This window comes from Aphelocoma coerulescens, chromosome 5 (genome assembly GCF_041296385.1).
Source record: "Aphelocoma coerulescens isolate FSJ_1873_10779 chromosome 5, UR_Acoe_1.0, whole genome shotgun sequence".
NCBI lineage: Eukaryota > Metazoa > Chordata > Aves > Passeriformes > Corvidae > Aphelocoma > Aphelocoma coerulescens.
In genome coordinates this window covers 743,771-883,997 of record NC_091019.1, presented here as the reverse complement: position 1 = coordinate 883,997, position 140,227 = coordinate 743,771, and the positions used below count along the sequence as shown (strand labels likewise).

At 50.5% G+C, this 140,227-nt stretch overlaps 3 protein-coding genes and 3 long non-coding RNA genes across 17 annotated transcripts; 2 read left to right on the top strand and 4 right to left on the bottom strand.

Annotated features, from left to right (window-relative positions):
- Nucleotides 1–41,752: 41,752 nt before the first annotated feature.
- LOC138110965 (uncharacterized) lies at nucleotides 41,753–48,778 on the bottom strand. The gene is made up of 4 exons (XM_069016109.1): nucleotides 48,705–48,778; nucleotides 47,185–47,557; nucleotides 44,659–44,781; nucleotides 41,753–42,689 (listed from the first exon to the last, which is right to left on the bottom strand). The coding sequence occupies exons 1-4, from the start codon at nucleotides 48,776–48,778 to the stop codon at nucleotides 42,231–42,233; spliced, it is 1,029 nt and encodes a 342-aa protein (XP_068872210.1). The 3' UTR covers nucleotides 41,753–42,230.
- Nucleotides 48,779–49,231: 453 nt separating this feature from the next.
- Nucleotides 49,232–67,090, bottom strand: LOC138110997 (uncharacterized). Of its 3 annotated transcripts, XR_011151209.1 has the most exons (6): nucleotides 66,796–67,090; nucleotides 66,227–66,387; nucleotides 57,709–57,771; nucleotides 55,943–56,062; nucleotides 54,371–54,479; nucleotides 49,232–51,562 (listed from the first exon to the last, which is right to left on the bottom strand). It is a non-coding gene; the product is annotated as an uncharacterized lncRNA (long non-coding RNA). The 3 variants fall into 3 exon arrangements; XR_011151211.1 differs by lacking the exons at nucleotides 66,227–66,387; nucleotides 66,796–67,090 and adding an exon at nucleotides 64,370–64,995; XR_011151210.1 differs by lacking the exons at nucleotides 66,227–66,387; nucleotides 66,796–67,090 and adding an exon at nucleotides 62,884–63,205.
- Nucleotides 67,091–71,289: 4,199 nt separating this feature from the next.
- On the bottom strand, nucleotides 71,290–86,348 carry LOC138110964 (uncharacterized). The gene is made up of 4 exons (XM_069016108.1): nucleotides 85,525–86,348; nucleotides 80,561–80,751; nucleotides 72,142–73,626; nucleotides 71,290–72,078 (listed from the first exon to the last, which is right to left on the bottom strand). The coding sequence occupies exons 3-4, from the start codon at nucleotides 73,621–73,623 to the stop codon at nucleotides 71,290–71,292; spliced, it is 2,271 nt and encodes a 756-aa protein (XP_068872209.1). The 5' UTR covers nucleotides 73,624–73,626; nucleotides 80,561–80,751; nucleotides 85,525–86,348.
- Nucleotides 86,349–88,320: 1,972 nt separating this feature from the next.
- On the bottom strand, nucleotides 88,321–96,425 carry LOC138110998 (uncharacterized). Its single transcript, XR_011151212.1, has 2 exons — nucleotides 94,703–96,425; nucleotides 88,321–91,672 (listed from the first exon to the last, which is right to left on the bottom strand). It is a non-coding gene; the product is annotated as an uncharacterized lncRNA (long non-coding RNA).
- A 4,602-nt stretch (nucleotides 96,426–101,027) lies between these two features.
- LOC138110995 (thyroid hormone receptor alpha-like) lies at nucleotides 101,028–111,786 on the top strand. Of its 10 annotated transcripts, none has more exons than XM_069016146.1 (8): nucleotides 102,588–102,765; nucleotides 102,952–103,131; nucleotides 104,389–104,450; nucleotides 106,160–106,459; nucleotides 106,840–107,016; nucleotides 108,632–108,759; nucleotides 110,241–110,343; nucleotides 111,223–111,786. In XM_069016146.1, the coding sequence occupies exons 2-8, from the start codon at nucleotides 103,079–103,081 to the stop codon at nucleotides 111,231–111,233; spliced, it is 834 nt and encodes a 277-aa protein (XP_068872247.1). In that variant the 5' UTR covers nucleotides 102,588–102,765; nucleotides 102,952–103,078; the 3' UTR covers nucleotides 111,234–111,786. The 10 variants fall into 10 exon arrangements, with proteins under 10 accessions (XP_068872243.1, XP_068872247.1, XP_068872244.1 ...); XM_069016143.1 differs by lacking the exons at nucleotides 110,241–110,343; nucleotides 111,223–111,786 and adding an exon at nucleotides 109,020–110,061 and having other exon boundaries at nucleotides 106,160–106,260; nucleotides 106,330–106,459; XM_069016142.1 differs by lacking the exons at nucleotides 102,588–102,765; nucleotides 110,241–110,343; nucleotides 111,223–111,786 and adding exons at nucleotides 101,028–101,131; nucleotides 109,020–110,061.
- A 13,722-nt stretch (nucleotides 111,787–125,508) lies between these two features.
- On the top strand, nucleotides 125,509–133,242 carry LOC138110994 (uncharacterized). Its single transcript, XR_011151208.1, has 3 exons — nucleotides 125,509–125,732; nucleotides 127,093–127,218; nucleotides 133,006–133,242. It is a non-coding gene; the product is annotated as an uncharacterized lncRNA (long non-coding RNA).
- Nucleotides 133,243–140,227: the final 6,985 nt, after the last annotated feature.

Below are 140,227 nucleotides of genomic sequence, written 5' to 3'. Positions count from 1 at the left end.
GGGGATCGGTATTCCGGCCCAGGGATGGGTGTCCCGGGACAGGGGTGGGGGTCCCGGCCCAGGGATGGGTTGCTGGACTATCTAATAAGATATTATATAACGATCATACAAGGAGAACTATGTAAAAAATCCTCCCTTGTTACCCTTCTCCCAGCCCCGCTGTGTTTTCAGGATCCTGGGGGCAGAGTTTGTGTCTGGACAAGGCTCTCGGGCACAGGGTGGGATTCTTGGGGTGCAGGACGAGGATGTGGACTCGATGCTCCCTGCGGGTCCCTTCCAGCCCAGGGAATGCTGCGATCCTGTGCCTCTGGGGGTGAAAGAAAGGGGATCGGTGGGGTTTTTGCCCGCTGTGTTCACGGCCCCGCCGGCTCCGGGCGGGTTAAAGGCGCAGCTGCCCCGAGACAGCGGGACCGGCCGGGGCTGCTCGCTCCCGGTGCTGCCGCCTTGTGGGGAGAGCCCGGCACTGCAGCCCGGAACGGCGCTGGACACGGGATCGGCGTGGAACAGCACCCCAGGGAATGCTGAGGCACCCCAGGGAATGCTGAGGCGTCCCAGGGAATGCTGAGGTGTCCCAGAGAGGGCTGAGGCGTCCCCTGCCCGGGGCACTCGGCAGCAAATCCCTGATGTTGAGCGGAAAAAGGAAAGTTCTGGGTTAGTGGGAGGAGGTTTCTGGAATGGAGTTGGGACAGGTGCTGATCCACGCAAGGAATCACGGGGTGGTTTGGCTTGGAAGAGCCACCAAGATCATTTACGCTCTGTTTGTTGTCCGATTCCACAGCAAAGAACATCCAGAACTGGCACCTCACCCTCACGGACAGCAGGAATGTCTTCGATAGTTCTTGTTTTGGAATGGGAAGGGCCATTGGGAGCTCTGGCAGGACCAGGTAAGAACAGAAATGGGATCATTCTGGCTGCTGCTGGAGGTGGTTTTCTGCTTTCAGGCTGTTCTTCTGATTGATCCTTTCACAGCACTGTTCTAGGGCACGTTTGAGGGTAATTCCAGGAATTTCAAACCAGATGAAAACTGGTGGGGAAAAAGTGTGAACCCGATCCATTTCTGGTAATTCCAAGCTTCTCGCACAACACCGTTCCAGGGGAAAGCTGATGAAAGGGTGAAGATGCAGAGGAGCAAGTGCTGTAAACCCCCCTGGCACTCTGACAGAGCAGACCTTGCAGTACTCGCAGCAGATCTCTTGGAGAAAGTGTGGGATGGCAAGGTTTTCCAGGAAAGCAAAAGGAGGGCAGAGATGAGGGAATAGGCTTCCAGTTATTCCTTTAGCTGAAAGCCTGGGGGAATTGAGAGGGGCCACAAGAACTGTTTGTGTAGGAAAATGGGAGTTTGGGGGCTGAATCGGAGTTTCTCTCTGGGGCATTTTTGAGGGAAAAGCTGAGGTGCTGTTTAAGGGAGGGAATGCACATTTTTGGGGTGCAAAAGGTTTAATCAATATTGTAGAGGAAGTAAAATGTTGGGGGTAAAAGTGGATGCAATCTGGAGGGGACAGAAGGAATATTTTGAAGGCAAAATGGGGAACTCAGTAGTGGACAGAGGGGGAACATCTTGGAGGCAACACTTGACAAACTCTCTGGGGTGGAGAACGAAGACATTGAGGGAAAAATGAGGTGGTGAGCAGTGGGCACGTAGGGAAGGTTGTGGGGGTAAATCTTGAGAAAAGCCCCGTGGTATTCAAGAAATTCTTGGAATCAGGACGGAGGAATTCAGCGGTGGAAAACCAGGGGAATTTTGCAGGGGTAAAACTTTAAAAGATCTAAGAGTTGAGAGTGAGTGTTTTTAGGTGAAAAGGATGTCTTGTTGAAGTTGGGCATCTGGATTGTGGCATTTATGGATCAGAGGGTGTGTTTCCAGAAAGTAGAAGATAAAGAAGACTCCCAAAGCCTCGGTAGCCGTGTTAAGAAATCCCTGCCGGGGAAGAAAGGTACCTAAACCTCCTAGAAGTATGGACTAATTAGCATGGGAAGGGAAAAACCCAGCCCAGTGGGAGAGAGCAGGCCGGGTAAGGGAAGAGAAGGATGCCCTTAAGAAGAAGCAGGGAAGGGGAATTTCTCGGTTTGCTCAAATGTATCAAAAAGTTTGGAATCTGGGTCTGTGCGGAGGCCGGGATTTTCTCGGCCGTATGCAGAGCCCAGCACTAGGAATAAAGTAATTCCAGGCTTTACAACGCCAAAAATGCAGTACCAGAGAGTTCTGTTGTCCCGAGGACTTGGGGGATATTTGGCAAAAATTTCTGGGGGCCCAGGCTGGACCGAGCTTTTCACACTCCCCGGATTCACGGGATCGGGGATTCCAGCGTGCCCTGCACGGGTTTTTCAGGGAAGTCCCAAATCCGTGTGAGCACGAAGCAGAATCCCCTGGGAGCTGAAGGCAACGGGATATTTCTTGGGAATTTTGAAGGATTAGGTGAGTCCTCAGTGATAGGTTGGAATGAACGCAAATTGTCCGGGAGTTGCTGGTTTAGGGATGGCCAGGTCTGGATTTGGATTTGTGGGCACCGAGCGTTCCTTGTGTCAGCTTTAGGTCTGGGTTGGTGGGAATTGTCGGAGAAAAGAGAAGGGAATTGCAATGCAGAGCTCCATTCCTGGAGAAAGGATCAGGATGGGAGAGGAAAGGCTGTGGGGCTGCTGGGAGCTCCTGGAGACCAAAAGGATCTGAGGTCCGGAGGCAAAAGCTGTGGAAGAAAGGCTGAAAAGGGTGCGGGGTGGGGCGGGAGGGGGAGGAGGGCACCGCGGGGGGTGGGGGGAAAGAGGGAAAGGATCCCTGCTCCTGGAATCCAGCAGGGACCAGGAGAGGATCATTTTCCATCCACTGCTCTCAGTGGAATCCTAATAAGGAAGGTCGAAGGAAAGTGATTCATTTGTTTGTTCTTAGGTTTGGAATGAAAGGTGCTCTTCCAGAGTGGAATATTCACCTGTTAAAATTCTGTTGGATCCAGGAAAAGAGGGAGGCAGCAGCTGGGGAATGAACGGGTGGATTTTTGGTGGATACAGACAAAGGCATGGGCAGGGGCACTTAGGTAAAATACACTTCATGGGCAGCACCAGGAAAAGCCTCAACTGCCCTTTTTTTCCAAGCTCTGACATTCCAGAGGAGTAAGCAGCGGTCAGCACATGGCTCTCTAGAATTCCTTGGATGGCCAGTGCTTTGTTGGGAAGAGGTGACATTTGGAAAGGAACAAATCCGGGGATATAATTCCTGATAGTGAGGCCCTGGTTTTGATATCCTTCCAGCACCCGAACGCAACAGAGGGAATCCTGGAGGAGGAGGAGGTGGAAAACGCTGTCGCTCCGTTGGTGGAATTCCTGGGAAATGGAAAGCAGCAGAAGCAGCAAGAACAGAGTTGGAAGCAGGCTCCAGCCGGGTAAGGCAGACACCAAATCCTTTGGAATTAGAACTGGGCAGGGGTGGGAAGAATTAATTCTTCCATTCGTAGCCCATGGATTCCTGAGCAGGATCCTGGCAGGGAAGACTGCAGGGATCGGCCTGGGGACTGTTCCCGGCTGGGGGCAGCGAGGCTTGGAATTGGCTGGAGGGAAGAAAGGGGGATCCTTTGAGCACAAGGATCAGCTGTGAAATGTGGAGATGGCATCAGACAATTCCTTGGGAGGGTTCGGTTCCTGGGCCAAATGGATCTCCTGCCTGTGAAGGAGCTCAGAGATCTGGGAAGAGCCCAACCAGCACAGGGAATGCACTGGCAGATAAAACTGCTGGGGAACGGTGGGGAAAAGCATCCGAACAGGGGGCCTCGTTTTGTACAGGAATGGTACAAAAAATTGTCCGAAAGAGCAGGAATCCCATGGGATTTACATATTCCTTGGAGACCACATTCCAGTGGGAAGTCTGAGAGACGGTAACAAAACCTAAAAACGCAATTGAGCCCAATCTGCCCAAAGCCTCCAATGGCCACATTCCCTGGGATTGCTGAGGAATTCAGCCGAGCTCCAAGCAGAAGGTGAGCCCCTATGGAATCCTTTCTGGGAGACCCTATCCAGCTGGGACTCTTCCTGGAGAAGGCCATGGGATAAGGGTTATCCCAGGTCCAGAGAATATGTAATTTTCTGGGGAAAAACACTTGGATCACTGCATCACTTATTGTTTTAGGCTCACCAGTCACCCGGGCTATCCAAGTCCGTCCTCCCCAGCGGGGAGAGCGGGAGCGCGTCCGGACATGGAGAATTTCTGGGAGAGCCCGGGAGAAGGAAGAAGGCTCCAGCTTCACAGATCTGTGTCATAACCCATCCTGTCGGCTGCTCCTGTTTAAACCTGGTGGATTGGGCCTCTTGGATTGAGCAGCACTAATTGCTGGGAATGAAGCAGCCTTTGGTACTTCTTTTCCACGAAACCTCTCCATCCTGCCCTTCAATCCTGTTGCAAACAGGGGAAAAACCTAAAACTCCGTTTTTCCCCCCCTCTCCCCTTCACTTTGCCTCCTCTTTTCTTGCAGGCTTTGGGCTATCCAGGCTTGGATGTGGATTAGGCAGAGCACCCTGTAAGCTCAGCTCCAGGTTGGATTGCAGCGGTGTTGGAAGCACCAGGGATTCTCCCAAGGTTTGGTGTGAGGAGCTGCATCTTGGGAGGGGCTGGGATTTTGTGCACTTTTGGGGGTTTTTTTTCCTGTTTGCCTTTTGGGCCGGCTCAGAGAAAAAGCTGAAAACCGAAGAAGCTGAGGGGGGTTCCCGAATTCCTTTCCAGCCCTTCAGAGGAGGCACAAAGCCACGTGCAGCTGAGGAAAGGGATGTGAGGAGAATGGCAATAATGGAGCCTCGGGACTCTGCACTTCCTTCTTTTCACGTGTTTGGAGGTGCAGGAAATGCCAAACCCCGCAGGAATTCTGTGTCTGTAACATTGGGTGCAACCTCTTGAAACCCAAGTGCTCAGAGTGGGGTTTTCCCAAGGGTAAATCCCGATGTGACATGGCAAAGCTTCAGTGAGGATTTCCAGGCTTGACTGCACAGCTTTTGGGAAAGCTCAGGAGCCAAACAATATCAGATTTCTATGGGATTTGGATCAAACGTGGCGTTTAAATGTGGGACAGCTCAGCTCCCCGGGTGAGAAAGTGCTTGGAGTAGCCAGGCGGAGCCGTTTTTGAGAATTCCAAGCATTGTGTCCTTACGCTCCTTAATACAGCGTTTAAATAATTGATACAGAATGGAGACAGTATCAGGGGGATTTCTTAGAGTGGCAGGGATGTTTTTTCACCTGGCAGTGTGTCGGGATAGTCAAGACTCCTTATGTCAGAATTAATTGGTCTTCCTTCTTTTCCCTTTTGTTCTTTCTAGATTGTGGCTGAGTGGGGAGAATGTTTGGGGTAAAGAAACTAAATGCCCGAGGGAAGCTTCGTGTTGCCGTGGGGCTGCTTTAGGCAGAGACACTGGACATGAAATTCCAGGGATGTTCCCCTTGCTGGAGTGGGAAGCAGTGGAAGCAGTTTGCTGCCAAGTGCAAAGAGCATCCAGATGCAGAGAAGTCTTTAGAAAAGCACTCCGGATGTGCAAATGAGGGATGTGTCTTCCTGCATCTCCTGTTGATTTTCTCTGTCAGGTTTTGGAGGGGTTTCTCTCTGTGATTTCCTGCGATCCAGGTGCGTCCCTTCTTTTGTCCAAATCCAGTGCCAGAGGATTGAACAGCTGATGAGTGGGGTCTGGGATGAAAACGGTTCTGCTAAAATGAGGGAAGCAATGCTGGAAGAGAAATGGGCATCTTTTTAATGCCTGGTATAAAAATGCTGGAAAAGGGCACTTTTTATTTGATATGGTGTTATTCTTCATGCTTTTTTTCCATGGATAAAATTTCATGGTGAGCAATCATAGGAGAAATAGGAAATGCAGGAGTCTTGGAGTCCACAGTGGGATTAACTTTGCTTTTCTGCACTCTTTCAAGACAGGAAAAACCACTGAAGTCGTCCCAAGAGCTTTGCTATTAGAGCAGCCAAAGCCAGCTAGGGCCCCCCTTGTCCTGCCCATGGTGTGGGTAAGTCACAGGCTCCTCTTCTCTGTGTTGGGATGAACTGCCTAGGGAATGCCGTTTCCAGCAGCCTGGTGTGCTGGAAAAAGGGAGAAGGGAAGAGGGAATGTGGTGCCAGAGCTGCGTGCCATCGGGTTGTGTTTCCCTCTGCGGACAGAGAGTCTCTGGGCCGAGGTGAGATTGCTGGGAGTGCTTGGATGAGCTGTGCAGGAGACAGGGAGTTGGGGATTGCAGCTGGGGATTGGAACCACTGCCTTAGGTCTGCTTAGTCAGTGTCTGTGTGAAGTGGGATTTGCGCTGGAGAGGTGCTGTCGGGAACAAAGGACGGAGTAAATCCTCTCCGGGGATGCGCAGGGAGGGAGTGAGTTGCAGGGAAGGAGAGTATTTCTAAGCCGTGTCAATATTTCCCTGAAAGTGGGGCTGGAGCAGTGAGGGGGGTGCTTGGGTTTGGCCTGGGCCTGTCAGGAAGAGCCATAAACGAGCCAGCCCAGGCCCTGACGCCTGCGTGGATGTTTGACACACTTCTACAGAAAGCCAAGGCAGTCATGAATGCAGAGGACAAATTGTAGGTGACTGCTTACGATCTGTGGGGAATTTCCTTTGGAATTACCAGTCAGAGTGTGCATGCAAGCAGAGCACATCTTTTGGCTTTTTCCGGTCTGTCATCTCCTGTCTGGCTATAGAGAGCTTTGTGCGCTGCTGTTCAGGAAGCAGCGTGTTTTCAGCTGGAAATTTGGGGTGGGTTTGTTTCCTCAGGGTCTGGGGTCTTTCCTGAGAGAATCACCCTCCCATAAATCCCCCGGGTTGTTCTACACAGCTGCTTTGGCCCTGGGTCAGAGAGAGAGAAGGGAAATGACTTTTTAGGGCATTGAAATTTCTCCAGGCAGGAGTGGGACGTGGTCTTGCCCCTCCCCAAAGCCGTGCAGGCGCATGGGAGTAGCTCAGTGCCGGCGCAGCTCTCTGAGCAATAACAACGCTTGGGAGGTTCGAGTGTTGATAACACCTCTCCTGTCTCCTGGGGCCCAAGGTTCGGTCTCACGGCCCCGGACCGGTGAGGGAGAAAAGGAACTTGGGCTATTCCTGGGAAAGCTTCTGTTATTCCTTGTGCAGCCTTTTAATTCCGTGTTCTGATGGACTGTCCGCTGTCTTTCCAACAGGACTTGTCAGAGATTGAGATTTGGGAATTGAATTTGGGTCCGTTCACTACAGAATCTTGCCAAGCCTGAAGGCCTGGGGCGATGACTGCTCTCAGCGAGGGCTCTTTATGAATCCTCTGTCAGATTTCCCTCAGTGCTGGGCAGGAAAGGCGAGGGTTTGGATCAGGAATTCTGCAAGCAGGCCCTGTGTGACCGTTGGCCTCTTGTGTGTGTGTGTGCATCAGTGAGCCAAAGTCAAGAGCAAAGGCTGGTTTGGTTTTAAGAACTTACAGTAACTTTAAAAAAAAGTCATCAACTTTTTCTTCTTTTTTAAATTTAGGTGCTGGAATTGGCTCTCTGGACATGTGCTGAGCTCTCGCTGCTGCAGACTGTGCAGCCTTAATTGCTGCAGGTTCCTCTTCCCAGCCCAGGAGAAAGTTGGTGTTCCCTGAGTGGCTGCAGTTCCCTGGATGTGGCGGGAGGAGGTCTCTGCTGGGGAGTGGGAGAAATGTCCCTGCCCGGTGCCGTGTCCTTGGTGGGCAGAGAGCGCCGATCGTGGCAAGGGGGGTTTGTGAGTATGGAATCAGTCCTGCCTACGGCGCTGACGGAAGAGAGAAGCACTGGGGCAGAGTACGGAGAAACTTGGAATTTCAGGTGTGGCTTAACAGAAAGCTCAGGGTGCAAAAAGGGGGGTTTTGTGTGCCCAAATTGCCTTGAGACGGCTTTGCTGTCTGTTCTCTGCAATTGTGCCTTCTGAACACGAGAGCGTTTTACTCGTGGTGCCGTGCGCAGCAGTTCCCACAGTGCCGGCCGGGAAACAGACAATGCTGAAAATTGAAGGGATTTGGACGCGTAAAAACGAGCTGTTCGTTCTTCTCCGGTGCGAGGGGTTTGATGTTGGTTGGCAGCAAAGTTTCCTGGTTGTCTTCTACTCTTGCTCATTCTCAAAGTCAGTGTAGGATTTCCAAAGAACCTGCAACAGAGAAACCTCTCCTCGTGTTTGTTCCGGGCACACGGAGATACCGGGAGGGGAAGAGAAGGGGTAAAGATGAGATTTCCCTGAGAGAAGGTTCGGAGATCGGGGTGCGTTCACTGGCGCCACGGGCTGGGATTAGGGCTGAGCGGCACCAACCCCGGTGCGCATTATCCCCTCGGCTTTCCCCTCCTGTTCCAGCAGGGGATTCATGGCCCTGCCGAGAGACAGATGTTAATTAGTGAGTGCCGGGCCGAGCCGTGCCAGCAGCAGGTTCTGTTCGAGCCGGTGCTTTACTGGCACTTTCGTCAGCCACACTCTCTAATGAAAGTCCTGGCGTTTGTTCCTGATTTTCTTTCACTCTTGCATCCAACTTTGCAGCTCTTTTCTTCTCTCTGTCCAGTGTGTCTTTTGTGTTGCTTTCTTGTCCTGTGTGCTCCCCATGCCATTGCCTTTCACTGCCTCCTCTCTCTTGTTTTTCTTTTAAGAAATAAATACTCACTCTTTATTTAATAAACACCGCAGAGAGGAGAGGGGGGAGAAATGTTCCCTTACAGCTGTGAAGTTGAAGCAGACAGCAGAGTTCCGTGATAGGGATGTCCTGGTGTTCTTTTAAGAAATCCATACTGACCTTTATTGAATAAATTCTGCTCAATCCCTCTCCCTGTTCTGTCTCTGTCTCCCTCGCCGCCCGCATCTTTCTCTTTCCTTCTTTCTTGCTCTCCTTTTTCCTTTGTGCTGCAGTGTGACTGTATTTCTTTGTCCCTCTCACTGTCCTTTTGCCTGTCCCTGTCTGCATCGGCTGCTCGGTCCCTCTCCCTCATGGTGCCCTTCTCTTGAGAGCCCCCTGTCCTGCTGCCCATCCCTCTCTTTCCCCATCCCTCTGCTGCACCTTCCCTGTGTTTCCAGCCAAGCCCCTTTTTGGGGGATGTATGCATGGGAATGGCTTTATTAAAGTGCCGTTCTGCTGTCCAGGGCAGTTTGTCTCATTTTGTGCATTCTTTGGAGGTGAGGAAAAAAGGCTGGGGGCGGGGGTGGAGACTCGGGGGCTCTGAATGTCACTTGGGGCACCCCAATGTCCCTGGGAGAGCCACGATGCAGTGGAGGAGCAGGTGAGTGGGGAATGAGGGGGGCCATTGCTGGGTGCCCTCCCCCAGAGGGGCCCAAAACTGCCAGAAAATCCACCGGGAGGGATGTGTGTATGACAGTGTGGAATCCCCAAACCTGTCAAGTTCTTTGTTTTTACATCTATAGACAAATTTAGATGTAGATTCATTTTGAAATAAGCCAGCCCTCTCTCTACTCTGTTGCATATAGGAATATAAGAAACTGGGACTAGAGATGAGCAAGTTTTGAGAATAACGAGGCGGCGTTTTTCTGTAGGAAGGGAAGAAGCGAGTGCCTGGCGCCAGGAGCCGAGAGGCTCGGGCTGCAGGAGCTGCAGAGCGCCCTGAGCCGGCTTTTGCCTCTGCTCTGTCCGTGCCCCGCAGCGCGGCCCGGCCCCGGGCTGAGCTGGGCGGCGCTGCTGCCGCCTGGTGGCGAGAGCGCGGCACTGCCGGCCCCGGCACGGCGCCCCGGCGCTGCTGCCGCCCGGGGCCGGGGGAGCCGAGAGGGCGGCGGCCTCGGTGGCTGCCGAGCGTGGCAAGGAGCGAGCGGGGCCGCGTCTGGCAGCGGAGGGGAGGGGCGAAGGACGGTTCGGAGCGCCAAGGGACACGGGCGTGCATGAGCGGGGCCAGAGCGCTGCAAAGGAGCGGGCGCCGTGCGGGGCGGTGACCGCGACGAATGACAGCGCGGGGGGCGGCCCGGCGGGGCCGGTTTTGCCGGGCAGCAGAGGCGCGGTCGCAGCGCGAGCCGGGGCGGGGAGCACCGGGCGAGCACGGTGGGAATAGAGCCGCCCGCGTGCCGCTCTCAAGGGGGCGGCTCGGAAAGGAAGGCGCAGTTCGGCGCTTTCGGGACGGCGTAAGTGGCGTTTTTATTCGAACCTGCCAGGACCTTGCAGAGGGTGGATGACACTTCCGCCACACTCAAGATGGCGGACGCACTAGGCCCCTAAGAGAGGTATCCCTGCCGATGCCTGCCGCCGGTCGCGGGACCGTCGCCCGCCTCCGGCGCCGGTGACCCCACCACCCGTGTCCTCGCACCGGGGACCACGGCGGAAAATCGCGCGGAAAGCGCGGGGCCGGCGTCGGAGTCCGGGCTGGATTCAGGCAGCTGAATAGACAGAAGCCCTTGTGAGGGGCGGGGGCCTTGTGAGTACCACACTAAAGATGGCGGCTCGACCGGAAGTGGCTTCTGCCAGCACCCAAGATGGCGGCGAAACCGGAAATTAGGTCATCGCCACACTAAAGATGGCGGTCGTTTACGCTGTTTTCTGACCTTCTCAAGATGGTGGCAGGGAAGGCCCCCTCTAGCTGCGTCTATTCGGCTGCCTGAACGCGACGCCGACACCAACGCCAGCCCAGCGCTTGCACGCAATTTTCTGAGGCGTTTCCCGCTATGCGGACACCGACTGTGGGGTCAGCGGCGCCTGGGGTAGGCGGGAGCATTCAGGCAGCCGAATAGACGGAGCGGGGTCCTCCACCGCCGCCATCTTGAGAAGGTCGCATCGCCACATTGGTGTGGTCCCGGTAATTTCCGCCCTTCTTCGCCCGACGCGGCAATGGCGGGGAGTCCGGGGAGCAGCGCTGCCGGGCCGGGGGCACCGGGGCGGGTGCTGCGGGCTCGGAGGTGAGCGGGGAACGGGGACAGTCCCGAGCGGACGGTGGGGGCCGCGGGGGATCGGTATTCCGGCCCAGGGATGGGTGTCCCGGGACAGGGGTGGGGGTCCCGGCCCAGGGATGGGTTGCTGGACTATCTAATAAGATATTATATAACGATCATACAAGGAGAACTATGTAAAAAATCCTCCCTTGTTACCCTTCTCCCAGCCCCGCTGTGTTTTCAGGATCCTGGGGGCAGAGTTTGTGTCTGGACAAGGCTCTCGGGCACAGGGTGGGATTCTTGGGGTGCAGGACGAGGATGTGGACTCGATGCTCCCTGCGGGTCCCTTCCAGCCCAGGGAATGCTGCGATCCTGTGCCTCTGGGGGTGAAAGAAAGGGGATCGGTGGGGTTTTTGCCCGCTGTGTTCACGGCCCCGCCGGCTCCGGGCGGGTTAAAGGCGCAGCTGCCCCGAGACAGCGGGACCGGCCGGGGCTGCTCGCTCCCGGTGCTGCCGCCTTGTGGGGAGAGCCCGGCACTGCAGCCCGGAACGGCGCTGGACACGGGATCGGCGTGGAACAGCACCCCAGGGAATGCTGAGGCACCCCAGGGAATGCTGAGGCGTCCCAGGGAATGCTGAGGTGTCCCAGAGAGGGCTGAGGCGTCCCCTGCCCGGGGCACTCGGCAGCAAATCCCTGATGTTGAGCGGAAAAAGGAAAGTTCTGGGTTAGTGGGAGGAGGTTTCTGGAATGGAGTTGGGACAGGTGCTGATCCACGCAAGGAATCACGGGGTGGTTTGGCTTGGAAGAGCCACCAAGATCATTTACGCTCTGTTTGTTGTCCGATTCCACAGCAAAGAACATCCAGAACTGGCACCTCACCCTCACGGACAGCAGGAATGTCTTCGATAGTTCTTGTTTTGGAATGGGAAGGGCCATTGGGAGCTCTGGCAGGACCAGGTAAGAACAGAAATGGGATCATTCTGGCTGCTGCTGGAGGTGGTTTTCTGCTTTCAGGCTGTTCTTCTGATTGATCCTTTCACAGCACTGTTCTAGGGCACGTTTGAGGGTAATTCCAGGAATTTCAAACCAGATGAAAACTGGTGGGGAAAAAGTGTGAACCCGATCCATTTCTGGTAATTCCAAGCTTCTCGCACAACACCGTTCCAGGGGAAAGCTGATGAAAGGGTGAAGATGCAGAGGAGCAAGTGCTGTAAACCCCCCTGGCACTCTGACAGAGCAGACCTTGCAGTACTCGCAGCAGATCTCTTGGAGAAAGTGTGGGATGGCAAGGTTTTCCAGGAAAGCAAAAGGAGGGCAGAGATGAGGGAATAGGCTTCCAGTTATTCCTTTAGCTGAAAGCCTGGGGGAATTGAGAGGGGCCACAAGAACTGTTTGTGTAGGAAAATGGGAGTTTGGGGGCTGAATCGGAGTTTCTCTCTGGGGCATTTTTGAGGGAAAAGCTGAGGTGCTGTTTAAGGGAGGGAATGCACATTTTTGGGGTGCAAAAGGTTTAATCAATATTGTAGAGGAAGTAAAATGTTGGGGGTAAAAGTGGATGCAATCTGGAGGGGACAGAAGGAATATTTTGAAGGCAAAATGGGGAACTCAGTAGTGGACAGAGGGGGAACATCTTGGAGGCAACACTTGACAAACTCTCTGGGGTGGAGAACGAAGACATTGAGGGAAAAATGAGGTGGTGAGCAGTGGGCACGTAGGGAAGGTTGTGGGGGTAAATCTTGAGAAAAGCCCCGTGGTATTCAAGAAATTCTTGGAATCAGGACGGAGGAATTCAGCGGTGGAAAACCAGGGGAATTTTGCAGGGGTAAAACTTTAAAAGATCTAAGAGTTGAGAGTGAGTGTTTTTAGGTGAAAAGGATGTCTTGTTGAAGTTGGGCATCTGGATTGTGGCATTTATGGATCAGAGGGTGTGTTTCCAGAAAGTAGAAGATAAAGAAGACTCCCAAAGCCTCGGTAGCCGTGTTAAGAAATCCCTGCCGGGGAAGAAAGGTACCTAAACCTCCTAGAAGTATGGACTAATTAGCATGGGAAGGGAAAAACCCAGCCCAGTGGGAGAGAGCAGGCCGGGTAAGGGAAGAGAAGGATGCCCTTAAGAAGAAGCAGGGAAGGGGAATTTCTCGGTTTGCTCAAATGTATCAAAAAGTTTGGAATCTGGGTCTGTGCGGAGGCCGGGATTTTCTCGGCCGTATGCAGAGCCCAGCACTAGGAATAAAGTAATTCCAGGCTTTACAACGCCAAAAATGCAGTACCAGAGAGTTCTGTTGTCCCGAGGACTTGGGGGATATTTGGCAAAAATTTCTGGGGGCCCAGGCTGGACCGAGCTTTTCACACTCCCCGGATTCACGGGATCGGGGATTCCAGCGTGCCCTGCACGGGTTTTTCAGGGAAGTCCCAAATCCGTGTGAGCACGAAGCAGAATCCCCTGGGAGCTGAAGGCAACGGGATATTTCTTGGGAATTTTGAAGGATTAGGTGAGTCCTCAGTGATAGGTTGGAATGAACGCAAATTGTCCGGGAGTTGCTGGTTTAGGGATGGCCAGGTCTGGATTTGGATTTGTGGGCACCGAGCGTTCCTTGTGTCAGCTTTAGGTCTGGGTTGGTGGGAATTGTCGGAGAAAAGAGAAGGGAATTGCAATGCAGAGCTCCATTCCTGGAGAAAGGATCAGGATGGGAGAGGAAAGGCTGTGGGGCTGCTGGGAGCTCCTGGAGACCAAAAGGATCTGAGGTCCGGAGGCAAAAGCTGTGGAAGAAAGGCTGAAAAGGGTGCGGGGTGGGGCGGGAGGGGGAGGAGGGCACCGCGGGGGGTGGGGGGAAAGAGGGAAAGGATCCCTGCTCCTGGAATCCAGCAGGGACCAGGAGAGGATCATTTTCCATCCACTGCTCTCAGTGGAATCCTAATAAGGAAGGTCGAAGGAAAGTGATTCATTTGTTTGTTCTTAGGTTTGGAATGAAAGGTGCTCTTCCAGAGTGGAATATTCACCTGTTAAAATTCTGTTGGATCCAGGAAAAGAGGGAGGCAGCAGCTGGGGAATGAACGGGTGGATTTTTGGTGGATACAGACAAAGGCATGGGCAGGGGCACTTAGGTAAAATACACTTCATGGGCAGCACCAGGAAAAGCCTCAACTGCCCTTTTTTTCCAAGCTCTGACATTCCAGAGGAGTAAGCAGCGGTCAGCACATGGCTCTCTAGAATTCCTTGGATGGCCAGTGCTTTGTTGGGAAGAGGTGACATTTGGAAAGGAACAAATCCGGGGATATAATTCCTGATAGTGAGGCCCTGGTTTTGATATCCTTCCAGCACCCGAACGCAACAGAGGGAATCCTGGAGGAGGAGGAGGTGGAAAACGCTGTCGCTCCGTTGGTGGAATTCCTGGGAAATGGAAAGCAGCAGAAGCAGCAAGAACAGAGTTGGAAGCAGGCTCCAGCCGGGTAAGGCAGACACCAAATCCTTTGGAATTAGAACTGGGCAGGGGTGGGAAGAATTAATTCTTCCATTCATAGCCCATGGATTCCTGAGCAGGATCCTGGCAGGGAAGACTGCAGGGATCGGCCTGGGGACTGTTCCCGGCTGGGGGCAGCGAGGCTTGGAATTGGCTGGAGGGAAGAAAGGGGGATCCTTTGAGCACAAGGATCAGCTGTGAAATGTGGAGATGGCATCAGACAATTCCTTGGGAGGGTTCGGTTCCTGGGCCAAATGGATCTCCTGCCTGTGAAGGAGCTCAGAGATCTGGGAAGAGCCCAACCAGCACAGGGAATGCACTGGCAGATAAAACTGCTGGGGAACGGTGGGGAAAAGCATCCGAACAGGGGGCCTCGTTTTGTACAGGAATGGTACAAAAAATTGTCCGAAAGAGCAGGAATCCCATGGGATTTACATATTCCTTGGAGACCACATTCCAGTGGGAAGTCTGAGAGACGGTAACAAAACCTAAAAACGCAATTGAGCCCAATCTGCCCAAAGCCTCCAATGGCCACATTCCCTGGGATTGCTGAGGAATTCAGCCGAGCTCCAAGCAGAAGGTGAGCCCCTATGGAATCCTTTCTGGGAGACCCTATCCAGCTGGGACTCTTCCTGGAGAAGGCCATGGGATAAGGGTTATCCCAGGTCCAGAGAATATGTAATTTTCTGGGGAAAAACACTTGGATCACTGCATCACTTATTGTTTTAGGCTCACCAGTCACCCGGGCTATCCAAGTCCGTCCTCCCCAGCGGGGAGAGCGGGAGCATGTCCGGACATGGAGAATTTCTGGGAGAGCCCGGGAGAAGAAAGAAGGCTCCAGCTTCACAGATCTGTGTCATAACCCATCCTGTCGGCTGCTCCTGTTTAAACCTGGTGGATTGGGCCTCTTGGATTGAGCAGCACTAATTGCTGGGAATGAAGCAGCCTTTGGTACTTCTTTTCCACGAAACCTCTCCATCCTGCCCTTCAATCCTGTTGCAAACAGGGGAAAAACCTAAAACTCCGTTTTTCCCCCCCTCTCCCCTTCACTTTGCCTCCTCTTTTCTTGCAGGCTTTGGGCTATCCAGGCTTGGATGTGGATTAGGCAGAGCACCCTGTAAGCTCAGCTCCAGGTTGGATTGCAGCGGTGTTGGAAGCACCAGGGATTCTCCCAAGGTTTGGTGTGAGGAGCTGCATCTTGGGAGGGGCTGGGATTTTGTGCACTTTTGGGGGTTTTTTTTCCTGTTTGCCTTTTGGGCCGGCTCAGAGAAAAAGCTGAAAACCGAAGAAGCTGAGGGGGGTTCCCGAATTCCTTTCCAGCCCTTCAGAGGAGGCACAAAGCCACGTGCAGCTGAGGAAAGGGATGTGAGGAGAATGGCAATAATGGAGCCTCGGGACTCTGCACTTCCTTCTTTTCACGTGTTTGGAGGTGCAGGAAATGCCAAACCCCGCAGGAATTCTGTGTCTGTAACATTGGGTGCAACCTCTTGAAACCCAAGTGCTCAGAGTGGGGTTTTCCCAAGGGTAAATCCCGATGTGACATGGCAAAGCTTCAGTGAGGATTTCCAGGCTTGACTGCACAGCTTTTGGGAAAGCTCAGGAGCCAAACAATATCAGATTTCTATGGGATTTGGATCAAACGTGGCGTTTAAATGTGGGACAGCTCAGCTCCCCGGGTGAGAAAGTGCTTGGAGTAGCCAGGCGGAGCCGTTTTTGAGAATTCCAAGCATTGTGTCCTTACGCTCCTTAATACAGCGTTTAAATAATTGATACAGAATGGAGACAGTATCAGGGGGATTTCTTAGAGTGGCAGGGATGTTTTTTCACCTGGCAGTGTGTCGGGATAGTCAAGACTCCTTATGTCAGAATTAATTGGTCTTCCTTCTTTTCCCTTTTGTTCTTTCTAGATTGTGGCTGAGTGGGGAGAATGTTTGGGGTAAAGAAACTAAATGCCCGAGGGAAGCTTCGTGTTGCCGTGGGGCTGCTTTAGGCAGAGACACTGGACATGAAATTCCAGGGATGTTCCCCTTGCTGGAGTGGGAAGCAGTGGAAGCAGTTTGCTGCCAAGTGCAAAGAGCATCCAGATGCAGAGAAGTCTTTAGAAAAGCACTCCGGATGTGCAAATGAGGGATGTGTCTTCCTGCATCTCCTGTTGATTTTCTCTGTCAGGTTTTGGAGGGGTTTCTCTCTGTGATTTCCTGCGATCCAGGTGCGTCCCTTCTTTTGTCCAAATCCAGTGCCAGAGGATTGAACAGCTGATGAGTGGGGTCTGGGATGAAAACGGTTCTGCTAAAATGAGGGAAGCAATGCTGGAAGAGAAATGGGCATCTTTTTAATGCCTGGTATAAAAATGCTGGAAAAGGGCACTTTTTATTTGATATGGTGTTATTCTTCATGCTTTTTTTCCATGGATAAAATTTCATGGTGAGCAATCATAGGAGAAATAGGAAATGCAGGAGTCTTGGAGTCCACAGTGGGATTAACTTTGCTTTTCTGCACTCTTTCAAGACAGGAAAAACCACTGAAGTCGTCCCAAGAGCTTTGCTATTAGAGCAGCCAAAGCCAGCTAGGGCCCCCCTTGTCCTGCCCATGGTGTGGGTAAGTCACAGGCTCCTCTTCTCTGTGTTGGGATGAACTGCCTAGGGAATGCCGTTTCCAGCAGCCTGGTGTGCTGGAAAAAGGGAGAAGGGAAGAGGGAATGTGGTGCCAGAGCTGCGTGCCATCGGGTTGTGTTTCCCTCTGCGGACAGAGAGTCTCTGGGCCGAGGTGAGATTGCTGGGAGTGCTTGGATGAGCTGTGCAGGAGACAGGGAGTTGGGGATTGCAGCTGGGGATTGGAACCACTGCCTTAGGTCTGCTTAGTCAGTGTCTGTGTGAAGTGGGATTTGCGCTGGAGAGGTGCTGTCGGGAACAAAGGACGGAGTAAATCCTCTCCGGGGATGCGCAGGGAGGGAGTGAGTTGCAGGGAAGGAGAGTATTTCTAAGCCGTGTCAATATTTCCCTGAAAGTGGGGCTGGAGCAGTGAGGGGGGTGCTTGGGTTTGGCCTGGGCCTGTCAGGAAGAGCCATAAACGAGCCAGCCCAGGCCCTGACGCCTGCGTGGATGTTTGACACACTTCTACAGAAAGCCAAGGCAGTCATGAATGCAGAGGACAAATTGTAGGTGACTGCTTACGATCTGTGGGGAATTTCCTTTGGAATTACCAGTCAGAGTGTGCATGCAAGCAGAGCACATCTTTTGGCTTTTTCCGGTCTGTCATCTCCTGTCTGGCTATAGAGAGCTTTGTGCGCTGCTGTTCAGGAAGCAGCGTGTTTTCAGCTGGAAATTTGGGGTGGGTTTGTTTCCTCAGGGTCTGGGGTCTTTCCTGAGAGAATCACCCTCCCATAAATCCCCCGGGTTGTTCTACACAGCTGCTTTGGCCCTGGGTCAGAGAGAGAGAAGGGAAATGACTTTTTAGGGCATTGAAATTTCTCCAGGCAGGAGTGGGACGTGGTCTTGCCCCTCCCCAAAGCCGTGCAGGCGCATGGGAGTAGCTCAGTGCCGGCGCAGCTCTCTGAGCAATAACAACGCTTGGGAGGTTCGAGTGTTGATAACACCTCTCCTGTCTCCTGGGGCCCAAGGTTCGGTCTCACGGCCCCGGACCGGTGAGGGAGAAAAGGAACTTGGGCTATTCCTGGGAAAGCTTCTGTTATTCCTTGTGCAGCCTTTTAATTCCGTGTTCTGATGGACTGTCCGCTGTCTTTCCAACAGGACTTGTCAGAGATTGAGATTTGGGAATTGAATTTGGGTCCGTTCACTACAGAATCTTGCCAAGCCTGAAGGCCTGGGGCGATGACTGCTCTCAGCGAGGGCTCTTTATGAATCCTCTGTCAGATTTCCCTCAGTGCTGGGCAGGAAAGGCGAGGGTTTGGATCAGGAATTCTGCAAGCAGGCCCTGTGTGACCGTTGGCCTCTTGTGTGTGTGTGTGCATCAGTGAGCCAAAGTCAAGAGCAAAGGCTGGTTTGGTTTTAAGAACTTACAGTAACTTTAAAAAAAAGTCATCAACTTTTTCTTCTTTTTTAAATTTAGGTGCTGGAATTGGCTCTCTGGACATGTGCTGAGCTCTCGCTGCTGCAGACTGTGCAGCCTTAATTGCTGCAGGTTCCTCTTCCCAGCCCAGGAGAAAGTTGGTGTTCCCTGAGTGGCTGCAGTTCCCTGGATGTGGCGGGAGGAGGTCTCTGCTGGGGAGTGGGAGAAATGTCCCTGCCCGGTGCCGTGTCCTTGGTGGGCAGAGAGCGCCGATCGTGGCAAGGGGGGTTTGTGAGTATGGAATCAGTCCTGCCTACGGCGCTGACGGAAGAGAGAAGCACTGGGGCAGAGTACGGAGAAACTTGGAATTTCAGGTGTGGCTTAACAGAAAGCTCAGGGTGCAAAAAGGGGGGTTTTGTGTGCCCAAATTGCCTTGAGACGGCTTTGCTGTCTGTTCTCTGCAATTGTGCCTTCTGAACACGAGAGCGTTTTACTCGTGGTGCCGTGCGCAGCAGTTCCCACAGTGCCGGCCGGGAAACAGACAATGCTGAAAATTGAAGGGATTTGGACGCGTAAAAACGAGCTGTTCGTTCTTCTCCGGTGCGAGGGGTTTGATGTTGGTTGGCAGCAAAGTTTCCTGGTTGTCTTCTACTCTTGCTCATTCTCAAAGTCAGTGTAGGATTTCCAAAGAACCTGCAACAGAGAAACCTCTCCTCGTGTTTGTTCCGGGCACACGGAGATACCGGGAGGGGAAGAGAAGGGGTAAAGATGAGATTTCCCTGAGAGAAGGTTCGGAGATCGGGGTGCGTTCACTGGCGCCACGGGCTGGGATTAGGGCTGAGCGGCACCAACCCCGGTGCGCATTATCCCCTCGGCTTTCCCCTCCTGTTCCAGCAGGGGATTCATGGCCCTGCCGAGAGACAGATGTTAATTAGTGAGTGCCGGGCCGAGCCGTGCCAGCAGCAGGTTCTGTTCGAGCCGGTGCTTTACTGGCACTTTCGTCAGCCACACTCTCTAATGAAAGTCCTGGCGTTTGTTCCTGATTTTCTTTCACTCTTGCATCCAACTTTGCAGCTCTTTTCTTCTCTCTGTCCAGTGTGTCTTTTGTGTTGCTTTCTTGTCCTGTGTGCTCCCCATGCCATTGCCTTTCACTGCCTCCTCTCTCTTGTTTTTCTTTTAAGAAATAAATACTCACTCTTTATTTAATAAACACCGCAGAGAGGAGAGGGGGGAGAAATGTTCCCTTACAGCTGTGAAGTTGAAGCAGACAGCAGAGTTCCGTGATAGGGATGTCCTGGTGTTCTTTTAAGAAATCCATACTGACCTTTATTGAATAAATTCTGCTCAATCCCTCTCCCTGTTCTGTCTCTGTCTCCCTCGCCGCCCGCATCTTTCTCTTTCCTTCTTTCTTGCTCTCCTTTTTCCTTTGTGCTGCAGTGTGACTGTATTTCTTTGTCCCTCTCACTGTCCTTTTGCCTGTCCCTGTCTGCATCGGCTGCTCGGTCCCTCTCCCTCATGGTGCCCTTCTCTTGAGAGCCCCCTGTCCTGCTGCCCATCCCTCTCTTTCCCCATCCCTCTGCTGCACCTTCCCTGTGTTTCCAGCCAAGCCCCTTTTTGGGGGATGTATGCATGGGAATGGCTTTATTAAAGTGCCGTTCTGCTGTCCAGGGCAGTTTGTCTCATTTTGTGCATTCTTTGGAGGTGAGGAAAAAAGGCTGGGGGCGGGGGTGGAGACTCGGGGGCTCTGAATGTCACTTGGGGCACCCCAATGTCCCTGGGAGAGCCACGATGCAGTGGAGGAGCAGGTGAGTGGGGAATGAGGGGGGCCATTGCTGGGTGCCCTCCCCCAGAGGGGCCCAAAACTGCCAGAAAATCCACCGGGAGGGATGTGTGTATGACAGTGTGGAATCCCCAAACCTGTCAAGTTCTTTGTTTTTACATCTATAGACAAATTTAGATGTAGATTCATTTTGAAATAAGCCAGCCCTCTCTCTACTCTGTTGCATATAGGAATATAAGAAACTGGGACTAGAGATGAGCAAGTTTTGAGAATAACGAGGCGGCGTTTTTCTGTAGGAAGGGAAGAAGCGAGTGCCTGGCGCCAGGAGCCGAGAGGCTCGGGCTGCAGGAGCTGCAGAGCGCCCTGAGCCGGCTTTTGCCTCTGCTCTGTCCGTGCCCCGCAGCGCGGCCCGGCCCCGGGCTGAGCTGGGCGGCGCTGCTGCCGCCTGGTGGCGAGAGCGCGGCACTGCCGGCCCCGGCACGGCGCCCCGGCGCTGCTGCCGCCCGGGGCCGGGGGAGCCGAGAGGGCGGCGGCCTCGGTGGCTGCCGAGCGTGGCAAGGAGCGAGCGGGGCCGCGTCTGGCAGCGGAGGGGAGGGGCGAAGGACGGTTCGGAGCGCCAAGGGACACGGGCGTGCATGAGCGGGGCCAGAGCGCTGCAAAGGAGCGGGCGCCGTGCGGGGCGGTGACCGCGACGAATGACAGCGCGGGGGGCGGCCCGGCGGGGCCGGTTTTGCCGGGCAGCAGAGGCGCGGTCGCAGCGCGAGCCGGGGCGGGGAGCACCGGGCGAGCACGGTGGGAATAGAGCCGCCCGCGTGCCGCTCTCAAGGGGGCGGCTCGGAAAGGAAGGCGCAGTTCGGCGCTTTCGGGACGGCGTAAGTGGCGTTTTTATTCGAACCTGCCAGGACCTTGCAGAGGGTGGATGACACTTCCGCCACACTCAAGATGGCGGACGCACTAGGCCCCTAAGAGAGGTATCCCTGCCGATGCCTGCCGCCGGTCGCGGGACCGTCGCCCGCCTCCGGCGCCGGTGACCCCACCACCCGTGTCCTCGCACCGGGGACCACGGCGGAAAATCGCGCGGAAAGCGCGGGGCCGGCGTCGGAGTCCGGGCTGGATTCAGGCAGCTGAATAGACAGAAGCCCTTGTGAGGGGCGGGGGCCTTGTGAGTACCACACTAAAGATGGCGGCTCGACCGGAAGTGGCTTCTGCCAGCACCCAAGATGGCGGCGAAACCGGAAATTAGGTCATCGCCACACTAAAGATGGCGGTCGTTTACGCTGTTTTCTGACCTTCTCAAGATGGTGGCAGGGAAGGCCCCCTCTAGCTGCGTCTATTCGGCTGCCTGAACGCGACGCCGACACCAACGCCAGCCCAGCGCTTGCACGCAATTTTCTGAGGCGTTTCCCGCTATGCGGACACCGACTGTGGGGTCAGCGGCGCCTGGGGTAGGCGGGAGCATTCAGGCAGCCGAATAGACGGAGCGGGGTCCTCCACCGCCGCCATCTTGAGAAGGTCGCATCGCCACATTGGTGTGGTCCCGGTAATTTCCGCCCTTCTTCGCCCGACGCGGCAATGGCGGGGAGTCCGGGGAGCAGCGCTGCCGGGCCGGGGGCACCGGGGCGGGTGCTGCGGGCTCGGAGGTGAGCGGGGAACGGGGACAGTCCCGAGCGGACGGTGGGGGCCGCGGGGGATCGGTATTCCGGCCCAGGGATGGGTGTCCCGGGACAGGGGTGGGGGTCCCGGCCCAGGGATGGGTTGCTGGACTATCTAATAAGATATTATATAACGATCATACAAGGAGAACTATGTAAAAAATCCTCCCTTGTTACCCTTCTCCCAGCCCCGCTGTGTTTTCAGGATCCTGGGGGCAGAGTTTGTGTCTGGACAAGGCTCTCGGGCACAGGGTGGGATTCTTGGGGTGCAGGACGAGGATGTGGACTCGATGCTCCCTGCGGGTCCCTTCCAGCCCAGGGAATGCTGCGATCCTGTGCCTCTGGGGGTGAAAGAAAGGGGATCGGTGGGGTTTTTGCCCGCTGTGTTCACGGCCCCGCCGGCTCCGGGCGGGTTAAAGGCGCAGCTGCCCCGAGACAGCGGGACCGGCCGGGGCTGCTCGCTCCCGGTGCTGCCGCCTTGTGGGGAGAGCCCGGCACTGCAGCCCGGAACGGCGCTGGACACGGGATCGGCGTGGAACAGCACCCCAGGGAATGCTGAGGCACCCCAGGGAATGCTGAGGCGTCCCAGGGAATGCTGAGGTGTCCCAGAGAGGGCTGAGGCGTCCCCTGCCCGGGGCACTCGGCAGCAAATCCCTGATGTTGAGCGGAAAAAGGAAAGTTCTGGGTTAGTGGGAGGAGGTTTCTGGAATGGAGTTGGGACAGGTGCTGATCCACGCAAGGAATCACGGGGTGGTTTGGCTTGGAAGAGCCACCAAGATCATTTACGCTCTGTTTGTTGTCCGATTCCACAGCAAAGAACATCCAGAACTGGCACCTCACCCTCACGGACAGCAGGAATGTCTTCGATAGTTCTTGTTTTGGAATGGGAAGGGCCATTGGGAGCTCTGGCAGGACCAGGTAAGAACAGAAATGGGATCATTCTGGCTGCTGCTGGAGGTGGTTTTCTGCTTTCAGGCTGTTCTTCTGATTGATCCTTTCACAGCACTGTTCTAGGGCACGTTTGAGGGTAATTCCAGGAATTTCAAACCAGATGAAAACTGGTGGGGAAAAAGTGTGAACCCGATCCATTTCTGGTAATTCCAAGCTTCTCGCACAACACCGTTCCAGGGGAAAGCTGATGAAAGGGTGAAGATGCAGAGGAGCAAGTGCTGTAAACCCCCCTGGCACTCTGACAGAGCAGACCTTGCAGTACTCGCAGCAGATCTCTTGGAGAAAGTGTGGGATGGCAAGGTTTTCCAGGAAAGCAAAAGGAGGGCAGAGATGAGGGAATAGGCTTCCAGTTATTCCTTTAGCTGAAAGCCTGGGGGAATTGAGAGGGGCCACAAGAACTGTTTGTGTAGGAAAATGGGAGTTTGGGGGCTGAATCGGAGTTTCTCTCTGGGGCATTTTTGAGGGAAAAGCTGAGGTGCTGTTTAAGGGAGGGAATGCACATTTTTGGGGTGGAAAAGGTTTAATCAATATTGTAGAGGAAGTAAAATGTTGGGGGTAAAAGTGGATGCAATCTGGAGGGGACAGAAGGAATATTTTGAAGGCAAAATGGGGAACTCAGTAGTGGACAGAGGGGGAACATCTTGGAGGCAACACTTGACAAACTCTCTGGGGTGGAGAACGAAGACATTGAGGGAAAAATGAGGTGGTGAGCAGTGGGCACGTAGGGAAGGTTGTGGGGGTAAATCTTGAGAAAAGCCCCGTGGTATTCAAGAAATTCTTGGAATCAGGACGGAGGAATTCAGCGGTGGAAAACCAGGGGAATTTTGCAGGGGTAAAACTTTAAAAGATCTAAGAGTTGAGAGTGAGTGTTTTTAGGTGAAAAGGATGTCTTGTTGAAGTTGGGCATCTGGATTGTGGCATTTATGGATCAGAGGGTGTGTTTCCAGAAAGTAGAAGATAAAGAAGACTCCCAAAGCCTCGGTAGCTGTGTTAAGAAATCCCTGCCAGGGAAGAAAGGTACCTAAAGCTCCTAGAAGTAGGGACTAATTAGCATGGGAAGGGAAAAACCCAGCCCAGTGGGAGAGAGCAGGCCGGGTAAGGGAAGAGAAGGATGCCCTTAAGAAGAAGCAGGGAAGGGGAATTTCTCGGTTTGCTCAAATGTATCAAAAAGTTTGGAATCTGGGTCTGTGTGGAGGCCGGGATTTTCTCGGCCACATCCAGAGCCCAGCACTAGGAATAAAGTAATTCCAGGCTTTACAACGCCAAAAATGCAGTACCAGAGAGTTCTGTTGTCCCGAGGACTTGGGGGATATTTGGCAAAAATTTCTGGGGGCCCAGGCTGGACCGAGCTTTTCACACTCCCCCGATTCACGGGATCGGGGATTCCAGCGTGCCCTGCACGGGTTTTTCAGGGAAGTCCCAAATCCGTGTGAGCACGAAGCAGAATCCCCTGGGAGCTGAAGGCAACGGGATATTTCTTGGGAATTTTGAAGGATTAGGTGAGTCCTCAGTGATAGGTTGGAATGAACGCAAATTGTCCAGGAGTTGCTGGTTTAGGGATGGCCAGGTCTGGATTTGGATTTGTGGGCACCGAGTGTTCCTTGTGTCAGCTTTAGGTCTGGGTTGGTGGGAATTGTCGGAGAAAAGAGAAGGGAATTGCAATGCAGAGCTCCATTCCTGGAGAAAGGATCAGGATGGGAGAGGAAAGGCTGTGGAGCTGCTGGGAGCTCCTGGAGACCAAAAGGATCTGAGGTCCGGAGGCAAAAGCTGTGGAACAAAGCCTGAAAAGGGTGCGGGGTGGGGCGGGAGGGGGAGGAGGGCACCGCGGGGGGTGGGGGGAAAGAGGGAAAGGATCCCTGCTCCGGGAATCCAGCAGGGACCAGGAGAGGATCATTTTGCATCCACTGCTCTCAGTGGAATCCTAATAAGGAAGGTCGAAGGAAAGTGATTCATTTGTTTGTTCTTAGGTTTGGAATGAAAGGTGCTCTTCCAGAGGGGAATATTCACCTGTTAAAATTCTGTTGGATCCAGGAAAAGAGGGAGGCAGCAGCTGGGGAATGAACGGGTGGATTTTTGGCGGATACAGGCAAAGGCATGGGCAGGGGCACTTAGGTAAAATACACTTCATGGGCAGCACCAGGAAAAGCCTCAACTGCCCTTTTTTTCCAAGCTCTGACATTCCAGAGGAGTAAGCAGCGGTCAGCACATCGCTCTCTAGAATTCCTTGGATGGCCAGTGCTTTGTTGGGAAGAGGTGACATTTGGAAAGGAACAAATCCGGGGATATAATTCCTGATAGTGAGGCCCAGGTTTTGATATCCTTCCAGCACCCGAACGCAACAGAGGGAATCCTGGAGGAGGAGGTGGAAAACGCTGTCGCTCCGTTGGTGGAATTCCTGGGAAATGGAAAGCAGCAGAAGCAGCAAGAGCAGAGTTGGAAGCAGGCTCCAGCCGGGTAAGGCAGACACCAAATCCTTTGGAATTAGAACTGGGCAGGGGTGGGAAGAATTAATTCTTCCATTCGTAGCCCATGGATTCCTGAGCAGGATCCTGGCAGGGAAGACTGCAGGGATCGGCCTGGGGACTGTTCCCGGCTGGGGGCAGCGAGGCTTGGAATTGGCTGGAGGGAAGAAAGGGGGATCCTTTGAGCACAAGGATCAGCTGTGAAATATGGAGATGGCATCAGACAATTCCTCGGGAGGGTTCGGTTCCTGGGCCAAATGGATCTCCTGCCTTGTGAAGGAGCTCAGAGATCTGGGAAGAGCCCAACCAACACAGGGAATGCACTGGCAGATAAAACTGCTGGGGAACGGTGGGGAAAAGCATCCGAACAGGGGGCCTCGTTTTGTACAGGAATGGTACAAAAAATTGTCCGAAAGAGCAGGAATCCAATGGGATTTACATGTTCCTTGGAGACCACATTCCAGTGGGAAGTCTGAGAGACGGTAACAAAACCTAAAAAGGCAAATGAGCCTAATCTGCCCAAAGCCTCCAATGGCAACATTCCCTGGCATTGCTGAGGAATTCAGCCGAGCTCCAAGCAAAAGGTGAGCCCCTATGGAATCCTTTCTGGGAGACCCTATCCAGCTGGGACTCTTCCTGGAGAAGGCCATGGGATATGGGTTATCCCAGGTCCAGAGAATATGTAATTTCCTGGGGAAAAACACTTGGATCACTGCATCACTTATTGTTTTAGGCTCACCAGTCACCCGGGCTATCCAAGTCCGTCCTCCCCAGCGGGGAGAGCGGGAGCGCGTCCGGACATGGAGAATTTCTGGGAGAGCCCGGGAGAAGGAAGAAGGCTCCAGCTTCACAGATCTGTGTCATAACCCATCCTGTCGGCCGCTCCTGTTTAAACCTGGTGGATTGGGCCTCTTGGATTCAACCTGAGCAGCGCTAATTGCTGGGAATGAAGCAGCCTTTGGTACTTCTTTTCCACAAAACCTCTCCATCCTGCCCTTCAATCCTGTTGCAAACAGGGGAAAAACCTAAAACTCTGGTTTTTTCCCCCTCACTCCTTTTCACTTTGCCTCCTCTTTTCTTGCAGGCTTTGGGCTATCCAGGCTTGGATGTGGATTAGGCAGAGCACCCTGTAAGCTCAGCTCCAGGTGGGATTGCAGCGGTGTTGGAAGCACCAGGGATTCTCCCAAGGTTTGGTGTGAGGAGCTGCATCTTGGGAGGGGCTGGGATTTTGTGCACTTCTGGCTGTCCAGGTACAGGGATGGGTTCCTGGGCGATCTAATGATATTATATAACGATCGTACAAGGAGATCTATATAAAAAATCTTCCATTGTCATCCTTCTCCCAGCCCCGCTGTGTTTTCAGGATCCTGGGGGCAGAGTTTGGGTCTGGACAAGGCTCTCGGGCACAGGGTGGGATTCTTGGGGTGCAGGACCAGGATGTGGACTCGATGCTCCCTGCGGGTCCCTTCCAGCCCAGGGAATGCTGCGATCCTGTGCCTCTGGGGGTGAAAGAAAGGGGATCGCTGGGGTTTTTGCCCACTGTGTTCACGGCCCCGCCGGCTCCGGGCGGGTTAAAGGCGCAGCTGCCCCGAGACAGCGGGACCGGCCGGGGCTGCTCGCTCCCGGTGCTGCCGCCTTGTGGGGAGAGCCCGGCACTGCAGCCCGGAACGGCGCTGGACACGGGATCGGCGTGGAACAGCAGCCCAGGGAATGCTGAGGCACCCCAGGGAATGCTGAGGCGTCCCATGGAAGGCTGAGGCGTCCCCTGCCCGGGGCACTTGGCAGCAAATCCCTGATGTTGAGCGGAAAAAGGAAAGTTCTGGGTTAGTGGGAGGAGGTTTCTGGAATGGAGTTGGGTCAGGTGCTGATCCACGCATGGAATCACGGGGTGGTTTGGCTTGGAAGAGACCACCAAGATTATTTATGCTGTTTGTTGTCTGATTCCACAGCAAAGAACGTCCAAAACTGCCACCTCACCCTCACAGACAGCAGGAATGTCTTCCATAGCTCTTGTTTTGGAATGGAAATGGCTGTTGGGAGCTCTGGCAGGAGCAGGTAAGAACAGAAATGGGATCATTCCGGCTGCTGCTGGAGGTGGTTTTCTCCTTTCAGGCTGTTCTTCTGATTGATCCTTTCACAGCACTGTTCCAGGGCACAATTGAGGGTCATTCCAGGAATTTCAAACCAGATGAAAACTGGTGGGGAAAAAATGTGAACCTGATCCATTTCTGGTAATTCCAAGCTTCTCCCACAACACCGTTCCAGGGGAAAGCTGATGAAAGGGTGAAGATGCAGAGGAGCAAGTGCTGTAAACCCCCCTGGCACTCTGACAGAGCAGACCTTGCAGTACTCCCAGCAGATCTCTTGGAGAAACTGTGGGATCACAGGGTTTTCCAGGAAAGCAAAACGAGGGCAGAGATGAGGGAATAGGCTTCCAGTTAAGAATGGTTTGGTGGGTGTAGGAATGATTCTTGTATGTGTGATGCTTCCCTTTTTATTCCTGAATAATTAAAAAATTCTTGCTTTAATAAACCATTTAAATTTAGGAATTTAAATTTGAGAGAGAACAGTGCAAAAATAATACCGGGGGAGGTCATGGAATGATGGAATGGTTTGGGTTGAAAGCCCCATCTCTGAGCCTGTTCTGGGCAGGCTCCTGCCCATTGGCCACTCGGTGCAGGTGGACATGGAAGTCATGGAGGCGTTCAGGGAACGCTGATTGTTTTTCCCTGCCTCTGGCAGTCAGGTCATTACAAAGACTAATTGACCTCTTCCAGTGGGGAGACATTTGAACAAGAGGTGCCAAAAAGAATTGGAGCTTCTGCACGATGAAATCTGCAAGAATCCAACTTAAAATCCCCCCTGGATGGTCACCGGTGCGATTCCCACGGACTGGTCACCTTGGCCAGGAGTGTCCAATCCTGCTGTCAATGCACTGGACCAGGATGTCATTTTCATTTCATGTAAAGACCCTCTGGGTGCCCCCCAGTCACTGGAAGGACCGGACTGGGCTCCCAGGGCAGTAATTCCAGGTGTTCTCTTCATGGGAATAGCACAGGGGCCTTCCCCTTGCCCAGAGGAGCAGCCAGTGCCTCCCTCAGTCCACAAATCCCCAGGACAGAACACAGAGAAAGTAACAGGAATATGGAAATCCCCCACAGTGGGAGATTCTGGTGCTCTGGATTAAATTTTGGATTTATAATGTTAAAGGGAGGGGGGTGTGGAGGGGTTTTTCTCCCTCTCCTGTTCATTATTGTTACCACTGCTCTTGTTGCTCTCACTGTTATTATGTGTTGTCATTAATCTCAAATGATTGTATTTGTCTTGGTTTCCATTCTTAAACTGTTCTGAGCTGGAATTTTGTCTCTGGTCTCTTCCCCATCCCACGGGGGGTGAGGGAGCAGCTGCTGGTGCCCAGCTGGGGTCCAGCTGTGGCCCCGGGCACTTCTGGGGGCTCCGAACCCGAGGGACAGGAGCGGTTTTGGGCTCACAAAAAGAGACCCAGTGCTGCGTTTCGGGGGCTCAAAAGCAGGCGCAGAGCTTAAAAGCAGAGACTAAATCCTGCATTGTGGAGTCCTATTACCGCAGGCCGAGGCCCTAGGGTATATCACTGTGTCCCGCAGCCGCAGGGAGGAGGAGGAGGAGAGAAGATCCAGCAGGCAGGAATTGTGCAGCAAGATTCATTTCTTTAATTATTTTACAAACTCTATTATAGACTTTTTTCTTCATAGTCTAATTGGACAAACGATCAGCCTCCCCTTGGGGGTGATTGGCTAAAATCCTAAAACATCCACTCTCAAAATATTTTTCTACTGTACCATTATCAAGACTTTTCAAGGTTGCAGGTGGTGGTTTGGTTGTTTACATTCCCTGCCACCTCTTCTGTGAGAGAGAGAAGTCTCTCACAGACTTAGAAAATAGCAAGAGAACCCTTGCTAACAGCATTTCTCTATCTAAAGAGTCCTGAGAGCAGGCTGGTATGGCCAGAGCTGGGACTCAGAAACAGTGACTAAATCCTGTTTTCAGGGCTTGAGGAAGAGAATGAGTCCTGTGTGTTTGGGCTCACAAAGAGAAACTGAAGTGCTGCGTTTTGCTGGACCTGAATTAAAGCCTAAATGCCGTGTTTTGATGCTCAAAGCGGGCTCTTCGGGCCAGGGCGAGTCTGTGTCTCTGAGCTCCGAGTCCTGCCTTAGGCACAGCCCGAAGCCGGGCTCCCCGGCCTCACGCAGAGCTCGGGAGCAGCGACTCAGCGCCGCGTCCGGGGCTGGCGGCAGAGCCCGGGGCCGCGTCGTGGGGCCCAAGGCGGGCTCCGGGAGGGGCTCAGGGCTGAGCGGAGCCCGGCCCAGCGCGTCGGGCCCAGCTCGGGATCCCGGGGCTGCCCGGGAGCTGGCACAGCCCCGGCTCCCCGCGGAGAGCCGGCCGGAGCAGGAGCGGCAGCGCCGGGCTCGGCCCCAGCGCCCGTCCCGGAGCGGCTCCTCCCGGTCCCGATGCCAGCCCCCATCCCGCCGGGAGAGGCGGCACCGCCCGGGACCCGCAGCGGCCGCCGGCAGGACCCGGAGCCCCGGTCCCGGGAGCGGCCCCGGTGCGCGGGGCGGGTCCGGCCCGGGAGAGAGGGGCGGGGCCCCGAGCGATGGAGCCGCCCCCGGGCAGGGCAGGGCGGGCCCCGGGGCCGGGCGGGGCCGGGGCTCTGGGGCGGTCCCGGGCGGGGCCGGGGGCGGCTTCAGGGGCGGCCCCTAATCCGGCTCAGGTGCGCGGGGCGGGGTCCGCACAGGTGCGCGGGGCCCCAGCGCGGCTGCGCGGGGCGGGGCCGAGGGGATTTAAGGGCCGGAAATCGCCCCCGCCGCCTTTTGCGCGCTCAGAGCTGGGGGAGGCTGCCGCTGGGCCGGGCTCCCCCGGCGTGGCCCGGGTGAGGCTCCGCTCCCCCTTTTTCCTCCCCCTCTTTCTCCTGCCCTTCTCCTCCTCCTTCTTTCCCCGCTTATCACCTCTTTCCTACCCCCCCAGTTTCTTTCTCTCTCCCCACACCCTCCCTCCCTCTCTCTCTCTCCCAGCCCCCCTCCTGCCCTCTCCCCAGCCTCTCCCACCCTCTCTCCCTGCTCCCCTGCGCATTCCCGACCCCCGTACCCCTCCTTTCTCCCCGACCCCTCCTTTCTCCCCTCTCCCTACCCCGCTCCCCAACTCGACTCTCCTCTCTTCCTGCTCTACCTCTCCTCTGTCCATCATCCTTTCCCCCCTCGTTCTCGTTCTCCCCAACCCACCCCGACTCCTCTCCCTACCCCACCTCATCCCTCCCTGACTCTCCCCTTTCCCTCTTTCCCCCGCAGCCGCGGGGCTCGGGGCGCCGGAGAATAAAGCCCAGAGGGCCGGAGCCCGGCGCCCCTGCCCTCGCTGGAGCCCCACACGGGGCCGGACCCGCTCGGCGGGTCCCCTGTGCAAACAAGAACACGGCCGGGGCTCCGGCTTTCCACACACACACTGGGGATCCCCTCCTCAGGAGGGGGTCCCGGGGGGAGGGTGGGTTGGGGTGGGCCCCCTCCTCTGGAGGGGGGTCCCGGGAGGTGGTGGGTGGGTTTCAGGGAGGGTGGTGGGTTGGGGTAGGGTGGGCCCCCTCCTCAGGAGGGGGTCCCGGGGGGAGGGTGGGTGGGTTTCAGGGAGGGTGGTGGGTTGGGGTGGGCCCCCTCCGGAGGAGGGGGTCCCGAGGGGGGGGGTGGGGGGGGTGGGCCCCCTCCGGAGGAGGGGGTCCCGGGAGGGGGTCAGGGTGGGCCCCCTCCGGAGGAGGGGGTCCGGGGGAGGGGGGTGGGGCGGAGGGGGGGACTTTCCCCCCCTCCAGTCCCCGCCCCCTCTCCCGGACCCCCTCCTCCGGACGGGGCTCCCCCAGGCCCCCTCCCCGGGGCCTCCTCCTCCGGACGGGGCCCCGGGGGGGAGGGAGGGGGGCGGGTGGGGTGGGGGGGAAGCAGAGGGGGTCACGTCACTCTGCAGCATGAACAGACATAGAGACCACAGGCTAAACCAACAGCCCCTCCCGTCGAGCCCCCCCACCCCACCCGCCCCCCCCCCTCCCTCCCCCCCGGGGCCCCGGTCCGGAGGAGGGGGTCCCGGGGAGGGGGCCGGGGGGAGCCCCGTCCGGAGGAGGGGGTCCGGGAGAGGGGGCGGGGACTGGAGGGGGGGAAAGTCCCCCCTCCGCCCCACCCCCCTCCCCCGGACCCCCTCCTCCGGAGGGGGCCCACCCTGACCCCCTCCCGGGACCCCCTCCTCCGGAGGGGGCCCACCCAACCCACCCCTCCCCGGGACCCCCCTCCTCCGGAGGGGGCCCACCCCAACCCACCACCCTCCCCGAAACCCACCCACCCCTCCCGGGATCCCCTCCTCTGGAGGGGGCCCACCCCAACCCACCACCCTCCCTGAAACTCACCCACCCCCCCCCCCCCGGGACCCCCTCCTCCGGTGGAGGGGGCCCACCCTACCCCAACACACCCCCCTCCCTGAAACCCACCCCCCGCCCCGGGACCCCCTCCTGAAGAGGGGATCCCCAGTGTGTGTGTGGAAAGCCGGAGCCCCGGCGGTGTTCTTGTTTGCACAGGGGACCCGCCGAGCGGGTCCGGCCCCGTGTGGGGCTCCAGCGAGGGCAGGGGCGCCGGGCTCCGGCCCTCTGGGCTTTATTCTCCGGCGCCCCGAGCCCCGCGGCTGCGGGAGAAAGACGGGACAGAGGACGGGAATAAGGGAGCAGAGGGGGTCAAAGAAGGAGGGCAGGTGGGGGGTTCAGGGTGTGCAGGGAGAGGCGGGGTGGGGGGACAGGAAAGGAGGGGGGGGAGGACGAGGACGGAGCACAGGTGGGGGGGGGGGTCAAGGTGCAGAGGGGGAAAGCGGGAAGAGGAACACGGGGAGGTGGAAGGAAAGGTGGGAGACAGAGGGGGAGGATTGAGGGCAGGTGGGGGAAATTGGGAGGGGAAGGGGAGCAGGGTGAGGGGGCAGGGGGGACGCGGGATGGGGGGGGGGAGGAACGGTGGAGGAGGGGGGGGGGATGGAGGGGTAGGGCAGGGTTGAGGCGTGTAGGGGGAAAGGGAGGGGGGATGGGGGGGGACCGGGCCGGGGGGGAGGGAGGGGAGGGCTAGGGGGGAGAGGGGGGGGGGGGTTGGGGGGGGGGGTGTAGGGGGTGGGGGAGGGGAGGCAGAGGGGGAAGAACAGAGAGGGTTAGAAGAAGAGAAGCAAACACAAATATAAAGAAAAAGAAATACAGAGACACAGAGATATAGAAATATAGAGATATAGAACCCGGTCCGGCCGCAACCTCTCCCACCGAGCACCGAGCGCGCAAATGGCGGCGGGGCCGATTCCCGAGGCTTAAATCCCCTCGGCCCCGCCCCGCGCAGCCGCTCTGGGGCCCCGCGCACCTGTGCGGACCCCGCCCTTCACACCTGTGCCGGCCCCGCCCCGCCCCGCCCGCGCCCGTAAATGCCGGCGGATCCGCGCCCGCTCCGCTTTGTGCGCTGGATGCTCATTCTGCTCGTCCCGGGCTGCGGCGGGACCGTCGTTCGGAGCGCTGTGCGGAGCCCGGCCCCGGGGGCTGCTCCCGGCGCTGCGCCGAGCCCGAGGCGCTGAGGTGGGACCGGGAACGGGGTCCGGGGATTCGGGTCCGAGTCCTGTCGGTGTCTGCTGGGGGTCCCGGGCCGAGCCGCTTGTCCCTCGGCGGGCGGGGTGTGGCTCCCGGGCTCGGAGAACTGAGGTGGGATTGGGGATGGCATTAGGGATCGGGATCGCCGCGGCTGGTTAAAAGCCGCTCCGGGATTGGCGCTGGGGCCGAGCCCGGCGCTGCCGCTCCGGCTGCGGCCAGCGCGGGGCTGCGGTCCCGCCGGAGCTCCGGCTACGGTCCCGCCGCGGCCGCGGGGAGCCGGGGCCGTGCCGGGCGGGCGGCGCTTCCCCGGAGCAGGCGCTGGATCGCGCCTGGAAGCGGGCGGGGCACGGGGACCGCCCGTGCTGGCCCCGGCACCCCCAGAGGCCGCCGCTCCCGCAGCGCCGCCCGCCCCGTGGGGCGGAACCGGAGCGGCGGCGCTCCCGGCCCGGGCCCGCCCGCAGCCCCCGCGGGGACGCGCAGCTCCCCCAGCCCCGGCGCTGCCGAGGCCGCCGCACCCCCTGCGCAGAGCAGCGCCCGCCTCCCCCCGCCCCGGGGCCGCTCCCCCGGGGGCCTCCCGCCCAGCGAGCGCGGCTGCAGCGCCGCGGCCGGGAGGAGCCGCTCCCCCGGGCCGGGCGCTGGCGCCGAGTCCGCTGCTGCCGCTCCTGCTCTGACTGCGCCCGCTCTGGGGCCGGGGCTCGGGCCGCTCAGCCGGTACCTGATGCTCTCCTTCCCCCCCCCCCCCCCACTTTCTCTGCGCCTTGCACTCTCTAGTGCAAAAACCTCTGGCTTTGAAAGTCCAGTGGAAACTGTTTCTCCTTTATTTCCAGAGCACAGCATCTCCTGAGTGGGAATGGATACACAAGGAGCACCAAGTCGAACCCTTATGTGAATGCCTCATCTGGGCCTTGAACCCACACCTGGCCATTCTTAGCACCCTGCTCCAACCAAGCCAATCTCAGCTCCTGCCAATGTCCTGCCTGGCATGGCAATGCCAAGTGCCAGCAAGGTAATTCCTTTGCAAATACAGCTCCTTCTTTTATGCTAATGCTGCTTTACACCCCAGCCCCTGCCATGGCCACAGGGCAGAGCTCCATGGCCAGCACCTGATCATGGAACACCACAGGTGATCGCTTGGGGGACAGTACAAAACTCTTCCCATAGCCCTGATTTCCTGCCCTTTCCAGGATTTCCCCAACAGCTGTCAAGGTGCTCATTCCACGTCCCTTTCCAGGGAGAAAGAAGCAAGGCAAGTCCTGAGGGTTCACTTGCTCCATGGCCAAAGTTCTGGAGAGTGTCAGAGCTGCTCCTGCCTGCAGAGGGGCATTTCCCGCAGGTGAGTGTTCACAGGCCAAAATCACAGTGGCGGCTGAGGCAGCTTTTGTGGCCCAGAGCTGCACAGAGCTCTCAGTGACTCCTGCTCGTTGCCAGGAGTGTTCCTTGGTGCTCCTTCTGTGTGTCCCAGCTGGCAGGGAACGGGGGGAGGGAGAAGGCCAGCAGCCCCAGGAAGGGAACCAGCAGCTCTTGTGCTTTGGATTTGCAGAGAGGAGCTGTGCCTGCAGTGTCCTGCCTGTGGCACACAGCATGCCAAACACACATCCCGGGAACGGGCACTGGGCTGCCTGGGCAGCGCTGGGATGGACATGGATAAAGGGCGGCCCCTCGGCCAGGGGCTGCTCTGAACAGGCACCCGGAGATGCTTCGGCCCCGACAGACCCCACTGACGCCCCAAAAATACCCCAAGGAACAGCTGGCACCGGGGAATGTCGGCACGGGCTGTTTGCAGAGGGGCTCAGACAGCAATTCCCGCTGCCGACCTCCCACACACCTGCCAGCTATGTCCCAGCCACCCAAAATGCCTTCCCTTCCAGCCTGAGGACATCATCCCTCAGCAGCGTTAAAGCCAAGGCAAGCTTCCCCCACAGCAATGAAATGCCAAGCAATGCCCTCAGAGATGCCTTCAAATGAAAGGTCAGAGGCAGAGAAATCTCTTTGGATTGAGTTGGCAGGTTTTGGGGAACCAGCTGGAACTGCACAACTGATGGAAAGCTTTCACAGGTGGCTCACACTGCAGGTGCCCTGAAGGCAGGGATGTGCATCCCTTTCCTGAGGGAAAAGAACTTCCAGAGGCTCTGCAATGAAATAGCTCCTGCAGGGAGAGAACTCCTCCCATGGGCACAGGGGCTGCCTCAGCACGGGCTGGGAGCGCGTCCGGCCAGCGCCTTCTCCTGCTTCCAAATATCACCTGGAGCCCGAGCTCGGGGGGTGCAGGCAGCTGAATTCCAGGGAACTCTGTCAGGTGCCCCAGGGACATGGTGGGGGGGGCTGGGGGATGAGGGTTACAAACAGCAAATTCTATGGAACATGAAGCTGTCCTTGCCCTGACCCTGCTGAGCTTCCCTGGAAGCTCTGCTACTTCCTGACACCTGCTGTTAAATAGGCAGCTCTGCATGGGAATATCCATGCTCCAGGAGGCACTAGGAGGCTATTCCAGTGGCAATTCAGGGCTTTGGGTAGAATTCATGTGAACTAGCAAAGCCTAACCCCAAATCTGGGCACCACACAGGGAACAACCTTTGTGCTGCCCTGGCAGCCAAAGCCCCTGGGCTGGGAAATGTCAGCAGGCAAATGGATAGAATGATTTAAATCCCAGCATCCCCCAAAGGGACAATCCACTCACCTCCCTTTGCTCCCAAAGTGTCCACTCTGTTCCCCACAGGTGCCCTGGGGATGCCAGGGAGGTCCCTTTGCCCACAGTGCCTTTCTCCTGCCCCTCTCCAGCCCGAGGCCTCTTCTCCCTTCCCTGCCAGCTGCTGCCAAGGAAGGAGGACACAGTGAGTCCTGAGTTCACCTCCAAATAGTCCTTCCCTCACCTTGAGATGATCTGAGACTTTACCCCCAAAATGTCCCCATCTGTCTCCTTCTGAGTTCCTCATTTTTTACAAGGAAGCATTCTTTCTCTGCTCTGGAGATTACCACAAGATTTGCCCCCAAAACTTTCCCCACCTGTCCACTACCTCTTTCCTCATTTCCACCTCAATATTCTCATTCTTTACCCTACAGACACTTTCAATTTTTACCCCTCAGAACTTCCCTACCTGGCCATAAAACCTCAGTTTACCCCATCAAGTGCATTCTCTCTGCTACAGATCACCTCAGATTCTACCCCCGACATTTTCTGTACCTCTCCACCACGGAGTACTTCATTTTTACTTCAAAATACTCCTTTTCTACCATGGAGATTCCCTCAAGTTTTACCCCCCAGATTTACCCACCTGTCCACAGCAATTCCCTCAGTTTACCTCAGGATGCTCCTGCTCTCTCCTAGAGATGACCTCACATTTTACCCCCTCAATTTTCCCTACCTGCCCAATTCTGATCACCTCCTTTTTACCTCAAAATAGGAGTTCTTTCTTCTACAGATTAACTAGGATTTTATGACCAAAATGTCTATTTTGTCCCCTGTATACTGACCAGATTGTAAAACCAAAACCACGCAAGTTCTGTCTGTCTTATCCCCAAAATGTTCATTCTGTCCCCTACAAATTAGGTCCGATTTTTTCTCAAAAACACTTACTGTTCCTCCATAATTACCTCAGGGTTTGCCCCCCAAATTCTACCTCCTCTTGACTACTGGTCACCTCATTGCTTCCTCAATATGTTCATTCTCTGCCCTACAGATCTTCCCACGTTTTACACCCCAAATTTCCTTGCCTAGCCCCAGTGACTGCCTCAGTTTATGTCAGTGTGTCATACTCTCCCTAGAGATTACCTCAAGTTTGACCCCCAAAATTTTCCTTAACTGTCCACAACTTATTACCTCATTTTTACCTCAAAATATTCATTCTCAACCTCTAGATTATTTCAAGTTTTACCCCCCCAAAATTCCCCTACCTGTCCACTACTGATTCCCTCTTCTTCCTTCAATATTTATTTACTTTCTACCACATAGCTTCTATCAAGATTTACCACCAAAGTTTTCCATCTGTCTACTACTGATGACCTCATTTTTACCTCAACATGTTCTTTCTACAGCTTATTTAATGTTCTTTTTACACAAGTTTCCCTACCTGCCCACAACTGATTCCCTCATGTTACCTCAGTGTGTTCATGCTCTCCCCTAGAGATTAGCTCAGATTTTCCCCACATGCTCAGTACTCATCACCTCATTTTTCCCTCCAAGTGATCATTCTCTGCTCTTGAGATTTTGTCACGCTTTGCCTCCAAAATTTTCCTTATTTGTCTACTCCTCTATGCCTATGCCAAAATATTCATTCTGTCCCCTACAGGTTACATCAAGTTTTACCCCCCAAATTTTCCTTCCTCTACAATATTAACTCTTTTCTGCCCCAAAAATGTGCATTCTCTCTCCTAAACATCACCTCAGCTTTTCCCTCAAAAATGCCACCTCGCTCCCCTCGACATCCCCTCCCATTTTCCTACACAAACAATTCTTGTGTCCCCTCTCAGTCACCCCAGGTTTTCCCAGTGAGGAGCTGCAAGGAATTCAGGCAGGGCCAATGACACCAGGGAACAGCTGTAAATTCAGAGGCAGAGAGAGAAGATCTACCAGGAAAGGGGAAAGGTTCAGAAGACATTTCTGCAATTAATTAATTAATAATTATTTCCAGTTCCCCACTGAGAAGAACACAACCTCACAGCTGTTAAGGCCTGATGGTTCCCTGCAGGGAGAGCTCAGCACACGTGCCCAGAGGCAATCCCAGCATCTGAAAGAAAGAAAGAAGCAGCAAAAGGTGATTGCTTCTCTTTCCAAGTTATTTCAAGTGCTCACACCCAAACCAACCTTTGCTCTTGATTCTGGCCGGGTGCATGGTGAGCGGTGGGCACAGGTCATGTCATCCATGCTGATGTGAGTGATGCTTTCTGGGGGAAATCAGCTGATTTCCAAAGTTCCCTTCCTGCCCTGTGCCTGATCTGCACAGGAGAAAACCCCTTCCCTGAAGGGACTTGTGCTCCCTCTAATCCCATTTGCCCAGTCTGTTCCATGGGGATATTGCCAGCCTGGGGCAGCAGAGGCACCCGCAGCTCTCAGCACTCTCTGCTCCAAGCACAGCTCTGGGCTCCTTTGCAGACTGCCTCTGCCGTGGGGTTTTCTCCAGGAGAAGCCAAGGAATTGCTCATGGAAGGGTGGAGATTAAGTTAGCCCAAAGGGAAGCAAAGAATAAGTACTCCAGGAAGAGCCCTTGGGAGCTGCTGGGCTGAGGTGGGAAGGGGACATTCCTTGCCTGCAGGGCCAATACACAACAACCTCCAACCCAAAGCACAGACTGGCAGGTGGGGTCTGACAGCACCACTCTGACAAACCTCCTTGTCATTCTTCCCTGCAGTGACTTTTGCAATCAAACTCTGAAGCTGACAAGCCCAGCAGCTCTGTCCATCCACTCTGGAAGGAAAGGATACTCCAGGGATGAGGCCCATTCCCAGCAAACGCTCCCAACACAGCCCGGAGGCACCGCTGGAGCTCGGGTGTGGAGCTGGGAAGGGCTGCCAGGAGCACGCAGCCCCCAGGTGGGGTGGCAGCGGCAGCAGCAAATTCCCACAGGCTGATGGCACAACAGAGAGACAAAGGCCAGCAGTGGCCACGGGAGGTGCAGGGTTAATTCTGCTCCCTGCCCTGCCCCATCCCTGCAGGAAAGCTCCAGGGGGGAGAGAAACTCTCAGGGTGCCCAAAATGCAGCATCTGTCACCCTGATCCCGCTTCAACTCAGAGTGTGGGGCCAAGCTCCCCCCACAGGTAAACACTGAGCTGACCTGCTCAGGCTCAAACACAGCCCCAGTTCTCACCTCCAGCCTGCTCCTGGGGCTGCTGCCACATTCCTGACAAGGTGCCAAAGGCCCCTTTGGACAGGGCTCTCTCTGTCTCAGGTGCTGGGCACTGCAGGGACCAGGGCAGCCCCCTCTGGGGACAACTGGGGATTCATCCCACACCACGGGCAGGACCAGGGGCCCTCCAGTACAGGCTGGTGGGGCCAGAGCTCCTTGGGTTTGGCTGCTCAAACACCAAAGCTTTTGGCAAAGATGGGACAAGTTAAGTGGGTTTTCCTGCCCTGAGAGAGAGAGGAAATTGTTAAAATTAAGCATGGAAATTAAGTTCACTGTGGAAGTCAAAGGCTCCTGGCTTTCCCACTCCTGTTCTGATTGCTCACTAGAGGGTTTTATCCATAAAAAAATGAGAGGTGGCACCAAATAAAAGAACTCTTTTTCAACATTTTTCCCCTACTTTCTTTCACACATAAAAAGGATGTCCATTTTTACTTAGTGCATTCTTTGCCTAATTTTAACAGAACTGTTTTCCTTCCAGGCCCCACTTGTGGGTTCTTCACTCCTTTGCCATCGGACTTTGGACAAAGGAAGAGAAGGATCGGCTCCACACGGGTGTCATCCAACGGGGAACACCCCCTGTACCAGCCCCAGCCTTCTCCAAGCACGCTGCCTCACTTTCCCCATTCTGGATGCTGGCTCCAATCCAGTCTGAGTTCTCCCCTGTTTTCCATGTCTAAGGACAGGAACTTGTCCTGGTCAGGGTGTAAGGCCTTAAACTGCACATTGATCTGGGGGGCTGTGACTGGGATTCCAGCAGGGAATTCACTGTTTTACAAATAAAAATTATTCCAGGGAGCTGCTGCTTCACCACACAGTGTCAGCAAAAGAGAGAAAACACTAAAGGTGTATCCAAAAACAAGGATGAAATGATTCCTCCTGCTTTTAGTGGGATCAGGGCTTATGCTGCCCTGGAATGACAAAGAACTTCTCCCTCAGCCCCCCAGAGAGCCCTCGAAAAGCCAAAGTGCAGCAGGGAAGGAAGGAAGGAAGGGCATCTGCTGGGGCAGCACAGGTCCAGCTGCTCATGGGGACTGGGAATGAGTGCGGAGCCAAAAGCACCTTCCCAGGCTGGAGGGGCTTGCCTAAAGCACCACCTCTGGGAAGCAAAGGGCTATGGAAGAAATGGAGTGGGAATTTACAATAATAATCATCATGTATCGGGAAAGAGCAACAACAGAAGCAACAATCATTCCAAGGGAGCAGGAGGGATGCGGAGCTTGAAACGAGGTTTGAGTGAGGCAGCAGCTCCTGGGAGTTCTAACCCACAGCTCCAGCTCTGCGATTCCAGGAGCACTGCAAGCTCCTACTGCCCCGTCCCCGGCTTTGCCTCCTGCCAGTACTCGGCACCTCGGGCACGGTTGGGTGCGAGTGCTCCAGTGCTGCTGCCCCGAGGGAGTGGGAAAATGGCCATTAAACCACTTCCCACTGGGCTGGCTCCGAGCTCGGGCTGGGGAAAACATTTGGCACCCCTGGCATTTCAATGAAATCAGTTTCCATCACTTTGAAGAGGCACTGAATAAACCCAGGGCACATAAGTAAACCTCTCCCCATAAGGACAGCCCCAGGGAATATACAATTATTCCTATGCCTGGCCAAACAAACCAGCAGCCAGGTTTTGGGAAGAGACTCCAGACTCTTATCTCCTTCCCTGGCTGTAAAACACTTGCAGAGGCTTTGGAGTTCATACAAGCTTGTCAGGATTTGGATGCTTCATGTAAATTCCATTCAGATACTGGAATGGAAGTGTCCTAAAGGCACCTCCACTCAGACTTTAATTTTAAGCCCTCTACCACCAAAGAATTTAGATGTTCTTTTCTTAGGAACACCCCACCTCTGCTTCTTTAGGTGTCTCCACGTGGGACATAAATTAAATGTGGACAAATTTTAGAATGCAGCTTCCAAGTCAAGTTACCTGCTAGGAAATTACTTCAGCTCTCTGGTACCTTGGGCTGTTTTAAACACAGCCTGGCCCTTCATGGCTGAGGCTCTGAGCTACACAACTTGTGAGTGGGCAAGTAGCAGCAGCTGAGGTCTCATCCCAGCTGTACACAAAAACAGGGAGTGGGGGCTGCACTTGGATACGTGCAGGCAGGGTTGGGCCCCTTCTGAAAGCTTCAATCCCTGTTTTCCAGAGATTCAATCAGGGATAATGACATTTTCACAAAGCTCTCTTAAGGCACGTGAAAACCCGAGTAAGAAAATGGAATCAAACCCTTTGTTCCACTGGCCTCACGCCCCAAATTCCAACGGGACAGACAAGTCCCTCTCCTCGGAAGGCAACGTCTCCTACCTGGATCTGTGCCTTCCGCAGCCTTTGGTGGCCGCTGTCTCCATCCTCCCACACCTCCTCATCTTCCTCCTCAGCAGGCCTGGCTTCCTCATCCTGCAGAGCAAGCACAGGGACAGTCACCAACCTGCTCATCCCAAACCTGGCCAGCAGGGATGGACTGCTGGGACCCCCTGGACGGTCACCCCTCTGCTGGGCACCATCCCTGCTCTGCAGTCCATTCCCGTTCCTGGCCTGGCATCTCCTTTGAACGGGATGTTAAACCACAACCACTTGCTCGGCTGGGTTTTGGGACATCAGAGACTCCCCCAAGGCAGTGGACAAAGCTCCTGTTCCCACACCCTCTGCCTCCCAAAGCCCTGCTAGGGCCAGGCAGAGCAAAGGAAACCCCTCACTTCCTGCTGGAAATTTCCTCTTGTGCTCGGAAACCCAGGGAAATCGTGGCTGCCCCATCCCTGGAAGTGTTTGAGGCCAGGCTGGCCGGGGCTTGGAGCACCCTGTGGATGGAATGAGGTGATCCTTAAGGTCCCTTCCCACCCAAACTATTCTGCCATTCCAGGATGATTCTGTGATCTCTCCCTGCATTTATTTTGCATCGCTTCCTCTCTAATTTGAATTCCCAAATCAAAATGAGTTTTTAAAGAAATCATTTAAAATTATCCCAGGAATAAAAAGGGGTGCATCAAACATACAAGAATCATTCCTACCTCCATCAAATCATTATTAATTGGAAGCCTCTTTCCTCATCTCTGTCCTTAGTTTTCCTTTCCTAGGAAACCTTGTGATCCCACAGTTTCTCCAAGAGATTTACTGGGATTGCAGAAAGCTTTGCTCTGTCAGGGAGGCAGGGGGGTTGACAACACTTGTTCCTCTGCATCTTTATCCTTTAACCAGCTTTCCCCCAGAATGGTGCTGCAAGAGAAGTTCAGAATTACTAGAAATGGATCAGGTTCACCTTTTGTCCTCACTCTTTTCCAACTACTTCCAAATTCTTGGAATTATCCTCAAATGAGGCCTAGCAAGCTACTGTGAAAACATCGATCAGAGGAACATCCTGAAAAGAGAAAACCACATCCAGCAGCAGCCAAAACAATCCCATTGCTATTCTTACCTGGTCTCCAGGTGCTCCTGCCAGAGCTCCCAACACCCATTGCCATTTTATGAGGGTGAGGAGGCAGTTTTGGACGTGTTCTTTGCCATGGGATGGGAAAACAGAGCCCAGAGGGTCTTTGTGTCCCTTCCAAGCCACCCCATGATTCCATGATACCATCAGCACCTATACCAATTCCATTCTGGAAAGCCCAATTCCATTCCTCCCATCAACTCAGAATTTCTCCCTTCCTCTCTCTGCTCCACATCAGGCATGTGTTGCCACGTGCCACAGGCATGGGATGCCTCAGCATTGCCTGGGAATGCCACTCAAGGCTGCCCTTGTGGCCTCAGCGCTCCAAAATGCCCAGCTGGCTCCCGTTCCAGCTGGGAATGTCCCAAACAGCAGCGTGGGCTGTGCCCTCTGCCATCCCACCATTGGGGCAGCTCCCATAGAATGTGACTGACTTACTGGGTTTGCAATTCCTGGCTTAAAAGTCAGGTGGTTGAATATCCTCTCCTGGGAATATCCAGAAGACCAGAAGGCTCCCTGGAAGCCACAGGTCAAGGACAGAGTCAGATGAACGATCCTGAACTGGTTTTCAGGGGATGCATCCCCAGCCTGTGGCTGCAAAAACTCCAGAGCTGTTCCTTCCCCTTGGGACAGCCAGGGAAAACATCCCCAGCATGGATTTCTGACAGGAAAAACCTCACTGCTCCAGGCTACTTGGCTCCTCCCAAATCCAGGCCAGCACTCCAACAGGCTCTAAGGACAAAACAACAGGAAAGACCATCTCAGGGCACACGCCACAAGCTGGGCATCACATTCCTCACTGGAACTGGGCTGTTCCCACATCCCTGTGACAGTTGGGAGCATCTCCCGTTCCTCGCTCTTCCATTCAGGACAAAGAGACAACAGAGCTGTCAAACAGCCAGTGTGTAACCCCAACAATCCAGGGAAAACCACCTTGCTCTGGGGAGAAACATCATGCCCAGTTATGGAAAAAACCAAAGAGCGGTACTGGGAACACTCCCAGGCATGGAGGCTCCCAGCTCCAGAAATGCAGCTCACAGGCTTCTTCCCATGGGAACCCCAGTATTGCCCGGGATTGGGCTCAGGGAAAAAGTCCTGCCCATTCCACCACTCTGGCACAGACACCCCAGGAAGGTGTCCCTGACCATGGCAAGGGGCTGAACAGGATGGTCTGTAAGGTTCTTCCCAGCACAGACCACTCCAGGAGTTTAAGGTGGATTCGAGCAGCTCCTGAGGACATGAACACCACCCACACCTCCCACCTGGCTCAGCCCAGAGTCCATCCAGCACTCACAGAGAGCTGCTGGGAGCTGAAATTCTCCCTGCTCCCCCTGCCTGGGAAACCCTGCCTCCAGCTCCTGGGAAAGAGGAGCTGCATCCTGCTGGGTGCTCCCGGCTCTGGGCAGCTGCCGCCTTCAGGCGGGGGGATGGCTCGGGCAGCTCCGGTGACTGTTCCACCTCGATGATTTTGTGTTTTCCTGCATTTCCCTGGGCTGGAGGGGAGCAGGGAGTGCGGGAAGGCAGCGGCAGGGAGGGCAAGGAGTGCGGCCGGGCACCGCACGGCGCAGGGGGGCTTCTGCTGGGAGTGGAGGGGCGCGACCCGGACGGAGACGTCCCCGCCGCTGCCGGCCACTGCCCATGGGGCTCCTGCCCGCCCCCGGCGCCACTGACCCCACACCCCGTGTCCCCACACTGGGAGCCACCATGGAAAATCATGCTGAAACCTCTAATCCTGAGCCTGAGCCTTGACCTTTTACCCCCCCTGACCTTTGACCCCTCGACCCATTCCTTGACAACCTGACCTTTGATCCCTGACCCCTGACCATCCACCTTTACACCTTGAGCCCTGCCCTTTGACCCCCCCCAACCTGAGCCCTTTGACCCTTGCCTTTTGACCCATGACACCTGACCCCAGGACCTTTGACCCCCCTGAGCCCTGTGACCTTTGCCCCAACCTTCTACATGTGACCTCTGTGCTTTGACATTGACCACCTTGACCTTCGACCCCTGGACTTTCACCTTTGATTCCCTGACCCCCCAACCTATGCCCTGACTTTTGTCCCTTTATCCCCTAACCTTTAACCCCCTCTACTTTATACCCCTCACTGCTATTACTGCCTGGAACCCCTCACTCCTGCTCTACACGCCCCAGCCCTCAACCCGTACCTGTCACTCTCCAGCCTGCAGCTGTCATCCCTAACTTTTTGGTGTGGGGCTTGTCCTCCTCTGAGGGTTCCAGGGTTATCCCAGCACCAGGGTTACTGAGCTCTGCTGCAGTGAGGGTTCCAGGGTTGCTGCACTGTGCTGCTGGTGGGGGGAAAATGGTGCTGTCAGGGGTGGTATGAGGGCTGGTGCACCTTTTCCCTGTATTCCTAACCTCCACTGGGTACTCTCCACCCTGTTAGGGAGGCTGTTTGTTTGGCTGCACCCAAACCTTGGCGATGAACATCACCTCGCAGACAGGACGGGACCAAGGAAAAACAAAACCCAGATGGGGGAAAAAAAACCTCACAGCTGGCTGTTTTCTTATTATAAAGTTAAAAATCAGTTGAAAAAACTGGAAGGCAAAAATCCCACACACAAGGTTAGAACCAGTCACACACGCTCTCACAGACTGACACACGCAGACACAGACAGACACACACTCTCACAGACAGACACCCTTCTTCAGCTTACACACTGATTTGCAGCCCTTACTCACAACACTCCACCGATGAAGACGCTTCAACACATCTTCCAACTGCTGCTCCCTGACGTGGAAGGGTAGATTCTGGGAAAAGCGGTAGCATCGGTGACTGCAGGGATCAGAATCGGCCTCGGGGACCTGCAAGACAACATGAGACAGTCTACAAGTAGCTGACAGCTCGGAGTTATCCCCATACACCAGGCCCATAAGTTTTCTACACAAAACCCCACAGCCAAGAGATGAACCACAAAGTTTTACAACTGTTCGACCCAGCCACGACTCTAAGTGCCAGGGCAGGGCAGCTCCAAGTGTAAGCACACCAAATAGAAGCAAAGATGACACGAGGACTTGAGATAACTCTCCAGAAGATAAATTCTAGACCCGATATGCTTTGAGGCAATGGAACCTATGGAACTACCACAGTGAGGAGGGTCTAATACACTTCATAGAGAAGTCCATGGCCCATGAAAGAAAAGATACTACCAAAAGTGAGAAGGAAGATGGAGGAGAACATCTTGTGTACTTCTCCTGGTCTCCAAAAGCAAAACTGTAAAGATGCCGGAATGAGCCCGATCTGGGAAAGCACGCGAGCAGAGACCCCCGCTGCCCCTACGGCCCAGAGCGAGGCCCATAAAGCACCGAGATGTAACAAAGACCTGTGACACGGGAGAGGATGGACACAAACTACAGAACACAGACACCCATGACATAGCACAGACACGAGCTGAAACTGCCCAGCAACGGGCACAAGATTGCTAGTGGTGCCATGAGGATTTTTGCCTTTTCTTTTATACCCCTGTTGTACCTTTTTACAAATTCTGTATTCCTAGTGCTTTTTGCCTACATTCTTGGACTTGTTTGTCAAGCTGAGAGACTCAACATTTTAGAAGCTTCGTAGCTAGGGATCAGTGTGCCCCAGACCCCACGGTCCTCTCCAGAACACATTCTGTAAACCAAGATAGAACCATCCAGGGGAAGGTTCCTTGGGGAGGGGGGCTCACTTGAGCCTCTCATTGGGGAATCTTTGATAGATATGCTAATTAGTAACACCTATAATGTTACACCTAATGTTGGGGGAGAGGGGGGGACACAGAGACTCGGCGGGGTGCATCTCGATGCATATGACCTGGACGTGTGCACCTAAGGATCCTTAAAATAAATACCAAGGTAAAATCCCTTTTCCCCTTTGAACCGTGTATGACTCTTGATTTTAAGGCCAGGAAAAGGCATCATTTAATCACGTTTCCCTCATTAGAGGAGACAATTAAATGACCACTCAGGTGCACAACCACTCCTGCAGAGCACTTCACTAGACCCCGTTTTGCAATAACTCCCCCAGGCTGCAAAGCCCCGTTTGCCAGGGACCTGAGAGAAGAATTCGGTAGTTTTAAAGGAATGTCAGCAACTAGGAATACACCTGAGAGGAGTTCAGTAGCTGGGAGGGAGCCCAGGTGACAAATAAACACACAGGCCCCAGCAGAACCAGCTCATTCCAAAGAGTGGCACTGAGGAAGGGCCTGGGCAGTCCCACAGGGGCAGGTGGGTGCCTGGCTGCCAGCACTGGGAACGTGGGAATGCTTCAAAGCACCGGCACTCCTGAGAAAATGACCAAACAAGGCCGTCATAAGGCAAGAGATGAGCCGGGGGGACAGTGGGTCCCACACCTGCCCCTTTTCCCTTTCCACTGTACAGCATCTGCCCAGGCTGTGAGCGAGCTTTGGGCAGAAGCACTCAGTTCTCCCCCAGAATCCAGTGAACCACTTGCTCATCTCCAGAAGAGAATCACAGGCACAGCACTGAATGCACCGATAGCCGGCTTACACCTCTCAACACTTTCTCGCTTTGGTTTGTTCATTGAAAAATGGCAAAAAAGGAAAAAAGTCAGCCCAGAGCCCAGGAACGTTAAGCGACTGCTCTTTTACAAAGTCCAACACAACCCCCCCCAAGGATGAGGCTTTACGTAAGAGCCACCTACTCCGTCCGGACGGGATTGTGTCCGGACCCGCGACTCTTCCCTCGCTGACCTTCGGCAGCAGCCGGCGGAAGCCAATTCCCCGAGCACGGCAGCCCCGCGGAGCCGCCCAGAGCCGCCGGCCGCCCCCAGAGCCCCGCAGCCCGTGCCGGTGCTGGCCCGCTCCATCCCGGAGCGGCTCCGGCCGCAAACCGGGAGAGCAAAGGGGAAGGAACAAAGCCCTGACAAAGCCAATGAGCGGAACACCATTCAACCCATCAGCGGGGAGGGCAGCGCAGCGGCCCCGCCGGCCCCGAGCCCGCCCCGAGTCCCCGTTCCAGGGAATGCCCCGGGTTGCGCTGCCCGGGGAGGGACCCCCGCCCTCCCGGGGTGTCCCCCACAGCGGGGCGCGAGCGCGGGGAAAGCCGCGGGTCCCGGCGGGAGCTGCGCCTGGAGCGGCCGATGCCGCCCTCGGGCCCGCCGGTGCCGCCCAGGGGGTGCCGGGATGTGCCGGGAGTGCCCGGGGCGGGGACGGCGCGGCCCCGGCGCTGCCCCGGTGCCGGCGGGAGGCCAGGCCCGGCCGCGCTCACCTGCGCTGGTCGCTCCGCTGGGCCCGCACCATCTCTTGGCTGCCGCCACCGGCGAACGACGGAGGAGCCGCGGAGCCGCCGGCGAGTCACGGAGCGCCGGGGGGGGCGCGGGGCGGGCCCGGCGGAGGGAGGGGGGGGCGGCTGCCAAGCGGGCGGCCGATCCGGAAAGGTCCCGGCGGTCCATGGCGGGCTGGCGGCTCGCAGGGCTCGGGCAGGGCCGCGGCTGCGCTGGGCCCGATCCCGGCCCGGTCCCGCCTGGCGCTTCCCGGCGGCTCCCGCGCCGCCGCCGCCGCCCCGATCACGTGACGCGCGGGGAACCACGTGACCCCGGCGGAGCGCGCGCGCAGGGGGCGTGGCGCGGGTCAGGCCCCCCCTCCCCGCGGGGCGGTGGGAGAGTCACGTGGCGCAGCGCGCGCGGAGCGACACGGGGAACAGCGGGACAGACCGGGAAACACCGGGACACCCCGGGACAGACCGGGACGCACCGGGACACACAGGGACACACCGGACACCCCGGGACAGGCCGGCAGAGGAGCAGCTTCGGGGTGACCCAGCGGGGGCCGCCCAGTGCCTGAAGGGGCCGCAGGAAAAGATAGAGAAAGGATTTCCAAGGGACGGAGGGACAGGACACAGGGAATGGCTTCCCAGTGCCAGAGGGCAGCGATGGATGGGAGATTGGGAATTGGGAATTCCTGGCTGGGAGGTGGGGGAGACCCCGGCAGAGTTCGCCCAGAGCAGCTGTGGCTGCCCCTGGATCCCTGGCAGTGCTCAGGGCCAGGCTGGACATTGGGGCTGGAGCAGCCTGGGACAGTGGGAAGTGTCCCTGCCCGTGGCAGCGGTGGCACTGGATGAGCTTTAAGGTCCTTCCAAGCCCAAATCGTTCTGTGAGTCTTAGAGCCCTGAAATTCTCATGACAGAGGTGGAACTGCAAGAGCTTAAGGTCGCTTCCCAAAAAACCCCCATTGCACGAGTCTGCAGCTTCTGGAGCCCTCGGTGCATTGAAATGCAGTTTCAGAGGAGCTCCGAGGAAATGGTGCTTTGGGGAGAGCAGAGCGGCTGGAACAGAGGAACAGGAACAGTCTCCTGGAGCGAGCCCTTGTGTCTCAGAGAGCGGGATCGGCTCGTTCCTAACGCACCTGGTGACTCCCAGAGCGGAGGATGGAAACGCAGCCCTGGTCCGAAAGAAACCCTGCCCGGGAGCGCGGGCTGGGATTGGGAGCCGGCAGAGGGAGCTCGGTGTTAAAGAGGCTCTTTTGGCTGTAAAGGTGCGCCTTTGTCTCTCTGCGAAGCACCCGGCCGTAGCGGCGTTTTTGCTGCTGTCTCCTGATTTTATTAAACTTTCATTAAACTGTCCCTTTTCTTCAACTTTCCTTCAAATTCTACAAAGAGTGAAGCTCGTTTTTCACGGCCGCGCGGTTGGAGCGGCACCAGCGCTGATCCCTCCGCGGGCAGGATCGCATCACAAATAGTCCCTCCTGGCGGATCACTCCGCGTGGGGCCGCATCACCGGTGATCATCACCGGTGATCCCTCCGCGGGCAGGACCGCATCACAAATAGTCCCTCCTGGCGGATCACTCCGCGGGCGGGCGCCATCACCGCTAATACGAGTATTTATAAATTCCAAAGAACTCGTTAACGCAGAAGAAAGCAAGTACGCTTCATGCTGGGTGGGAAACATAGGGTCTAAGGGATAAGAATTTTAAAGCTGTCAGAGACCCAAGGAAAGGCGCAAAGGGGAAACAAGAAAGAGAAGGGCTGGGACCCCTGGAAGCATCGCCCCCTCCATTGCCGCCTGCCCCCCCCAAGCCCAGGCTCCTGTGGCGCCGCTCGCAGCTGCAGCGCCGCTCCTGAGCCCGAGGTCCCGCCTGTCCCGGCCCTCAGGCAGCGCCCGCGGCTCCACCGCTTGTCCCAGCGGGGCGGCTCCGCCGGTAGCCCCGGTGTTCCCGCCGCCCCCTCCAGCCCCTGCGGGCCCAGCGGTAGCCCAGCCCCCCCTTACGTTGTCCCTGTGCCCGTCCCTAGCCCAGGGTTTTAAAAATCCTCAGGATATTAACTGTGAATTTACGTTTTGTATTAAGAAGACTAAACATCATGGAAACAGCTGAATTTAGGACAAACAATAGGCCAATAAATACAATACTAGTGCTTTAAAATAATTAAATAACCATTTGTTCTTGCATCTATGTTGCTTCCAAATACTGGCAGAATTCCTTCAAATAAACAAACTGCTAGTTTTTTTGTTTTGTTTTGAATTTTTAAAGATTGCATTTTGGCAGTCATTCGGGCAAATCTGGACATTTGTTCCATTCGTCTGAAGTGAAAAAAAGCGATACATCTATCACATGGCACTTTCTCTCTTAGGAAGCCCAAACTAGGGCCCTCCAGGGAACAAGAAGTTTAATTACAAACTATCACTGTACAACAAGACAGATTATTGGGCAACAGTGCGTTCTGAAAGGTATTTGTCATAATGAGGAATGGGCAGGGTAATTGGTGTTTGCCAACTGACAGGCACTCGGTGATCGATGCATCTGAAGGGCCAACAGAAATTCTCCATCCTTGCTTAGGCTCTGCTGACAAGGCACTTTCAGCACTTCTCTCAGTGTTTGGTATCTCTCATTCCAAGTTCCTGCTACGTCCTGAACAGTTTTGGTGAGTGGTAATTTGTAATAGAGGATGGATGATCAGCAGGTGATTCTTCAGTCAAAAGGACTAGTTTTTCCAATTTATCTGTGGGATTTACTTGAAGTGATATGTCATGTAGTACTCAGATGACCTATTTCTACAAAGAATGAAAATTACTCAGCTGCATTAACTTACATATATGAGTGAAAATACAGTTAGATATTACTTAGCTCATAAATGTATAACTGAATAAAAAGTGTTCTCTGAAGGATACAAGTAATCTTTACTGCCATTTGGCGGTAGACAGAGAGAAGTGACACACCAAGGTTACTCTGCTCATCAGTGGCAGAGATGGGAAATGATCTCACCTGAGCTCCAGGGCAGCATCTTATGCATGAACTGTACTGCTTCTCCTCGTTCATTTGGGAATAAGGTTAGCATCCAAAGATAGAGCAGAAACACATTCTCTGGTCAGGCCTGTAACTCTTTACAGTGCTCCTTGTACATTATTGTGAAGCACTTGACACCAGGCACAATCAAAAAAGGGATACTAGAATACCCTGACCCTTAATTTTATCTAGAGCAAAAAATTGTTACGTAGCAAAGTTCATGTCTTAGGTAGCTAAAGGAGAGCAGCTTCTTCATTTCACAAGATTTAATAGAACAGTCAAAGCACTAGAATGCTACTGAAATTAGGAAATGCTGCAATAAATCACAGAGTTCTACTGCTTGCATTAAAAAAAAAAAAAAGTTAAAGTTTCTGGATTCCCATTTTAAAAATAGACTTCACAGTCATTAAAGAGTACTAGGGGTCTCTGAGAAGAATAAGCACAGGCTTTAATCTATTGTTTTTAATAAAGGAAGTCCTGCCCCATCTGTAGGGTCAGAATCACAAATCATCTATCTTATTATCTGAGAATAAAGACTGAACATTAGTCATATTCTTTTTATAACACAGAGTGACCGATACTTCAAAGCATTGTCATCACTGCTCTCTGGCTGTAAATGAAAACGTCATGGTGCTTCACTCTCATCTTGTATTCATATGCTTGACAGACAAGTTAAATGAGAATTGTCCAAAGCTATGAACCAAACCATGACAAAAGTAGCTCTTAGAGTGGTTTTAAATCACTCAAGCTGACATTCCTCGGCCCCAAATGTCAGACCACACAGTGCTGCGATGCACGCAGCAGGCAGAGCGCACTGTCCTGTTCCTCGGCTCCCAGCTTCAGAAGTGGCTACTCGAGTAAATAGAAACCTCAGAAACGTAGTTATGGAAATAGTGCATGTCAGCAGACTTCAAAGGGCAGAACATATTGATAATTGCAGAAAGAGGCCCAAAAGGGCTTCAATCACTCCCTGTCCCTGCAGGTTTTTTTGTTGTCCTCTTAAAGGAGCAATGACTGGGTGAGGATGAAACTGCCTTCCTGCCCAGCTGACAGAGGCTTTACAGGCATTCTAATGCTTCTGTTTGCACGGCTGCCCTTCCAGCTCTGTGCTGTCTGCAGCCTGAAGGCTTCCCCAGCTCTGAGAGCACAGACCAGCACTGGAAACACGACCAGCGCCAGAGGAGCTCCAGCGGTGACATCTGCTGAGCCCCCGGGCTCGCATCCTGAGCCATCGCAGGTCCGAGGGAAGCACCCGGCTCTGGTGGCTCCTTACCTGCCAGCACTGAAGCAAACGGCTGCTGGGGATCGAACGGCATTTCAACCTGCCAGACTCCAGGTTCTGGGTATCCAAACGGAATACCATTTCCTGAGAATAAACACAAATTCATTATCCTGGTGTGGCTACAGAGAAAAACTCACTTAGACAGCCTGTTCTGCTAATGTACAAAGTAAAGATGTGTTAGATCGTGCAGCTGTCATCGCAGCATTGATGTTTACAGTCTGTGTCTGTTTTACATCTGTATATTTTCATTCAGTGTTTTACTGTATCCTGGTCACTCTATAGGGAAACACAAATCTTAAAAAAATACAATTATTTTCAAAAAAAAGGAGATGCATTGTTCATTTCTACTCCAGTGAAAAGCTGGATTGTACTTAAAAGGCATTGGCTTCTATTTGGGAAAGTGCTGATAGACTGTGTTGCAACAGGAGACCCTGAAGGGATTCTGGCTGACTCAGAAATTTCTCCAGGGACTGCTGAATAATGTTCACAGCAGACACAGTTCAGACTCTTTTAAAATGAAAGAGCATATGCTCTCTCTTATTATTTTTAACAAGGCTAACGATACAACAGATATCAGAATAGATTTTTCCTTGTCGTTTCCAAATACCGTGTGATTAATTCCTGGGCCACAGAACAAGGGCATAGAGGAAGATAAAGAAAATAAATTATTTAAAAATTATTCCCTATGTTTTCAGTGGGTAATCAACAAGTCGATTCCTGTAAGCATCCATTTGAAGCTTTCTTATAGTTCAGAATTGCCAACAAGGGCTCTTTTACTTGCCCCTTTCAGTGGTTTCCTGAAAGCACACTTAAGCTGAAATCCACTGTGAGTCCTGCTGAAGGCAAATTGATAGCTCAGAGGAGTAAAGTGAACTCTCTGCAGGTATAGAGACTTGATCTTCAGAATTGTCCTGCCATTAAGAGAAGGGAGATTGCCTAGAGAATGGCTTTTAACATATTTTCATTCACCATGCTTTCCTATCTACTGTGATACTTAAAATCCCTCTAGTACTCAAAAACCCATTCAATGTGGATTTAATGTCTATTGTAGAGAAAAAACTTTAGAAGCTAGTTTAAAAAAAAAATCAAAACACCTCCATGGTTTAAACGATTAAAAATAGGTGAAGTGATTTTAATTATTTGTTTCCATACCTCTGACTTGCAAGACGCCTGGAGAGTACAAATGACAAGCAAGTATGTCCAAAGATGGCCACATAGGATTAGACTTCACAACACATTAATTCAATTCATCCTTAATGGACATCAGATTATAAATGACCAAACCTTTCTATGTTATTGAGGTGCCTCCTAAACTCTCTAGGCTCAGAAGACAAAAGCCCAGGATATTGAATAATTAAGCTCCTTAAGAGAAAAGAAAAATCAATTCCAATCCGTGAACATAAATTCAATTTCCTCCAGCCGTCCTAGCTCATACAAAGCAGAATTCAACCAGCAAAAAACTCGTTACCTTCCCAAACCTGTGGAATATCCAGCAAACCAAATTCTCAGGCTCCTACAGTGAGCAGAGCAAGGACAGAACTAAACTGATTTTTTTTTTTTTTTTCTTACAATGCTACGCTGGTGTCCAATTGTCCTTAGTTCTAGGATGTGCAACCCTGAGCTGCTCAGGGAACCCTTGCCTTATCACATGCGAAGAGGCTGTCTGCAAGCCCAGCAATACTCAGGGGACCAAGGGAGTTACAGATCAACATCAAGTATTTCAGGCTTCACCCCGACAAACTAATGGACACTACCAAGCATTCACACAGAATTAACCTCCTGCTTTCACTTCGGGCAAAGCTTTCAAAGAAAAGAGCATCCCTTGGAGAGCTGTGGCTAACAGCACCAACCGGGCCAAGCCTCTTCTTCACCAGCCAAGAGAAGTTTTGGCAGCGACTCGAGCAATAACAAGACAAGGACTTTAATCCCCTTTAATTGTGTGATTCTGTTGGGGATTTGTGCTGCTTCAAAAGCAGTGTCTGCTGTGGTTTTGAGTCACCTGATCCACACTGTTTTCCTCTCTGTTTTCACAGCTCTGGCATTGGCCAGGAGAGCACTGTGCAGATCCACGAGCAGCTTTCAAAGGTCAGCAGAGCACTGCCTGGTTTCACAGCCTCCGTGAGGCTATCTCAGGGCCTGGCTCTCCCAAGCATCCCACAGCTTCCTGGAGAGGTTGCTAATTACCAGACATTCATTATCTGTTCTTATAACCCAGAGATTTAAATTGAAAAAAAAAAAAACAAATTAAAAAGGGGAGGGACGGAAGAATGAAAAAATACTAAGAGAATGGATCTGCACTAAAAGTGCTTTGACTTATCCTGTAGGACTCCTGGCTTCAGTTCCTACAAGGAGACATTTTCAACTGCCTGTCAAATTCACATCACTGGGCCTATCCTCAGCACCCTCCAGCCTTGTCACATTTATATGGAGAGGTGGTGGAAGGATGGTGGCTGAAGGGTGTTTGGGGCTCCAAGAAGGAAAGGGAAAATATGCCTGATGCCATTCAAGGCTGATAACTCAGTAGGAGGCTGTAGAAGAGCTCCTCTGTCAGAAGAGGCAGGAGCAGTGCTGAACACTGCCCAACCTACCACTGCAGCTGAGCAAGCAGGAGGAATGTGGGAGAGGCAGGACTGGGAGACAGTGAGGGGATTAGGAAACACGATGCCAGGATTCTTCTTCCATTTCCTTTCTAAGGTAATTGGTCCTGTCTAACTGAGACAGACCCCTTGTCTAGACTGGCTGCCGGACTGAACAGTCAGACCAAATCCATAATTTCATAAGGTCTGGTGAAAACAACCTTCACAAATGAAGTAGTTGAAATGAAGTAGGGCAATGGTAGAGTGAATAAGGAATCTTGCTAATGAGCCAGAGGTAAACCAGAGCCTTACTTACACTCTTGCTGAGAGCTGTTCTGTTCCATTCAGCTGTGTATTTGATCATTCAGCTAAGAAACCAGCATGATACAAGGGATCTAAAATTTCAGTTGCTTCAACCGGAATATCTAAAGTAGCAAAGCAAAGAAGCCAACAAATTATTTCATTGTAAGCCAAATTATACAGGATATACCAGACAATACCAGGAGCATTAATGGTTTATTAGGGAAAGAACACCACCAAGTAGATCTCTCATAGCTTCAGTTTTCTGTTGCATAGGCAGCCCCTCTGGGTTGGTCATCCAACACACAGATTGGGGGGTACATAATTATGGGTCTCAGTCTGGGCAAGCTTAATCACTTTTTTTTCCATGAGGACCTTCCCTCGATTCCATGTGTCAGTGATAGAACAAGGGGGACTGGCTTTTAATGAAATATGGCAGGTTTAGATAAGATAGCAGGAAGAAAATTGTTTCCTTTGAAGGTGGTGAGGCCCCGGCACAGATTGCCCAAAGAAGCTGTGGATGCCCCATCCCTGGAAGTGTTCAAGGCCAGGCTAGATGGGGCTTTGAGTAACCTGGTCTAGTGGAAGGCATCCCTGTCCATGGTAGGGAGGTTGAAACGAGATAATTTTTAAGGGCCCTTTCAACCCAAACCATTCTATAATTCTATTATTCTGTTTCAGGTTATTGCATTTATTAACTTTAAACCTCATTTCCTATATTCCTATAGAATTTCACCAAGCCCTGAAGAAAAGAGAAAGCTATTTCTATAGCAGCATAGGAAGCCTGCACCACAGGCAAGCAGAGGGACAGGTCACACACATCTCAACATTGTCTGAGAACAGTATCAGTGGGATAAATACAGCCAAGGTGTGATACATATAGGAGTTAAAAAGAGACTTGTGTACTAAGTGGCTGCTTGACACAACACTAAAATTCTTCTGTTGTGGGGGTTAGGTCTCAAACATTTACCACTTAGGATAGTGATTTCTTTGTCACCAGTAAATGAAGACCAGTCAGCTGCTAACTTCAGCTCAGGAATATGCCACTAGTGATGGAGGACATCCAAGACCTGCTTGGTGACCAGACTGCAACACACTGCAAAGTCCTGAGATGCTGTCTCTGGACTCAGGCTTAGAGAACCTTTTCAAAGTGTTTATTACTCTCACGCACAAGGCACAGGAAACCCTCTGCGGTATATGTACATTAAAGACAGAACCACAAGTTTCATCTTGAACTCTGAGTGTGTGTGCGCAAGGAAAGTATGTGCAGAAATGACTTACTAGAAAGGAAGACATCTGGGTCAGATGTTCTCTTCACTTAGTTAATCACATGGAAGTGTCATTCTGAAGAACTTTGTGTATTAAGCCTGAGGAAAAGTGCTTTGTTCAAAAGCGATATGCACATAGCAAATGTGAGAACAAGAGTTCCCGTCTGACCCACAGAATCCACCACTTACCCTGTTATTTATGCAAGCTGCTGTCAGGTCATTTTTTACACACTCACATAGTATTTTCCAATCTATGATGAATGCTACACAAGATGAGGGCTATTCCTTGACATGTCAGACTAGTGAGAAAGTTAAATTACCTCTTTGTGAGTTCCAAGCTCAATGTATCCACAGAGAGGGTGAAACGCTCCTGTGCCACAGACATAAACATGGGTCCAGTTGTACGGCTGAAGAACTCGGATAAAATTGGCACACTCTGTCTGTTGGGAAAAGAAAGATAAAGGTTACTTTTCATGTTTATTCTTCTCTTTCACATTATACATAGAATATAAGTTACAGCCATATAAGCTTATATAAGTTACAGCCATAGCATTGGTGTATTTAAACTCAGAACTACTGTAGCAGAAACTGTTTACAAGTAGTTCAAACCTGTTAGGACTATAACTTGACAGTGGCTATCTACCAGGCAGTTCATCAATCAGACTTGCAAACCTAATTCTGCTGTATGCTTACAGCCACGAGAAACTGTCTGCTCACACCACGGTTTGGAGGGAATCTGTTCAGCCAGTGTTGTAGCAAACACCACCCGTCAACAATTGGGCAGAGGTCGCAGAGCCACTGGGTTTGTCTGGCTACCAGTCTTCCTGCCTTTGCTCCCAGCTCAGGGTACTGCACATGCTTTAATACCAAAGATCACATGATTAAAGCGACTGCGGTGGGCTGAAAGGCTTCAACACACTTCCAAGGGCATGCTTTGTCTCTGCACCAACCACATCTTACTGGTGACTTTTATTTGGTCATTTCTGAGTCCAGTGGGACATCCTGGCTCTAGCTGGGCTTGCTCCATGTTGTTGTTGTTGGTAAGTAGCACAGGCATGCTTGCAAGGATGATACATGGGGCTGGGGGAAAAGCCTTGATTTAGCCTTGCCCAGAACGAAATGAACACAAAAACACATAACAGATACTTCAGAGGGAACACACAGGATTTGTTCATATGTCCAAGCCATCACCCTGCATCTAAGTGAGAGTCCGAAACAACTATTTCCCTCTCAGGACCTTCTCCTTTTTCTCTTAGTGTAGAAATAGACCAGCACAAATCTTCCACATGCACCACTATCAGAATATTTCCAATGCTCAGCATTGTTTAGGTTCTGACTGCTGTAAAGGTAAGGGTAGTAACAAGTTAGAATAAAAAGCTAAACTCTTCAGGCAGAGAGCTGAGAGCATTTTGAGCTGGAAGATACCTTGGTAACCGACATGCTGGAGATTTTTTTTGGAGAGAAAAGGAAGAAATTTTATTTTACAGCCAGGAAATGTTTACATTTAGAGTGGGCTCTAGACACATGACGTAATCTGTGCTGCACAAAACATATAAAAGTTGTATTGTGTACACGTATGTACCTTAAATATACTTCCTAAAGAAGATTTGTGGTTTCTGGCAAAAGCCATTGAGTCTGAGATTTTTTTTTAAACCCCAACTGCAGCTGTCTGCAAATTAAGTTGATTTGTACACTGCTCTACTACTGTTTCTTTAATGAATTATAATGAAGTTACATTCAGGATACACCCAAGAAAAAAAGAAGCATTTTAATGTGAGAAAAGAGGATTCCAGGGAAATACTGCCTGGTATACATTTTTGAGGAAACGCCATTCATCTCTCAGCTGCATTTATTACACAAAAGAACAACATATCATGATTGATGCCTGCAAGATTGAATTTTTTCAAGTATTAATATTTAGAAACCAACAGAAATGTAACTTTGTTTTTCAATTAAGAAAAAACACTTAGGACATTAGTTCAGAAGAAGTGTAACAAGAGCTTACTAAAGCATTTTTTGCATTTAATAAAAAATACATAGATATGTATAATCCTCAGCCATAATAAAAAACATACATCATACTTACATGGGCATCTTTCCCAGCTAATTTGCATAATTCTACCTTTTCTTTTGCTGCAGGCCAGTAAATCTGTAATAGAGTTAAAACAAGACAAAGATGATGAAGATTATACACTGTCCTGTGACTGTAGATTATTCCAGGAATAAACAGTTAAAACAGATTTATGCATGTTGAAGGACCTTGCATGTAAATTGAAATGAACATGACTTCAAGTACAAGATCCCATTACAAAAAGTTAAGAGGCTTTAAATCAACCCCCCTGATTCTTGTTTATTTCTTCATTGGCTACATGTACTTTTAAAAAGCATTCAGTTAATCTGGCCGGGGCACCTTGTCACCATTATGTGTTTCTCTCAAAGTTATGATGAGCCAAATCATCTGGAAACTAAACTGATTGCAAAGCCAGGCAAATTACATTTGTAAGAATTTGGTCCAGTGGACTTGGCAGAACTGTTATAAAAAAACCACTTAGCTCTTTCTGCCAATTTTCAAATGAAAATAATTAGGTTCAAAAAACTAAGGACAGCTGAAGGGAAATTTGTAGAACAAAAAGTACATTTGGCAGGAATCAACAGTGCATGGTTTAAAAACATCAACATTAACTGAGTTTACTGAGAAAATGACACAGAAGTTTAGAGAAGAACTGTGGACCTTAGATAATTGCCAGTATATATTGATACTGTTTCTCTTTCTTTTTTAATCTGCCCTGCAGAATTCTACAAAATAGGTTTTGATGTAGATAAATCCAGATGACAACATACTATCAGTTACTGTAATCCAAATTGTGATGGTGAAGAAATGTCAGTGAACAACAGTGCAGGTTCTGCCTCACTGATTTCAATTAAGCAGTCAAAACTGGATATGATTGAGTACATCTGATTCTATTAAATTTAAAATAGAAGCTAAATACAGATTCTTCTCGAATCACTGTGTTAAATATGGATATTTTGTACTTCTAATTTTGACAAGAAAAAGCAATTGTTATTTCTCATGACTAGTAATAAAAACACCACAAATCACACTACTTTTTAAGCAAATATTGATTAGTAAATTGCCTGAAGTCCCAGGCACCAGTCAGCAGGTCATTAGTAGTCACAAATGCTTTATAGTAGTCTCCAGTCATGCTTTACAAAATCTTAAATAGCAAATGTATAGGAATGAAGAATTATTATAATATGCACTAGAAATAAAAACAACATCAAGGAAGGACGCACAACTCAGTGGCATGCAAGAGGAGTTGACTGCTGTCATATTCCCCTTCACCCAGCTGTTGGCACCTTACTGGAAGTGGCTTGACATACCCAGGCTCAGTCCCACACAGGTAAGGAAAGCAAAAAGCAAGTGGCCTCCCTCAAGTACCTTTATCACTTTCCAAAACCTACAGTCACTGTTTCTCTCAATCTGGAAACAGTCTGGATTTTACTTCTTTCTCTTTCCTTCCCAGTGAAAATGGATGTATTGGATTTCTGCAAGGAAATTAATTTCCTCTCAAGTGAACTCCGTTACCTTCCTGATAAAAAAACCTCTTAGCAGAGACAATGTAGTTTAAGTTACTTAAACCTTAACCCTCTGCAACAATATTTACATGGAGTCAGAGATAAGACAGTGTAACAGCATTGCAGCACTGGAGCACAAATTTGCTTTCCCAGAGCATTTTCTCGGAAAGATCTGGTCAAAGCACCCAGGTATGGAAATGCAATCAGCCATCCCAGGGATGTGTGGATGGCACAGAGCACAGTGCCAGGAAGCACAGAGGAAAGTACTGGAAACATCATGAAGGGCTGAAGGTAGGTCCAGTCTGGTCTCCACTGCAACACAGAGAAGTTTAAGAAGAAAAGCTGATGAAAAGCGACCCGTGAAGAAAAGCTGATGAAAAGGAACAGATAGAGGAACGTAAGATCATGGATCTCCAAATACATTTGGCCACGGAGATTTGTCTGAGATCTGATCCTCAGTTTTCTTGTACATAAACTTTATGCCCAAGATCCCTGAATCACTTACAGGAAAGCCTCGAGGTCTTCAAGGGGTTTGGGAGATTTTTGGCCAAAGTTTAGTTATCCAATGAGGTAGACAAGATGTCCCTTTGTAGGCTTTTGAAAATGCCCACCTGTCCTTGCCAACTACACAGAAGAACTGGAGGAGTTAAAAACAGAGACATCTGCTTCAAGGCTTCAGAAGTGTTAATGGACTTGAGTTACCCTCAAATCTTCTACAGATTCGTTCATGGGAATCAGTGTTTGTCCTACAAGGCTGAAATACACACATCCCCCCTTCTATGATAATTGACCACAGACAATTATTATTTAAAAAATCAATTGTTTTACTCTCTAGTTACTCAACAGCCTCAGTATTTAGCATTATATAAGGCCACATTAGACAATGAAAAGTGAAGCTAAGTGATCTAACTTGAAAATCAATTTGCAATTATATATGGGGGAGTAAAAGTGATATTTATTAGCTTACCATATGAGAAATGAGAGATTCCCAGAAACTGTCAGTTCTAAATCGTAATAGATCAAGAAAATTGCATCATTTGATGAGTTGCATCATAAAAATTGCATAAAATAATGAGCTGATGTGCTGAGCAAAAAAGCATGAACTTCATTTTTTATTACAGGACATGCTGTGTAACAGTGCCACAAGCCTGGTTCCCTCAAACACTGGCACAAGCAACATTATACATGTGTACTGACTTTTCTGTAGGGGGTGAAATTAAATTGTACCATTATATTTTATTCCAATGTGTTACTTAGTTTCGCAATATGCCAAAAAAGTAAGACTGGAGGCTCCTGTAGTTTCTTTCAGATTTAAAATCATTTAGCTTGTAAATGGTTTGAAGCTTTGAAGTTCTTTTTTTTTTTTTTTTTCTATTTATATGCTTTATTCACAATGGTAACATCTTATTAACAAATTCTCTTTTATTCCCAAATTTCTCAATAAGTAAAAACCTCAAGGAATGGAAAAAAACCCCCAGATAGCCAGGCCTTATATATTAAAGGTGACAACAACATTGACTTGTAAAGTTACAATAATGTTGTGTTACAATCAGTACAAATTATATATTTAATATACTTTATAGTTGTATGTATCTGAAATGTCTGGAGAAATCTTAGAATAGCTAAGTGGAGTTACTGAATTTAAGGCAAGAATGCAACTAGTTGGAATATGTGAACTGTATACTTAAACAGGATTCTTTTCTTTTCTTAATCTTCGGTTTATTTTCCTTTTAAAATAACCATATCAAAATTCCAAAGGTCAACTACTGTCATGATTTCTAGATTTTCTCTTCTATTGCCCAATTAAAAGAAAAAAAACAACCTCACCATTACTTTTAAATCATTCTTCAAATATTTTCTTAAATTTAGGAATGGGAAAGAAATTAAATTCTCCTAATAAATGGAAGTTAATAAACTCTTTTCTATCAGAGAGAAAGAAGACCTCCCAGGAGTACAAAATTAAGCAGTACATAAGTGTAGGACAGATAAGGTATCACTTTAAAGGGTAGCTGGAAATTGATTTCTGATTAAAACAAAACATTTAAAACCACAGAGGTCTTTTCCAGATCAGGAGCAGTGAATTTCTAAAAGTAACATTTTCCCTTCCTCCAAATATGCATTTTACTATAAGAAAGGAATGAAAAAGGAAGTAATTTTTTTTAATACATTATTTATATATAAATAAATTGGTATGTGAATGCTATATATATATATATATATATATATATATATATATATATATATATGTATGTATGTATGTATATATAAAAATAATATCTGGATCCACCACTAAGAGCCAAATTTCAGCTGCCATCTGTCATGAATTAATAATACTGGTATTTTACTCATTTTCATGTATGCATCTTTCTCTATCAGATTTTGTTCCTAGCCTAACACTTAAGATTATAAATCTTCAGGAGAAGGGGTGCTCAAAGATAAAACAGTGAAATCTGATTACAAAAAAATGTGTGAAAGTACAGCTTTTTCAAGAATCACTTCTAATTAGGCTACTAAATCTAGGATGGTGCAGAACTTTACAAAATGAGTGGAAAATGCTATCTATTGTCACAATACAAAAGAGGAAGATCACAAGCTATCTAAACAATTTAGAAGCCCACTGGGTCTTTTTTCATCTGTTTTTAAGGTTTCAGAACAAGTTTTTAGTTAGGGAAGAAATAATACAAGTTTCCAATGAAAACGGAGTGTGGCAGAGAAGACAACAGAACTTGGTAAACAGCCACTATCCCACTCTAATATTGTACTTTTCTTAAATAACCTAGCTGAATTACATTAAGGTGGTAGAGCTGCTCTTCATCAGGGCTCCATTTAAGTATTCACTACATTGTCACACGGAAACTGATTAGCTCAGCTGCCAAAAACAGGCATTAGTACAAGAAAAAAAAATGGTCTGATAAGTAAAGAACTTGAGGTACAAAGTTACTCGTGCAGTTCCCCAAGAAACAGTGTCAGAGCTCATCCTATTTCATGCACCCTTCAGTAGCTTTGGTAAAAACCCAGAACTCTCCAACAACCCCTGCAGATGACACAAGGTTGGGAAGCATCACTAAAACAAAAGAAGTTAAATTATGCAGGAATAATCAAAGGGCTCTGAAGACCAGAATTATCAACAGCCAGAGGAAATGGGTATAAACTGCTAATAAATAAATATAAATAATAGATTGTAGATTTGAACAAAAATCAAATCTGAAACATCGGCGTAACAAGGATCTGTTCCACAGCAACAACATTCCTAAAGAAGTTGCATGAAGTATCCCAAAGGGCCGCTTACAACAGATGATGATTTGGGACCCTGAGCCAGTGCACGCTGGGACAGATGAAAACAACTTGTTCCAAAGCTGCTGCTGGGGATCTGACATGTTTATCTATTTGGCCCACATGGGGCTGTGTCTTCTAGCACCGACAGCTCCTGCAGGTTGGCAGCTTTTCAAAAGCTTGTCAGGCCTTGACAGCATTCCTATTCCTGCGGAGCTGGGCGGGTCGCGCTGCAGATCACACCGTGATGATCGCGCTGACGTGTAACCCCGCGGGCACTGTTAGCACAGCCACAGAAAGGGGCACCATTGCTTTGCAGCTATTTACCCACTGTTTACCCAGCTGACAACATTTTGTATTTCGTATTTATTTAGCGCAAGGAGTAAAATAGAAAAGGCTTTTGCAAACTCACAAGAAACTTCGATGTACTGACGTCATGTTTCCAGCAGGATCCCAGAGGTTGGTGCTCCTATAGAATTTCTTTGCCAGCTTTCCAGCCTCTCATGCTATTAAACATCTCTCCGTTTTACACTGCACTTCTGGTGGTAATGGCACAGAGGCCTTCAGTAGAACTACTTTCCTTTGCTGACCATCTTTATTTTACTCACAGGAAGAAATCACAATTTTTCCAGTTTGCAAATAGCTTGCAGAATTTGTCAGGGACACTTCATAATGCCATTCCTGCAACAGGAGCTAATGGCTTCTGTACAGGAAAACTTCAGAGAAAATACATCCCTGTTACAGAAAGAAGATTATCCATTGCTATATTTTATATATTTATTGACTATAATCACTTTCGCTTTCTGCATTCATCTGTCATTCTGGAGGACTTGCTCATTACACTGTGGTACTTGCTGTTGTTTTATAATGAGGTTTACAAGCACTGGAAACCAGACAGATTTTTTTTCAAGCTGCCAGCTAAGGAAATTTTCAACCTATTACACAATACATTTCATAAAAACTACAATGATTTAAGAAATTCTGACTCCAGCAGAACTACTGATTTATTTCATCAGGAAAAATACACCAGGAAATAAAGCTATAACTTAATATATGGAAGTCAAATTAACTAATTTAGGTAAATTAATAGGTTTTAAAAAGGAAGTTATTAAATTATATATATGTATACATTAGAGAAGGGAGCAGGATACAATGCTTTGGATCCTTCTTTGCCAGAAATGTCTTAATAGAGAGCATTAGACTCTAAAATATAATCTTGCCAAGTAATTATATCTACACATGAGAATAAATTGTTGGGGATCCTGACTTAGCTTTTGGAGGTATCAGTAGCTCCTAACAAAACAAATATCTGAAATTGAGAGCTTTATCAAAGTAAGAAGTTCATGTTCAGCTTTGTTTTAAAGAACGGAAACCCCAAACTATGCACAATCTTGCACTGCAGTCTCAAAGCTGTTATGCCTCTCTCGCCCCATCAGCGTGCTTTTAACACTCCTTCCACAAAGTCCACAAATGAACACATCATTTATCGGCAGAAACTTAATATTCTAATCAATTTCTACTCGTTTTAGTAGCTGTATGTAAGCAGATCATTTTTTCCAGATGACTCGTACTCCAGAGGAGTACAAAGGACACACTTCAGACCCTTGTAGTCCCAACATGTGTGGTTTCCCCACACTGGGAAGGCCTGGAAGTGAGCCGCCTGGCCCAGTGCCAACCCAGACCACGCTCAGTCTAAACACAGCACCGGCAAGTGCTACTTTCTGACACTTCACTGCTACTGTAGAGTATCCTTTAGCTTCCTCCTCAGGGGCTGAGATTTTATACACAGCTCCTCACGCAACTTCCTTCATCTCATCCCTTCCCTCCACTGCAAGATTCAACCAGCCAAGCACAGTGGAATTAAAGAGAAACACTCATGTGACATTGCCTTGTGTTACCTGGGCATTTAAGCAAGAAGATACATTTATAAAGTTGTTGAATGCCCATGGAGACCTGGGAAATCAGCACACCAGGACGTTCTGCAAGGCTTCTCAGTCAGTTCTACCCATTTAAATATATTTTGCCTCAGTGCTTTTTTGTGAAAAGTTAAATATTATCTGAATAGTTAAACTATTATTTTACTACTAAAAGAAGTATTTGAACCTGCACACATATTTAGTCCAGATACGCAAGTGGTTAGGAATTTTATTCCCTCCTTTCTGGTTACCACAGATACGTAAGCATGCATTCTCTATTCATCTTAGGAAATCCAAATTTTCTTTCCAATACAAAGTGAGTCTTTTCTCTACCACATCTATACCAAATGGCACTGTCTGACTGCACATTAGTGCTCCTGGCTCCATCTGTGTTCTGCTCTTCTTGGAAAGCACAAGGTCCGTAATGAACAGCGCTGGTTTGGCCAAAGGGAAAATGTCACCAGCTTGGACTGAGGGGTGGCTCACACAGAGTGCTGCCACCTCCAGAAAGGTCTGGGCTCAGAAAGCCCCACTGAACATAATGGGAGGTGACAGCACTCAGCATCTCTCAGGAGGCAAGCAGAAGCCCACAGAAACAGAAGTCTGCTTTTCACACAAACAAAATCTGTCTTCTACAGAAAACCTACACCAAAAATCAATTTGTGGTCTGAAAATTTGCAGTTGTGAGTAGTGCTGTTATTAATGCAATATCCTGGGAGGGGTAGTGGATTTTGAATCAATTACTGAGATGACAGAAGCAAGGTAAGTGCTTGATAAAGCATGCCAGGAAGAAATTTCCTGAAATACCCAGAATCTGAGTTTTACAGAAACTGCCATGTGCAGCATTGCTGAAGTCCAGATAAGGAACAAGATATTCAGACTGGTACTGTATCTCTTCTATACAATGACAGCAAGCGTTGCTCTCAAACGTGAGGGCAAAATAGTCTCTTCTTCCACCTGTTCAGCTCCTGCCTGCAATCACATTAATTCAGGGTCAGTTACCTCTTCAGAGCTGGCAGCAGTACGTAGTAATTTAAAACCACCCTCTGGTGCCTAAAGAAAATACCAAACACAGCTGAGAATTCAGATTTTCTTCCTATCTGGGACAAGCAGGAAACCAGCTTTCATGTGTTCCTGTTGCAAGCATCTGGTTTCCACTCATAGCAGTCAACTGTGCTTACAAAAGCTCCAGTTCACCATGTCTGCTAGAAATATCGAAGGCTAAATTGTCATCTTATTATCTCAAGTTAACACACTGTCACCGGGCACAGGCAAGGGACTACAGGAGATCCCAGTGGAAGCTTTTCCTAAAACTAGTCATTCTAGATATTAACCAAAATGTTAAAATTGCCACTTATATTTTACTATGATTTAAACCATCCAAATTGCCTCTGCTCTGTTCAGTATTAGAGTAAAGTAATCCCAGGGATGCCAGGAAGCAATGAAAGAGCTGTCTTCAGTTATTTCCTTCCAAATGCTTTGAAATGAGGAGGGTAACCATGACCAGAGGAATTGAGAAGTGAACACTCTGAGCTGCATTTTTCCTGTCTGCTGATATTTTGATGCTATTTTCATGCACTGCAGGGCTCTTCCACACAGCTGATCTCTTGCAGGTCATCAGTCACAAAGGACATCAATCAGCACAAGAAACTCAATTGATTAAAGATAATCTGTATAACTACGGCAGGTGAGATGATCAAATCTTGGTAAATTTCATTGCACAACGAATCTGCAGTTACCCAGAGAAGAAAGAAAGAAAGAAAAACACAAAACCAACCAAACAAAAAGAATTTAACAAAATTTAACTTAGGAGATAAACTCCGTGGAAAAGGCACTGACCTTTTTTACATTTTTGTTTACATCAACCAAGTTGAGCAGGAAGATGTGGTCCTTTGCCCCGACTAGTAGCCGGCCCCTCTCCTCATCCGGCAGCAAGGTTCGAAAATCAAGCCCCTCTGTTGAGCCCAGGAATGGGATGCAGCTGTTTGAAAGCAGCAAGTCTGTGGGAAAACGAAGAAAATCTTTATAATCAAAATGTTTATATATGACTCATCAGTGTCTTTTATAAATACATGCAACCAGCATGGAGTGTACCAGGGAAATGAGTGCAGTCTTGGAGCATGTCTTTCCAGAGTTATAATACAATTCCTGTTAACTTCGGGTTCTCTGGGGTTTTTCTTACTTCCAAATTGGGCAATATTTACTTGCACAAAATATTTTTCTACATAAAATTTTCTTAACAAATTATCTGTAAGGCATAAAGGAATGAGAAATTCAACAGAAATTAGAAACCAAGAAAGACATATCTTTGCAAGATGTGTGCTATATCTTTCCTTCATCCCAAGAAAACGAATTCTGTTTATATCACCATACTCATGGATACACATGATCAAGGATCAATACCTCACCGTATTTGGTGCTCCAGATATAAAGCAGCGAAGAAGGTCAATGCCAGCCAAGAATAATTAGGAGCAGGAAACAGTGGGTAGGAACATTTGAAGATCATCCAGTTCAACTCCCTCACTATGAGGAGGAACATCTTTCACTGGACCAGCTCGCTCAAAGTCCCACCTAACACAGCCTTGAACGCTTCCAGGGATGGGGCATCTGCAACTTCTCCGGGCAACCTGTACCAGTTTCTCACCATTCTCATCATAAAAAATGTCTTTCTTCTATCCAGTTTCTATCCACTCTCTTTTAGTTCAAAACTATTGCCCCTTGTCCTGTCCCTAAAGGCTTTGGTTAAAAAGTCCTTTTTTCCTTTTTTACATCTTTTTCACAAGCTCCTTTTATATATTGAAAAGTTGCAATAAGGTCTCCTCAGAGCTTTCTTTTCTCCAGGCTGAACAACCCCAAACCTCTCAGCCTGTCTTCATACGGAAGGTGTTACAGCCCTCTGATCATTTTCAGGGCTCTTCCTTCCAAGGTCCATGTCTTTCTTGAACTGGGTGCCCCAGAACTGCATGTAGGACTGTAGGTAATTAAGAAAAAAAAAAAAAAGCTCTATGAAACTAATGAAAGAACCTATACTGTTGCAAAAAAGCTAAAAAAGCTGTAAAATAAAAATTCTGTAGCATTTTGCCTAATGAATACTCTGTGGACGTAATTCTGGACGAGGACACAAACAACATATAGAAAAGAGCACAAGAATATTTAAGTCTTGTTGGGTAGTCATTACTTTGGGGAAAAGAAAATAAACATGTGAATCAGTTCTTCCACAAGCCAACTCTCCAAGCTAAACTATTTGGAAATCTTCAGACAGAAAGGCAAATCCTGTATTTAATGGGAAGATAAAATTAAGGGTATTTCCACCTTCCTGGCACTGGATGGACAATGTAGCATTCCTGCTAGAAAACCCAGACTTACCGCACAAGTTATTGGCATATCCTGATCATGATGAAAATTCGGGCCAGTGTTTTGGAGAAAAAAGTCCTGAATTAAATAAAGGGAAAAAAACCCCACCCAAACATTTTTCTCCAAGGTCTTACACAAACCAAGTGACAGGCAAGAAAAGATTAAGTTCTAGTCCTGGCTAATGAACAGAACCATGGGAGAAAAATATTTTATCATTATTAATCTGACTACCTGGTATATAATTATGACAATTATTTTTTGGCTCAGTCACTTCTACTTAAGTTTGTGTACTTTTGTCTGGCTCAGTGCAGGATGTTGTTATGGTACAATCTGAAAACAAATTGTCATGCATTGCAGCTCCTATTCCCCTAGGTGAGATTTATTTGGCAGTACTTTGGGAAAAAATCTTGCTTCACACTGAAAAATTTTATCTGATGCTGAGCATTACATTACTATACACCAGCACTGTCCTTTCCCACGTACCTTTCGTGAAGGCAAAGATGTCAGGATTTGTTTTCTAAACCAGTAACACTTTAAAAGATGTTTATTAATTGCCAGCAAGACCACTTTGGAAGCAGCTTATGGTTAACATGGTACTATAAAAACCTCAGTCCTCACCTGCAGAACACAAGTAACTAGCATACAGAATATGAGGAAAAATTCCTTCTCATCTGCAGTCACAGGAATTTGATCTAAGGATAAATTACATGCTTGTGCAAATGCTCTAAAGCACTTTCAGCACTTAAAGCCATGCAAAGCATGGGCCTCTGCAAGAGTGTCAATTGCAAAAATATGTGGATTTGATTCTTCTCCACATACATGAAGGACGATGACTGAGACTGCTGTCTACTTCCAGTTTCCTTATTTGAAAGGAATGATCTCTGAAGAGACCATCCCAAATGGACATTTGTCATCTGTTGTTTAACAGTTCTAGAATTTCTCAGTAAAAAAAAACCCACCTAGAACAGCTACAACAGTGAGGGAAAATGCTGCCTCATGACTGAAATGCCCAAGTGGGAATGAACCCTGCCTGATGCCTTGTACAATCATTTATTTCACTGCATCGTAAGGAAAACATCTGTAGAATATTCCAGATTGAAATGACAACACTGCACACTCCTTTCTTACTGGTGCAAATGACAACACAAGCTGCAAAGTGGTGAAGAATCACGTTTGGTACCTACTATTGAAAACAGCTTGGAAATAAGACTCTGAGCATGGCCACTGATAAGATTATAACTGTAATATGATCTAATAAAACTTTACCAGTAAATATTAACAGAGGGTTGATTAAATTTCAGCTAGATTAATAATTGTTCTCAGTCTATAAAACAACGCATTTTATTCTTACGCATTGAAATTTCCCTTCACAGCGAGACATATTTACTATCACCAAGGATATTGCACTGGAAAAATTTACTGTGAAAAGCACATTTCCCAATGATTCTCAAGCTTAGAGCAAGCTGTTGATTTGAATCACTGCATCTCTGCAGCCTGGCTAACACAGAACCAGCATTCTCACAAGGTACAGTAACAAAGTTACAGGGATGGTCTTTCACGAGTACGCGTTCAGCACTCAGTTTATGGTCTCTATTTGCTGTTTTCCTCAAAATTAAATACTTTTTTCCAGCCCGGTGATTAACTAAGTATCCAGCTAACTCCCCTTCTGGGTTAATATTTCACTGCTGACTGATAGAAGCTGGAATAGTGACTGGGTTTTATTCATTTCACACAGTATCTCGGTGGACTTGGCTCAAAACAGCATGATCATTGCTTACTTATAAAATCTCCAGCAGCAGAGCCACAGCAAATAGACTTCAAAAGTAAAAATCTCATTCTGTTCTGATCATATGTATTTGCATTTATAAAACATATTTACACTTGTTAGCATCAAGTCACATGTGTGGTGACCATGTTGCCATTCCTCAACTCCAGCATGCTGTCACAATGCAGCAATGTAGAACCACTTGGTTCAGAATCAGAATGCCCTTTGTGACTAGGTACAGATTTTTTTTAGTGACAAGCCATGCCTAAATTAGCAGAAAGGGAACATCTCAGCCACTTTCAAAACAGTTACAGACAACTTTGAAGGACTCTGAAACTAAAGGCTGTATAACTTTCATATACAGGAAAGAACAAAGGTTGCATCACTTGCCTTTAGGGAGGAGCAAGTCCTTTCTCATGTTGGAGAATACACGTGAAGGTTTACATGGGCATTGTAGAAACTCAAGCAAATTTCTGGGATAAAGAAAAGTATTTCTAGCATGACTGCAGCAATTTATCCAATTCCTAAGGTATGCTGAGTTTAAAGTTGACCAGTTGACCCCAGATGTATTGGTAGGAAGGCAAAGAGAATAAATACTTCCGGACTACTACCAATCTCTACAATGTAGTGCAAGAAGTAAATTACATTTTGTTTAGCTGCATGTCACCATGGACAAAGCTGTGCATGTGAAGTGGCTCTCATTGATATACAATACTATTAGGCCTGGTGAAAAACGTAATATTCATAGAACAGTAGGGCCTCTCCAAAAGGATACAGACAACTGGGAATAGAGAAAACATGACTTTCTGTGTTCACAGTTTTGTGTTAAAACCTTGGTTATGAGAAGCCCAAAAAAGAGCTGTGTACTAAACCACATGTTTTGCAGTTAGGGACTTCTCTGTTCATCTTTCAGGACGGAATTGTTCCCCAGGAGGGTATTACAGTCATAAAAGTGACTGTGAAAAGAACACTTTTCCAAAGATTCCTAAAAAATTCAGGAGTACTCTGCTGTAGAATTTCAGGCATTTCAGGGCATTTTCACATCAACCTTCAAGCATCTCTATGGGTTTGCTCAAGAGAGAGCACACGCAACATATCCAACATCTCTGTTTGCAAAATGGCATTATTTCAGGCAGGTATATAGGAACGACGTTCTCTAAGATACAGAGGCTTAAATATAAAGAATGTCACGTTTCAGGCAATTTGAGACACTTCTCTCCTTTTATTAATTTTCCAAACATAGCTATCCAGATATTACTGAAAAGGAGACAATCTACTATAGTAGGGTAGCTCAATTTCCTAAACTAAGACCAACTTTGCAAAATAGTTGTACACTGATAATAATAAAGGACCTCTGGAAGCAATGCTAATAAAGAATTCCTATTAGAAAAATTTGGACTACCTATTCTCCTATGGTAAAGTGAGCTACAGGTCACTGAACAACTACATCAAGTCCCTAACAAGCCAGTTTCATGTCTTTGAGGTGTGCCAAGCAACCTCTCTCAGTCCGTAGTCTTCTGTAAGGATGTGCAGGTGGAGCCAGTTTCTGCCTCGTAGACGTAGGAACATCACAACAGCACCGTGGTAAACTGGAAGGTGAAGGGCAGGGCAATGCAGAGATGTGTGTCTGCACAGTGAATCCGTGTGCCGCAGCATCTTCCATCCACGGGAGCAGGAAAGCAGCTTCAGGATTGCCAGTGAAAAAAGGAAGAATTATGCAGTGCTCACGTGGCTGCCATCGGGTGTGAGCCCCCCCAGCACAGCTCTGTGCAGGGAATTCCTCTCAGTGGCCGGAGAGCAGCATCCAGAGGCGAAATCGCAGCTGACCGTAAGCTCGCATCGCCTCTGCGTGGGCGGCCAGATCTTGGGCCAGGTGCTCAAAGAGGTTGAGCGGCTCGACCGCTCGCATTGCCGGCGGCAAGCTGATCTCTGCAGGAAGCCTCTGGTTGCCTAGGACAAAGTGCTCCAGGCGTTTCAACTGCAGGCAGCGGCGCAGGTATGCCATGATGTCCCACAGCCGCCGTGCAAATTCCCTCCTGCGCCACTGGGACAGCGGTACGGTGGTCAGCACGTGCATGACCACAGTCTTCCAGGTCGAGCTGGAAAAACCTGTGCCCCTCAGGATGCAGGTGAAGAGCTGCAGGCATTTCAGGTGCAAGCTCTCACACGGCACCTGCCTGGCGACGTGCTGGAAGAATTTTGCCTCTGCCACAGCGTACGTCTCAGGCCACGCTGTGCTTGCGATGGAGTCGGCGGGCTGGCTGCTCACAAAGATGCTGGAGCTGCCTGTCTGGGCCTCTGTGGGCTGGCTGACCGCAAAGATGTCGGAGTCCCCGTGGCGCACCCCAAACAACATCTCCACCACCAGGCTCTTCTTGCCTTTGCTCAGCCAGAATTGGCAGGACCGGCTGCGGGGCTGAAACACCAAGTGCCATGAGTACGACTGAGGCAAATGCAGCCACGAGCATCTCACCAGCTGGTAGAACCAGTGGGAGGTTTTCTCCACGTCCAGGTAGGAGCCGGTGCAGAGTGTCTCTAGGAGGCTGGGCTTCTGCTTCCACCGCAGCTCCTCCTGCGAGTGGTGCAGGAAGCACAACAGCTTCTCGCCCAGCTGCTCCCTCTCGCACGTGCACACCAGCTCCACACGGACGCAGAAGGTCCTTGCTGCCATCTGCCCTGCACTGTTCAGCTCCAGGTGGAAGGCGTGTCCCGGTGGGGGATTCAGTGGGACCAGCACGCGGTACACCCCATCCTGCTCACGGGGACTCCAACCCTCAAAGGCACTGCCCACCCCGATGGCTTCTTGAGGCACCGGGTAGAAACTATTGCTCACGCTGTCAATAAAGACACGCGTGAAGCTCTCCATCAGCTCAGCTGCCACTGAGCGACCTTTCTCCACGTCCTCGACGGGACACTGTATGCGATCCACTAATAGGATCCCTCGCTTATTCCCAGCGTCACGGGCGTCTTCTTCAATTCCACCACGGCTGCCTTTGCCCTTGCCAGCATAGCCTTCTTTTTCACTGGTAGCCACATGACCTTGTTCTCCTTCTTTTGCATCTTCATTCTTCTCTCCATTCGCATTTGCATCACCCTGTTTCTCATCTCTGTTTGCAACACTGGTCTCTTCATTTCCAAGGTGAGTGGTTTTTTCCTCAGTTGCAGCAAACCCACTGTGGTCTATTGCCTTCCCACCATCACTGGTGTCTTCCTGCCCAATCCAATCACTGCTTTGTTGTTCACTGGCATCACTGCTTTCCTGCACCTTCACATCTGCTTTTTCTTCCTTTCCATCTACCTCGTATACTCCTTTATTTACATCATCACTGTTGCCTGCCTTCATATACGCATCATCGGTTTTTTCTTCATTTCCATCTCCGTCTTCCTTTCCAGCATCCTTGTCTGGCTCCACCTTCACATCCTTGTTTTCTCCTTCATTTACTTCATCTAGGTCTTCCACACCTCCAGTAACATTGCCAGGTTCTTGTTCATTTCCTTCGGCAGTATTGTATCCTGGCATATTCCCATCACTCCAGCCTTCATCTTTCTTTGCATCATGGCCATCGTCACTTTTAACATCACTGTCTTTCTTCAACTTCACATCTTCATCTCGTTCATTGGCATCATCATCGTCTCCTTCATTTGCAGCCACAGGACTGCCTTCTCCTTCATTTCCACTGCCGCTGTCATCTGCCTCCACAGTCACATCTATGGTTTCTCCATCTCCCTTGGAATCCAAACTGTCTTCTTCCTTTTCTTTTTCCTTCTCCTCTCCCAAGGTCTTGCAGGAGCTCTGGTCCTTGCCGCTGCTGTTGGTTTCGCTGGCTTCAGGACTCCTCCTGCAGCTAAACCACAGGCCCAAGAGGAGCAGGAGTCCAGCAAGAGCCCAGAATGGCCACTGCTGCAGGGCACCAAAGAGCAGGGCTCCCCAGCCCTCGTCCTGCTGCTCCAGGGGCCCTTGCTCCAGCTCCTGCAGCAGCCGAGCCATCTCGCGGTCAAGCAGCTCCTCACGCTCCTGCATTCGCCGGTGCGTGGCCTCATCCAGCCCATCCCCAGCTGGCTGGGGGTACTGGATCAGGCTTTGCACGAGCACGAAGAGCAATGACAATAAAGCCATGGTCTGCAAGAGGACACACAGAAGGGGTTCAGTAGGGCCAGCATGGAGGCAGCCAGTGGGGGGCAGGAGCCACAGGGACGTGGCAGCAGGAAGGAGAGGGCCCCCGGCAGCTGGCAGGAGGCAAGGCCTGCACCGCTGCCCCAGCAAGCACCGAGCCTGAGCAAGGCACTCCCAACCAGGGGCTGGGCCCTGGATGCAGGGACAGAACACACGCCCCGGGTGCCGGCGCTTCTGCCCCAGCCCTCCCCCAGCCCTGCCTCCCCACCGCCTGTGTGCACTCACCGCTTGCCCAGGCTCTACTGGGGCAGCGGCAACCCATGGGGCCTTTAATAGCTGCCCCCATTGTGACACGGCCCCTGTGCTGTCACAGGCCCCAGAGCGCATCACAGGCCAGCCCCACCCACCATCCCCAGCCCGGGAACTCATCATGGCCCTGGGCACCCAAAGCCTCAAGAGACACAAAGTGCAGACCCATCAGTCGTGAACCTGGGAACCCCAGAGCTTCCCTGTACAAAGCAGGCACAAGCGCCCTCCCACACAAACCCTTGTCAAATATAAATATGGGTGACATGATCCATGGATGCTCTTGGTATATAGGTGTAAGCTTTTATTTAATCTTGGAGGGGGACATTTTTTATTAATAATATTTATATTGATTACTTTTGGGGCAGTATGTCATATAGGCTAATGTTTTGTTACAGATTTAGTGAGAAATCTTTCTGAAAGAAATCCAGGCTGCTTGAATGATGCACAGGAAGATCTAACACCCTCCTTTAAGAGGCTCAGTAAGTTAATTACAAAATTTTGGTGTCTTCAGCAACCTCTCAGCTCTTAAAACTCTATGGTTCAACACAGTGCAAAATTCTGGGATAGCCAGGATTTTGTTCAGAAAGTAGAATGTCTCCTTTTTCAAATTTGTAGCAAAGATGTACATCTGTCACTCCCACCATCTTCAAAATTGTCTGCCTTAAACAGAGTTAACCAATCTCTCTGACTTGTTTGATGTTGCGCTGGTTAAATAAAGGAAATTCTGACTCTTTCTGCTATCTCTGTGTATTTATCTCCAAAGGACTGTGAGTACGGAAGAGTCATCCCCTATATTCCTCAGCTCTTCTTTGGGGAACTCACCTAGAAATGGAACTGCAGAAATGGGGAGGGAGGAAAAAGAAACAGGATGTGAATCGAGCACCTGCATAGTGACCACAGATGTCCACTGCTAGACAGACACTGACGTCAGGCAGATCGTGCCCTCCAAATAGTGCTCAGAAAGAGAACAAGTTTGGGATTTCTGAAACTGCTCTGAATTGGATTTGCTTAAACAGATGTCATTAGTAAAAGTAATCAAAGAAAGAGTTTTGATCCCTCTTCCAAGCTGATGCCACTTATCATGTCTCTTCCCTGCATTCTTCTAGGGAAGCTGTTTTTGATGTTGTCCCGTCCTTCTTTTTATAAGAGAGCAAAAATCCTTTGTTAAGTATTACTCTTTCAGTTTTGTTTCCTCTCATCTTCTGAGATACAGTAAAGTGAACATTCAGCAGAATAGTTTTGTATTTTTTGAATACAATTCTTCTTTTATCCAATTGAGGCCCTTCTGTGATCATGAAAAAACAGCCTCCAGTCAGTGACATCAACAGTTTACACTCATAAGAGCTTGACATGGGTCAGTTCTCCAAGGTTATTCTTAGTTCAACTGCTATGTAAGCTGTTGATGTCACTGACTGGAGGCTGCTCTTCAGGACATGATATATATGATAATTATATGACAGAAAATGCAACATAGAGTTGAATCTGACCTTCAAGTTCACTAGCTTAAAAAAGGAAAAAAAATGTCTGCAAGAAATTTGCTGCTTTTCCCATTACTAAGATGTAATAAATGCCTTCAAGTTTATACTCAGTCGACGGCATATACACATGGACAGCAGCACCCATCCATCTTCAAGCTAGGGTACATTTTAAGTCTCAATGATCACTGCCTCCAGAAAGCATTTTTGAGACAAAACAGGCAAAGTCTTTTGCATATCTAGACAATCATCCAATACTAGGATCTTCACTCTCACATAAACACTTCATGTTTTTCCATAGAGGAATCTGAGATAGATTTTTCTGACAAATAACAGACCACCAAAAATTAATGAAACGACAAACAAGGGAAAAGCACCACTTCCTCACTCAGCACATTTTCCTTGATTTTCATTAAGCATTCAGATTTACAGACGCTGATATTGCCACAAGAGCAGTTTTTTTCTGGTTTTACTTCCTCTTCTAGTAGAGCAAGCACAGCTGCAAAATGCAAGCTCATTTCTAGGCTCTCTTACACATCACCAGTTTACCACATTCCAACCAGTCATAGCTGTGCAACACCCCGTCAGGGTACTGGGATTACTGCAGTGTCACAGACAGCTTAAGTGAGCTGTACAGTTTTAACTACGTTTTAGATGTATAATTAAATGATGCATGACATGGAAATAAGCCAGCTGTACTGAAACTGAACAAACTAACTGCTGTGATGCAACAGTTAAGCATCTCATCAGTTATAAAATGAAACAGGTTTAAAGCAAAAGCAATATAGAGAACAGAATGCTTGACACTGTTAAATAGCATGTTCAAAGGATAATTTTTGAACATTAAGGAAATGTACTCACCCAGTCAAATTTTCAAAAGAATTCCTGGCACCAAAATGTTCTCTGTTTGCTTTTTCACCATGTTTTAAGAATGGATCACTCTTAGGGGGAAGAAAATCCTGTGTGCAAAACACTGCGGGAAACTAAACAATCCTTAAACATGGCTAATTGCCACGTGGAGCTGATGGTTTAGCACGGTCATCCTTCAGCAGAGGAGAAAGAACTGCCTGTCTTTAGTTTACTTAGGTAAGATGAAAAAAGTGAGGAGTGTGAATTTGATCTCGCTTCAATTTACTTCAGTGGAAAAACTCTTGCCATGACTTCAGTGAGAGTGAGACTGCACCTTAATTCATTCTATATGGAGAAAAACAAACCAGCTGAGAATAATGCTTTTGTTTATTAGATTTAAATTACTACCATAGTCGTTTTGAACAGTGCTAAGTAAATCCTGCTTTAAAAGCCAAACCTTGCCTTCAGTCGTGCTTATTCCTCTGTACTGTGTCACAGTGCAGGATTCCTGGTCCTCTGACCAAGTCACGGCTGTCAAAGTAAGCATGGTTTGCTCTGGGGAATGGCCACATTCCCACACGGGAATGATACATGTTTGTGGATATCACTGGTGACAATGCCCAAATCTGGCCTGGTGCATGCCCCCCAGCCAAGAAACTAGGGTGCACGCTTTGGTAATATAAATGCATTCACTGAGAACACAGACTACACTTACTGAAATGTCCATGAAAAGCAGCCAAGTAAATCAAATCAATAGGGTTAAATTTGCAATTTCTCTCTTTCTGCAGGAAAATTTTAGGATAGCCACAAATTGAGAAAAATTTGATTTTTTTTCTTCTTTTTCTCAGAAGGCAATCAACATTCTGGGTCTGGCTATTCTTTACTTCTCCCTATGAAGTAAAATCTAAAAAGACACACACGATATTTATGGAAGGACCTCCCAATGAATTAGGAAAAATTATTACTCAGAAGATAAAACAGAAACAAGACTGTCTACACTGTATGAATTAAACATACGAGAATTAGGACACAGAGCCTTCCATTCTTTAGTAACAGAACTGATGCTGTCCTGAAAATGACATGAATGAATTAGACTGGTGTATGAAAACCTTCTGCATCTGCTCTAGAGGTTGGAATGAGGATGTTAAATGAGGCAGCAGACAACAAGGATGTGCTGCTTAGGGAAGCTGTGGTTGTGGAGTTCTGCAGTTTGGATGAAGGTCACAGGTTATCTCCATCTACATGAAAATGAGTGATAAATACACACTGTCGGTCTTAAGACTGAAAGAGTACTAGGCAAAGAGAGTTAAAATATGGAATATTACTCAAAATCATCCCCTGGTTTTCTAAAGATCCTAATCTTCTATTAGAAGACAGTTTGTTACCTTCTCCTAATATTAAAACTACAGTAATAAAAGCACCTCAATCTTGTAGAAGTATCTAAGATACACAGATTAAGTAAGGTATATGCACTGAGAGCACCCTAAAAACATCACAAGAGGAGTGACAATTTCTGGGATAGTAATGACATGAACAAGTATCTAACTTAAGTCTGAGTGAATAAGAGTATTTTTCAACTAATGGATATGGGAAAATGTGAAAAGATGAGATACGTGATTAAAGATCATAGTGGATTTGATTAACACAGGTGGAGAATATATGACTTTGACTCTGTACTACAACGTATTTTAATTGATTTGTGTGTAGTTTTAGTTTTATACATGCACAGTTTTTTAGAACACATCTTTAGACTGGGACAAACAATAAAGGAAATCCATTGTACGACTTTACATTGATCCCGACATCACTCACTGGAATATCTTAACATTTCCTGCACAGATTCCCATTCGTTAAGATGACGACCTTGAGAAGAAGGAAACCTATAGCTGCCATTCAGAGAAGGTCTAAAATTTTAATTGCTGTTTGAACACAAAGGAGCTTTGACATGCTGTGGTTTATTGAAGCACTCCTGCAGTTATAGACACATCTTTAACCACCCTACCCTCTCCCTCTTCCTCCATCCACCACTGATTGATGCAACTGGAAAATTCAGTAACTGCAAAGTCCTGCTTACTTCCAGCTCTCCTGCCCCAGCAAATGCTCAGCTCTTCTGGGAAGATGGAGCTATGCCATAAACTCATTGCACATGAAAGGAGACGAAACCTTCCCTTCAAAGACACGTGTGACCAGGTTTTTGGAACTGCCTGACGTGGCCAGTTCTCATCTGTTTTCCATAAAGAAGGAGAAGAGCCCTGTATTCTCCTCTTCATGATAGTTCAAGTATTAATTCCAAAGAACAGAGATGCCAGGACTTGTCAGTGACATGACTAACAATTTTATGACAACTGGCAAAACAGTTCATTTCTCCTACATCTTATTCTCAGAAACCTTGGAATTGTTTTGTCTGAAAGATTTGGGGGGAGGAAGGTAGACTTAATTCTCACAACTATATTAAATACTCAGTATATGTGATATCCTGTTGTCAACACACAAATATATAGTTTGATTATGATAAGCCATACTGGAATCATTTACAGTACATAAGTGTGAAAAAACAGCATTAAATTTTTTCTTGTTCCATGTGGAAAAATATACACCTTCCAACCCCCCAAGAAAGTAAGACAAAGCACAATAAATTCTGGTAATTCTCTTTCTTCCGACTTTTCAGTTCCATCACAGCTCTCAAAATTAAGATTTATGTGCTATTTTGCATCTGCATCTGTTGTTGATTTTCCCCCCCTACGGGGATATAGGTGAATAAGTTTGGACAGGAAACGGTATCCCTCAAGCCAAACTGAAAGGTTTATAAAGTTGCTAATAAAAGTTTGGGTCAGGGCCTAAATATCAATCATCTGCTCATCATCTTTTTAAACGAGCTCAGGCATTTCCCCAACTGTTCCCAGCAGGTCTCTGCCACTATTTTAAACTAAGATTTCAGCCATTTTTTTTCCCCTGTGTTGACCTCAATAATTTTTCTTTCTCCCCCTCTTTACCTGCCAAAGGCATCCATCAGGATTTTGCCAAAGGCTATCTGCTTTTGAAGTTGAGAGGAATTCACTAATCGTGAGTGTCAAATCCACAATAAATGCCGTCGCCATGTGGTACATGCTGCTTTTGGGAATTATCTCAAAAGGCCTGGCTGTGAGAAGGCCGGCTGTATGTTAGGAGGGTTTTACTGCTAACTTTCGTAACTCACGTCAGGTCTTTCAGTTTCTCTATTCATTGGCTTCAGTGAGTGCAACTGTTTCCCAAAGTAATAAAAATGTTGTCAAGATCCCTTGATCTTGCTTCCTCTGTCTCTCTCACACAAACACATCCAAACACATTTATATACACAGTGGAATAGCATGCCCAGTGGCACGCAAATCTAGCAAAAGAGAAGCTTGTAAATAAATAGCAAGTCATTCTGCTTACTCAATAAATTTCTCTGGGTGTTAAACTCATGATAAACATATCATAAGCCCCAATGAAGGCTTTACAGCCTGTCCCATCACACCATCCTGAGTGTAACTCTGCAATGCATAGGAAGACATAAGTTTGAAAAACAGAGCAGAAATAGCTCCCATAAGGGCAAGGTGCTGACACAGCTGAAACATAACTAATGGGAGAGCACTTGTTTTCACTAAAGAAGAAAGTATCAGTGACACACCTCTGTGCCTGTGCAGGTGTGCTGTACATTCAAAGCAAAAAGAAATCTACCTTCTTTAAAAGCTTGTCCGTTAATACATAAATATGTCTGTGTTGAAATCCCTCGGTACCATTCTTAACAAGAACTACACACAAGACTAAGAAATTCTGCAGAGAAACACGCTTTTGTGATCCAAAGAGGCAAGGAGAAAGAAAACCACCTATGAAGAGTTTAACATACCCACTTAGTGATAGAAAAAGAATTATTACAAAAATAAATGTCAGTCCCCTTGAAACACTTGAGTCAGCTCTCTCAACTTCCTCTGATGCTGTAGGAAGGTGTGAACGTCCTCCATGTCTCACATCATCCCCACCAGCCACATAGGAATGTCTCCAATGCACCTCAGAGTGTTTCAAGTACCACTCCCCTCTAATTTATGTAGAGTCTGTTAACATCCTCTTGGAGCAAACAGAAATAATACTTTTAAAAGACAGTTATACTTCAGAAACATGTGCCCCGACACAACAAAAAGCCCAGATTTTAATACTGCCCCGAGGCAGAATTCATCCATCTTTAAGGCTTCTATTATGTATTTCCTGGTTAGTAATACAAAAGAACTGCTGGCAGTATCACATCAAAACGAAAGTGGCAGAATCAGAAAAACTTCTGAAAAGTTTACCTTTATAGGAAAGCTTCAGTCTTGGGATATTTTGTTTTGACATTCCAGTGACTGGAAGGAACAGCATCACTAAAGACAGCAGGCTGCAGGCACGTGGCACTTGCAAAGCTCTCATTCTGCTCTCCTCTTCTGTATCTTCTTTTGTACTATGGTGAAGTATCTCCCCACTTTTCAAACAATCCAAGTTTTATCTGGAAGAAAAAAAGAAAACATCTGCAGATCTGCTTTACTGCATAAGTAACAATTCTGTAAGCAAGCCAGACCTATCTTTAAGGAGCACCTCAGTTAATTTCTTTGCTACAAAAGTATTTTTCCTCTAGTACAAGTAAATATGTTTTGTTTCCTTAATACTAAACTTACACATTTTGACATTGGAAAAATATGTAAACTTTTCAGACACCAGTGTCTAGCCTAGCTAAAGTTTAAGCACAAATTAAATTAATGCAGTATCCATAAAAAGAACATCTGACATTCAAAAGTGACCATGCAACTTGATAGTTAATACCAGTCCATTGGATATCTTATATGTTTTATAGCTCTTTTTGTCTCAGTACAACAGCTATTGTGTGTTTATGCTATGACTAGAATGAACTGTAATGTCTCAGATGCCATGGGGGTACAAGCTGAGTTAACAGTGAGTACATATCCATATCCATCAAAAACTTTTCATAAATAAACTAAGAAAACTGGACAGAGCAAGCAGTTGTGTTTAGTTTTAATAGAGAAAAAAGTCAAAGCGGATGATGGATTTAAAAGTGCTTTCAGTATGATATTTCCAGCAGAATAACTGCCTCAACTCATCCACCAAAATGTCCTATAAACTTTAATGAGTGTTTCAGGCTGGGGTCAATAGGCTGATATGGGATTTTGTTAGCACAGTGTGCAACTAAGCCAGCTTTGCAACACTTTTCACTTAGTAAGAATCATTCGTAGTCCATAAATCTTAAAGTGTTTTACAAACGAAAGCAATTATCACTGCCCTTATTTTCCCTATGCAAAAACGGAACCATAAAGCTGCAATGAACCTATTTCCTCAAGGTCACACAGCCAGCACAGGAGTTGAAAAGAAAACAGCAACAGCAGTCCTGCTGTCCTTTGTACCCAGCTATCAAGGATCCCTTTTGCCCAATAACTCGACTTTTGCATGTGAAATTATTTGAAACGGCATCTTGAGTTCTGAAGGCAAAACTTCACGGTTAATAAATCACAGAGATCAGAGTATGAAAATATTTGTGAGACCAGATCCTTCCCCCTGCAAGTGCCTGATGCTAGAGGCCAAGGGAGATGGCTGGTGAAATGACAAATGTCAGTGTTTGAGTAATGCTGGAAAACCAAGGAGTAAGGAAATGTTATGGTTAGTCGAGAGATTAATGGCTCATGATGTGCCATGAAAATTCTTTTCTGAAAGGTACTGGAGCTGCCTGATTAAAAGAGCAATCCTAGTGCCCACAGCAGCCAGCACTTGCACAGACACCAAAGGAGAGGTTCCTCGCAAGTCCATGAGAGATGCAGCACAGCTTGTGGCCCCTGAGCCTTTCCACTGGTCTGTTATTTGAACTCCTGCAGCACTAGGTCTTGCAATTCTGTGAGCTACAGCAGCACCCAGAACCAATTCAGCACCTCCTGATACAGGCAGTTCATCCTTCCTGGCATGAAAGGATGGAAACAGAATCCCTTCAGTTCTCTCTGACACAGGAAATCTTGCTCAGATGGGCTTTCTGAGCCTCCAGACTTTCGCTCAGTAGCAAAAGACAAGGAAGTGTGCAAGAAAAGCATGATGGTGAAAAAGAGGGAAACAATCCGTAAAATCCCCAAAGCATAATTCCTATTGCAGAACACTAAGCTTCTTTCTTCTCAGTCCCCTCTTCAACACTCATATTCAGTGTCTGAATGCACTACTCTTGGCCAAGCGTGAGTACACGTTCATGAAATGACATGGAGAGAAAACAGACAAACATGAAATGCCTGTTTCATCTTTCTCTTCCCTTTATTACAGTATCAGATCCTAAGAGAACACCCTTAACTTCTTCTGTGCCAACACATCTATTTGAGGGTGGACCACGAAGGACGGAAGTGGATTAGACCATCCCAGGGTTAAATCGCCTTTAAGAAATTTATTTAGAGGTGAAAAAGGGGAAAAGAAGGAGAGGGGAGGAGGGGGAAGAATATGTGAAAATGAGACACCAGCCCTGTTCATCTTCAGCAGGATGATAGTGACAAACCATACTTCAAAAAGAAGCAATTAAGAGGGAGCCAGTCTCACTGCAAGTATGTTGAGAAGTCATGGCCTGAAGGTCTGGGCCTCAGCCAACAGGGAACTCACCAAAGGATATGGGGCTCATTTTCTTGAGGCAAATTACTGTGAAGAATCAGGACTAAATTTGACTAAAAAACCAGTTGTGTCAATGCACTGTCATTTGCTGAATTGATTGAGAATCAGCACCAAACTCGGGCCTTCGGCCATAGCTCACAACCTCACTTTTTCATGTAGGCTTTTTTTGCTAATGGGAACCTTCCTTTGTTTTGGTTGGTTTTTTTTTTCCTTTTCCCCTTTTATTTGAATAAAGTCTGTGAAAAACCATTTGCTTTCACAAGGCAGTTAGTTTACACTCGAGGCAGCTGCTCTGTGAGCTCGAGCCAACCCTGTCCTGTCTTTAGATTCATTGCAATCTGGCCAGATTGTCACATATATTTTTAGTTTATGATGATCCTCTAATACAATTCCACACAGAGTCCTTCCAACAGTCTAGCTCAGGTTAATGAACTTCAGGCCAACTAACTTGCCATTAATCGTCAGGAAATGCCCTTCCTCTCTGTAACACATGCAATGTCAATCAGTGTCCTGTGCTGAAAAGACCCACGGTCACGCAGCTCAGTAGCAAACAGTTCCATGGGCAGAAATAAAACATAAAACCTAAACGCAAATTTGACTCCCCCATTCCTTCCTCCCCTCAAAAGTAAGAAGAATTTGGTCAGAGAAGGAAAAATTACTGGTTTGTTCAGTTCTTCGATACTTCAGCTAAGGACCAACACATTGTAAAACCTCCTCACCATGAACAGATCCAAAATAACTGAGGAAAAAGAGTCTGAAATGAAAAATGCTGAGGCTAAAGCTGGTTTCCCACCTTGGCTTCAGCTAGGAAATAGCACCGCACTGTGTTCATTATCACCTGCAAGACCGACCAGGGAAGGAAGCCAGGCATACACCTCGCTGAAACAGGGGCATTTCCAATGGAATAAAGAAGCTTTTATTTGCCCCATGTAGGGGTGGGAGGCACAAGGCTGAGGAGGGGCTGAGCAGCCTGGCTCCATCCTGCTAGGACCTCCCTGCGGGGCCCATAAATTGGGAACAGGCCGTAGGTTAAATGCCAAAAGACAGAAAGCTGAACTGCTGGTGCCCGGCCATCCTGACAGAGAGAGGGGCTGGACCTGACTGGCACATGTGGGATGCCACATCTCTGAAATGAGGTGTCACCTCCCTGCAATTGGTCAGATTTAGTGGAGCCTATAAAACAGATTGCTCTGAAGCTACTGTCTGAAACAAGAAAACCTGGGGCCAATTTACTAAACATAATTTATTCCAGGCCCTTTGTGGCAATAAACAGAGCTCTTCAGCCTTCTCAAACACACAGACAGTAAGGAGTTCTGTGCTTATGGGAGCTTTTTCAGATCGTTCAGCTCAAACCTATCTAAATGCAAAGTCTTGCATTCACAAATACTGTGTAGTTTCCGACTTCTCCTGGCATCATGAAGTCCAGAGCTGAAAGGACTGTGACCCATCTGCAAACACACGCTTTATAAACTGTATTCGTGTAACTCTTGGTTAGTTCTGTAAAATAAAAACCTTTATGGAATTGGAGGATAATTTAAAACCTGTTTCCAACACTAGGTTTCCGAGGTCATTTTGAAATTCAGAATTTTACATTCAAATAAAGAGTTACGGCTCAGTTTTAGTGAACCTAACAGCAATGCTGCAAATTGTGACAGCTGAAAATCTAGAGCAACCCAGTCATCATAAGCTTATAAATTCATTATAAACTTAATGAGTAAGTTGCCTAGGCCACGTAGCCTCAATATCTAATTTACTATCACTGATGCTAGAGTTTTTCTTTCTTTTCCTCATCTATCCTTGTTTGAGATGATCTCGAGGTTTTATTTTGTCTATGGAGTCAGAAGCCAGCAAAAGATGTCCCTTCTAGACATCAATAAAATAGCATGAGTGGCCTGTCAGACAAACATACTGCTTTAAAAGATTTAAAACTAATCACCTACAAGAAGAAACAAAAATTACCCCGCCTACAATTCAAATTGATTGAAAGGTACCTTATCTCTTTATGATCTCTTCCTTAAGTATATGTACTTTATATACATGCACACAAATTTAAAGCATGTTACTTTAACTGCAAATATACAAATACGTGTCCAATGCATTATGTAGATGTCTCACCTTGAAATTATCACACATATTCCAAAAGAAAAATTACTATTGAGTGGTTCAAAACTATACTATAATCATGAACTGGATATTGAATTGTCTTTGTTAATAAGAGAGAAAACGATAAGCATACATGACTCAGATTAGTAACTTATAAAATCAAATAGACTAAAAATAAAATTGCATCATTAGACTTAATATTCTTAACTTAGTTCTGCAATAACAAAGATGACATTCATCCAGAGCACAATGAAACTATGTTCTTGTGCCACTTAGATAGATGGTCTGTTGATATATTATTTGGCAGAAGATGCTTTTCACTTTACCGTGTTCTATTTTATTTCATTGGCACCTCGCCGGGCGTTGCGCCGGGCGGCTCATTCGGGGACATGCGCCGGCTCCCACAGCGCCCCGCCCGCCGCCGCTCCCCGCTGCTCTCGGGAGATCGCACACCGCAGGCGGCCCAAGCCCCGTCTCGCCGACGGCCCTCGCCACCCGCCGCCCGCCGCCGCGTTCTCCCGCTCCCTACCGGCACGAAGCGGCGCCGGAATCCCTCCTGTCCTGGAAAAGGTGCGCTAAAGAAAAAAAAAATGAACTCCGAACTTTCCACAAACGTCCCAAAAAACGAAGCCGCTGTGAGGGGCTTCGAGCTGGGCCTGGTCCCTCAGGGAACGGCGCTTTCCATTGGCTGCCGGAGTAGCCAGGGCTCCTATTGGCTGCCGCACGCTGCGGCGCTTCCGATTGGCTGCTGCCCGACCCGCCGCCCCCGGGCCGCTGCTGCTGGGGGTCTCGCCAGGCGGGCTGCAGCCAGAGCAGGACACAGCGCAGCGCCAGCAGGCGTCCGGCGGTGCTCCGTGTCTGTCGGCGTCTGCACTTCAGACAGACAAATTGCATCCAAATTGCCGGCGATTTCCACCACCTGCTATTTCTCCTCTCTTTTCCTGGATGGATTTGACAGCGCTTTCTTTCCCCCCACAGAGTGGGAAAGCAAAATGCTCAGCTGCCCCTTGGCCATCTCCGCTTCCTTCCCAGCTCCAGCCTTGTCCCTCTTTCTCTCCCCTTTCCTTTGCACTAGGTTCTCCCTCCTCCTTTCCCAGGCAGCTCGCAGCAGAGACATTTCACCCACCGGCAGCACCTGCTTCCTCTCACTCCGTCCCAATTTGCCCACTTTGAACTACTGGAGCCGCCTGCCCGCGGAGCCGGACCCGCCGTGCGCCTGGGTAATGGTGGCGTGAATGATCGCAGGGATTATTGGGGTGGGCTGGGCCTGGCCAGGTGCCTGGTGCCAGCAAAACCGCTCTGTCCCTCTCCTCCTCACCCTGGGCAGGGAACAGAATACATCAGGAAAGGCCCGAGGATCGGGAGAAGGGCACAGAGAGATCACTCACCGGTCACTGGAATAAGAGACACGACTGGGGGGAATAAATTGAATTTATTGTCAAACAAATCAGAGCAAGAGAATGAGAGGTAAACCTGCAGGGCTTTAAGCCTAGGAACGAGGACTTTTTCCTCGGCAGCTCGCAGCTGTACGAGGGGGATAAAGGATCCCCCGAGCAGCGGCTCTGCCCCCCCTCAATGGGGATGTGTCCAGACCCGCCGGTCCATGCCGGGCTTCTTTTTCAATTTCTTAATGAATTAAGGGAAAACTCCCTTTAGTCACCATTTCAAAGCCTTGAATCAAGGGGAAAACGGAGCTTCCCTCTCAATTTAGACCCGTAATTGATGCATAAGGAGGGTCTCCCCTAAATATAAACCCAAAGAAAAAGTGAATCAAGGGGGACTTTTGCTCAAATTAGCCTCCTAAAATGAGGGAAAATGCAGCGTCCTCTTCACTTTCCCTCAAGAAACACCATTTTGGGGGCTTTTGGACACGTTTTTCCTCTATGAAGGTCCCTTCAAATGAGGGTCCCCCTCGATGGAACTCTTATAATGGCACATAAAGGGCTTCCCTTTAAAACCAGGGACGGTGGTGTTTTGCCCTCAGTTTTAACCTTAAGATTATGAAAATGGGGCGGTTTCCCTCAATTCAAATCCATCAAACAGCACCATAAAGGCTTTCTTCTTCCAATTAGACAGGAAAATAATGCAAAACAGTGATTCCCAGCCAACTGAGATACAAAATCATGAAAACGTTGTGTCAATTGAGACCCTCCAAACAGTAGATGAAGTGGGATCCTCCTAAGTTCAAGCACAATTAAAGAAATGGAGTGTTTTCCCCTCAATTAAAATCCTTTTTCTTCTCGTAACCCCCCCCGCCCCCCTTTTTTGGGGGGGAGGGGGGGGCGAGGCACTGGGAGCACTTCCTCCTCCTCACTGGTCGCACTTGGGGCTGCTGCACGTTGGAGAGTGGTGGGAAGTTTCCTCCCAGTTCCCTCCCAGCGTTCCCAGTATCTCTTCCAGTGCTCCCACTGGCAAAACACTGGGGGGCACTGCATGGTCTGATGATGGAGGGGTGCATTGTCGAGGATCACAGAGGGGCCCGGGGGGTCCCAGGCATCCCTGGGGGGGTTCCAGATTCAGCAGTAGGATTTTTCAGACTATGAGTGAGCTATGTGGCCTTTGGAGGTGTCCCTTCCTCTCCTGCTCACAAGAGAGCAGCTCAGAGGTGATTTGGCTCCTGAGCGTTTCAATTTAGGCCCCCAAAGAGAGGAGGAGCTGCTGCCCACATTACACCTTACAGCTCTGCCAAGGGGCATCTAACCCCATGTGTGCTCAGGAGGTGGGGATGCAAACCCCAAATCCCATCTCTGCCTCCCGCTGCAGTCCTTCAAGGGGTTCCTCTAGTCTGGAAAACCAGTTCCATAGCTATAGTAAACCCAGAGTCTCCTGAGTGAGAAACCACGTACTTGTAATTCCTCTGCAATAGCCTCATCCCACCTCCAGCAGCCCCTGGGAAGTTGCAGGCAAGAACACCTAACCTGGTAAGCAACTCCAATTCTTGGCAGATTTCCAGGACAATGCAAAAACATTTCAAAGTATTTTTTCAAAACATCTGCTTATTGTCCTTTAATGCAAAATAGTGATTCCATACCAGTCCTAAGAAGAGCAGGCCCAGAGAAGACCTTGCTCTCTACAACTCCCTGACAGGAGGGTGTAGCCAGGTGAGGACTGGCTGCTTCTCCCAGGCAACCAGTAACAGGACAAGAGGAAAGGGCCTCAAGCCGCACCAGGGTTGGGCATCAAGAGGACTTTCTTCCTGGAAAGGGTGGTCAGGCCTTGGCAGGGGCTGCCCAGGCAGGTTTGGAGTCCCCGTTCCTGGAGGTGTCCGAGGAACACCTGGACATGGCACTCAGTGCTCTGGGCTGGGTGACAAGGTAGGGATTGGGCACACGTTGGACTCGATGACCTTAGAGGGCTTTTCCAACCTCAGTGGTTCTGTGATTCTCATGATTCCAAATTCATTTGCAAAAGTTCTCACACCTCTAGTCACACCTTAGCAGGTGTGTAGGCCCAAGCTCATACATTTGAGAGATTTACTGCCTCCAGTGGGATCTACACCGCAATTTCAGGAAGAGGCAGGACTTGAGCCGTTACGAGAGAAAACTTTGCAAAAGCATTCCCTGGAGAGACATCCTGAAGGAAGGTGTCTCCCCCTCTTCTGACCATAGAGGGAGCTGAGTCTCCAGCGTTAATTCTAAAACTTTCGAGCTCCAAGTCTGACTCCCAGAAATTTTATTGGCCCCGCTTCCCAGCACAATACTCAGGCCTCACATGTCGAGGAAAAAAGCAGTGCAGATTAAACAATTAATGCTTCTGGGTACTGTTCTCCCTCTAAACTACACACAATCCCAAAGGAACAAAACCCTTAAAGAAGATGGATTGCTCTCACTAGCACAAGAAGGAGAAATCTGACAGGGATCTACTTCATCATTCTGCCAAGGCTTTGTCAAACACCTCAGCTCCTGCACTTCAGGGAATAAGAAGTGGCTTATAAGAAGTGACTTTTATGTCAGTGAGCATGTTATTATGGATTAATCTCGCACTGGAGAACAGTCTTCATACCCTACTGCATCACCCAAAGAGTCTGGAGGCTGCTGCCTAGTGAGCTCCTGAGTTGTATCTTCCTTGTCAATCTTATCAGCCCCTTGTTTGATTGTAAAAACGTAAACAAAATGCAGCAAGCATTGGCCCAACGGCTCAGGACTTGCATATCTCTTCCAAAGAGAGGGAGAAAAAAGAGTGTTTCTCCCAAATCACAGAGTTTAAAAGTTCATGTTATCTACATATATTTTTAAAAGAAAAAGAGGAACAGTAAAATATCAGGTAATATGCCAGTGGTGCTCCACTCTATTTCTGTTCTCTTCTTCCACTTGTAGCATCTCTAAGAATACTTTAAAACCAGCCAACCAACCAAAACAACAAAAAAACGACGTTGAAATGAAGCTGAACAAGAAGCAACCGGGCTGCTGGCTTGTGGGCACTCCACTGCCCGAGTTCCAGTAAGGGAGTTTATCCTCTCCGCAGTTTTGAGCCAGATCCCAAAGTACTGAGCATCAGCTTCTAGCTTTTTTAAGAATTTAACTGTAAGAAAAGCTGCTGGGGAGGGCCATGCTCCAGGCATATTCATGGGATTTCACCCGTGCAGCTCTCTAAGCTGAACTTGTGTCTGTCTTTTCCTCTACCTTGCTGGGCTTGGCTCATGCGTTTCTTGAGGGGAAGGCCCTGCACTGATCAAAGCATGTACTGACCTCAGATAAACAGCTTCTGTCAGTGTAGATCTATCCTAAATGGACCATTTCCCAAAGTAATTCAAGTACCTGAATTTCACTTACTCAAAACTGCTTTTAAAGAAACCTGGTTTAACACATTCCGTTTCTAAGCAACTACTGGGCAGCGCTCCTTCACTCCCTGTCAGTGTTATTCTCTGACCCTTGGAGAAAGGCTTTAAAGCAACAAAGGGCTTCTTAAGCACCAATAACTTACTCAGTCAAGAATTCAAATCAATAGCAAGGGAAGAGCCTGACTTCAAAACCTATTTTAAAACAGAATTTAAAAGCAGTTGCATTGCCAATTGACAAGATTAGAAAGGTTTCCTTAGCAGTTGTGATTACAAAGGAATGAACTGTGCAGGGAGAGGACCGAGCATGGAGCAGGTGGGGGGTAGGGGGGAAGAAGGGGGAAACCTTCCTTTGCACTGGGGGTTTTTAACCATCATGGTCATATCTCAACCAGTCTAATCTCAAAAAAGGAAAAGCTTCCTGGACCTTTTTCATTTCAGCAAGAGCCTAAGGAAGCCCTCAGCAGCAGGAGATTGGAATAACTGCAATCCCTTGAGCAAAGGGAGCAGGGCGTGCTCCTCAAAGCCAGACCTTCATCCACAGCACCCAGAAGGTAGCAAAACAAGGCTACAACAAAGCCTTAAGTGGGGAATGGGTTATCAAGGGTTTTATAAGGAAAGGTCTGAAAAACAGGACCTGGACGGTGAGAGAGGAAAGAAACAGCAAGATAGCTGAGGCCTCTTGGAAAAAAAAAAGGGGGGAAAGGTCGGGATTAAATTCTAACTCAGCTGGAGCTGATCTTAAATGTAATAGGGGGAAATTGCAGCAAGAGGAGACTTCTTTATAGCAGCCAAGTACTGGGATAAATTCACTATAGAAACAGAGAAATCTACATCAGCAGCAGCTCTCTGCAAAGAGGTCAGGCATCCATTCCTCATGGCAAAGCAGGGCATAGGGAATTGTGCCAGACAACCTCCTCCCCAGGTTGATCCCAGCCCTAATTTCAAAAAATTGCACAAAAATGCAATTGTGCATTAACACAGCAAAGTCTTCTTTCCAGCTTATCAGGCTTTGAGATGCCTTAGATTGAGATGCAAACCCAGCTCCTACCACTGTGCTGTGCTCGGACTCTCCCCCCCTTTCCCCAACCCCATCTCCTGAGCAACCAACAGCTCGCAAGGAGCCGGCACTCCTGGAATTTCACACTCGGCATCTCTTCCAAGCTCAACAGGTGAACAAACAGGTACTCCAACACCTCCTTCCTTTGTACTTCGGGCAGCACAGACCCACTGGGAGAAACTGGAATCCAAGGGCAGATGTAAACATGGGACTCCTGCTTGCCACTGTCTCCACCCGTTCTCCAGCTCAGCCCTGGGCTGGGAAACAAAAGACAAGAAACATTTAAAAAACATCCTTGAGGTGTCTTGAGAATGCCCAGGCCTGGAAGAAAGACCTTCCCATCGCTCTCTTGGCCTTTTCCCACTCTGAGGAACTGTGCAAATGCACAGCCACACCCAAGCTGAACAGCCTGGGATGTTTTCTGCACACCAAACGCCACGTCCCAAGCACCAGGAGCCTGAAGATGCCCTGGATTGCAATTCACAGCATCAGTGAACCCTGCACAGGACAGCCAAGTCTGACAGGAAAAACCTCACTGCTCCAGGCTACTTGGCTCCTCCCAAATCCAGGCCAGCACTCCAACAGGCTCTAAGAACAAAACAAGAAAGAAGGGAAATGATGCTTTTTGTTTCAGTTGAGCTGCACATTTATCTTTTCCCTTTTTGCATTTCCAGGATGCAGGAAGTGAGAAGGAACTTGAGGAGATGTGCTCGGTCCGAGAAAAATAATTTTGAAAAAACTGTGCCTGCCTGGGCAGCTGCAGTTATTGCACAGGCATTCAGGGCTGACAGTTCCCTGCGGGGAGAGCTCAGCACATGTCCACAGAGGCAATCCCAGCATCTGAAAGAAAGAAAGAAGCAGCAAAAGGTGATTGCTTCTCTTTCCAAGTTATTTCAAGTGCTCACACCCAAACCAACCTTTGCTCTTGATGTGAATTATGCTTTCTGGGGGAAATCAGCTGATTTCCAAAGTTCCCTTCCTGCCCCGTGCCTGATGTGCACAGGAGAAAACCCCTTCCCTGAAGGGACTGTGCTCCCTCTAATCCCATTTGCCCAGTCTGTTCCATGGGGATATTGCCAGCCTGGGGCAGCAGAGGCACCCGCAGCTCTCAGCACTCTCTGCTCCAAGCACAGCTCTGGGCTCCTTTGCAGACTGCCTCTGCCATGGGGTTTTCTCCAGGAGAAGCCAAGGAATTGCTCATGGAAGGGTGGAGATTAAGTTAGCCCAAAGGGAAGTAGAGAATAAATATCTCATTTTTCCATCAAAATGCTCATGCTCTGCCCTACAGATTATTTCAAGTTTTTCCCACAAGCTTTGCCCTACCCATCACCTCATTTTTACCCCAAAAAGTAATTTTCTATATCCTCAAGAATGTCTCAGTGTCTATCCCCAAAATTTTCACTGTGTCTCTGCAAATGACTGCCTCAGTTTACCTCATTATGTTCATTCTCTTCCCTGGGGATTGCTTCAGATTTTCCTTCCGAGCTGTCCCTGTCTGTCCACTTCTGATTTCTTCTTTTTTACAAGAAAGTATTCATTCACTACCTCTGGAGATTATCTCCAGTTTTACCCCCCAAACTTTCCCTAACATTCACTCTTCATTGCCTGATTTTTACCTCAGTATGTTCATTCTCTCCCCTAGAGATAACCTCCAATTTTACCCCCAGTATTTTCCCTACCTGCCCGCTAACTATTTACTCTTTTTGACCTATAAATATTCTCTTTCTGCCCTGGAGATTTCATCAAGTTTTACTATGAAATATTTCACTATCTTTCCAGTACTGTCTCACTTTACCTCACGATGGACACTCTCCCTGCCACACATCCCCCCAGATTTCACCTCCAAAATTATTGCTACTTGTCCACTACTTATTACCTGATTTTCACCTCCGTATGTCCATTCTCTGCCCAACAGGTCATTTTAATTTCTACGCCCAAAACTTTTCCAACCTGTCACCTAGTGACTGCCTCAGTTTAGCTCAAAAATGTTGTCTCCCCTAGACATTAACCTCAGACTTTACCCCCAAATTTTTTCCCTGTCTACAAGTTACTACCTCCCTTTAACTTCAGTATGTTCATTCTCTGCACTACAGACTCAAATTTACTCTCAAAATCTCCCTGCCTCTCCAACACTGATGACTTCCTTTTTACCTCAAAACACTTATTTATTTTCTACCATGGAGGTTACATCAAGTTTCACCCCCAGAATTTACTAATACTCCCACAACTGATTCACTCAGTTTACCTCAAAAAGTGTTCATTCCCTCACCTAGAGATGACCTTGTATTTTACCCCCAGAAGTTTCCCTACCTGTGCACAACTGATTGCTATAGTTTACTTCAAAATCTTCATGCTCTCCACTACAGGTCACCTCAAGTTTACTTCAAACATTTTCCATACCTATCCATTACTGATTATCTCAATTTTTACCTCAAATAAGTCATTCTCTACCTACAGACACTGGATAGTAAATCATACAAAGATCTAAAAGTCTGCACAAGAAACAGCAGAAGGTTTTCCATGAATAACACAAGTTCCTTTTTTCCTCTCCTCCACCTAGGACTGCTACCAAGAGACAAGAGAGTTGTTATCAACACTCGAACCTCCCAAGCGTTGTTATTGCTCAGAGAGCTGCGCCGGCACTGAGCTACTCCCATGCGCCTGCAGGGCTTTGGGGAGGGGCAAGACCGTCCCACTCCTGCCTGGAGAAATTTCAACGCCCTAAAAAGTCATTTCCCTTCTCTCGCTCTGACCCAGGGCCAAAGCAGCTGTGTAGAACAACATGGACTATTCATGGAAAGGATGAGTCAGTTGTGGGAAAAACACTAGAGAAAGACTATCACCCCAAATTTCAGGGTGAAAACACACTGCTTGTTAACAGGAGCACACAAACTCAGTTAAACCAGAGAGGAAACTGCACACCAGGAAAAGAGCTGAAAGATATGCTCTGCCTTGGTTGATAATTCCAAAGGAAATTCCCCACCGATCATAGGCAATTACCTATAATTTTACCTCCATTATCACTGGATTTCTGACTTGGGTTTCTGTGGAAGTGTTTCACAGATGCCTTGAGGGGTCAGGGGCTTGGTTGGATTCTTTGTGGTTAGTCCTGACAGGCCCAAGCCAAACCCACCCACCTACATCAACGCTCCACCCCAAATTTGCATGAAATACTGATAACAATTTATAAATACTCCCCTTCCCTGTCCTTCCTTACACATCCATAGAGCAAATGTACTCTATCCATTGTTCCCAAGAGCACCTCTCCAGCCCAAATCCCAGTTTTCACAAACACAAACCAAATAGACCTAAGACAATTATTCCATCAGTGCCTGCAATTCTGAGCTCCCTGTTCCCTGCCACTCACACAGCAATCTCACCTCAGCCCAGAGACTCCCTGTCCCCAAAGGGAAACACAACCTGATGGGGCACAGCTCTGGCACCACATTTCCCCTTGTTCCTGGAAAGCCCCAGGTAAATCCAGTCCCTCAGACCTTGCATCCCTGAACACCAGGAGAGCTGGAGTTTTACCCAGATCCCAGTGCCCTGCACAGCTGCACTGACACGAGCACAGGCTGATCGCTCTGCCCAGCACCATCCCTCATTTTCCTCCCATTGCTCCCCAAGCGTCCCCAAACCACCCCGTGTCTGTGCCGGGGCCAGTGCCTGCCCCGAGCCCAACCAGAGGCCGTCACCCAGCCCTGCACCAGCTCCCACCCCTGGGAGAGCTGGGAATGCACTGAGAGCTCAGCTCCCTGGGCTCCCCAACACCCAAACCAGTCCTCAGACACACAAATAATGCCCAACCTGCCCCTCCGGGCACAGCCAAACACCACAACTCCATCATCCCCAAGGAACTCTGGCAGTTACCTCTTCACCTCTGCCCTTTTCCAAAAGACACAAGTAGGACTGGGCTGTCAGAAATGGTATTCCCTAGGCAGTTCATCCCAGCAGAGAGGAGAAGAGGAACCCTGTGTCCCTCTGACTAACCCCACAGCATGGGCAGGACCAGCTGGGCTTTTTGTATTCAAAATTTTAAAATGAACTGAAGAACCTGAAAGGCAAAAAACACCACACACATAAGGTTAGAGCCAGTCAACACACACACAGACAGACACACTCTCAGACACCCCTTCTTCAGCTTACACTCTGACTGCAGCCCTTACTAGAAACACCCCTCCCAAAGAAGATGTTAAAGCATCTTCCGTCTGCTTCTCCTTGATGTGGAACAGTAGACCCTGGGAAAATTGGTAACATCAGTGACCATAGGGATCAAAATCTGCCTCGGGGACCTGCAAGACAGCATGAGGCAGTCTACAAGTAGCTGACAGCTAGGAGTTATCCCCACACCAGGCCCATAAGCTTTCTACCCAAAAGCCCACAGACAAGTGAGGAGAGTTTTAAAACTGTTCAAATGAGCCACGACTGAATGTGCCAGGGCAGGGCAGCTCCAAGCATAAGTGGCACATGGACACACAGTGCATCAAATATAAGCAAAGATGACACGAAGACTTGAGAGAACGCTTCAGAAGATAAATTCTTGAGACCAGGATGCTTTGAGACGACGGAAGCTATGGAACTACTGCAGTGAGGAGGGTCTAGTACACTGCATATAGAAGTCCAAGGGAATGGCACATGAAAAAAGATACTACCAAAACTGAGAAGGAAGATGGATAGGAACATCTTGTGTACTTCTGGTCTCAAAAAGCAAAACCATAAAGATGCCAGAATAAGCCCAATCCAGAAAAGTATGCAAGTACTCCCGCTGCCGATATGGCCCAGAACGATGCCTGTAAAGAACTGAGACATCACAAAGCCCTGTGACACTGAAGACAACGGACACAAACCACATCACATAGACACAAATTGAAACTGCCCAGCAGTTTCACCTGATGGGCCCAAGATTCCTAGTGCAAGATGAGCCAGAGGCCCACGATGCCGAAGGAAAGAAGGCTCTACGGCAGTAGTATGTGACAGTGAAATGTAAACTCCCTATGAGAAGTTAGTGCCAAAGCTGGTAAGAGGATGCTCAAGAAGTGCAGCAGGCCTAGAGAAGGAGGCAACGACTGCCAGGTGATACAAAGGGTTCCCTAGAGAAGGATTCTGCCGCCAAAGGCTGAAGTGACATCACAAAGCATGACCGACCGACAAATGGCCAAGATGCAAGATGCCCGCGTGTTATGCTCAAGAGTGTGGCTACACTGAAGAGTAGGCAAAATTTAGACCATGGCAATCATGCCAGACCCGAAGGCAGGCTCCTCGGGTGAAAAGACGGACAATGACATCAAGACTCAAAATCCAGTGATGCGAAGCTCACGAGAACATGGAGATGGGTTGGAACTGCCCGGCCCGGCAAAGGCTCGAGTGATGCTGAAGAAAAACTCCCTTAACCTCCAAGGGGCCCGGCCCAATACAGCCCTCTCCTCTCAGCTAACTTCAAATTGCCTCCTGTGATTCCAAAGGTGTTTGCCTTCTCCCAACCAACAGTCCCCACACTTAGCTCTCTGAAGACCAGCAGACGAAATCCATCCTCGACAGAAAACATTGCTTCAGCACCGTGGACGTCAATACATGGCCCACAGTCCACTTCGGCGGCTGCAAAAGACAGAACAATGACAAAATTCAGACTGTGATGACACGTCCCAGAAGTGACCCCTTGCACAACGCCCCTCTCCCTCATAACTGCCGAGGCTCATCGCTTACCGGCCGTTTCCAAACTTAGGCTCTGCACCTACTTGTGGTACCTAAGACAACAAAACAAACTGTGACTATCGCCCTCCAGAAGAATAATGCGCGGGCTCCCTCTGCACCGCTGGCCCAGGCTCACCTCAAATCTTCATCCGACTCCGGAGGTGGCCCGGACGATGCCTGCAAAGCAAAAAGGGACACGCTTCGCATGCTGCCACATACCTCTCACCTATCAGTCGCCCCACCTAAATGCCAACTCACCTGCTCGCCTCTGTCCCTTGGCATGCCTAGGGCAGCAGCAGCAGCACCTGCAGAGAAGCAAAGCAGAAAAACATGCTGAGAGACTGAAACCACAGCCTCCCCGCTCCAACTGAAGTACACCACACCCATACCTTAAGCTTGCACGCACCTGGCCTCCAGCATCCCCAGGGCCAGGACACCTTCCCAGTGGACCACCTAAAATGCACAAACAAAAACGGATGCTTAGAGCTGCACCAGAAACTGATACCCAAGCAGTAACAACTCATTCTGTCCACCAGTCACCGCTCACCTCGCTCCATCGACCTTGACCACTGCTATTCAGCATTACTTCCTACAAATAAAGATGAAGAACAAAGCTGTAACACGGTCACCATTTACACTTGCCCTGCAAAGACAAACGGTGACTGACCTTCCTGTGGGAACCACCTCACCTGGTATGGGGCACTCTGTCACAGGTTCAATCCCTCTGCAGCTGAAAGAAAGTTATGACAAAAGTCAAAGTACTGCATGAGAACTTACCAGCTCCAGACATCTTGTGTCAATCTAGAAATACCATCTTGAGTCCAACTAATCCCTACATTACAAATGTCAAGTCCCTAGGACTTATCCTATTACACCTACACCCAGACCATGTAGCAGGGCAAAGCAGCCCCGGCCCAAACACACAGACACCTGTGACACAGGAGATGACAAATAAGGGGATGCAACAAGGAGAGGAAACTCTCAGCAAGAAGAATTACCAATGAGATGACCTAGATGAGGCCGATGAGGCTCAAAGAACTCCGGCAGAAAAAGACCCTAACAGAAGGACTTATGCCAAGAACCGCAAAGATGGATGCCCGAGAACCATACGGTTGGAATCCTCCACCTATCCTCGCATTCTCACAAGTCCTAATCTGTTATAATGGATCGTTGTGGTGCACAGCTGTCAATACAGCTCAGAACAAGACTGTAAAAGGTGTCTGACTCGATATTGCTAAAGAGAGATGCGATTCCGATGCATGTCCAAGCTTGCAAGTCAAAGGTTCAAGAGTACCAGCGTCGGGCCAAGGAATGCAAAGAAGACGCTAAGGATGATGCCCAGCATTTCTGATAAGCCCCTCAAAGGGGTAAGGCAGAAGACATGTGACACGATGCCCAAAAGACACAGAACACACAATAGACAAGTGACACAACACGCACCGGGACTGCTCTGCCCTGTACACCTCAGCATTGTGATCAAAAGTGAGACTTTCCCTTTACACGGCCTAAGGGGCCCTCTCGTGGACATCCCCATCTCCAAAGCTAATTCAAAAATCCCTCCCACCAAGTCCTGACCCAGCACACCACTCTCATCCCCCTCCCTGAGGTGTAGCCCTCGACTTAGCTCTCGGATATCCAGGGATGCAAATCCTCATCAGGTGCAAAAGAAGGCCGCCTCGTCCTCTGGGGAGTTCCTGCCCTCAGTGAGCTGTTCTCTCTTAGTCTACTACAAGAAAGAAAACCAAACATCAGTGCCTGAACTCAGCAGCACATCAGCCAAAACCCAACAATCCCACTACTCACCGTCTCCTGAGAACGCCCCGGTCCTCGGCTCATACACCGTGGCCGCACTCCAAGGCTGCCGGCGCAGGGTATACCTGGGTTAAAAGGAGACAAGGTGATGGGGCATTGCTGAAACTTGAGTGGACCCTCGCTCCTCCCTCCCTCCCCGAGTCGCTGCAACTCCTCAACCATTGCCAAAGGCTGCCCAGACAGCACCTTCAAACAGAAAAGGTACAGGCTTCATCGCAGAGTCCTGTAATAGTTCTGGAAGGCTCACAGGGGCAGCTCAAGGGTGATAAACTGGCTCCATCAGCTGGTCCATGAGGGGGTTCAGCCCCTGTAGGCATAATACGAGTGGGCCACCTAAAACACACAAATGGATGCTTAGACAATGCATGCTTTGAGCTGCCCCAGAATTTGGCACCCAAGCAATAACTGGTTGTGTCCACTGGTCACTGCTTACCTCACTCACTTGACCTTGACTGCTGATATCCAGGTTTACTTCCTAAAAATAAGGACAAAGAACAGCCCTGCAACATAACCACCATGAAACACCACCCCTGAAAAGCTGAATGATGACCAACCTTCCCAAGGGAGAAGGGGCAAAACAAAATGGAAAGGCACATACCGATGTAGTGTCCAAAAGTGCTGCATTGCCGAGGCAGGTTCCACCTGAAAGTGCTCGACTGTGACCTCTGTCTGGAAGGGTGTCTCTCATGTTGGAGTAGCAATTTGAATGCTGCAGACCACCTGTAAAACACAAAAAATCAAAGGCTACTTATAGTTTCATCACTAATACAACAACTCCAGTAACATCCAGTTCTGTGCTGGAATCAATACTCATCCAGCTCATGGTCCCCCCGGTGCCAATACCCTGCTGCTTCAAGCACTTCACATCTTCAAAATGTAAGTCCCAACAGTGAGGTAAACGTAGAGCCCAAAGTCAGGCCATAGCTTGGACTTCAGGCACCGACCCACCTCGTTGCTGTGCTCCTCTGGCCTCCTCTGTTCATATCAGGTTTACATCCTATCCATCTGCAAAAGAATTATTTGTCAAAGTTACCCAGACAGACAGGGAAAGCTTAGCCTTTCCCAAGTTCTCATTCCTCAAAGCAAACTGCCTAGGATCCCACAACAGTGGGCCTTAGGACAAACTACTATAAAACTGCAAGACACCACTGCACCACTCCCACATCTCCACTGAACACCACACAGACTGGCCACAGTCACTCTGTCCGAGGCATGGCTCAGGTGGCTAAGCAAAGCAAAAGGTTCCCTCTAAAGTCTCCTTTCTTCTCCACCTACCCCCCCTCAGGACTACTCTACAGGGCAGAGCAATTCCAGGCGAGACACAAACTCAACACATTATACTACAAACAGTAGGACACAAGGATGATAAAAAAAGCTCTCGGCAAGAAGAACGATGGCAAGAAGAAGAGACGACGCCAAAAGAGACAACCGAGGGTGTGGCAATGGTGGATGAAGGAGGCTCTAAGGAGCAGAAGAAAAGACTGTAACAGTGACCTCTTCTAAGAACTGTCAGTCACAGTGATCAAGATGGCTGTGAGAGACAATGCCACATTTAGAATGCTCCCATCTCCTGACAATCTTACAAGCCCCAGGACATTACAGCTCACGGCTGGAAAGGATGGATGGCAGTACAGCCGGGAACAAGGCCTCAAAAGACATCTGACTCAATGCTTCCAAGATGTGATTCCAAGATGCGGCCAAGCCCACTGGTAAAAGAACAAGTGACATTGGCATCCTACCAAGAAGTACGAAAGTTCAAGAAGCTAGAGATGATGGCCAATGCTTATGATAAGCCCCTTAAGGATAAAAGGCACAGAGATCTGATCCGAGGGATGCCAGAGACACAAAACACACACGGGACGAGACAACACACACTGGAACTGCTCTGCGCTGCACACCCTACAGTTGCAATCAAAAGTAGGGCTACTCCCTTTAGCTTACCTAACAAGCCCCTTGGAGAGCATCCCTTTCCCCTACACTAATTTTTACATCTCTCCCAGGAATTTCCAACCCACTACCCTGCTATCATCCCATCTCTAGGTCCTGGCCCCCAACTTAGCTTTTAGGTGACCAACAATGTGAATCCACACTGGATGCAAAAGGAGTCCACCTCAGCCCTCTCCAAAGGCACTGTGATCACCAGGTTGGCATCTTAGTCAGCTATGACAAAGAAAACCAAAATCAATGCACCCGTGGAGTGGCATACAAGCCAAATCCCAACAAGTCAGCTACTAACTGGGACCCTGCTCCCACTCCCACTCATACTTACAGTCCTTAGCTTACCTATCAGAAGCCTCCATCTCCAATGTCATCTTGGACCCAGGGTAGCTTCCTCTTGCAGCAAAATGAATCTGCTGAAAAAACTGAAGTATCGTACCTGACACAATCTGGAATTTCAGGAAGTTGCCATGAACCATGCACTTAATGCTATCTTCTTCACAGAGTCTTCAAAGCCTCTATTACTTCAGATACCAAAAGTACCTGCTGAAAAAAAGCTGAGAAAACCCAAAAGACCCCCTTCACAGAAATAAGAAGACACCCTTACCCCAACTAACCCCACAGAGGAAATGGGCCTCTTTTACCCAGGACTGGGGTTAATATACCCCTGGCCAGGCCCGCCTCTCGTTCCCACAATGCCCGGGAAAAGGGAGGAGGCAATTTTACCATCAGGGATAAAAGCACTGGGAGGAGTTGTAGCTGTTTGGCTGCTCTGACTTAAATTCCAGGGGAGTAAGGGGCTCTGTAGGTGCCTTCTTTTTTTACTACAGCCACACCTGCCAAAAGAGTAGATAACAGGTAAGAGAAGAAGCTTCTTGTCTCAGCAGCATAGGCAGGTGAGTTGGGTAATTCCTTGTTAACATGTGTAATTGTTCATTAGTCATTCCTGGGTAGTATGCTGTAGGCAACTAAGTAGGCAAGAGAAGAATAGTAGTAGTATAAATGGTGTAGCTCCTGCTGGGGCTTCTAGTTAGGGCCATAAGTGTCATGAATAAGAACAAGAAAAGTAATGGACTCTTGGGCAGCATTAGGTTATATATGTACTGGGCTCGCTCCCTTGTGAGAGATTTGATGCCAGGGCATGGGTAGAAGTGTGGATTTAAACCCTTAAAATGCTGAAAAAGGGGAGTTTGCTTCAACTGAACCCCTTAAAATGAGGGAATAGGAGATGTTTGCCTTTACTAATGCTATTGTAACTAATGGGTTCTCCCTTTGGAATCACCTGAAATACTGCAGCCTTTGGTACTTCTTTACCTCTCTATCCTGCCCTTCAATCCTGTTGCAAACGCGGGGAAAACCCAAAACTCTGGGTTTTTTCCCCCCCTTTCCTTTTCATTTTGCCTCCTCTTTTCCTGCAGGTTTTGGACTATCCAGGCTTGCATGTGGATTAGACACCTTGGAAGCTCAGCTCCAGGTGGGGTTGCAGCGGTGTTGGAAGCACCAGGGATTCCCCCGAGGTTTGGTGTGAGGAGCTGCAGCTTGGGAGGGGCTGGGATTTTGTGCAGTCTCTCACAGACTTAGAAAATAGCAAGAAAATCCTTCCTAGCAGCATTTCTCTATCTACAGAGTCCTGAGAGCAGGTTGGTACGGCCAGTGCTGGGACTCCGAAACAGTGACTAAATCCTGTTTTCAGGGCTTGAGGAAGAGAGCCAGTCCTGTGTGTTTGGGCTCACAAAGAGAAACTGAAGTGCTGCATTTTGCTGGACCTGAATTAAAGCACAAGGGCTGTGTTTTGATGCTCAAAGCGGGCTTTTCGGGCTAGGGCGAGTCTGTGTCTCTGAGCTCCGAGTCCTGCCTTAGGCACAGCCCGAAGCCGGGCTCCCCGGCCTCACGCAGAGCTCGGGAGCAGCGACTCAGCGCCGCGTCCGGGGCTGGCGGCAGAGCCCGGGGCCGCGTCGTGGGGCCCAAGGCGGGCTCCGGGAGGGGCTCAGGGCTGAGCGGAGCCCGGCCCGGCGCGTCGGGCCCGGCTCGGGATCCCGGGGCTGCCCGGGCGCTGGCACAGCCCCGGCTCCCCGCGGAGAGCCGGCCGGAGCAGGAGCGGCAGCGCCGGGCTCGGCCCCAGCGCCCGTCCCGGAGCGGCTCCTCCCGGTCCCGATGCCAGCCCCAATCCCGCCGGGGAAGAGGCGGCGCCGCCCGGGACCCGCAGCGGCCGCCGGCAGGACCCGGAGCCCCGGTCCCGGGAGCGGCCCCGGTGCGCGGGGCGGGTCCGGCCCGGGAGAGAGGGGCGGGGCCCCGAGCGATGGAGCCGCCCCCGTGCCGGGCAGGGCGGGCCCCGGGGCCGGGCGGGGCCGGGGCTCTGGGGCGGTCCCGGGCCCGGCTCAGGTGCGTGGGGCCGAGGTGTTTGAAGCCCCGGAATTCGCCCCCTGCCGCCATTTGCTCCCTTAGAGCCTGGGGAGGTTGCGGCCGGGCCGGCCTCCCCGGGCGTGGCCCAGGTGAGGCCCCCGCTCCCCCTCTTTCTCCTGCCCTTATACTCCTCCTTCCCTCCCTTCTTGCATGCTCACACCCAGTCCTCCCCGGTGGCCACAGCTCCTGGGGGTCCCTTATGGCTTCGCACCCCTCCCTGGGTGTCCCCTCTGTGTCCCCCACGGCTGGTCTGGGCTGACCCCCCTGTCCCGCAGGATCCAGCCCGGGATGCTGCGCGGTGCTGAGCACTGAGGGGCACCATGGGGTGCGCGGCGTGGCCCCCCGCGTGGCGCCGGAGCCCCCTCGGTCGGTGCTGAGCGCTCCTTGATGGAATTGCAGTGAATGGAACAGAAGCCCAGCACCCTGGACCCGCTGTTGGAGCCAGAGGACACCCGGTGAGCTCCCACCCCAGCACGGGGACATGCGGCGGACACGTGTGGCACCACGCCTGGCGTGTCCCAGCACATCCCTGTGTGGCCCATACCTGGCTGTGCCCTCTGTGTCCGAATGCCGTGTGTGTCCCCAAGTGTCTCCATGTCCCAGTGCCCACTGTGTCTCTTGCGTCGTCGTGCCCAGTGTGCCTTCATGCATCCCTGCGTGGTCACGTATGTGTCCGTGCCCTGGGTACCCCCTGTGTCCCCATGTGTCCCTGTGTGGTTGTGTATATGTCCATGCCTCGTGTGTCCCTGTGTCCTGGGTGCCCTTTTTGTTCCTGTGCCCATGTCCCCGTCCACCCCATGTGTCCCCACTCATGTTCCGAACCTGGGTGTCCCCATGTCCTGTACATCCCCGTACCCCAGGTGTCCCCCAGCCCCGCTGTACCCCACATGTCCGCAAGTGTCCCTATGTCACGTTCTGGGTATCCCCACACGTGCCCATGTCCTGCGTGTCCCCCTGCCCCCCACATGTCACCGGCTAGGTCCATCCCCTGGTGTCCCTGTGTCCCCACGCCCACATGCCCCCACTCGTGCCCCGCCATGGTGTCCCCCCACTCGTGCCTCTCCCAGCCGCCCCCTCCCCTCACCCTCCACCCCCCCCGGGACTATTTCGGGCCCCCGGTGGGGGGTGGCGGCCCGGGGTCCCCTTGGGCTGGAGCGGCCCCGGGGGATGCGGGGTCCCCGGGGCTCCCCCCCCGCAGGTGCCGATCCCCGCGGCCCCGGGCCCCCCCCCGCGGGGACGGGCGCGCGCGGACCCCCGCCGCCCGCCATTGGCTGAGCCCCGATGACGTCACTTCTCCGCTCAGCCAAAAGGACATTTTGTCTTTGACTGGGAAGGAGCCCCTCCCCCACCCTTTTCCTTCCCCTCCCCCACCCGCCTTCCCTTCCCTTCCCTTCCCTTCCCTTCCCTTCCCTTCCCTTCCCCCGCTCGGTCCCAGCCCCCCCAGGGCGGTGTCGTGTCCCGGAGGGGGGGGGTCCCGACAGGGGTGTTCTGGGTGGGGGGGGTCCCCAGGGCCCTCTCCTACCCCCCCCATCCCGCACTCCCGGGCTGGACCCCACCTGTGACATCGCTGCACTGGGACCCCCGGGTGGGGGCTGCCCATTTCCCAGCAGAGAAGGGGGTTCGAGGGGGGTTTTGGGGGAGCTGTTGGAAGTTTGGGGGGGTGCAGCGGGAATCCGTGGGCACCCTCTCAGCCTGTCACCCCCCTCCCGTAGGTGGCTGGATGGGAAGCGCAAAAGAAAGAGCAGCCAATGTTTGGTGAAGAGCAGCATGTCAGGTACGGGGACCCACGGCACCCCCCGAACCCCCCCGGGCACCCCATGGCCCTGCTGGGCACCCCCGGGTCCCCCGAGTACCTCATGTGCTCGCCGGGTTCTGCAGGCACTCCGTGTGAGCATTGTAGGGGCCTCGAGTCCTTACCAGGGACCCCTGGATACCCTTCGTGTTCCTTGTGGACATCTTGGGGTCCCCAAGTCTCTTCAGGCAAGTCAGGGTGCCACGGACACCCCATGTCCCTGGCAGGCACCCTGGGGGCCCCAAGTCCTTGCCAGGGTCCCCTGGCCACCCCATGTATGACCTGGGTCCCCCAAAGTCAATGGACATCCCTTGTCCCCCATGGTCACCCCAAGATTCCTGTGTCCATGCAGGTACCCCAGGGTCCCACGGACGCCTCATGTCTCGACCGGGTCCCCTGGAGTCCCACGGACACCCCTTATCCCCTGTGAGCACCCCAGGAACGCCAGGGTCCCGTGGACACCCCATGTCCCTGGCAGACACCCCAAGGTCCCCATGTCCCCCAGGCACCCCAGAGTCCCACGGATACCCCACTCCCATGTCCCCCCCTGCACCCCACATCCCTGCAGGGTCTGCTGGGGTCCCAGTCCCCCACATCCCCCTCGGCGCCTCGTGGGTCGGGGTGCCGCCATTGGGGCGGCAGCGCCCTGGGGTGGGCGATAAGGGGGGCCCTGCGGGCACTGCCCCCCGCCCTGCCCCATTCCCGGCGGGGAGCAGCCGGTGCCGGCGGGACCCGATGGGGGGCCAGGGGGGAACCCAAGCGTCCGGCTCCCGCCCATCCCCTGCACCCGCCCCGCTCCCGGAGGGAGGGAGCACCCAGGGACCCCCGCATCCGGCACCTGCAGAGCGCCAGAGTGGGCTCGAGGGGTGCCCACGCCTGGGTTTGTGGGATCCCGGGTGGGTGCGGCGGTCCTGGGGTGCTGGGGACACTCCCCTGAGTTACAGGTGCTCCATGCAGGGGGGACCCAGGCATCCGGTCCCTTTCCCATCCCTCTCACCCTTCGGGGATCCCCAATTCCAGCCCCCCCAAAACACAAGGGTGGGCTCCCGGGAGGGACATGAGGGGCCCAGGGTGCTGGGGACCGCCCCATGCATCATGGGCAATCTGTGCCTCAGTTTCCCTGAGCAGTCGGTGGTGGGGAGGCTGGGGGGACTCTGGTGGGGGGCTGGTTCCTGGCCTGCCAGGCGGGGGGACCACGGACAATGACAGGGACAGTGGGTCTCTGTGTGCCAGGGGGACAGGGACCCCCCCCGCTGCCGGTTCCCGGCCAGATAATGGGATAATGGGGGCTTTATTGGCGTGGGGGGCTCAGGCACCCCCCCCCACACCCCCAGTGTTAACCCTTCCCGTGCCAGGGCAGGGGTAGTGGTGGGGCAGACAGTGGGTGCAGACAGAGGGGAAACTGAGGCACAGGGAGGGGAGGGCTTACTGGGGGTCCCTGGCATGGGGTGTGTGGGGTGTCCCTGATGTGAGGCATGCAAGGGGGTCCCTGACTCAGGATTCCTGGAGGATCCCTGATGTGGGGTGTGTGGGAAGGTCCCTGCTACAGGGTGTTCCAGGGGTCCTTGACTTGGGGTGCCCTGAGGGTCCCTGTCATGGGAATCCCTGTCATGGAGCACCCCATGAGTCCCCGCTGCGGGGGTCCCTGCTCTGGGGTGCCCTGGGGGTCCCTGACCTGGGGGTCCCCGCAGGGTACATCCCTAGTTACCTGGACAAAGATGAACAGTGCGTGGTGTGCGGGGACAAGGCCGCCAGCTACCACTACCGCTGCATCGCCTGTGAGGGCTGCAAGGTGACTTGGGGCAGGGGGCTAGGGGGGCTCAGCAGTGCTCACTGGGTCACTCCCCCATGCCCTCCCCAGGGATTTTTCCGTCGGACCATCCAGAAGAACCTGCACCCCACCTACTCCTGTGTCATCGACAAGATCACCCGCAACCAGTGCCAGCTCTGCTGCTTCAAGAAGTGCATCTCCGTGGGCATGGCCATGGACTGTGAGTTGGGGGGCGTGGGGGGGCTCGGCTGGGGGGCAGGTTGGGGTCCCGACACCCTGGGGCACATTGGGGTACCCGGAGTAGCTGCAGGACTGGGCTGGTATGTGATGCAGCAGTGGGGTAGAATGCATGAATGGGGGGTCCTAGCTGACTGGGGGGCATCCCAGATGATAGTGGGGGGCTTTTGGGAGGTGGGTTGGGGTCCTGGTGCTATGGGGCAATTTGGGATGCCCAGAGCAGCCACAGGAGGAGGCTGGGGGGGGTCACCATGGGGTGCTATGCTGCAGCTGTGGGATGCATGGATGGGGGGTCCTGGCTGATGTGGGGGGATCCTGGCTGATGCTGGGGGTCCGGCAGTGGTGCTGGATGACTCGAAGCAGGTAGCCAAGCGGAAGCTGATCGAGGAGAACCGGGAGTGGCAGCAGAAGGAGGAGATGATCAAGTCCCTGCAGCATCGCCCCAGCGCCGAGGAGTGGGAGCTGATCCGCCTTGTGACAGAAGCCCACCGCAGCACCAATGCCCAGGGCAGCCACTGGAAGCAGAAGCGGAAATTCCTGGTGAGGGGATGCAGTGGAGGGACTCTGTCACCATCTCGGTCCCCCACCCTGGCCCCCAGCCCTAGCCAGGATCTGCTGAGCACTCACACACTCAGCACACACATGGTGGCAGTGCCAGGGTTTGGGATGTCACCGGTGTCCTTGGGCAGTCGAGGGGGGTTGGGACATTGCCCAGCGTCCTTGAGCTGGTCACCCCTAAAGGGTTCAGGGGTGAGCAGTGACCAAAGGGGACAGCTGTGCCCGCGGGTGGCCCTGGCCCTGCCATTGGCCCTGTCACTGGCCCTGTCACGCAGCTTCCTCTTCTGGCTGCTGCACTGGCCCTGCCACGAGTGTTCCCCGGTGACATGGAGGCCCCAGAGGGGGGGCAGGGTCACATCACACCCCCCGGGGTGTCTCAGGGAGGGGGGACAGGGTCACACTGCACCCCCTGCCACTGTCCACCGTGGGGGTCCCAGAGTGGGACACGGTCACACTGCACCCCCAAACCCCACTGTCCATTACGGGGGACACAGTCACACCACACCCCCCCAATGACCCATCTGCTGTGGGGGTCCCAGGGGTGACACGGCCACACCATGTTCCCCAATGCCACCGTGGCAAGTCCCTCTCTGCCTTCAACCTGGATGACACCGAGGTGGCCCTGCTCCAGGCTGTGCTGCTCATGTCCTCAGGTGTGCGTGCACACCAGTAGTGGGGGAATGGGGTGGGTACCCCATGCCAGAGGAATCAGGGTTGGGTGTTGGGTGGGCACCCCAATGCCCAGAGTTCTCACTGTCCTGGGGAGGTGTTGGGTGGGCGCCCTGATGCCAGAGATCCCCAGCAGCTTCAGGGGGAATTGGGAGGGCACCCCATGCCCAGAGGCTGTGCACGGGGATTGTTGTGTTGGCACCCCCTTGCCCACAACCCCCAGCACGTGGAAGTGCACTGGGTGTGCACCCTAATGCCCAGAGTCCTGACTGTCTTGGGGGTGTGTTGGGTGGGCACCCTGATGCCAGAGCCTCACAACATCTTCAGGGTGTGTTGGGTGGGAAACCGTGCCCCCCCTGGATTTTGGGGGGGTTTGGAGTGGGCACCCCAATTCCCAGAGCTTCAGGCAGCTGTGCCAGGCTGGGAGGGGTCCCAGGAGCATGAGGTGGGCACCCCAATCCCTGGTACCCAGGAGCACAGGTCCCCTTGGTGCCCTGGGGCCCCCTGCCAGGCTGACGTGGGTCTGTGGGGTGGGCACCCCAACACCCAGGGGGTGCATGGGACACTCAGCCCTGTGGGAGGGAGAATCCCTGCAGGTATGGGATTGGGAGAGGGACTCTTCCATGGGCAATGAGTGCCAGGACAAGGAGAGGTTTAAACTGAAAAGGGGAGATTGTGATGGGGTATTGGGAAGAAATTCCTCCCTGTGAGGGTGCTGAGGCCCTGGCACAGGCTGCCCAGAGAAGCTGTGGCTGCTCCATCCCTGGAAGTGTCCAAGGCCAGGTTGGACAGGGCTTGGAGCACCCTGGAATAGTGGAAGGTGTCCCCGCCATGGCAGGGGGGTGGAACTGAGTGAGCTTTAAGGTCCCTTCCCACCCAAACCATTCCATGATTCCACAATCCCCTGATGATTCCCTGATTCCCGCAGACCTGACGGGGCTGATCTGTGTCGAGAAGATTGAGAAGTGCCAGGAGATGTATCTGCTGGCCTTTGAGCACTATATCAACTACCGCAAACACAACATTCCCCGCTTCTGGCCCAAGCTGCTGATGAAGGTGATGGATCTGCGGGGGGGTAGGAAAGCAGAGACCCCCCCAGTTTCTTTCTCTCTCCCCCACACTCTCCCTTTCTCTCCCAGCCTCCCTCCTACCCTCTCCCCAGTGCCTCCCACCCTCTCTCCCAGCTCCCCTGTGCATCCCCGATCCCCCCAGCCCTCCTTTCTCCCTGCTCCCCAACCCGACTCCCCTCTCTTCCCCTTCTCCCCCTCATCTGTCCATCATCCTTTCCCCCCCTCGTTCTCCCCTGTTATCCATAGGAAGGAAAGCCCGGTGCCCCAGTGTGTCAGGTGCAGAGGATGAGCTGTCCAGGTGCCGGGGGCGGGCGGGGCTCTCCCGGCGCGGGGCCGCCCCCGGGCACCGAGTGCCGCCGGTGCCGTGGGTCGCGTGGCTTCTCCGGTCCCCTCGCACCGTGGAACGGCGCCAGCCCGGAGCGAGTCCCGGTAATGGGCGCTGGGGAACACGTGTGGCTTGAATGGAAAAAAACCCAACCCCGACCTCCCAGGCTTTTTGCCTCGGGGCTTTGTTGCTATTGCCTGAGCCACGCCTTTAAATACCGACGAGGGCGCCTGCTGGAAGCGGTGTTCCGTGGTTTTTGTACTCTCTATTTGTGGTGTTCATTTTTATCTGGATGCACAGTTGGGCTTTTTGGGCAGAAGGTGCCCCTCAAACCACAAGGCTCGTTTCAACCTTGTATTCTATTGTTTGGACGATCCAGGGTGGGTGAGGACTTTGTCTTGTTACCGTACTAGGGAATGGAATGCAGGAGGTTCTTACAATTTTGGTATTGAAGTTGGAGTGTTGAAGGATATCGGTCTGATGGTAGTCTTAACCTATGAGCTACAGGCATTTGTAAAAAAACTTCAGCCTTTCCTTCCAGCAGCCCTATACATCTAAAAGCACGTGCATTTCTTAACAAGTCTCTGTGTCATAGTGACTTTAAAAATTAAAACACGTGTGTTCTGCCTTACCTAGGACTGGGGCTTTTTTCTACAAGTTCAGTTTGAGCAGATGTTCTTGTCTGTGCTTTTAACGTGAATGGCCTTGATTTTGCAGCAAAGTCAGTGAGATGGCACCTGAATGCAAGGGTTTGGGTTTGTGAAGCTTTGCAGAATGATGGCCTATATTTATATTTCTTTCAGAAACTCTCCGTATGCTGCACACAAACCTAATTTAGAGAGTTTTACTGAGACAGCAGATTCAAGCCCTCATTGTTAGGGGACGTCTGTAATGCCATTGTCTGCTTGACATTAATTCTTCCAGCTGTGCATCTATGTATTGTAATTGCCCTGACTTTTTTGGTCACAGTTTGTTTTCTGCAGTGCCCTCGTGCCTGCGCAGCACTCGCGATGCTGCCGTTGAACCTGGGCTGTGTGACAGATGGGGCTGTCCTGTATCAGAAAGTTACGGGAATGTATGTAGACGTCAGATGGAATGCTGGTCTCTCTGCTCACCCTTGGCTCTGTAATTTCGTCATCCAGCCATGGAGGACCTGTGCAGCCATAACTGGCCAAGGTAGTGGGGGAGCACAAGCTGCAGCTCTGCAGGAGATAAGGGACCTCTTGCCCACAGCAGAAACAGCAAGTAAGTGCAATTCTCAGAACTCTTTACTGCGCCCTTAACTGCAGTATTTCCCTGCTCTATAATCTGGCCAAAGTTAGGTAGGTTTTAATAGGGATAGACACATTTCTACCACAAAGGTCACCTCTCTGCCAGATTTCAAAATTTCCCTTCTGAAGCTAGAGATCCTCATGTAAAAGGTTGCCTGAATTTATGTAACATGTGCCAAGCAGTCTATTTTTCCTTTAATAATATTCCTGGAAATAGTGGAACTGTTTTGGCTAAAGCAGATGCTGAACTGTTCAGAATGAAATTCTCAGAGCTAAAATCTGGCCAAGTAGAGTAACGTGCCATTTTGTTAACACTGGGGAAGGCTGAGCTCCATGGCAGCAGGGAGGGGAGGTGGCACTGCTGGTCGGCAAACCAAGGAAAGCAACAAGCACTGCTTTTAGGAAACTGCCAGCTTGAAGCCAGTGAGGAACATCCTTGGGCTCCTGCACTCTGTGTTTTTATGTTCACCTTAAATAACGAACAGAGAAACCCAGAGGCACCAGCGCTACTTCCAGTTACCTTGAACTGCTTAAACACGTAGTTTAAATCACCCAGGCTCCGTTCTCCCCACCTGTATTGCTTCTGGGCTTAAGGCTGGATGTATCTATGGAATCTATAGTTATGTATTGGAGTTTGGCCTGAAGTAATTTGTGTTGCCGACTTGGTACTCTTTCCCCGCCCTGGAAGTCCATCTGCAGAACCCCTCTGTGCCAGACAAGAGAGTCCCCCATAGATGTTTCACTATACAGTTATATCTTTTGGTCAAAGCCTTACAGGGCTATGATGTGAATGAGGACAAAGCTCTGTTTTTCTTCTTTGCTCTCTGCCCTGTCTTCTTTCTCTGTATTTTAGGACCCAAGTAACAGGGCCATAAAGCTCCTGTTCTGCTTCCTGGTTGTGTCACCGAAACTGCAGGAAAAACAAAAAAGCCTCCAGCAACATTTTTAATGTTAGAGAGTCAAGGCACTACTTTATTCTCTGGCCAGGATGTAGCACAGAAATCATCTCATCCACACATAGCCCGGGTGTGCCGAGAGAATCATTCCATGACACATGACCTTTACTAGAATTTTCAGATCTTTTTTACAGTCAAAACTCATAGAAACGAATTGGATCAGTGTTCATTGGTCTCAAGTTGTGTAGTTCCTAGTATCTGGTCTCCTATTAGATCTGTGTTTCTTCGCTTCTGATGTTAATTAGATCTTCAGGGGTAGATGTTCTTAGATGGCCGCTGACATCTGTTCTGGTGATGTTCCCTCAATGGCTTTATCTTATTGGGGCTACTCCTAGTCTTTTGAAATGCTAAACCCATCAGGCCTCACCTAGAGAAACAATGCCCTGGAAAGAAGCTTCAGTTCCCTTTCCCTGAGGCAAAGATGAGCAAACCTGGCCAAAGTCATATATAAAAAATTTTTAAACTGGTATGTTTTCCAACAATTGTATATAATGCTTTATTACATAAATGGGCTGGGAAAAGCTCTGGTACCCCTTACCAAGTTGGCTTTGTCTCAGACAATGCTGTTATTTTGGGGCTAGACATGAAGCTCCTGTCTCTGGAATTGAAAATGAATATAGGAATGACTGAACAAACAAACCTGGTACACTCTTAAAAAATTGTGTGCCCATTGACCTCAGCACCCCAAGCTGGATTCCCATGCTCTTTCCAAATTCTTGCTGTTCAAGTCCTTTCCATGCGCTCACTTGCTACTCAAACTTTTTTTTTGTTTTGTTTTAAATGATACTGGTACCAGAGCACGGGCACAGCACTTCTATGAGCTGCACAGCACTTCTATGAGCACTTCTATGAGCTGTGAATATCTCTTTTTATGGATACAGTGTGTGCATGCTGTGGCTTTGGGCACAGGGTATGTCAGTGCTAGTGCAAGGCTAATAACAGCCTCTAAAGATAATTTGAGAAGTTGCTTACCTTTCCCCAGGGAACAGGACATGTCTTTGTATTTCCACCTTCAGATACACAACCCACTTGTGGGCTTGACTGCATAGCAAATAGAGTGTGAGAGTCATCCTTGTTTATATGGATTTTTTTTCCCCCCTCTCTCCTTTATGTTTTGCTTTGCCCTCTCGTTTGCTTTCTGCCTGTTTTCTCTGAGGCTAGTGATTTCTTGGCAAGTTATTGTTCATAATCAAAGAAAGGTAGTGGGCAAGCAGCAACTGCTGTCTTAGGTAGCCCAAGCTGATCCTGCTGCTGCTTCGGCAGGAGAAAGCAGCTGTTTGAGAAGAGCACAGCTGTCCTGGGCTTTGTGCACACACGGGCTGCTCAGAGCAGCCCCTTGACCCCATGCTGGCTCTGTGACCTCTGCCACTCTGACTGGTAACAGTGATGGCAGTTTGTGTTGAGGCTTTGTTCTCTGCTCCACAGAGAGAAACATTAAAGTGCAGAGTAACTAAGTGGCTTTTCAAAGGCTACAGAATGAATCAGTGAATGAACAACAACCCCCAGCGGCTCCAGGCCCCCTTCTCTCTGCAGACCAATGCCTTTCTCCCTGTGTGAAGATGTGCACGTAGGATAGGTTGCATACAGAATTATGTATTTCAAAAGAAATTTGAATATTAATATTTATATTGTAGTGATGCCACTGTCCTCTAGGCTCTGTAAATAGCAGCACCACAACAATGTGAATTATTCCTTTTATGCAAAACCCTGGCCAGTGAAATAGCTTGCCAATACAAAATAAAATTGCTGCACAAAAGTTTGACAGCTACATTCATTATATATGTCAATCAAAGGATCCTAAAAGCTTTATTGTCCCTGTACAGAGTCTGAACAATCTGCTAGCCCAATATGCTGCAAAGCTATTTTCTCTCTACTCCTTTCATTTAAAAAATAGCCACCAATAACTTTTGACAAACAGTCTGAGAAAACTGCATGAGCAGCAAGGAAATCTTAGATTTTCTTGGCTATCTGTGGGCTGGAGCCTTCCACTCACTGGGCTCTTTCACATGTCACAGTAGATGAGATCTGGTCAGAAACACGGAGCCCTAAAATTACTCTACAAAACCCAGGCTGGCTGGGGTCGTGGGGAGGGCATGGGGAGGTAGGGAGGAGAACTTATGCTGAATATAAACGAATTAAATAATTTTTGGTTAAGGCTTTTTGTTGCTTTCCCAGGTATGGGACATTCAAGCTCCTCTGTCCCAGGTCTCCCCCAGGTTAGGCTGGGCCTGTCTTGATGAGCTCTTGCTCTCATCAGACCACCCTACAGCTTGGGAGTGTGAGGCCATGTGTATTTCGGCTGGATTCCCTTTTTCCATCGCGCTCGGTCCTGCGAAGCCCAGCTGTCACTTATGGCTCGAGGTGTTGTAAGCGGGGCAGGGGTCGGGCGGGAGCGGGGCTGTGTCCCGGGAGGCGGGTCTGGCGGCCGGTGCTCCCGCACGGGCGGTGGGGCCCAGGCCGGGCCCTGCCGGGAGCGAGGGCCCGGCAGCCGCAGCGCTGCGAGCCCAGCGCGGCCCCGAGAGGGAGCAGCCGGCGCGCCCCGCTCCTGCCCGGCCCTCACGCAGGCCGCCGGAGCCTCCCCGGGAGGGACGGACCCCGCACCTTCGCTTGGCCCTGGGGAGGCCACATCTGGAGTGCTGTGTGCAGTTCTGGGCTCCTCAGGACAGGCGAGACATGGAGCCTCTGGAGAGGGTCCAGCTTAGAGTAACAAAGATGATTAAGGAGAATCTCATGTATGAGGAAAGGCTGAGGGTGCTGTCCCCGGTCAGCCTCGAGAAGAGACGCCAGAGAGGGGAACCTCATCAAAGTCTATCAGTATCTGAAAGGGAGAGTGCCAAGAGGATGGAGCCAGGCTCTGGTTGGGTTTTGCCCAACAATAGTACAAAAGGCAGCGGGCAGAAACTGATGTACATGAGCAAGAACTTTACTGCGTGGATGACCAAGCACTGGAACAGATTGCCTAGAGAAGTTGTGGAGTCTCCCTCTTTGGAGGTATTCAGAAGGTATCTGGACACAATCCTCAACAACCTGCTTTGGGGGACCCTTGCATGTCTGGGAGCTAGGTGACCTCCAGTGGTCCCTTTCCAATCTTTAACCATTCTGTGAAAGTGTGACATTGTAATCTTGTGCCATGACAGACCAGACTAAATCTGATTTATAAGGGTGTCATAACTTTGACGTCTTTGTTCTGGGCTGTAGCTTAAATTGTTTCACAATTCAAAATATCTTGGAGGTTGGTTGTTTCCTCTAAGCCCTCAGCTTGCTTCTTAGCATGTGCTGGTGCATGGCTTTGCTCTCAGACCCTGGTCATGGGCAGTGCAGCAGCAGTACCTCAGGAGGTTACTTCCTGCATGCATATCTGCCTGTGCCTTTCTGACAGCTGCTTTTGGGAGGAGATGCTGCTCCTGGCCTGTGCTAAAGGGCTGACCTAAAAGTGTAAAGAATAGCCTTGCTCTTGTGTTTGGGAGCGAAGCATGGGGATGCTCTGTGAGGATGCGTGCAGAGGAGATACTGCAGCAGGACTGCTGATCGTGACAACTAGTGCTTCTACTGAAAAAGCCTGGTGAAGAAACTGGTAAAATGGAAACTTTTAAAGAATTGAGGTGTTAATTCATGTGCTGAGAAAGCTGTGCTGCCCACTTACCATCCCAAAAACTGTGTAACATTTCCCTGAGGTGCACTGCTTGCTGCTGCATCATTGCTATGTCTTTGATCACAGGCAAAATTACCATGCTTTTGTAATCAGTAGACTCCACAAGTAGTTTCAAGATACATGGGAGTATATGGGAGTAAAAAGACATAGACTGACACTTCTCACAGTGTTGAAGTTTACATGGTGTGGTGTGTTCTCTCCCCATGCAGCATTGCCCTCCTGTACAGAGCCCTTTTATTCATGTTTTAAATAATTACCACTGTTGTGGCAATGGCATAGAAGTTGTTTCAGTGCAATTTGTGGCGAGCACCAAATATTGTGCAACAGAATGTCTGTTACCTGTGACAACAGCTACCTTTCATAACTACCTTTGATTTCAGGTTTGCAAGACTGGACTAAGCTGAATGTAGGTGGTGCTGACAGGATGCAAAAAGGCTTTCTGTAAGCAGAGTGGGCTGTGCTTTTCTCGCTAGTCCACCTCTGGCCAAGGACGTACTTTGTAGTGTGTGGGTGCAATGGTAAGGACACTGCAAATACTTTTGCTCCTGTGGTAAGGCTAGGAGCTTGGTGTTGTACGTGGAAAAAAAGCCTTCACAAGTCTGAAGCTTCTGCTGTGAGCATCACTGCTTCATCTTGTTATTCTGGCCCTAAAGGAAACCCTCCTGAAGGAATGCTGTAGCCAGCCCCTCTGTTTCTGTGAACAGGAGGTAGCGGTGGCTTCCCAGGGGGGATAAACCAGTCTTTGGTGCTTGCCTGTCTCACTTCTCTGCCTTGTGGGAAAGCGTTATGAATCCCTCTGTTTGGGTGATTGCTCACGCTTCTGCACCCTCAGACTTCATCTGTAAACTTTTAGCAGAAATTATGCACTGATGCTGGGATGGTTCTTGCCAGCTAGGAACTGTTTTCCAGTGTCACTCACTTGTAGTTGGCATGGGGAACTGCTGTGGCCTTTTCTCGATGTTTAATGTGACCTAATTGTGTACTTCCACTGTCTGGGAGGATCAGCTCTTCTGGTGTGACAGCTGCCATAAAATCAGCGGTGCGTCTCCGGCATTTGCAGCTGGTTGCAAGGCACAAGTTCCTTGATTTTGCTGCATCAGCCCGGTGAAACCTTGCGGGGCTGTGTGTGCAGCCAACTGCCTTTTGTTACGCCTGGTAACAGCTTGGCAATATTAAAAAAATGTAACCTCCAGCTGTTTAATTGGCTCTAGGGAAATAAAAAGGCTTCCTAATAATCTTCATATTTACTTGGCACGTTTGGTTTGAAAGCAGATGGGTTGATTTACGAGATAAATGACAAAGCAAGAGGAGAAAAAGTGTGTCAGTGGCTTTACCATTAGAGAGGAAGGCATTTCTGATATGTGGTTAATCACGATTAACCTTTCTAGGTTTTGGTTTTTTTTACAAGTCAGCTTCTTGGACCTTCTGCCCGCCAGCTTGCTCAGCCAACTGATTCCCTCAGTGCCCATTGTCACCTCTCCCTATGACCTACAGGTAGGGGAAGGTGCAGAGCTGTAATGAAGGAGAGGGGCTGAGGTGGCCATTCCTTCTCAGTTGTGCCTTCTTTGCCCACTCCAGACTTGTGCAAGAGCCTCCCCCTTGCAGCACTCACCCCCTCCCCGTGGCCAGACCAGTAAATGCCTATGTCCTTTTGGATGGGCTGGGAATGCTCCTTCCTGAGGCACTGCTGCTTGAGGCACTGGCACTGAGCAGAGGAGGTTCTCCAAGCAGGCTGGTGCTGAGGCTGTGCCCTCCCTGCCAGAACCATGCACCCCTCTGCCCTGGCAGGCAGCTGGCAAGTTGTGAAATATGGTTCAGCACTTTTTTTTTAATATTAACTTGTGCAGCTGTCTTGGAAAGGATTAGAAATCAGTTCTGAAAAAGACTATGGTAGATTTTAGTGAAGAATTCTGCTGTGTCTTTAATTATTTATAAGCATCAGGATATAAGGACACCGTGTTAACCCTTCAGCAGTGAGAAAGATTACAAATGATCTAATCAATGACATACGCAAATTTACAGATTGAGTAGGTTTAGTTGCAAGTTCTGAGACTTAGAAGTGAGGAAATACCAGAAATAAGGTTTCTGCTTATTATTTTGTATGTCAGCGTGTTTGGTGAGGCAACTGGATTAGATGAACACTGTATGACCCTTTCGACTGAAAGACACCGTTCTACATTTCTGATGGCACAGGCCTCTCCTAAGGGCTCACAGATTTGCTTACCACCCCTGCTGGTTGCTCTCACCACCTTTCACTAGTGGGTTTTGCTCAGGGGATGCATCAAGGGCAGGTTCATGCCCACAAGGCTCCTGCTCTATGGCCCCAGGGCCAGGCAAGGCTGCAGCAGCACTGTGGAAGGGTTACTGGTTTTGGCAGCTGAATGGTGGCAGGAAAAGCAGCTTCCCTCCCTGCCACGTGTTTCTAAAAGGCTGCTGAATAAGTCAGGGAAGCCAAAGTAAGGCTCCTTTTAGGGCTCAGAAACCTCTGTGCTAGAAGAACCTGTCCCTGCCAGCTAGGGCCCCCCTTGTCCTGCCCATGGTGTGGGTAAGTCACAGGCTCCTCTTCTCTGTGTTGGGATGAACTGCCTAGGGAATGCTGTTTCCAGCAGCCTGGTGTGCTGGAAAAAGGGAGAAGGGAAGAGGGAATGTGGTGCCAGAGCTGCGTGCCATCGGGTTGTGTTTCCCTCTGCGGACAGAGAGTCTCTGGGCCGAGGTGAGATTGCTGGGAGTGCTTGGATGAGCTGTGCAGGAGACAGGGAGTTGGGGCTTGCAGCTGCTGCTGGAACCATTGCCTTAGGTCTATGTCTGTGTGAAGTGGGATTTGCGCTGGAGAGGTGCTGTCGGGAACAAAGAGCGGAGTAAATCCTCTCCGGGGATGCGCAGGGAGGGAGTGAGTTGCAGGGAAGGAGAGTATTTCTAAGCCGTGTCAGTATTTCCCTGAAAGCGGGGCTGGAGCAGTGAGGGGGGTGCTTGGGTTTGGCCTGGGCCTGTCAGGAAGAGCCATAAACGAGCCAGCCCAGGCCCTGACGCCTGCATGGATGTTTGACACACTTCTACAGAAAGCCAAGGCAGTCATGAATGCAGAGGACAAATTGTAGGCGACTGCTTACGATCTGTGGGGAATTTCCTTTGGAATTACCAGTCAGAGAGTGCATGCAAGCAGAGCACATCTTTTGGCTTTTTCTGGTTTGTCGTCTCCTGTCTGGCTATAGAGAGTTTTGTGCGCTGCCGTTCAGGAAGCAGCGTGTTTTCAGCTGGAAATTTGGGGTGGGTTTGTTTCCTCAGGGTCTGGGGTCTTTCCTGAGAGAGTCACCCTCCCATAAATCCCCCGGGTTGTTCTACACAGCTGCTTTGGCCCTGGGTCAGAGAGAGAGAAGGGAAATGACTTTTTAGGGCGTTGAAATTTCTCCAGGCAGGAGTGGGACGTGGTCTTGCCCCTCCCCAAAGCCCTGCAGGCGCATGGGAGTAGCTCAGTGCCGGCGCAGCTCTCTGAGCAATAACAACGCTTTGGAGGTTCGAGTGTTGATAACACCTCTCCTGTCTCCTGGGGCCCAAGGTTCGGTCTCACGGCCCCGGACCGGTGAGGGAGAAAAGGAACTTGGGCTATTCCTGGGAAAGCTTCTGTTATTCCTTGTGCAGCCTTTTAATTCCGTGTTCTGATGGACTGTCCGCTGTCTTTCCAACAGGACTTGTCAGAGATTGAGATTTGGGAATTGAATTTGGGTCCGTTCACTACAGAATCTTGCCAAGCCTGAAGGCCTGGGGCGATGACTGCTCTCAGCGAGGGCTCTTTATGAATCCTCTGTCAGATTTCCCTCAGTGCTGGGCAGGGCTTGGAGGTGGGAAAAGAAGATGGGGAGAGGAGTGGGGGCTGCTCCTCGTTGTCGGGGCGCCGCGGGCGCTGCGCAGCCTTCCTTCCCCTTTAACTTCCCAATTGCTCCTTTTGTGCCTCCTTTTCCCCTGGGGATGCGCCCGGGCCGCCGTGTAGCGGCCGCCGTGGGAGCGGTGCCTGCGGGCGGCGGGGTTTCCCGCGTGATTGACGGGGCCAGCGGCCAATAGGAAGGCGGGGCGGGCCGAGGGCTGGCCAATGGGGAGGCGTGGCGCGGCCGCGCGCGGCCAGTTTGAGTGGGCAGGCGCGGTCGGCGGGGGACAGGCGGGCATGGACGGGCCCGGGCGGTGAGCGAGGAGCGGGGGAACGGGATGGGGAGCGGGGGAACGGCATAACGGGACGGGGAGCGGCATCGGGGCGGGCCCCGTCCCCCGGAGCTGTGCGGATGCCGCGGCCGTGGGGGTGGCAGAGCCTCCGCCCACCCCGGGCGCTTCCCACCCTCTGCGATCCCGGCCTGAGCCGGCCTCTTCCCTGCAGGGATTACGAGGCTCAGATCCGGAATTACCGAGGGCCCGAGCCGCTGGAGCCGTGGGACGGGGTGTTGCCCCGTCCCTGGCTCGGAGCTGACTCCGGAATGGTTTGCAGGTCCCTGCAGTGGGCAGGGCAATGCCTCCTGCTCCAAGAGAAGCAGAGCCGCTGGCCCGGGCTCCTGGAGGAGTGGGTGAAGGTGTTCGTGGGTGACAAGAGGTACAATGAATTGCTGCCAGGCAGTCCAGGATTGTTCCCAAACGTCATCCCCTGGCTCTGTAAGTTGGTAAGGTCTTGTTCTCCCCAAGCCCATATCCAGAGCCTCGCTCTGGGAATAAAGTAATTCCTGGCTTTCCAATACTAAAAACGCAGCACCAGAGCAGGGTTCTGTTAACCTGATCATTTGGGGGATAGTTGGCAAAAATTTATGGTGGGCCAGGTTGGACTTAAGCTTTGAACACTCCCTGGATTCACGGGATAGGGGATTCCAGCATGCACCACACAGGTTTTTTTCAGGGAAATCCCTTGATCCCCTAATCCGTATGAGTTCAAAGCAAAAACCCCAGGGAGTTGAAGGCAACAGGATGTTTCTTGGGAATGTTGAAGTCTTCAGTGTGTCCTAATTGTTAGGTTTGAATTAATGCAGATGGTCCAGGATTGTGTGTTCAGACTTGCTGGTTTAGGCATGGCCAGGTCTGGATTTGCATTTGTGGGCACCGAGTGTTCCTTGTGTCAGCTTTAGGTCTGGATTGGTGGGAATTGTCGGAGAAAAGCGAAGGGAATTGAAATGCAGAGCTCTGTTCTTGGAGAAAGGATCAGGATGGGAGAAAAGAGGGTGTGGAACTGCTGGGAGCTCCTGGAGTGAGGGAAAGGATGCAAGAGTTGGAGACAAGAGCTGTGGAACAAAGCCTGATAAGGGGGCAGGGCAGGGTGGTCACTGCGGGGGGGGGGGGGGGGGGGGGGGGAAGAGGGAAAGGATCCCTGCTCCAGGAATCCAGCAGGGGCCAGGAGAGGATCATTTTGCATCCACCGTTCTCAGTGGAATTCTAATAAGGAAGGTCCAAGGGAATGATTTGTTTGTACTTAGGTTTGGAATGCAAGGTGCTCTTCCAGAGGGGAATATTCACCTGTTAAAATTCTGTTGGATCCAGGAAAAGAGGGAGGCAGCAGCTGGGGAATGAATGGGTGGATTTTTGGCGGATACAGGCAAAGGCATGGGCAGGGGCACTTAGGTAAAATACACTTCATGGGCAGCACCAGGAAAAGCCTCAACTGCCCTTTTTTTCCAAGCTCTGACATTCCAGAGGAGTAAGCAACGGTCAGCACATCGCTCTCTAGAATTCCTTGGATGGCCAGTGCTTTGTTGGGAAGAGGTGACATTTGGAAAGGAACAAATCCGGGGATATAATTCCTGATAGTGAGGCCCAGGTTTTGATATCCTTCCAGCACCCGAACGCAACAGAGGGAATCCTGGAGGAGGAGGTGGAAAACGCTGTCGCTCCGTTGGTGGAATTCCTGGGAAATGGAAAGCAGCAGAAGCAGCAAGAACAGAGTTGGAAGCAGGCTCCAGCCGGGTAAGGCAGACACCAAATCCTTTGGAATTAGAACTGGGCAGGGGTGGGAAGAATTAATTCTTACATTCCCATGGATTCCTGAGCAGGATCCTGGCAGGGAAGACTGCAGGGATCGGCCTGGGGACTGTTCCCGGCTGGGGGCAGCGAGGCTTGGAATTGGCTGGAGGGAAGAAAGGGGGATCCTTTGAGCACAAGGATCAGCTGTGAAATGTGGAGATGGCATCAGACAATTCCTCGGGAGGGTTCAGTTCCTGGGCCAAATGGATCTCCTGCCTTGTGAAGGAGCTCAGAGATCTGGGAAGAGCCCAACCAGCGCAGGGAATGCACTGGCAGATAAAACTGCTGGGGAACGGTGGGGAAAAGCATCCGAACAGGGGGCCTCGTTTTGTACAGGAATGGTACAAAAAATTGTCCGAAAGAGCAGGAATCCAATGGGATTTACATATTCCTTGGAGACCACATTCCAGTGGGAAGTCTGAGACACGGTAACAAAACCTAAAAACGCAATTGAGCCCAATCTGCCCAAAGCCTCCAATGGCCACATTCCCTGGGATTGCTGAGGAATTCAGCCGAGCTCCAAGCAGAAGGTGAGCCCCTATGGAATCCTTTCTGGGAGACCCTATCCAGCTGGGACTCTTCCTGGAGAAGGCCATGGGATATGGGTTATCCCAGGTCCAGAGAATATGTCATTTCCTTGTGAAAAACACTTGGATCACTGCATCACTTATTGTTTTAGGCTCACCAGTCACCCGGGCTATCCAAGTCCGTCCTCCCCAGCAGGGAGAGCGGGAGCGCGTCCGGACATGGAGAATTTCTGGGAGAGCCCGGGAGAAGGAAGAAGGCTCCAGCTTCACAGATCTGTGTCATAACCCATCCTGTCGGCTGCTCCTGTTTAAACCTGGTGGATTGGGCCTCTTGGATTCAACCTGAGCAGCGCTAATTGCTGGGAATGAAGCAGCCTTTGGTACTTCTTTTCCACAAAACCTCTCCATCCTGCCCTTCAATCCTGTTGCAAACAGGGGAAAAACCTGAAACTCTGATTTTTTCCCCCTCACTCCTTTTCACTTTGCCTCCTCTTTTCTTGCAGGCTTTGGGCTATCCAGGCTTGGATGTGGATTAGGCAGAGCACCCTGTAAGCTCAGCTCCAGGTGGGATTGCAGCGGTGTTGGAAGCACCAGGGATTCTCCCAAGGTTTGGTGTGAGGAGCTGCATCTTGGGAGGGGCTGGGATTTTGTGCACTTCTGGGGTTTTTTTTTTCCTGTTTGCCTTTTGGGCCGGCTCAGAGAAAAAGCTGAAAACCGAAGAAGCTGAGGGGGGTTCCCAAATTCCTTTCCAGCCCTTCAGAGGAGGCACAAAGCCACGTGCAGCTGAGGAAAGGGATGTGAGGAGAATGGCAATAATGGAGCCTCGGGACTCTGCACTTCCTTCTTTTCACGTGTTTGGAGGTGCAGGAAATGCCAAACCCCACAGGAATTCTGTGTCTGTAACATTGGGTGCAACCTCTTGAAACCCAAGTGCTGAGAGTGGGGTTTTCCCAAGGGTAAATCCCGATGTGACATGGCAAAGCTTCAGTGAGGATTTCCAGGCTTGACTGCACAGCTTTTGGGAAAGCTCAGGAGCCAAACAATATCAGATTTCTATGGGATTTGGATCAAACGTGGCGTTTAAATGTGGGACAGCTCAGCTCCCCGGGTGAGAAAGTGCTTGGAGTAGCCAAGCTGAGCCATTTTTGAGAATTCCAAGCATTGTGTCCTTACGCTCCTTAATACAGCGTTTAAATAATTGATACAGAATGGAGACAGTATCAGGGGGATTTGTTAGCGTGGCAGGGATGTTTTTTCACCTGGCAGTGTGTTGGAATAGTCAAGACTCCTTATGTCAGAATTAATTGGTCTTCCTTCTTTTCCTTTCTTTCCTTTCTAGATTGTGGCTGAGTGGGGAGAATGTTTGGGGTAAAGAAACGAAATGCCCGAGGGAAGCTTCGTGTTCCCGTGGGGCTGCTTTAGGTACGTGCAGGTTCTGAGCTGCACCGCGACTTGAGGCTCCCACAGAAGCCTTCCGAAGCTGGAAGGGCTGGGAAAGAGAATTCCAGGAGAGGTGTGGGAAGCGCTTTCTGCCAGGTCTGGGCAGCGTTTAGCCAGCTTTAGTTAAGTTCCTTTTGCACAGGTTTCGTGTTGCTTTGATGGTGAAGTCACCTAAATGGTGAAGTTTGCTAAATTACCCCTGAAAAGCTTTAATGAACCAATGCTGAGGGAACTGGGGATTGGATATCTGGGATCTTATGGCCCTTTGAGGCCATGTTGGGTTTACGCCCTGATTTTGGTGCCAAGGGAAGCTCCCAAGTTAAGAATAATCCAAATATGAAGCACTTCTCACAAAACTCAGCTTTGCAAACCTTTATTTGGGCTAAAAAATAAGAGATGGGAATGCCCTTGGCAGAAAAGCAGCTGTGAGGCCCAGCAGGCTTCAAATGCCTGTCAGCAGGAGCTCCAGGAGAAATGGCTGCTGGCTCCGGGCATCCTGGGCTTCCCAGGCAGGTTTTGTACTGGATTGCAAGGCAGTTTTCCTGCCTCTGGGGGGTGGCACCTGCATCCCACTGGAAAGGGAAAAATGTGGAGAGAGCGCCAAGCGGGAAGGCGGTTGCTGATGTGTGTCCTTGGATTGCAGTTCCTCCCGGTGGGTCTGTGCTGCTGGAAGTACAAAGGAGATCAGTCCTGGAGTACGTGTGGGTTCGCCGGTGGGGCTTGGGAGAGACGCTGGACGTGAAATTCCAGGGATGTTCCCCTTGCTGGAGTGAGAAGCAGTGGAAGCAGTTTGCTGTCTGCTTCTTCATCCCCTTCACCTCGGTCCCCTGGGGCTCCAGGTAATCCCCTCTCACCTTTGCTTTTCCAAGGGTCTCTAAATGAGGGCTTGAGCTTTGGTGTTGCTCCCTTTTACAGGGAAGATCTGTTCCAGGAAAGGTCTCCTGGTCTGGACTGATGGCGTTGCAGGAAGAGCAGGAAACCCCACAGCTCCTGTGGCTCCCTCATCTGATTTGGCTGCAGGCCGCAAGGCTCATTCCCAAGTGTCATCCCCTGGCTCCGTGACTCGGTGAGGTTGTGTTCCCCCAAAGGCCAGGGGCCGCTTTGTGTTGCAGTTCACGAAAGTCCAGCTCGGTGGTGCTGGGTTTGGTTTTTGTGTGCCATGAAGGCACTAAAACTTCCCCTCCTTCACTGGCACAGCCCTGGAGTGGGAGCAGATTCCCCTTATCCCGGAGTTATCCCGCTCCTGCCCTGGATCCCTGTGGTGCCGTGTGTTCTCCAAGCTCACAGCACTGCTGGCTCTAAACAAGAAAAACAATCCCTATTCCTTCTCTTCTCCGTCCTTGATGTTCCCAGGCCCTGCATCTCCCTGGCTATTCCCTGTGTGAGTCTTCATCTGCATCCAACCTTATCCTGATCAAATAAGGGCCTGAGACGTGTTTAGCAGCAAATGCATTCTTGTAACGAAAGCCAAGTGCAAAGAGCATCCAGATGCAGGGAAGTCTTTAGAAAAGCACTCCGGACGTGCAAATGAGGGATGTGTCTTCCTGCATCTCCTGTTGTTTTTCTCTGTCAGGTTTTGGAGGGGTTTCTCTCCGTGATTTCCTGCGATCCAGGTGCGTCCCTTCTTTTGTCCAAATCCAGTGCCAGAGGATTGAACAGCTGATGAGTGGGGTCTGGGATGAAGACGGTTCTGCTAAAATGAGGGAAACAATGCTGGAAGAGAAATGAGCATCTTTTTAATGCTTGGAATAAAAGTGCTGGAGAAGGGCACTTTTTATTTGATATGGTGTCATTCTCCTTTTTTTTCTATGGATAATACTCTGCGGTGAGCAATCAGAGCAGAAATATGAAATGCAGGAGTCTTGCATTCCACAGTGGGATTAACTTCGCTTTTCTGCTCTCTTTCAGGACAGGAGCAACCACTGAACTCGTCCTATCTTTGGCACCAAGAGCTTTGGATGTTGGAGCAGCCAAAGCCAGCTTGGGCCCCCCTTGTCCTGCCCGTGGTGTGGATGAGTGACAGGCTCCTCTTCTCCTCTGTGCTGGGATGAACTGCCTAGGGAATGCTATTTCTGACAGCCCGGTCCTAGCCATGGCTGCTGGAAAAAGGCACAGGTGAAGAGGCAACCTGCCAGAGTTCCTTGGGGATGATGGAATTGTGGTGTTTGGCTGTGCCCGGAGGGGCAGGTTGGGCATTATTTGTGTGTCTGAGGACTGGTTTGGGTGTTGGGGAGCCCAGGGAGCTGAGCTCTCAGTGCATTCCCAGCTCTCCCAGGGGTGGGAGCTGGTGCAGGGCTGGGTGACAGCCTCTGGTTGGGCTCGGGGCAGGCACTGGCCCCGGCACAGACACGGGGTGGTTTGGGGACGCTTGGGGAGCAATGGGAGGAAAATGAGGGATGGTGCTGGGCAGAGCGATCAGCCTGTGCTCGTGTCAGTGCAGCTGTGCAGGGCACTGGGATCTGGGTAAAACTCCAGCTCTCCTGGTGTTCAGGAATGCAAGGTCTGAGGGACTGGATTTACCTGGGGCTTTCCAGGCCAGCAGGAACAAGAGGAAATGTGGTGCCAGGGCTGCGTCCCATTAGGTTGCATTTCCCTCTTTCCCATTTCCATTTCCTCCTCCGTGCAGGTGTCCCCTACAGCCCATGAGCACGGGGCCGGTGACAACTCCCTGTCTGTAGAGGGATTCCTTATGGAACAAGGGCATATGATACCCCTGGAAAGATTGGACAACCCAGGGTTGCTGAGGAAAAGCCCCTGAACAGGCCCCTGACTGCAGGCAGCCCTGAGAGTCCTTGGCAAGGTATACAGCTGCCCACTTCCCCCTCTGATTAGAGGCCATCTAGAGGGACTGGGCGTGAATCTTTGCAAAAGTAGATATAAGTTGGCATAGTTGAACAATAAGGGGAGAAGGATGCTTAATCGTATCGGGGTACGTGTCGTTTATGCGGCCAGCCCTCCGGACTCGGTCCCTAACACCTGTCCTCCTCCTGTCCCCCCGTGCCCCTTTTGTTGGACAAGTCTCAAATGGCAGCGCACATTCCCAAAGACTGTCTGCTTCCTTAAATCCACGGACCAGCTAGTGTTGTCACTCAACAGCTGAAATGAGCTTTCAGAGCCTAGAAACTAGCAGGAGTGACAAACAAAGGGATTTGAATCTGGAAATAGGTGAGTTCCACCCACCTGCTGCTGCTGATGCAGAGACTGGGGCTCAGGGTGTCTGCGCAGCCCTTCCCTTTGGCACTGATCCTGCACTAGAATGTTGTGTTGTTGCCAAACCGGGCCTCAAACCAGGAGAAGGTAAGGCCTGACCGTTTGCCCCTGAACCTGGCACACCCACAGTGTGTTATCTGGAGAGTGTGCCTCAGCTGGTGTCACTTGAGTTTCACCAGAGTTGCAAGTTGGCTCCTGCTCTGGGCAATTCTGAGCGACCATCGCATCAGTTCTGCACTAAACACCGTTTAGCCAGACCCAGAGATTTGGCCACACAGTGACTTCTGAACAGAAAATCCAAATGCAGGAAAAGTGCTTGGACCATGGACGGGCCTGGGTCTTTGTGGGTCACTGTCAATCCTGGCCCTTACAGTCTCTCCTCATCTTTCTTGTAGGTTCCCTTCAGGCACAGGAGCCCTTGCTCACTGGTGTTTTTGACTATTCTCTGTCAAGGAAATGAGTTGAATTTCCTTGTCAAATCTAGTAGGCTTTTATACTCGGGCTTCTCTGCTGTGGGATTCATACTCAGAGACTGGTGTTTGTGTCTGGACACTTCCAGAAGGTGGATGTTATCCCTGGATGTATAAAGAAAACGCCTATCCATCATCTCTTAGGCAATGAGACTGTGCAGGTGACTGGCATGGCAGCCTTTCCACCAGTTCACCGGTTGAGCTGGTGCCAAGGTGAGCCCAGTCTCTAAATTTCCCTTGCATGCCTCAAGGCGTGCATCGTAAGATTCGTGCTTGTTGGAAGGACAGGATTGAGCCGGTCTCCCGTGCAGTGAGTGTCAGGCGACGTTCTCTTTGCTGCACATTGGTGACTCCAGGGGGTTCTGGAGTAATACAGACATGCTGGCTAGAGAAGGCACAAAAGAGTGCTTTCCTTTCAAACACGGGAACTGGTGAAAAAGTGTGGTTTGTCTCTCACTGCCTGCGTTCCCTTCAACCCAGGGAGGCCGTATGGAGCCGATGACTTCCTGCCTGTGTTGACACGTGTGCTAGCCCAGTGTGATGAGCTGGAGACTGAAATCGAATACATGACAGAGCTGCTGGATCCATCCTTGCTGTGTAGAGAAGGTAATGGATTTTTTTATTTTTACTAGAACTGCCTGAAGGACCAGCGAGGGGACGTTCTTCCTCACAGCACAGTTGCTGTTCCCCTTGTTTGAATAAGAATGCTGTTAAGGGGAGACCTAATGACAGGGATGTTGATAGTGTAGCAGGAGAATGTCCTCATCATTTGCACTGCTGGGTAGCTCGCAGAGCACAGGCCCAGCGGCCTAAAAATGTGCTGCTGTGCATTGCTTTAGGAGCAAATAGGTTGTAGTAGTTCTGATGTTACACCCTTCTTACAGATAACAGAAGTTTCCCAAGAACTCTCCTGGAACAGGGGAAGAAGAGAAAGCACACAGACTTTCAACGCAATACTCTAAAACCAGCAAGAGATTTAGTCTTGTCTATCAAATGTCAAAAATCACACCCATAATTATGGAATGCTAATGATATAATAATTATGCATAATTGTAATTACAGTTTAAAAGATACTTCAAAAAACACCCCTGACAGTTTACCTGCAATTGGCATCAAATATCTATTATCCATAGGAAGGAAAGCCTGGTGCCCCAGTGTATCAGGTACAGAGGATGAGCTGTCCAGGGAATGAGCAGCAAATGCTTTCTGCACCTGCCCTCACCCTGGGACCAGCAACAACCCCAGGTAATGCAGCGTTTGGTGCTCGAGGCATGAGCTCTGGCGTGCCCCAGGTCAGAGAGAGTCCAGCTGCGTTACTTCTGCCTGTTGCAGAAGCAACTTCGGGATCAGGAAGAGAGCTGCTTGTTGGGCAAGCTAGCTGGCTTCTCGGCAGAGGGAACACAGCAGGAGCCGACGGGCTCGGCTCACGTTAGCTCGGAGACAAAGGAAAAGAGAGGCTGTTCAGGTCTGGCTTCTAACAGGTTTAATGCGATGGGATGATGATGAGGTCGGTCGGAGGGAAGGGATCGGATCGCTCCTTGGACCCTTGTCCTCAGTTTTATAGGGAATTTGAAAACCCCGGTGAAAGGGGAAAACAAGCAATGAGTTACAAGCCAGGGGGAGGATACAATTCAACAAGAACCACTGGGGTAAACCGAGAGGCGGGAGGTATAACAGAACCAGTGAACGACCGAGTAACCGAGAATTTTCCCGATCCGGGGGAGGTGGCTTGGACCCGGGCACAGCCCAGGGGGTGCAGCTTAGGCTTCTGAGCCGCCCCCTGAATCTGACTCTTCGGGGGACTCGATCCAGGGGAGGGGCTGGGATTTATTGGCACGCTGCCCCAGCCCTGCAGTGGGCTGGGTCACCCCAACACCCGGGTGTGAGCTGTGACGGTGAGGAGAGGGCAGCTCCTGCCGGGGGCTGTTTTAGGATGGGTTTCCTCAGCTCCCTTTTGCGTGGCGCTGCTGGAGGAGAGGGGCTCGTGGTGGGCTCCTGGGGGGTCTCTCACAGAAGGACGGTGGGAGCATCTCCCAGCGTCTTGGGGGAGCACTTGGATGTGGAGCATTGCTTAAAGGAGGTGCCAAGGGACGAACCTTTGTGCCAGGCAGCAGCAGGTGAGCCACGGTGTGGATTTGCAAGGGGGGGGGTGGGTGTCTTTCTCCTTTTGCCTTTTGATTTCATCTTGCCACACCTTCCCCAAGTGCCCCCAGAAAAAAGAGGGGTTACGAGGACAGAAGGAGTTTAAATTGAGGGAAGAAGCCCCATTGTCCCTGCTTTTTAAGGGTTTTAATTGAGGTAAAAATTGCCCTTTTCCCATCATTTGAGAGATTTGAGGAAAGCCCCTCTCTTTCTGATATTTCAGGGGATTAAATTGAAGGGGAGAACCCCTTTATTTGCCATTGTATTTGCTTAAATTGAGGTAAACACCCCCCGTTGCCTCAGTTCCAGGGGTTAAATTGAAAGAAACTCCAGCTTTTCCAGCATTTGAAGGGTTTAGATGGGGGCGTGCCGCTGCATTTGAGGGCGCTTCTGGCTGTGCCCTGGCACCGAATGTCTTGCGTGGGAGCACTCCCGGCCCCTGGGGAATTTCTGAGGAGGAATGGCAATTTGGGGGCTGGGCTGCCGACAGGGACCGACGGAGCCGCGCCGGTCCGAGCCGTGCGGAGCCGAGGCGAGCGCAGGCGGGAGGCGAGGCACGGAGCCGCGCCGCTCCCGGCCGTCCCGCCCGCTCCGTGCCGTCCGTGCGCGGGGCTCGGGCGCCGCCGGGTGCCCCTCGGCCCGGTGCCTCGCTTTTGTCCGGTGAGGGAATGCTTAGACATTCAAGGTTGTTGGAGAAATCCAAACTGTGGCACCGAAGCAACAGCGGACGCGTTTCTCCAGAGAGCTGCGGCAGCGGTTCCATCTCTGGCCTCTGGTTGCAGACTCAGCGCTGCGCTCGCTGCTGTCAGACGGGGGCAGTGGAGGAGTGGTTTGTGAGGCTTCAGTGAGAAATTTTCTTAGTTTCAGTGCAAAGCTGAGCTCGCCCAGAGGAAAGGGTGTCGCTTTGTACAGTTTAGGACAGGGGGACTGGAAGACCAGTCACTAAGTCTTGAAATAACAGGATCTGTATCAGCACGCCTGCGTTTCGTGGTAATCACTTGTAACTGGTAGATGGTTCAGAGGTTCAAGACAGCTTATCTGCTGTGTTGAACGGCGTGTTTTGTTATCTTTTGATGTGTAGGATGGTGCTAGGTTTGGATGGCTTTATCTAAGTTTCAGCTGGCACTGGGAGCGCTGTATAGAAGTATTTTACACACCTTTTTGGTCAATGGTTAGTCTTTTCTTTGTGCTGCAAAAATAAGGTTTCTAGTATGGCTTAACTTATAATGCAATCATTTACCAAATTGATGTCGGTGCTGTGGATTACTTTTTATCTTTCTGATTTTTGTCAGCGAATCCATTTTGTTGTTACAATAGGCTTGTAAGGTCTGGGGTTTTTGTGTCAGGTAGAACTGGACTTGTATGGATCAGAATCGAGACAACCATTGAAGCTTTTTCTTGCTGAAACTTCTCTTTTTCATTCACTTGCCACTCTAACACTTTCAGCGATACAATCATCATGTGGCACCAGCCCAGATAACCATACAAAATTAGTCATACAGTGTTTGTCTTTCTTTTTACTACCAGTGCTTGTAATTCTTCGGCTGGTACACTTCCTAGTCTTTCTTTTATCACTTGTGCTCTTGTTTCAACATTTCGAGCTATTGCCCTGTATTTCTATAACTGCAGGAGTATTCATTATAACCAATTTTGCTGTAGGGTGCGATATCACTGGGGTTGGCTTTGCCTTTGGTATTTAAATTTCGTCTTTGCGAGCAGGCAGAGCTTGGGGGGTTGAGGGACAAAGGGAACTGGTTTAATCTCTCCCTCAGGCAGGAGGAGTTTCTGTGGTCTATCTCTTTCTTTAGCAGTGTTAATGTGTATCTCCTGAAGTGGTTCTCTTGATTGCCACACGTACACACAGAGGTAATTCACATATAGGAACAGAGTTTTCAAAAGGGAAGTTAAAGCATCTGAGCGAACTCTGTGGCTATCGCAGGAAAATCCAGGAACATTTCTTTTTGGTGGGGAGTAGGTAGAGCATCTGCTTTTGTAGTTACAGTTTGATTCACTGGTTATCAGTTTTCAGGAGTTTCACCTTCGAGAGGGATTTTGGTGTTTTGCTGAAGGCAGCCACTCCTACAAACTGCCCTTTATTTATGTGTAAATGCATTTGGGACGGTTGTAGCGACAGGGTTTTGTGTTAGGATTCGGTTTTGAGAATCAATTTTTAAACACTGGCTTCTGCTTGCCTCTTTGATTAGTCAAACAGAAGAGTTGTAAGTAGAATGCGTTCTAAATATAGTGCTTCTTAATGATATCTCAACAGATTTTAGCCGTGTAAGAGATAACACTTTTTATTAGAGTTAGTTTCACCAATTCTAATTTTATTTTTCTAAAACTTCAGTTTAGTTTTTGGCTTTTGTAGGAGTACAAGGGGCAATCAGAAGCTGTTGAAATGCAGGAATGTGGGGAAGCTGGCTCATGGGTCATCTAGCCCTTAGGATGTGTGGCCTTTGCTTGCTGTAAAGGAGTGTTAGGTTGATGGGTTGGTTGATTTTAGTTTTTTTGTGAGGTGTTTGAATTGCTGCTTTCCCCCCCTACCACTCGGAAAGCAGGTTTTGGCACTTGGAAACTCAAAATAGTTGTTACCTGTTTGTATTTCATATTTATGTAATCACAAAAAGCAAGGAAAGAGTCAATGTGACTGGTTCCCACTATTGCAATGTGAAGGTTTTTGAAAGGCTGGTGTATTTATGTTCTATTTCTCCACTCCAAGCTTGGCTTTTTCCCTCCTTTTCCAGTGTCTGCTGCATTGGGTGTCCCAAGGAAGGCTGGATTCCTCAGCAGCAGTCTTAGGAATTGGTGCTAATTCTGCTTTTTCTGAAGGTGTATCCAAGTATGCTACCAAAATGGCTGTTTTCTCCGCTGAAAAGCTTTCCCTCTATGACATCAGTGCATGCACGTGTTTTAATCATGTAGCCAGATGTGCTAAGAATTGTACTTTCAACGCAAACACCTGCAGTAGGTTTCTGTTTGGTTTGTGTCTGTGAGAGGTGGGATTTGTGCTGGAGAGGTGCTCTTGAGTACAAAGGACGGAGTAAATCCGCTCCCTGGATGTGCAGTGAAGGACTGACTTGCAGGGAAGGGGAGCATTTATAAACCGCATCAATATTTCCCTGAAATTCTGGGTACTTGGAGTTGGCTTGGGCCTGTCAGGGTGAGCCATAAGCAACCCGAGCAAGCCCCTGAACCCTCAATGGATGTTTGAAACACTTCCACAGAAAGCCAAAGCAGTAACGATTCCAGAGGAGAAGTTATAGGTGATTGCTTATGATCGGTGGGGAATTTCCTTGGGAATTACTAACCTTGGACATACAGCATTTTGGAGGTGGAATTTCAGTTTCAGCCACAGGCACCTGGATGAGAAGGAGAGTTCTTTGCCAGAGGAAGGGGAGTGTTCTTTTGCTAGTTAGTGCTATTAGTGAAGTGATCAGAACAAAAGAATGACTTCTTTTGGGATAGGCTTATTTATTATATGGATGATAAGCAAGTAAGAAGAATGAACTACATGGATAAGAAGCAGTAACAGAAATCAAGGTAGAAAGGCAATGCATCAAATCATTATTATGTGTTACAGTAGCGATTAGGAAGGGATACAAGAGCAGTTACCCTAAAACGTTCCTGTCATCCTGGTCTGAACTTCAGCTGGGGAGTCCCATTGCAGAGAAAGAGCAGAGAACCCCTCCTGGTAACCCTTATGGGAATGATCCAGACTTGCTCCAAGTTGGTCTCACTTTGATATTGTTTCTTGTACAAGGGTATGTGATCACATGTTTTGCTTTTCTTTTTTGTGACCTGGGGCTCTGTCACACCCGTCCACTGGCCAGGAGTCCAGGTACATTGAGCGCGCAGCTCCTGTTTTCCTAAAATTGCAAATCTGGGTTTGAAAAGACATATGTCTTTGGAAGTTAACATAGGGTTCAACTTGAGTTGATGTAGTGATTGACTTAGGTTCAGCTTAAAAAAGGCCCTACCGACATTTCATTGTATCTAATCCCTGCTTTCCCCTGCGTTTTAGTTCTTGCCTCTCTGTTTCACAGGTCTGTACATCGTAGAACACTTACCTATGTGCTGTCTGGGTTTGAGCTGCCCTGCCCCGGCACGTAGGGTCACGGTTAAGTAGAAGAGTTATAAAACTTAGTGGTTCATCTCTTTTCTATGGGTTTTTGGGTAGAAGACTTATGGGCCCGGTGTGGGAATAACTCCTAGCCCTCGGCGGCTCGTTGGCTGCCTCACGTTGTCTCGCAGGTCCCCGAGGCCGCCTCGGATCTCTGCGGTCACCGACGCTACCGATTTTCCCAGAGCGCCCCGTTCGGCGTCGAGGAGCGGCATCCAGAAGCTGCGTCGAAGCATCTTCATGGCTGGAATGTTTTGAGTCAGGGCTGCAGTCAGGGTGTAAGCTGAAGGCTGTGTGACTGTGTGTGTGTGTGACTGTCTGTGTCTGTCTGCCTGCGAGAAGAGTGCGTGTGTGGAATGCTTCTAACCTTGTGGGTGTGAGTTTTGCCTTTCAGGCTTTTCAGCTACTTTTTAAACTTAGAGTAAAAACCACCCAGCTCTGCTGTCTGGGGTTTTTTTCCCTCCCAGCTGGTTTTTTTATCTGGGCCCCGGCCGCTCTGTGAGGTGACGTTCATCGCCAGGGGTTGGGTGCTGACCGTGCCGGGGCTGGGCATTTGTCAGGCGCGATGATTTTGGGGCTCCCGGGAACCGCCTTCCCATGGGGTGCTCTCGAGACGAGAGCGAGGGTGGGTTTGTGTGGAAGCTGAAGGAGGCGGGTGGTGGATGAGTGTTTTGTTCTCTGTCTGCTGCTGTTGTTTTGGGTTTCCTGGACCAATAAGATGTCATACATTTTCCAGAAAGAGAACAATTGTTAGGTTGTACTGCGATGGGGTTGGCTTGTGTTGCTCTGGATTCGTGTTTGCCGCTGCACTTGCACGTATTGCTCTGGATGTCACTTGGACTTTGACCAGTGTGCAGATGGATTGGATTTGTACTTGTGCTTGTGCACATTGTTGTTTCCACTTGCTTTGCTGAAGTGTAACTAAAAAACCCTCATTCAATAAAGTTGAAGAAACCCTAATAAACCCCCCTCCCCCCTTTGGTTGCTCTCTTCCTTTGGTGTGCTTTAGTAAGTTTTTTGCCGTATTTCTTGCTTTGCTGCTCTGCTTTGCTTTACTTTTTAGTCTATTCCTCACTTGACTTTTTCCAACTCTTTCTCTTTTTCTCACTGTTTAACTCTTTCTGGATGTCTCTGTCACTCTAGTTCTCAGTTGCTCTTTTTCTCTTCAACACTACTTCTCTTTTAAACTCCATTTCTTTTTCTCTCAAACCCGATTCTTCTCTTTCTCTATTCCTTTTTCTCTCTATTTTTCTTTCTTTCTTTCTTTCTCTCTGACTTGCTTTCTGCCTTGCTTTCTTTCTGCCTTTCCCTTTCTCTGACTTTCTCTCTTTCTCTGACTTTGACTTTCGAACTACCTTTCTCACCTTCCCTCCTTTGTTCATTTTTACCTTTCTACCTTAGTTTGTTTCTGTAGCAGCTTGGAAAAAAACAGAGACCATTCTTTCTTCAGGCACACTCTGCCCCAGGCTTTGTGTTGCTATTTTGGGCAAGTTTGAAGAGAGTTTTGGGAATGGGCACAGGGCAAGACCAAACAGATCCATGCCCACACACTTGTCAGGGCAGACTTTCTGCCCCTTTTAGGCCACTGACTCAAACATGAAAGCTCCCAGCTTTCTGGGAGGTGAAGGAAAAGCATTCCCACCTGCTGCTTCTAGCTGGAGTCATGGCCTGGTCTGCATCTTTCCCAAGAGAGCAGAAGGCCCTTCTCGAAGTGAAGATCAATGGAACAAGTTGCTCTTCTCCACAGGGCTCTCCTTAAGGCTGGAATGGCTGCTGCCAGCCTCTGCACTTTCTGCCTCTCCAACTTTCTACCTTTGTTCATTTCTACCTTTTTGACTTTCTACCTTTGTTTGTTTCTAACTTGCTAGATTTGTCCCTTTCTGCCTCTGTTTGCTTCTAACTTTGAAACTTTCTACCTTTGTTTTTCTCCCCATTTTTACCTTTCTGCCTTTGTTGGTTTCTAACACTCTACATTTCTAACTTTGTGCCTTTCTAAATGTATTTTTTGCTTTCTAACTTTTACCTTTCTAACCTTGTTTCTAACCTTCTTAGAGTGGAGGCTCCTCTGGCCTCAGGCCCAGAGGGAAGCCAAAGCCTTAGGTTTGAATTGAAACCTTTGGACAAGCTGGCATCCGTGAAGCCACAGCAAAGTGCAATAGAACTACGGATTTTTAACTTTTAGTAGAAATAGATGCCAAGTGCCTTAGTCATGAAAAAGCTGTAGCAGAGATCTTCAGCACAGCTCTTGCTGCAGCAGTGTTACCTTTTCACAGAATTCTTTACTTTAGACAAAATCTAGATTGAATGGCACTGTTGCCATTTTTTAGATGGAGTGTTCACATAAACACTAAGAGCTGATAGAAACTGTAGATGCAAATCTGTGTAACACAGATGTAACACTTGTGTGAGGCTTACGACTGTTAGAATTAGACCAGGGTGGGTTAAGAAAAAGAAAACTAGAATCGTGTGTGAATCTTACTGGTCAATTAACAAATATAATCCACACTTCTGTAAGCAAAAAATATAGTGTATGGAGCATATAGAAGCAGCTGGTTTTGCCTGCTGCTGCTGCTTGGCTTTATCATGTAACCCCATTCAAAGTCTGCCTTCAAGACAGCTGTGAGACTGTGAAATCAAGAACTTAGCAGAACAGCAGCCTCCTCTGCTCTTTCACCCTGGTCTGAGAAGGAAGGGTACCCTGTCAAAAGCTCAACACTCGCCTTTCTGACTTTGTCTCTAAATGTCTACCTAACTTTGTTTCTAATTTTTTTTTTGTTTCTAACTTTGTTTTTAACTTTCAACCTTTCTACCTTTAGAAATTTGTTCGTTTCTTGTATTGTACCTCTTTGTTTGTTTCTAAATTTCTGCCGTTGTAACTTCTACTGTTTAAATTTCATTTGTTTTTAACTTTTTACCATTCCTCCCAGGGAGGGATGTGTGCAGAATACCAAAACCTGCTAAGGTCTTCATTTTGACATCTATAGACAAAGGCGATGGATTTAGATGTAGATTCATTTTGAAATAAGCCAGCCCTCTCGGTCTACTCTGTTGCATATAGGAATATAAGAAGCTGGGACTAGAGATGAGCAAGTTTTGAGCATAACGAGGCGGCGTTTTTCTGTAGGAAGGGAAGAAGCGAGTGCCTGGCGCCAGGAGCCGAGAGGCTCGGGCTGCAGGAGCTGCAGAGCGCCCTGAGCCGGCTTTTGCCTCTGCTCTGTCCGTGCCCCGCAGCGCGGCCCGGCCCCGGGCTGAGCTGGGCGGCGCTGCTGCCGCCTGGTGGCGAGAGCGCGGCACTGCCGGCCCCGGCACGGCGCCCCGGCGCTGCTGCCGCCCGGGGCCGGGGGAGCCGAGAGGGCGGCGGCCTCGGTGGCTGCCGAGCGTGGCAAGGGCAAGGAGCGAGCGGGGCCGCGTCTGGCAGCGGAGGGGAGGGGCGAAGGACGGTTCGGAGCGCCAAGGGACACGGGCGTGCATGAGCGGGGCCAGAGCGCTGCAAAGGAGCGGGCGCCGTGCGGGGCGGTGACCGCGACGAATGACAGCGCGGGGGGCGGCCCGGCGGGGCCGGTTTTGCCGGGCAGCAGAGGCGCGGTCGCAGCGCGAGCCGGGGCGGGGAGCACCGGGCGAGCACGGTCGGAATAGAGCCGGCCGCGTGCCGCTCTCAAGGGGGCGGCTCGGAAAGGAAGGCGCAGTTCGGCACTTTCGGGACGGCGTAAGTGGCGTTTTTATTCGAACCTGCCAGGACCTTGCAGAGGGTGGGTGACACTTCCGCCACACTCAAGATGGCGGACGCACTAGGCCCCTAGGAGAGGTGTCCCTGCCGATGCCTGCCGCCGGTCGCGGGACCGTCGCCCGCCTCCGGCGCCGGTGACCCCACCACCCGTGTCCTCGCACCGGGGACCACGGCGGAAAATCGCGCGGAAAGCGCGGGGCCGGCGTCGGAATCCGGGCCGGATTCAGGCAGCTGAATAGACAGAAGCCCTTGTGAGGGGCGGGGGCCTTGTGCGTACCACACTAAAGATGGCGGCTCGACCGGAAGTGGCTTCTGCCAGCACCCAAGATGGCGGCGAAACCGGAAGTTAGGTCATCGCCACACTAAAGATGGCGGTCGTTTACGCTGTTTTCTGACCTTCTCAAGATGGCGGCAGGGAAGGCCCCCTCTAGCTGCGTCTATTCGGCTGCCTGAACGCGACGCCGACACCAACGCCAGCCCAGCGCTTGCACGCAATTTTCTGAGGCGTTTCCCGCTATGCGGACACCGACTGTGGGGTCAGTGGCGCCTGGGGTAGGCAGGAGCATTCAGGCAGCCGAATAGACGGAGCGGGGTCCTCCACCGCCGCCATCTTGAGAAGGTCGCATCGCCACATTGGTGTGGTCCCGGTAATTTCCGCCCTTCTTCGCCCGACGCGGCAATGGCGGGGAGTCCGGGGAGCAGCGCTGCCGGGCCGGGGGCACCGGGGCGGGTGCTGCGGGCTCGGAGGTGAGCGGGGAACGGGGACAGTCCCGAGCGGACGGTGGGGGCCGCGGGGGATCGGTATTCCGGCCCAGGGATGGGTGTCCCGGGACAGGGGTGGGGGTCCCGGCCCAGGGATGGGTTGCTGGACTAACTAATAAGATTATATAACGATCGTACAAGGAGAACTATGTAAAAAATCCTCCCTTGTTACCCTTCTCCCAGCCCCGCTGTGTTTTCAGGATCCTAGGAGCAGAGTTTGGGTCTGGACAAGGCTCTCGGGCACAGGGTGGGATTCTTGGGGTGCAGGACCAGGATTTGGACTCGATGCTCCCTGCGGGTCCCTTCCAGCCCAGGGAATGCTGCGATCCTGTGCCTCTGGGGGTGAAATAAAGGGGATCCGTGGGGTTTTTGCCCGCTGTGTTCACGGCCCCGCCGGCTCCGGGCGGGTTAAAGGCGCAGCTGCCCCGAGACAGCGGGACCGGCCGGGGCTGCTCGCTCCCGGTGCTGCCGCCTTGTGGGGAGAGCCCGGCACTGCAGCCCGGAACGGCGCTGGACACGGGATCGGCGTGGAACAGCAGCCCAGGGAATGCTGAGGCGTCCCAGGGAATGATGAGGTGTCCCAGGGAAGGCTGAGGCGTCCCAGGGAATGCTGAGGCGTCCCCTGCCCGGGGCAATCGGCAGCAAATCCCTGATGTTGAGCGGAAAAAGGAAAGTTCTGGGTTAGTGGGAGGAGTTTTCTGGAATGGAGTTGGGACAGGTGCTGATCCACGCAAGGAATCACGGGGTGGTTTGGCTTGGAAGAGCCACCAAGATCATTTACGCTCTGTTTGTTGTCCGATTCCGCAGCAAAGAACATCCAGAACTGGCACCTCACCCTCACGGACAGCAGGAATGTCTTGCATAGCTCTTGGAATGGGAAGGGCCGTTGGGAGCTCTGGCAGGAGCAGGTAAGAACAGAAATGGGATCATTCCGGCTGCTGCTGGAGGTGGTTTTCTGCTTTCAGGCTGTTCTTCTGACTGATCCTTTCACAGCACTGTTCTAGGGCACATTTGAGGGTCATTCCAGGAATTTCAAACCAGATGAAAACTGGTGGGGAAAAAATGTGAACCTGATCCATTTCTGGTAATTCCAAGCTTCTCCCACAACACTGTTCCAGGGGAAAGCTGAGGAAAGGGTGAAGATGCAGAGGAGCAAGTGCTGTAAACCCCCCTGGCACTCTGACAGAGCAGACCTTGCCGTACTCCCAGCAGATCTCTTGGAGAAAGTGTGGGATGGCAAGGTTTTCCAGGAAAGCAAAAGGAGGGCAGAGATGAGGGAATAGGCTTCCAGTTATTCCTTTAGCTGAAAGCCTGGGGGAATTGAGAGGGGCCACAAGAACTGTTTGTGTAGGAAAATGGGAGTTTGGGGGCTGAATCGGAGTTTCTCTCTGGGGCATTTTTGAGGGAAAAGCTGAGGTGCTGTTTAAGGGAGGGAATGCACATTTTTGGGGTGGAAAAGGTTTAATCAATATTGTAGAGGAAGTAAAATGTTGGGGGTAAAAGTGGATGCAATCTGGAGGGGACAGAATGAATATTTTGAAGGCAAAATGGGGAACTCAGTAGTGGACAGAGGGGGAACATTTTGGAGGCAACACTTGACAAACTCTCTGGGGTGGAGAACGAAGACATTGAGGGAAAAATGAGGTGGTGAGCAGTGGGCACGTAGGGAAGGTTGTGGGGGTAAATCTTGAGAAAAGCCCCGTGGTATTCAAGAAATTCTTGAAATCCTCTTGGACAGAGGAATTCAGCAGTGGAAAAGCAGGGGAATTTTGCGGGGGTAAAACTTTAAAAGATCTAAGAGTTGAGAGTGAGTGTTTTTAGGTGAAAAGGATGTCTTGGTGAAGTTGGGCATCTGGATTGCGGCATTTATGGATCAGAGGGTGTGTTTCCAGAAAGTAGAAGATAAAGAAGACTCCCAAAGCCTCGGTAGCTGTGTTAAGAAATCCCTGCCAGGGAAGAAAGGTACCTAAACCTCCTAGAAGTAGGGACTAATTAGCATGGGAAGGGAAAAACCCAGCCCAGTGGGAGAGAGCAGGCCGGGTAAGGGAAGAGAAGGATGCCCTTAAGAAGAAGCAGGGAAGGGGAATTTCTCGGTTTGCTCAAATGTATCAAAAAGTTTGGAATCTGGGTCTGTGTGGAGGCCGGGATTTTCTCGGCCACATCCAGAGCCCAGCACTAGGAGTAAAGTAATTCCAGGCTTTACAACGCCAAAAATGCAGTACCAGAGAGTTCTGTTGTCCCGAGGACTTGGGGGATATTTGGCAAAAATTTCTGGGGGCCCAGGCTGGACCGAGCTTTTCACACTCCCCGGATTCACGGGATCGGGGATTCCAGCGTGCCCTGCACGGGTTTTTCAGGGAAGTCCCAAATCCGTGTGAGCACGAAGCAGAATCCCCTGGGAGCTGAAGGCAACGGGATATTTCTTGGGAATTTTGAAGGATTAGGTGAGTCCTCAGTGTTAGGTTGGAATGAACGCAAATTGTCCGGGAGTTGCTGGTTTAGGGATGGCCAGGTCTGGATTTGGATTTGTGGGCACCGAGCGTTCCTTGTGTCAGCTTTAGGTCTGGGTTGGTGGGAATTGTCGGAGAAAAGAGAAGGGAATTGCAATGCAGAGCTCCATTCCTGGACAAAGGATCAGGATGGGAGAGGAAAGGCTGTGGAGCTGCTGGGAGCTCCTGGAGACCAAAAGGATCTGAGGTCCGGAGGCAAAAGCTGTGGAACAAAGGCTGAAAAGGGTGCGGGGTGGGGCGGGAGGGGGAGGAGGGCACCGCGGGGGGTGGGGGGAAAGAGGGAAAGGATTCCTGCTCCTGGAATCCAGCAGGGACCAGGAGAGGATCATTTTCCATCCACTGCTCTCAGTGGAA

Coding starts and splice junctions, on each gene's coding strand:
- LOC138110964 (XM_069016108.1), bottom strand. CDS start 73,623: ATGGCTTTATTGTCATTGCTCTTCGTGCTCGTGCAAAGCCTGATCCAG. Junction 72,079..72,141: donor TCTGCGTCCGTGTGGAGCTG/GTGTGCACGTGC, acceptor CACCACTCGCAG/GAGGAGCTGCGGTGGAAGCA.
- LOC138110995 (XM_069016142.1), top strand. CDS start 103,079: ATGGAACAGAAGCCCAGCACCCTGGACCCGCTGTTGGAGCCAGAGGAC. Junction 106,460..106,839: donor CGTGGGCATGGCCATGGACT/GTGAGTTGGGGG, acceptor GACTCGAAGCAG/GTAGCCAAGCGGAAGCTGAT. Junction 107,017..108,631: donor AGCAGAAGCGGAAATTCCTG/GTGAGGGGATGC, acceptor TGATTCCCGCAG/ACCTGACGGGGCTGATCTGT.
- LOC138110965 (XM_069016109.1), bottom strand. CDS start 48,778: ATGGCGCCCGCCCGCGGAGTGATCCGCCAGGAGGGACTATTTGTGATG. Junction 47,558..48,704: donor TGCCCGCGGAGGGATCACCG/GTGATGATCACC, acceptor CCCCGCGGGGAG/GGGGGGCCTGACCCGCGCCA. Junction 42,690..44,658: donor GTCTTCATCGGTGGAGTGTT/GTGAGTAAGGGC, acceptor TTTTGTCCTTAG/AGCCTGTTGGAGTGCTGGCC.